Raw genomic sequence first — 144179 nt, 5'->3', positions numbered from 1 at the left:
GGACGCCCTAAGTTTTCAGGTGGACAGTTTAGGCCGTTCCTGAAAAAAAATGTGTTTTCACAACTCCATCTGCAAACTTATTCAGTCAATCTCTTTTCAGCATGGTTTTAAAACTGTCTTACACTGTAGAAACAAATGTGTTTAAAATTTAACTAAATACACTGATTTCTGTACATAATGCTACATTAATTCAATAAAATGGTAAGACACTGTTAAGTCTCGGCCACCCTTAGAAACAAACTGTGATTGAAATTTAACTATATACACTGATTTCTGTCCATATTGCTACAGTAATTGAATAAAATATTAAGACATTAAACACATTGTCTTGGCCTAATATATGTCACTGTCAATTTGTAACTAAATATTTGTATATCTCATTTTTTTTTCATGTAAATCTTATGTAATTACCATCGTGGAAATGCAAAAGAATAGTTATTTTGTGGTGCCTCTTTAAATTCATGTATTGCGAACAACAACAAATAGACGCATATAACAAAGGTCCTTCCCAAGATAAGGCCCTAGTGTGTCATAGAAGGTGACTGTGTAGTGTTCTTATTTTAAGTGTATGTTTACGTCTGGACCGTTTTCGACCTATGTTGAGCCTCTGTGACTGTAGAGTACAGCTATGGCCTTTATGAACGTGGTTTATCGTTTAAGACCAAAATCTGAAATTTGGAGTAGCTCAAAATGTGTGGACAGGTCATACAAGATTTAAGGCATCGCTACAGTCACAACTCGGTATCAGTTCATATTTTCAGGCCGTGTACTTTTCTCTTGAATATTGCACTAAAGCCTTAACACAGTTGGTCAAATTATCATCAACATAGAAGCATTTGATGATTTATAGTACATACGCCGATTCTAAAATGTTTGAGTCTCGTTTAGTCCGAAAGTTTACCCCAAAATATTGAATTCTTACGCGCAGTCAAATTCCATCATAACACATATTACAAATACAAAATTTAGTACATTTTGAAGTACAATATGTATTCTACAAACTCTTACGGAATTGTTGTCGAAATTGTTCCTGTGGTTATTGAATTTGACACAAAAAGGCAACCCTATGTAAATTTAATTCAAAATGTTGTTTGTACATGCATTACTGACCACACATATTTTTTTTTATTTCAGTCTCATCCATTTACATGCAATAAAACATATAAACAGTACAAAAAAAACACAGATGTAAATGGCCACTCTCTAACAGTTACAGGAGACTATAGATACTTAATCATATGAAATTAATATGAAATAAGTCAATGCCTCAATCGGAAATCGTTACAGTCCATCAGCGAAATTTGTATCCCAGGCAGCATGTTCACTTAAAACCAAACCAAGTCTCTTCTTATTATTCCTACAACTAAACAATACAGGCTTTTTACAAGACAATTTACTATTCATCTCTTCTTTAATGCTAGTAATTAAACAAAAAAATATATATGCATCATCAATATTTTCCTGTGTGCTCATACTTTGTTCAAGAGTGTGTACCGTATCTAAAATATTATTACAAGGTTCATCAGAAAATAAATCATTTCGAATATTATTTACTTGAAATCTAACATTATCTGCATCAATCGTGCAACATCGGGCATTTCCGTATACTCCGGTAAATACGCGTAGCATAAAGGCCGAGGTGATCAGATTATCTGCATTGGCCCTTACCTCAGAAACATTATGATTACTACTTTGAATATTTCTGTCGAAGTTAAACTCCCAGGTAAGCAAAGAGTGATCAGGAATTCCCACCAATTCCTATACACCAGCTTTTTGTACTAGTTCTCTAGACCTTATTACTGTGAAATTACTGTAAAGGTGCAAAGATTCATGGCTCACCAGGCAATAATCCACAACAGGACATCCCTGTGGGCGTATGAAGGTAAAGTCATCTTTCAAGCAATTCCTACCATTCAACATTACAAAATTTACATCAATTAAAACAGTTTAAAAGTAACTCTCCATAGCTATTGGATGTATAATCAAAAAGATCTCTTGAAGGCAAATCAAATCTGGTAACTCACATAAGCGACCATTAAAATCGCCAAAAATGCAGATTTCACCTTTATTTTGAAACTCATATATACTAGTAAGTAACTTATCAAAATACATCTTAGCATCAATTAATCGTGTAGAAGATTTTGGCGGTAAATAGCAAACACAGCAGTATAAACAACTATTTGTATATTTATGACTAAGGCATACCCATAAGATGCCTTCTAATGAACAATCTACAATTGAAACATAATATTCTTCCATTATTTCAGTTTTAATCAACAGTCCCACACCTCCTGAACCTGTCCAGGCATTTACATGTATATCATTTCCATTGTTTCCATACCATTTATAACCATTTTAATCAATGTTTTCACCAGCTTTTATGTAGGTTGCAGGAACCCCTATAATATCAAGTTCTAAAATACCAATACATGCTTCCCTGATTTTAAAATTGTCAGAATTAAAATTTTTATTAAAACCATTATCGTTCCAAAATCCTGATTTAAATCAGAAATTTCCATATCTGCCACGACCTTGTCCTCTAGTGCCACGACTATTGCCACGACTACAACTGTTGCCACGACTGTTTCCCTGGTTCGTTCCACCATGCGACCACAGCTAGCTAGGTAAACCAGTACACAATTCGATGGTTCAACGCAACACTACGCTAACAATATTGATTTATATAGAGAGGTAACATAGTTTTTCATTGAACAGAACAGAACAGAACAGATATTTTATTAAGACTTATGTATATACAGCACATCGACATAAACCAATATAAATATAATGATAGCATGATCATGACAATAATGGCGACAATAGTAGTATGACAATCATAGAATGACAATCAAATTGATCAGAATGTTTAAAAAATACAAATTTAAAACGATTACTTGCATAAAAATAATATGAACTTAGGTGCTACCTAGAAGGCAGAGCTCCCTTGAAAAATCACCAGTGCCCCTTGAAAATTAAAGGAGTGCTGCTGGAATGACCTGGAATTATGGATCCGTTTTAGGAAGTTTATGTTCTTTAAGATCTATTAAAATGTTCATGAATTAATGATAATTCCTGATTTCTGAATGAATGTCCTAGAATGCATTAAGATTAAATCTAAAGAAAGTTACAGTTCTTTTTAGAAGGAATAATGTGTCCAACTTTAAGGCAAAATACTGCTATGATAGACCTCTGGTATGGGAGAATGAAAATCATTTACATGTACAAAGCTTGTTTAAAAACCAAAAGTCTAGCTTTGTACATGTAAATGATGAGAATTTTACCCAGAGAAAATCACTTTTTTGCCGAAATTCTCGAAAACTTCTGTTTTATTTACTGAACTGCGAAGTTAACATTTTTATGGTTAATCTTTTAGCACAACTGATACAGATTAGGAATGGTAAATACTAGTAGGAGCCTTTTTGATGTTTATTGATAATTCATAGTCAATAGTTTTTTTCCTAGTAATAAACTCTGGTCAGTGATTTTTAAGCTTGTGGATGAAATATATGTTAACAGGGAGAAGAGCATTTTGTGCTTTTCACAGTTCAATGCCTGTAAATTTTGATCCAAAAACCTTTTTTTTAAAAAAAGTTTTATCTACTGACTACTGTAGGCTACAGACAGTACTACATTGGAACCTGACATCACTAACAAAACACTTGTTAAATATCACATGAATGACTTTATTATTTTTACATTACTTTCAAAACCCATAATAAATAAAATAAAAAAACCTGAAATTAAAAAGAAATTAAAAAAAAAAGACGCTTCTGGTGAGGATCGAACTCCCGACCTTTGGATTTCAACGCGACCTCGCTAACCACTGCACCAGTGTGGAAGTATGACGTCATCACCACAAATATAAGTATATATAATAAACTTCAGTTGCGGTAGCGTGACGAAAATCGTTTCACATTGAAAATATTGTATTTTACCTTTCTTTCTTCGTAGAAAATGTATTTAGCACTAAATTCTTCTTATCAGGCGCTCATTAACATTTTTATTCAACGTTCAAAGCAGTAAGCGAAACGCTTTTGTCAACTGTAAACAGCAAGCGTCTATTGACGTCTTACTGATTAATTACTATGAGCATTGCGTACTGGAAGAAACCCGAACAACACCGATTCCAAAAACTTACCACGAATTTTCAACTCGATAGTCATGTCTGTACACAGTTTTATTCATTTTCTTTTTCACACGTCTAACCGTAATGCGACGCTGTCGGCGCCGCTTCGCGGCGCCGGTACCTCTGCTAATACTACAGTTACATAATTTGATAAACATTTTACACAATCATGTCGCATTCAATATATTTTGTCTTAGCTTGAAAGCTTTGATAAAATATACAGAAACTCTATTATGCAGCAATGGTTTACTTAACAAATAATCAAGGCCTTCGAGTGGTTTATCGTCTGATTTACCACGGTTCAGAGTTCAGATGCGTAGGAATTGAACCACGAGGGCGTTAGCCCGAGTGGTTAAATACCGAAGCATCTGAACGATGAACCGTAGTAAATAAGACGATAAATCACAAGAAGGCCTTGATTGTTTTCATTCTGACATGCTCATTGATATATTTTAATAAATATCATGCTGGGCTTCATTTACGCGAGGAGTAATGTATCGGACGTCATGCGGCAATTTGACGTCATAATTAACGTCATAATGCTCTCGCGCGTCAACCGTTGTTTATCGCAGAATATACAGAGCTTGATTTTCTTCTTTGTTTAACTGGAAATCGATTCGAGCCATGTTAGATTATTAGTTTTCAACATGTATACCAATTTAGCCATACTTGGTCTAACTCGATAATATCTTGGTACATGAATAATACGTAACTCTTTAAATGCTTCACATTCCAACACAAAGTGATACTCGTCTTCGACTACTCTTTTATTACAAAGTTCACATATTCTATTGTTGTCTTTCTATGCCTCTATGCCGACCATATTTAATATTAAGTCAATGAAATTTGTTGAAATGTGCCGATGTTTCTTATTTTCAATTGTTAACATTGAGACATTCCATATGTTTCTTTCAGCTCTTTCAATAACATCAAGCTAGGACTATTGTTAACACGAATCCGCCTTTTAGAAATGTAAGTGTCTATCAGCCCACTTTTGAACACTTGTTTAACATCTACCAAGGATGGAAATAACCATACTTCACCAAATCCTGAAAGGAGAGGACAACCGTAAGCTGATATAGATTTCTGTCCAATTCCTTAATTAATGTTCTGTAAATATAAATGTTTCATGTATTACTGAAAGTATATCACCGTTAAAAAAGCTCTTAAAAAGTGCTTATTGTAATATCCTACTTGAAAAAAAAATCATTTGCATTTTCTGTTTAAACGAAACGTATTTTCTAAAAAAAATGCAAACAAACGGTTACTTGGCCATGCCAAAAACCGGGCGGTAATACATCGGGTATATAGAGAATATTAGGTTACTGTCTGATAAATTTAAATTTATTAGGAAAGTTGAAGAAAATATATTAGGCGAGGCTCTGCCGAGCCTTATATTTTTTCGCAGAAGAGCCTAATAAAATTTAAATTTGCAGACAGTAATCTAATATTCTATTTATCCTACCTGCTCAGAAAATTGGGGAAAAGTCGTTGGAATGAGCACCAGCGTGCAGACTTGATGTCATATTTGACGTTTGTAAGTGCAATTCAATTTGTGGATAAAATTGAAAAATTGCAACAACTTTTTTGTTTCTGGATAAAAACTTTTGATATTACCACTTATTTTCTTAGTTAGAACATTTTCAATACAATGGTAACAGTTTCAATGAAAAATTCGGGAAAAAAGTGTTTTCAAAATATCCGGCTGAAGTGCTGTAAAAATTAAAAATAGCAATAACTTTTTTGTTTCTGGATAAAAACCTATGATTTGACCACTCATTTTCTAAGTTCAAACATTTCCAATACCACGGTGACAGTTTCAATGCAATAATTTGATAAAATATGTGATTTCAAAAGTTCCCGCAAAAGTGATATCTTGACACTGACTAGATAAAGCAAAGTTTATTAGGCAGGCCAATTTTGTGCTATCTAATCATATATATCTTGTATGAGGGTAGGATAAAATAATTTATCCTGTCACTTGCAGTATTTTCGACCCGATATCATGGTGCCGTATATCTTTCTTGATATACCGTCAGTTGATCATGTGACCAGTGATATACGGTCGGTTGATCATGTGACCTTATGCTCGATATTGTTGTCATAAGAAATTTTGCAACGAAACCATCATGATTGGGTTGGAAATGTCCGAACTAAGAAAATGAGTGGTCAAATAATGAGTTTATATTCAAAAACGAAGAAGTTATTGCGATTTTGCCGGTAATCACGTCATTATATAAGTGACGTCCTTACGAATATGACGTCATTAAAGCGGTTGTCGCACACATATTTTTGTAAAATAAATTGCCAAATATCGGAAAATGAAGTAATGACAAGATAAATAGAATAATAGGTTAGTGCCTAAGATGGAGAAAGTTTATCTGGCTCGGCTCCGGACGTTATCAGGTTCGCCTTCGGCTCACCCGATAACCTCCTCCACCTCGCCATATAAACTTTCTCATCTACGGCACTAACCTATTATTCTCTATTTATTTTATGCTAACTAATGAAATACTGTATTCTATCAGTTAAATATATTCATATTTCATCACTCACACTGTGAAAATATGAAATCTATATTTTCACACTGTGAGAGATATAGCTCCGCCCCTTCATTACATTGTGTATGAATTTTAAATTATTTGCTTAAAAAACAAAGAAAAATATCAAACAGGGAATGTCACGCACCAAAAACGTAGCCTCCTCAAAACGAAACCCCCAGCACGCAGACGCGTGCACCACACACACATACACACACACACACACACACCCAAAGCCAACACATAAGGACAAAACGAACAACACACACGCAAAGCCAACACATAAGACGAAACGAACAAACAAAGGAACACAGTAGGGCACCGCCTTGGAACGGTCAGTGGCAAAAACACCACTGGGGAGCTTAAACCTGTTTATGGTGCACCTAACCTCACTCTTACCCCCACCATGTTCCAAAGACATGGGACAGTGTAAATAAAAGTAATCCCCTCCAGGTGAATCTCTTACACACGTAATGGAAACAAAAAGGCATGGCATGTAAAACACAAAAATGCTCGTGTATAAATATATAAAAAACAAACCTTAAGAACCAAAAACGTATGTACTCAATGCTTTTTCAGAAGACAGAGCAACAAGAGAAACACGCTTAAGGGCCCGACGAAACAGGCCAGAAGACAAATATCAAAACAGTTCAGTCCTGGTAGGATTTAAAAACTGCTTATCATAGAGTCCTCCCCCTCTTCCGTCAGACGCAATCAAAGAGGGAAGCGTAGTGTCCAACTGTAAACGGGTTGAACACTAAACATGCGGTATGTCTCAAAACAGTTGGATCGTAACCTCTTTTAATAAAACGTTTGATAATCTTTCCAAATACATTTGGAAAATTACCGTGACCCAAGATCTTACGAAGTTTGTAAACCACATCCCCATAAAAAACGGGTTTAGAAATACCTTCTCGCAGAAGTGTCTTTAAATTACTATTGAATTTTAAAACTAAATCAGAATAACGATAATAAAATTTAGCAAAATATTTACGCAATTTGTAATAACGGTAGCCTTGCTGAAGAAGTTTACCTGTAATATATTGATTACGTTCATTGAAATGCTTGACATGACTACACGCTCTGGCAAACCGAATTAATTGAGAAATATATACCCCATAAGATGTAGCCTGAGGTACATCCCCATCCAAATGGGGAAAATTTACAATACTAAAATTAAAATCATCCCTCTTGTCATAAATTTTGGTATGTATAAAATTGACATAAATAGAGAGATGTAAATCTAAAAATGAAGCATCAGTATCCGAATTGTTAGTTTTAATTAACTGAAGCTCCCTAGGATAAATAGTACCCACCAATTGACCAAAAAACGGATTATCCATATTAAGAATATCATCTAGATAGCGTGATGTATTATTAAATGTCGTTATAATGTCTGCCTGCGTATCTGGAGAGAGGCTCAACATAAAATCTCTTTCATAACAATATAAAACAGGATGAAAATTGTAGCCGCACTTTGTTCTTTATAGCATCTTTCTCGATTCAAATTATTTTACTTAAAGAGAATTTCATACCGTTATGCAGCAAAAAATAAAATAAAATGGAACTTTATGTTGCATGCGTCTTTATAACGTCACAGCACGTCTGACGTCATGTCTGTTTACGCGCGTCTGTTTCCCGCGCTGAGATTAAAATAGTTGCAAAATGCACATCTCAACGTAATTGAGCATAAAATAAAAAGAAAATTTGTTTGTTTTTCGTGAATATAGAATATATCTCACCCCCGAAGTGAGAAAATTTTCACATTTTCACTCGCGCTACGCGCTCGTGAAAATATTTAAAATTTTCTCACTTCTCAGTGAGATATATTCCATATCCACTCAAAACAAACAAATATCCTCTATTTATCATGCAACTACTATGCAAAGTGCCTGATATCACTTGCCTGATATTTTATTTTGTTATTAGGTCATTGGCCTGATATCAAAATAAAGCCCTTCCCATATTGACGGACTAGTTTTTACATCATTCCAGATTGAATTTTATTACAGAGACCAGTTTCGATGTTGCACAACTTTTTTCTAAATAGATTCTGTAATTTCAACAAAGTTCCTCGAACATGGTTGTCTCTAATTTTATCACACAGACAATAGCACGGAATGACGTCATTGTGAAACGTTCATCATGACATCACAATGTTTACATGGATCGATTCTTGGAAAGGTTTTGTGTGGTACACGCGTTTGCGTGCTGGTGGGGTTCGTTCTGAGGAGGCTGCGCTTTTCAGTGTGCCCATACCACGTGACTTTGACGTCATTTTATGGCTAAGACGGCAAGCCAGATTCCGTCGATTCGATTCTTCAAAGTGGCGTAAGTTCTTTATTTCTTGATCAAATATGACCAAATCAAGCGCAGGCTAAGGAAAAAAGTGAGTACTTCACTCACAAGTAAACGGTTTTATCAACAGATGAACAGTTTTGGCCTGAAAACGGGAAAACTGTTTTGTTTAGAGAAAATGAGCATGGTAAGACGGCAAGCAAGGGCCCTTTTTGACAGAAAAACGGATGATTGTACACATCAGAGGTGTCGCACGTATTACCGATTCACAGGAATCTAATGCCGGCTCTGTTGGAAGCCTTAATTGACAAAAATGTAGCCGAATTATTTAAAAACTTTTTAAAAATCCAAAATATGCTAAGACGGCAAGTCATTTTTTATAGTTATATCGTCTATGGAGTCGCACTTCTCTACAAGCGGTCATTGGATGTTTACCAATAGTAGATCATTCTACTTCTTGTCAAAACTATAGGAAAACGTCAAAGAACCGTTATATAAGTGAAGTCATATGATGTTTTGAACTACGTTATATGCTTTTTTTTTTCTTTTTTTTTTTTTTGTACAGCTAAATTGTGAGGCTTAATAGATAAATTAAACGAGAATTATGATTTGCTCTAGCAGGATTGGCATATAAGTGAGAACTGTTCTAGAAAGGTTAAGAATTCAAAAGCTACACATGTATACCATCTTGGATGTACCTCTGCGTGCCGGTCTTTAAGATTAAAGTATGTTAAAGCGTTTCGAAAACTAAAGAACAAATACAAATGTATACAGTTGGCAGCAAGCAACAACAAATAATACACATTTTTTTACCTAATCAATACTACTTTATATGTTCACAAGTCTGTTGTACATATGTTTGAGTGAATGTTTTCTTGACAAATCGTTATGTATTAAAATAAGGCTACTTATTAAGAAGAGCCATTTTGTCGACTTCCACAAATCAAAAACACAATTTTCAGATATATAGAATAATGTTTTGACAAATAAGAATCTTATGCTTAACTCAGTCTATAAGCTAGAAGACATGCTTTAAAAGGTATTTCTATGTAGCTGTGTTCAAAGTATTGAGTAGAATAGAAAAATCTTATTTTTTTCCACAAAATTTAACACGATATCACATATTAAAATAGAAATGGAAACTCCACAGGTCGCTCAACACAACAAAAACGAAAATGTTGCAGGCTCGGTTTGATTGAGCCTGTACATGGATGGTAGTGGAAATGCATGCTACCGTCCACGCCATCTAGCCCCGGGTTGAGCAGAACTCAACTTTTACACATGCTAAAATAACAAAAAGCAATTTAGAGACATCCGCAGATGTATTCAAACGATGATGAACATGGAACCTTCACGTGATACACGTGTTGAGGCGTGTAATTCCATGAAGAGCGGCGTTTGGTCCCCAGATAAAATAAAGGGTTTGCCCCAAACGAGAAAACAATGGGCAGAACTAAACAAACTAGAATTTAGGAAGGGGATCTGAGGTTATGGAGCCTGCGTATCACAGGAACAGTCAAAAGACAAAATTCTCATACTTTCACAATTCTTGGAGAAAGGGTTGTATAATTCTACACATTTCTGCAGAATCAACTTCTTGTTTAGCCGAGCCTAATAAATTAAAATGTACTGATGTCACGACTTAACGACCTGTTTTCTATTTTAAGTAATCCTGACACCAAAACATTAAAAATGTTGCAACCCTACTTCTTTAATTCATGGGTTGTTGTCTTTAAACTCCACTACCTTGTTAAAATGTTTGTACAAACGACCGACCCTGCTACAACAACAGTAGAAGTCAGTGGGGTCCGCCAAACTGGAAACTAGACCTGTATCTATCCCAAGATCCTGCTGTTTCGACTTCCGTGCAGTTTTGAGATAAGAAAAAGAACCATACACATGAAAATCATCGGGAGAAGACGCAAATGCCCCGTTGATATGCTTTGATTCAATTTTGCTTAAAAGAAATCAAACAGTTTCATTTATCGGGCACACATACTTAGAAACTTCACATCAGGCAAACATCAACATTTGATATACTAAGATAAGATTTATTAATTGAGTCGGAAAGTCAAATTACAAGTAACATTAGCTCTGATGAGATTTTTAACCGACTAGAAATTCTCGTTATGTACTGTTTTGATTCTATTTTGCTTCATAATCTATTTTAAAAACTCTGTAGCTTTTACTCTGTTTTATTAACGTTTATCAAAATGACAACTTTCATGTAAATTTTTCAATTCAATAACAATTATAATAATCCGGGACTGAGGTAATGTTGTTAAATGTCATAGTAAAGTACCCCTAACATATAAATGTATTCAGGACATGTTTGCAAGGAATGTCAATTATTTATCTTATAAGTATTAATATAGGTTATTACATTAAATATCGAGACAAATATGTAAGTTAACCAAACGTGTACTTGCATCACGACCATTTTCCTTAAAGCCCTGCTCCCGTCCTACCTTTTAACTTGAATTGTCACTGAAAAAGCATGAAAATCCTGACTATGAACAGTGACGTCTGTCAAAATAGAGTCTATTGTATATGAAATTCTATTTGAAATACCTGTGGTTTTGCGTGCTTAAGGTTGGCACGTGGCCGTTAACTGTTACCTATTGTAATCATGGGTTGCATACACACAAAAGAATTTGAAAAGCCGCGGAGCCGGGCTTTTACCTGTAACGTGTAGCTTTCCATGTAACAGTGGAGCACTGTAGCAATTAATATACTTCATATAAAATTATTTATAAAAAGGAAATCTTAAACAAATATTTTGACTCAGCCTTACAGAGATATTAAAACGATAAAGCAAAATGTTAAATAATAACTAATATGAATCAGTCGTTATAAAAGCTGTACAAAAATAAGGGTAAAATAAGAATAAAGGGAAGTATTTCAGAAAGAAAATCTATTTTTAAATTAAATAAAGCAGTTTATCATTTAACTTACTCCTACACAGTGATCTCCCTTGTCATTCGAATCAGGACAGGTAGAAAAAATCGCATACAGATCTATATCCTATACAACTAGAAAAAATGATTCAGATCATAATTATGCTGTTTTTTTACTGACGAGTGCATTACGTATTAAGGCTAGAGAAATCTTTCTTATGCGTTTTGAACTATTTTTTTCATGGCATATTTTTATGCGCTTCGGTCACGTCTGATGTTTTTCTGAATTGTTTTAAAGGAATACACCTCCGCTTTTCAACTTAGTCATGCTCGATGGATCAACAGACTTAAAAACATAATTTTAATACGAAATAACGCATTCTTTAACCTTATTGTATTTACATATGTATGAAAATATCAACCGACTGTAGAACAATATTCAGAAAACATCAATAAGAATATCTGTCGATTAGCCCGAAAAAACGGGCAAAAACCTTACTGCGGATTAATCTGTCTTTCAGTGAAAATGGTTAGGCTGATATTTTTGCAAGTTCTGGAATACGGTTTATTATAGGTCTCAACCACTTCGTGGGTTCAACCTAAAAATCAATTTAGCAACATCCGATGATGTATTCATGGTAATTCCAATGATAGTGTGTAATTCCACCAAAACGGTGTATGGTCCAAAGTTAAAATAATTGTTTTGCCTTAATGAGAAAACAATGAGGATAAACCGTTCATATCTCTTTTGCCCAGCACTAGTGATTTAAGGAGAAGATGAAAGATGATCAATGAATGTCACTGAACTTTTATGTAAGTGTTCATTGAAGGTTCCATGTTCACCGCCGTTTGAATACATCTGCGGATGTCTCTAAATTGCTTATTGTACTTTTAGCAAGTGTAAATGTTGAGTTCTGCTCAACCCGGGGCTAGAGGGCGTGGACGGTAGCATGCATTTCCACTGCCGTCCATGAACAGGCTCAATCAAACCGAGCCTGTAACATTTTCGTTTTTGTCGTGTTGGGTGATCTGTAAAGTTTCCACTTTTCTCTATTTTATTTCACAAGCATTGATAAAACATAGTAAAAATGTTACTGACGGACGGATTGATAGAAGGATGGACGGCCTGTTACCACGGAAGTGTTGAATTACGTAAGTTGGTGCAACCAGGTATATCTAATAAAAATGACTTGCCGTCTTAGCGGACTTGCCGTCTTAGCATATTTTGGATTTTTTAAAAGTTTTTAAATAATTCGACTACATTTTTGTCAATTAAGGCCTCCCACAGAGCCAGCATTAGATTCCTGTGAATCGGTAATACGTGCGATTTCTTTGATGTGTACAATCATCCGTTTTTCTGTCAAAAAGGGCTCTTGCTTGCCGTCTTACCATGCTCATTTTCCCTAAACAAAACAGTTTTCCCGTTTTCAGGCCAAAACTGTTCATCTGTTGATAAAACCGTTTACTTGTGAGTGAAGTACTCACTTTTTTCCTTAGCCTGCACTTTATTTGGTCATATTTTATCAAGAAATAAAGAACTTACGCCACTTCGAAGAATCGAATCGACGGAATTTGGCTTGCCGTCTTAGCCATAAAATGACGTCAAAGTCACGTGGTATGGGCACACTGGCTTTTGGTGCGTGGCATTCCCTGTTTGATATTTTTCTTTGTTTTTTTACAATGCACTTGACAATGTATGATGTACTTATTCTTGATTTACTGTTTCGTTCAGATGTTTCAAGGGCGGATGAATTTTTAAATCCGTAAAATATAGAAAAATCTAAATCTAATTTTTTGCTTCAGTAGACATTTTTTTCTAAATAAGAGATGAAGAGATATGTTGTTCTAAGCAGTTTGTGTGAGTTTCATGATAAATAGAATAACAGGCTACTGTCTTTTGATATCAATGTTATCAGGTCTCGGCTGACATGGGCGGAAGGGGTTCGGGATTCTCTATTTCACAGGGGCGCAGCTATAAATTATTTCGATTCTAATATTTCAAAGGCTTTTATTGTAAAATTTAGATACGATATGACAGAACTGTTTATTGGCGTATGTATGGCGCTTAATGGTAGATCGTCTCGCTCCTTCGTTTATACACGCTAGGACCGGAAATGGTCTTGTGGAATATTTCCATTAGGCGCAAATGATGGCGAACTATTCTGCACAGCTAATAATCAACTCCGTGTGTGTGTAAATTAGTAAAGACAGTTATGCTATCCAGCATTTCAGGTTAAACCTGTTGTTAAGTAAAATATTTATTTAAATTTAAAAGGGTGTGACTAAATACAGAATTGGTGCGCCTGTGATATATTACAGACTCCGGTATATATCGGATTAACTAAATTTGAACGAAAATATCTTAAATGTATATATTTTGTAACCATGGTGATACTAACCCTAACCTTTAGTCAGTATATTATGCATATTATACACTAAATGCGTGCGGACATGCAAAAAAATGAGTATTTTAGCTGTGCGCTCCAGTTGATAAAAATTCCGCGCATGCGCAGAACGGCTGCACCAACTCTGCAATGAGAAACATTCAATTTAAAAGAGCTATTTCTCGATGCGTACATGGCGCTAAATATCGCGTTTTTTTTTGTTTTTTTTTTTTTTTGATGAACCGGTGGTACTTGCTCTTTCCTAAGCCACTGTTTGTTATAAACCTATGTCTCACCTCCTATGAGAAGTTCATTAAACCTCCTAAAACTGCATTTTTTTTTAGATTTTTAGCAACATTGCATCCTTTGGGCGTTTTGCTCTTTGGTCAAAAGATGGGATACCCACCTTGCACATACCTTCGATAATTCCATGTGTTTAGTCAGAATTTCAGGAATACTTCCAAATAAAATGCCCATTGATGCAGCTATTTTGGGAACTTTATATCTCGATTCTTCTGTTACAATGGCTGCCACAGCAGCAATGTTATGGGAGGATGCTGACGTTTAAGGCGACCTGCATGAGTAGATGTTGGACTCTAGATTCTCCCTAATTAAATGTTCTTACCCTACTACAAGCTGTGACTTTGGATTGCGAAGAACCGTGGTAAACAGTTTTATATTCTTGCAGAATCTTCTTGACTGTTATATTCAGAGAACAATGCTTCTTTACGTAGGACCTAATTTCCTTTTTAACTGGAAATTTTCAATGTTCTCCTTAAAAGTCAATGAAAAGGTTAATAGTTTTTACGGAAGCGCATTTGTCTTAAAATTTTCTGAAGTCGCCTCATATTGGACATATCCCGACTGACATACTATAACATTTCTGCTTTATCTGTAATTTACGTGTACATGAGGCTGGATACCAGGGCTCAACTTTAATTCTTTTTAAAGGCATTTTACATTTTTACATATAAGCCACATTAATTTGCTGGATATTGCATCAACTATTACACATTGTAAACCCACAAAAATGCGAGACTGTCTGAAGTTAGAGCTTTATTGGCACAAAGGAAGTTCAAGTAGTTTCTCCCAGAAAAGTACAAAACCCGTTACACTTACATTTAATCTTTATTCAAATCAGAATACAATAACTTAGCTAGTTTTTCCCAGTGGAGTAATAAAAAAGTTACACTAACAATTAGTATTTTTGCAAATCAGAATACTATAATGTTATTAATCAAGCAATGTCATACAGGCCTTGTTATTTGTCCAAGGGTTGTCGTATAGCCCCAAGGCCGTAGGCCGTGCGCAGAAATCCAAAATAACGATTTTGTGCATGAGATTATTAAATCACTGGGGAATAAACTAATAGGAAATTTGCACTGGCCATTTACGTGAGGTATAATCAAGAAATTAGTACATTTGACAGTTTTAGGCAATAAAACAAATCTAAGAAAAGTGTTAAATATCCTAGATCATTTTTTTATATCACATCTACTACACGATAACAAAAAACAACATTTCGACAACATTTAAGAATAAAATTTTGCATTATAAAGGCAACTCTTAACAAAGAATTAAGACTGTCTGTAGGTTCTTTAACCTTTAGCCTGCAGGCGGCAAGTCATTCTGCCTTTGCGACCGTGCAGGCTGAACATGGTCTGCACTGTTCGTTATTGTCAATAAATTTTAATAAACACCCCTTCGAATAGTAAATGGTATTGTTCAAACTGAAGGATGGACCAGTCCATTGTAGAAATTTAGCAGGCAAAAGGTTAAGAGGCAAAGGGATACATTACTTCCGTTACAATATTTACATTCCGACATGATCTGTGAAAAAAAAGATGACAAATACTTACAAAAATAACGTGTTCCATGTTTTTCATAGATAATTAACATAAATATTTGATGAATGAACAGGAGTAAGAATAAATACTTCATCCCATGGACAATATCTACAAATCTGTACTGTTTCGCTAAAATATTGAAAAAGCCATTGAAAACAGGATTGGTACGCTCTCGTATTCGAGCTTGAACAAAATTGTAAGTCGACATATGACCTACAGTTGTGTCTAAGCGATGTTAAACCCAACTAAAAACTGTTATTCCAATTGTTGAGCTTTTTTATTTAAAATTAGAATTTGGTTAAGTTTACTTGTAACCTTACTACAAAGTGTAAAATCAGTGACAGCCTGTAATTTAATGAACAATCTTTTTCCCCTAGTAGATTAAGCGAGTTGCACTTAAGAAATCTTTTAGCCCCATAAACCCTTAACTACATGAAAATGTGTGTATCAGAAAACGTTTGCATTTTTATTGTATGCATGTATCTCACTTGCCCTAAACATTTTGTTTCACATTTTGGTCTCTTGAACTTACACATGGTTATCTCTGTAATTCGTGCACCCTATAAAACGAACCATTATACATTGATAACTCTAAATTCCTACATGAATAAAACAATGCAATATATTCCGATGCATTAAAGTGCGTCGAATCCTTGTGCATATACTAGTAAATGAAGAAACAAAACAGATTAACTAATTTCGCCGCGAGAATTCGATTTGCTCTCATTTTCATACGTTTTATTACATTTCTTTGCAGTACTTTAACCACGATTGCACTTAAAGCATGTGAAGATGTAACGCCTGAATTTTGGATTGAAGATGCTGTAAATTATCGGATTGAAGACACTATTGAAGAAAGGCAACATCAAAGCAAACTGGATTCCAGGGCCAAAATCATACTCTTTATCTGTGCTAAAAACAAGTCTTATAAGAATGCGTAAGACGAAGTATGGTGTGAAACAAAGAACAAATAGAACGGAGACTGCAAACATCATCATTGTAAGATTCCACTCGGAAGGTCTCTTGGCAGTTGAAAATTCAAAATTTTTCCTTGGTCCCTTCATGCTTGCCGTTCCGTTCTGGCGCTTTGACGTTCTAACTAGAGTTTCAGTTATTGTCGATATTTCAGTTTTGTTTGTTCTATTATCGACAGCACGACTTTGCACACTATCAGTATCATTACCTATGGTTTCTCTCAATGTTTCCTTGCTTCCTGTACTGGGAATGCTTTCATTGCAAGAGTTTTCTCTTGACGCCCTAGTTTTTACACTGGAGCCAGATACATTAACTGTTTCTGAACGGTCCATTGATTTCCTACGCTTATTCAGTTCATATATAATTCGCGAGTATGTTACAACTATGGTAACCAGGATCATCATATTGAGGAGGAAATCAACGAGGTAAAACACGAGACCAATCTGTTTGAAAATGCCTTCATCACTCGAAGAACAGTAATAAGTCGTAATCGTCTCGTTCACGTTAGAAAGAGTGACATTCACCTCAAAAATGTCATATGTGGCCAAAAGTCGTACTCCCAGAAAGAACGAAAATATGATGACCGCAACTGCTATGTACTTGATGGTGGAAATTGTGATCTGTCTGCCTAGCGGTGTGCATATCTTCCTGTATCTATCCAGGGAGATAACCCACAGGAAGAGACAGGAAGATGAACTTACCCACATTCCCATAAAATGTGTCAGCTTGCAAAGAATCAGTTCCGTGTATCCAATATTTATTATCATTTCTGGAATGAATGGAATTGCCACTGCACTGGTCGCCAGATCTGCTGAGGCCAGACATTTTATCAGGACAACAGGCACCGTTCGTTTTGTTTTCTTAGCATAGAAAGCTACCGTCAAGCTATTCCCAACTACACCGATTGCTATAAGGACCGAGGCAACAACAACAACCGGAAGGATGCGCATGAAAATCTCCTTCTGAGTCTGTTTGAAAAGCTCTTCTTCCCTGTTTTCAGCCATCTGTACAAAAGATAGAAATAAGTAATGAAGCATTTTATTAAAGATCTACCTTGACAAATGCAAAATATATGCAGGTACTAGCATGAAAAGATCGTATACAATTTGTCACTGCCTTTAGCAGTCAACTTTTACATATTTCTGTACATATACTTTTAGCCGTACCATTCGTAACAGCAGTTACCAGACTATCTCTAACCCTTACCATGCTAATGAAGTTGTCCATCTTCCAATTTGGACAGTACCATTAACTGTTGAAAGGGGTGCTTACCAAAAAGATACTGGCTGAATAACGACCAGTGCAGAACATGATCAAACTGCATGGATGTGCAGGCTGATCATGATCTACACTGGTCGCAAAGGCAAAACCAATTGTTTTCAGCATGGTAAGTGTTAAATATAGCAAGATCGCTGCACTGGTCAAAATAATGGAATGCTATGAATCTTGCATGCACATGTAAAACAATCTCTACATAGAAGAAACAATATAATTTTATTTCTTTATGATATATTCCAGCAATAACAACTGCACGTTTATGGGGGAAAAAGTTGTTAGTATTGTATATAAATATAAAGGTAAAATCGTGTTCACTGGTACGCGTATGACCTTCTACACAATTATGAAAGTGCCAGATATTATTTTTCAATAAAACCAAAGTATCGAGTTTTCGCTTTACTTGCTCCTTACATCGGGCTGAGCATAACCACTCTGTGATAAAATAGAAGGAACCTATCAATTATTTATGCGAGATTACCACGTTACTGGTGGCTGTCGGTTCAAGAAATAGTGTAATAAAAAGACGCTTTGGAAGCATTTATAGAACGCAAACAGCCAATAAGCAGACTCGGTTTAAAGGACAATGATCCTTTTGCACCTTAGCACCAGCTTTAGCTGGACCTCTTTGATAAAAGACCTTTGAATAGGCAACGAGATCCAAAAGGACCAGATAATAACAATAAAGTCCAAGTACAAGGCGACATTGTACGATCACCACATAGCACTAAAATGTGAATACTATTTTTTTTCTTAAATATGCTTTAAAAGCAAGTAATAGAATAATAGATTTGATTTAGTCTGTTCATGAGAGGTAACAAAAGGTGCAACGCCCCTCCCCCCTCCCGATCCCTACCACTGTCTTAACTCTTATGATATATGAACATTTTGTTAAATCCGTAAAATGTTACCACATATAAAAACGTTTTGTTGCTCTATAATGTATTTTACTCTAACATAGCTCGACATTTTGTCAGTTAACCTTTAGCCTGCTAAATTTCTATAATGGACTGATCCATCATTCAATTTGGGCAGTACCATTTATCATTTGAAGGGGTGTTTACTGAAAATTTTCTGACTGAATAGCGATCAGTGCAGACCATGATCAGACTGCACGGATATGCAGGCTGATATTGGTCTGCACTGGTCGCAAAGGCAGAATCACTTGCCGCCAGCAGGCTAAAGGTTAAACAAAGAAGGAAGCCAAACCCTGTCTATTCTACGATAGAACACGTGCGGACCGGTGAGAAAACAGAAATGAAAAGAATATATTTCTAAACTATTTATGTGCTATCACTTGAATGTAAATCAAATATAAATGCAACATAACAAACTTTCATTACGTAACAATGGTTTTATTCTAACAGATATTATACTATGAATTATGACGTCAAATAGCCACATTACAATGGTAGAATGAAGTTCAGTATAATTTTATCATCATAACTTAATGAGCAAGCTATGATGAAAAAAGACATTTTCTTCCTGTGGTATATTGTCTGTTAAACGACGGTTAATCAGTCTGCGCATCTAACTTTGAACCGTTGTTAATCAGATGATAAACAACACGAAGGTATTATAATTATCTAATTAATAATTGTGTACATTAACGATGTTTCTGATTTATTACAGACTTTTCTGCGCAGTCTCGGTACTCTAATATTATTTTTTCACCTCGTTGATATAACTGATTTTTTTCTTTTTGGAATAGTTTCACAAACGTGGAACAACCCGTTTATTTTTTCATTTCAACATATAACAATACTAATAATAATATACATTGACATTTGAGTATGAGACAATATATGAATATATGTGAGCAATACCATCTTGGTTACATAGTTAATTTGAATACATGATCACATATTCTTTAAAAAAAGCTTTCAAAGTATACGGACGAATATTCCTATTTTCATAATAGTTGATTAAAACTAAAATATCGTAAAATAAAATGTTCCAAAGGTTTAAAGCTTTTGTTCGTCTTTCGCTCATAAAATAAGTTTTGTATATGCAATATGAAATACAATTTACATGTAGTAATAAATTTATATAGTTATATTCACGGAGTTCTATCTTGTATCTAATAACTATACATTTCAGATTTAAAACCACATTTATTAAATGTAATTTCTGCTTTTGACCAGAAGGTATCTAATATAACTGATTTTAACTCCAGTAGATAAATACGCAAAGTCATATATCATTCATTTTAATTCAATTAGCTTAACATCTCGCTAATGAATTTTTCCGCTTTTAACTCCTAAAGTTCTACCCAAATGCATCATCGTATTTTTTTTTCTGTACATTTTAGTTTGATATGATTACCTGCCTCTATCGTTTACAAATTAAGAAGATTAAAAGTTAATTTTCCGAAGTGAAATTTCTCCACTGATCTCTGCAAGGCATGCGATCAAAAGGTAGATGTACGATCTGACCAACAATTATGATTACACGACATTCCCTGAGCGAGACATTTTAATCATTCGCTACCCGCAATTATCAATTACCCTCGCGACCTTAATGAAATGGATTTCAATCTCTTGAAATGAAACTATATGAAAATTAATTTTAGTCTGATATGCTCCTGACACGTAAAAGAACTCACACTGGTACACGGAGCCTAATTTGTTTCATTTACGTAATGAATCTTCGGCCTCCCGTTCCCGTTGAGAATACCTTAACCGCTGGATCACGATGTACGGTATCAGAAACACTAGGATCCGTGCCGATGTGAGCGGTTGATGTGCCGCATTGTGGCTGAATGCCTGGCGCAGGGCATTGAAAGAAAAAGTTCGGGAAATAAATGTGTACAAGACAAAGGCGGCCGGCTTTTCCAAAGGCGGTGACACCATTATAAATTCATGACACCTGTAACCTTTAATATTGATGATTGTGATATCTAAGTGTAGAAACTAACGATAACGCTTATTTGTTAATACATTAAAACAAAAAAACAAAGTTTTACATTTACATTATATATATTTTATGTACCGGCAAATCCCAAGATGTCTACCAAAATATCATCATATCTAAAATGCCTTTATCACTCGCCTTCTATTTTGGAAAATATATGTATGAGGTGTTAATTAAACAGAACATGACATAATAGAACTATATACGTTTTATGTTAATTTTATTCGAATATATGTCGCCATATTTGTCTATATTGTTGTTTATGCCACATAGGTCTAAGGCCTTCCGGAAAAAAATAAAATAAACTTGAACTTGACACTATTTTACACCAAGTTTCTAGAGTTGTTTCTGAATAGTTATTCCTCTACCCGAACCCCTTCCCCATCCCAAACACACACTCCAAAGAACTGTTTGAAAGGGGTTCTGCCTAATGGAACAGCTTTTAATGCAATATTATCAATTCTTTCAGTAAAGTCATAATTACTGTCTTGAAATTAAGTTCAAAAGGGAGATAATTCTAAAATTATTCAAGACAGTTACCGTTTCTGTGCTCCACACATTCTGTAATTGTCATCTATCATTGTATGTAATTCAATTAAATTCCATTAGTGGAGGTAAAGTAATTGCCTTTAATTATAAGTGCAAATTCTATAAGATTAGAGTAATGACATGTCAAGGTATAACGTAAACTGAGAATTTATAGTAATTGTCTTAAGTGTAAAAGTAATGAGGAAAATCAAATAAAAAAGCAAGATGATTCTAAACTTAAGGTTCTTGTGCCCATTTCTTCCTCGCATTACAATGTTTCATTGTATCAAGTTAACATATTAAATTCCATTCAAATGATCTAAAATTTTGTATTTTCTTAATGTAGTTCTGCACGTTTGCAATAAATGTTGTTCTACAATGTATTTTTTATTACATTTGGTTAGTTCGTAGAAACGGTAACATGGCGATATATACAGCATGGCCTGATGTACGTCTGTAATTGTAATATAATCTCGAGTGACATTACTATGTGCTATTCGTGCTGAGTTTTCCATTAGACCTAATAATTATGTTTGTTTCAATTTAGAAACAACACATTTAAACGCAACTGTTTTATTTTGCAATCATTGCAATCACGCAATTCAATATACAAATGTATCGTATATTTAACTCCTCACTACAGTTCTTTAATGAAGTAATACAATTCACAGAAAAATTGTGCAGGAACAGTGGAAACCTTTTACCGGTATCCGGTTCAGTTTAACTTAATGTTCTCTTGAAACAGGAATATAATTCTAATGTACTTAATAAATAGAAAGAAACGTTCCTTATTCCATTTTTTTATCTGGGGACCATACGCCGCCTTTCATGGAATTGCACTTTGTGAAGGTTCTATGTTATGTGCATCGCCGTATGAATACATATGCGGATGTCTCTAAATTGTATTTGTGTAAATGTTGAGTTCTGATCAACCCGGGGCTAGAGGGCGTGGACGGTAGCTCTCATTTCCACTACCGTCCATAAACAGGCTCAATCAAACCGAGCCTGCAACATTTTCGTTTATGTCGTGTTGGGCGACCTTGTGGTTTTTCCACTTTTTTTTTATTTTAGAGATGAATATCATCAAACATCAAGATACTGGCCATTCAAAGTTTTTATGCAAAGTTTCTACAAAAATGTAAAAAGAAAATCATTACCAGTCGGTATATGTGTTTCGACCCTTGTACGATCATCCTAAGATTATAGTCAAAATTGGACAGGGGCAGAACGTGATGTGGATGCACACTTACTTCAAGCGAGTGAATAGGTTGCAAACTTGCAAAATGGTGGATATTTGTTAAGTTTATCTCACGTTCGTTTGTTTTTCATCAGGTAAGTGGGTTTCTATGGTATTTTGAACTCTACGGATATGTGCATGCATCAGTTCTATGTCTACGTCACACTCGGTTTCGCGTTTCAGCGTCGTAGATGGTTCTGCATGTTTCATAGATGATTATATACTCAAATAAATCTTGTTCAAGCTCTTTTTTGTTGCAAACTTGTACTTCAAGCAATTTCGGACGCAAACTTTTACTTGAAAAATAGTGTCCAACTCTCGGAACATGTCGTGTTACATGTACTAAATTTGTTCTGATTGGGGTTATACATTTTGTGTAGCATCTCGGGGTCCTTAGATGTTTTGAAATAAAAATTCGTTTTGATAAAATCCATGTCATATTTTCATGAAAATTGGTAGAGTGTTATGTGCGACTTACAATTGAATGCACTGACTTTATTAAACTCTATAAGACGATCTCATTAAACAATAATTTGAAAATAATTTTAATGTCCGTCATATTTCAGGTTGAAGACGAGTTTCCACCATGCCAAGGTATAGTATAAAAAATGTCTTTAAATTTAGCAAACGAAATGCAAAAAAAAAGTGCAATAAACGGCACAATGAAGAGGTGACGGATATGCATATTTTTTTTTAAAAAAAAAGAGATGAACTATTTCCTCTCTAAGTTTCATAAAGTGCAGATTTTCGTCTAAGAGGCTCATGACTTTTTCACCATTACTAGTAAAAACTCCAAAACGAAAATATTTTGCAACTGGACTGCCCAAAACTTAATAAGGAGGAATCAGTGGAAACTACAAAAGAATGTTAAATTTTGGGTGCGAAAATCATTCAAATAAGATCGAAGATAGTGTAGCTTCAGCAAGCAATCATACATATACCGGCGATGATAAAAGTGAAGAATATTAACAAACTGTAAGTGAAATTAATGAGGCGACTTCACTTTTGATACGTTTGGTACGGGATGGGAAATATTCTACATAAAGTATTTCATTTAAATTGTTCAAAGATACCTTACAATGGTACTATTGCATAGCGATTTATGAAATGAGGTATTCCGAAGACAGTAAAAAAATCTTTAGCACAGGCCAGAGATTATTTGGGAGGACAATTTGTCAGATTCATGCGTGGCTTTGTCCATCAGGGGCTTGTTCAAGGAGGAAAAGCGACAGTAGGATACTACAATCCACCGCCATCTGACATCAATATTCCTGTTCCGTCAGACAGAGTATTAAACGATTTCAGACAAAAGTCAACTGCATATGGAGTGACAAATTGAAACTAGGGATTCTTAAAGAAAATATAGAAATGTCGGCTGAGTTTTGTGTTATTTTTTCCCATCAAACATAATTGTGAACGACCTATCTTTCATTGCTTTTCTATAGATTTCTATGTTTTCTATTAGAATCCCTGGTTCTAATTTATCACTACCAAATGCATTCATTGATGGGCAAAGCTACGTATGGATCTGATAAATTGTCATCTCAATAATCTCTGGCCTGTCCAAAATTATTCTTTAGTTTCTTAAGAATAAATCATTGCAGAAATCGTTTTGCAATCGTACCATTATATTAAGGTATATTTAAACAACTTACATGAAATATTTGATGTAGAATATTTCCCATCCAGTCGTTTAGTTTCCACTGTTTCCTCTTTATAAATACCACTTAATGTTTGGACAGTCCATCGTACATTATTTGTAAAACATTTTCGTTTAGATTTAGTTTAAACATATTTTATTGCATATAATACATGTATTTATAAAATTACAGCACATATAGACATTAACAATCAATTGAATTAAAGCAATAGGGTCGGGCCACAAGTTCTACCAACGTTAGTAAACGGCCCTTCCCTTGAAAGTTAACTACATTTTGTATTACATAAAATTAATTACTTTTACGAAATAAACAATTATAACATGTATTACAAACAAGATTGAAGAAAAGACCGAAGTGTGACTGAAACTGAAGAAAAAAGAATGATAAAAACAGCTAGTTTAATGTTAGATGTTATGTTGATATTGCTATTTTTCCTAATGGATCCGTTTCCCAGAGGCAAGGCAAGGACAGGACTAACTGTATTCGTTTAAGATAAATTGAGGTTTTATTTAAGAAATAATATATCTCATCCAGTGATTTGTCGTTGAATAAATCATAGTTTGGAGTTCAGATGCGACGGAATTATATCACGAGGGTGCAGCCCGAGTGATATAATAATACGCACCTGAACGACAAACAATGATTTATTCAAGAGTAAATCACTAAATGAGATATATTATTTCGATTCTAACACGTTAAGAAGGATTTTTGAGTACATCCTTGACGACATTAATTAAATATTTGCCCGTTTTCAATCGGTTTCTTTTCTAGCGCGCCGCTATGCCGTTTGACGCCATGACGTAATAACTGTGACGTCAGAACAGTGATTTATTGTATTATAATTCACTGTTTTCTGCCTTCTTTGTTTAATAAGAAAATGAATCGGATCGTGTTAGAATAATACTTAAAATCAGATGTTAGGTACTGTTAAAAATAACAAGTTGCCGCTACTCTCACTGAAAACGATTAGAATTTATGATAAATTAATGTACCGCAAAAGTAATTAGTGATGTGTATGTCAGATACGAATAATTGTAGTGTGTCATTTAAAGGAAGAAAAGTTCTGGTTTCATGAAATAGTTCGATTCTTTATTCTGTAAATTTAGATCTAATACACTGAAAGAAAGAATAATCAGCATTCTCGATGGGGTACCCACAATCACAACTTGGATTATCTCTTAAATGGTTTCTGTATAAATCGTTATTCAGATTACTACATCTGTTTCTTAACCTTGCATGTAATATTGAGGGCAGTCTTTATCCTATCAAAAAGTGTTTTGGGATTTTTGGTGCTTTGAACATATCTTTTAACCTTGATTTAAATATATTAAGAGATTCAGAATTTCTGATATTTATATCTAATGAGTTCCATAGATCGGTAGATGACGGTATGAATGAGTTACTATAAATCTGAGTTCTTCGAGATATTGTTACATAGTTATTTTTGTTTCTCAAAGGGTAATTAGATATCTCTGCTACAAGAGGAGGAAAAATATCTGCCAAGAATTCAGAAAGTAGACTATTTTTAGCTTTATAAACTGTAATAAGCTTTCGAATATTTCTTAAACTAGATTTTTTTGTTGTACAGTACATCCATCCCATACGATAGATGCATATTCTAATATAGGTCTCATATATGAAATATAAATTTGATTTAGAGTAGATCTTCTCATCTTGAATTTTAGTGCTCTCATGGAACTCAAAACTTTCGATGCAGACTTTTATAAGTGGCTGATATGCTCGTGTCATTTAAGATCGGACGATAAAGTTAAACCTAAATGTTTATGACAATCAACATAATCTAGTAAAATATCATTTAGGAGTTTGTAATGGTGAAAATGTCATGTGACTCTTAGACGAAAATCTGCAATTTACGAATCTTGGAGTAAAAATAGCGCATCTATTTTTTAAAATATACATGTCCGGCACTTATTCATACGTCGTTTATTGCACTTTCTTACATTTCGTTTGCTAAATTTAAGGACCTTTTATAGCTCGGCATGATGGAAACGCGTTTTCAACCTAAAATTTTGAAATACATTAAAATTGTTTTCAAATAATTATTTAATGAGATCGTTTTATACTTCAATAAAGTCAGTGCATTCAATTTTAAGTTGCGCAATACTTCCTACCCAGTTTCATGAAAATATGCCAAGGTTTTTATCAAACAAACTGTTATTCTAAAACATCAAAGGGCCGCGTGATGCTGCACAAAATGTACAATTCTGATCAGGACAAATTTTGTACATGTAACACAAATGACATATTCCGAGAGTTGGACATTATTTTACAAGTAAAAGTTTGCGTCCGATATTGCTTGAAGTACACGTTTGCAACAAAAAAGAGCTTGAACAAGATTTATTTTAGTATAAAATAATTGGTGAAACATGCAGAAACGACGACATTCAAATATCAAAATATGCACATGAACATTTTATACCTTCAATAACTTCGACCATTCGAAATCTACGACGCTAAAACGCAAAACCGAGTGTGACGTAGACATAGAACTGATGCATGCACATACCCGTAGAGTTCGAAATACAATAGAAACCTTACCTGATGAAAAAAACAAGCGAACGTGCGATGATTTTAGCAAATATCCGCCATATTGCAAGTTTGCAACCATTTCGATCGCTTGTAGTAAGTGTGCAACCACTTCACGTGACGATTTGGCTTTTTGACCACAGACACTTGGGGTCAGGACCCCCTACCACCCCACTCTCATCCAACCCTGGTTAAGTTTAGCGAATATTTTTTAGCATTTTGACATATACTGAGCATAGGTGACGATCATAAAACGCATTTTGTAACAATTTCAGCATGTTTGAAAAATGCATTTTTTTTACCATCAATGCCCTTGATATAGGAAGATGTGAAACAGTGGGGTGGGTGGAGGTTTCTGACCCCAAGTGTCTGTGTTTTTGACAAGCATTGTTAACCTTATCTCTGTCAGTCATATTACTATTCAGGTAAATACCGACATGTTGACATTCCGAGCTACCTCGATTTTATCGAAACCAAACCTGAAGGTCATTGGAGTTCTAATTCTTGAACGATCTCCAAAGGTAACCACATAACTTTTTGATGGATTAATTATGTATCTATACATACATGTACAAATGTATACTTGTATGCAATGTCAAGCATACCCTGCAAGTTTACAGGGGTTTATTGCTGACAGGGCAATATCGTCTGCTAATGTAGCATTTCCTGTTATGGTATCTAGAATAGATGTGTCGAGACCACTTTTCTCTAGTTCTTGCATTAATACGATGCCTGTCCGAGGTCTTCGATTTACGAGTTTCATAAAAATGGGATAAGAGAGACCAGGTTCAGACCTGCTCAAAACACAAATGACATATTGAAATATATTTCTATTCTGAATACAACATTCGTAATACCAAAGAGCTATAAAAATAATATTTTATAATTCTTTGGTAATACTTAACGAACTACGTTAACGAACCATCAGTAAATACTTTTGATCCTGTTGATTCTTTATTTACATTATGTTTCAAATGTGATAACAAAACAAAATAAGTACATCTTTATCTACGGACCAATTTGGTATAATTTTATTAAAAGAAAATGTGTCATTTTACAGTACCAGTTAGACAAATGGTCATCGTTTCTTGATACAAATGTTGCAAAATAATTCAATATGCCATTGCTTCTGTCGTTGCCGCTTTCAGTTAATTTAATTTCAAATATAAAAACTAGTAAATAATACACGATGTATAGAATATACCTACCTCTTGCCTATTGTCCATAGATCAGTCACGATGTACTCCGCTCCTTGAGACTGTGTTTTATAGCTTCCCTGCAGCATCTGATACGTAAATGGTATTAAAAACCAATACACCAATTAAGTTTCCGCTAGTAGGACAGATCACACATCATCAACAACTCCAGCTAGGCTTACCAACTTCCAATCTATACTGACTATAGACTGTCGATTGTGCGGTTTGTGTGTCAGCGATACTTAATAAAACTGAGTAAATGTTCCTAAAATTGTTTCATAAGATAATCTTTTGCCTGGTAAAGAAGGTGTTTGTCCTTATTCATGTGGCATATCATTCTATTGATGTTTTTTAACAAAAAGAAAACGCAATATTGATGTTTTTATCATATTCACCTTTTCCCATGGAACGCCAATATGAAAAAAATACGCTAATCTGTTAACATACATTTACTACCATGTAAAAACATCCTCTGAGAACGACAAAAACATTTTTTGGTAAAATGCACATGTTATAATTTTATTGTGCAAGATTATTAGTTTTGTACATTGCTTGAAAATAATAGTGTATAAAATCTTCCAGCTTAAAAGACCTGTACGTCTGTTCAAAAGTACAGTCATGATGGTTTCAAATTTTCAAATTTACACTTGTAGATTTTATACACTAATCGAAACATCTAATACCTCCTCCGTAATGTTTGCAATATATTTCATATGACTAAAGTACCTTCATGAAATTTATTTGACATTGAGACAAATATGCTGTTGTGAATACTATGAAAACTTCAACAAAATCAAATAGTGCAAAGATATCACTTCATTCACTTTAGGATCTCTACCCATTTATTAAAAATCACAAAAAATACAAATGTATTTTTGGTATTCTTCAACGGACAGATAACATTTATAAGCATACAGAGGTTTTCGTATTGCATTTTCTATAATTTATGATAAAAAAAAAACAAATCAAATTTAAATACGTTTCCAAGACAACAGGATAAAGAAGTTAATTTGCTTTTATCATCATTTTACAGCCTTATAATGAAATTCGCTCGTTTGTAAATTCTATATGTTTTTATATATTTTTGTAACTTTTCAGAATTAGGTTGAAGTCTTAAAATACATAAAATGATATCGTAGCATTTCTCAATTTGTTGACATTTGAATAACTCTAATAACAACCACTATATGCAGAGGCAAAAGCTAATCATAGGAATCATCATGTTATAAAGTATAGACTTTTTTACAGGGAGCTACTTCCTTGGCAACGGGAAACAATTTTCGCGCATGCGCACTCTACTTAGGGCAAAAAGACATGACATGGCTGCAATAATTGTTGTTATATTTTCTTATCCTTCGGTATGATAGAGTCTATATTTGATATATTTTATATGTGTATAATACAATTCCGCTTAAGCTTTTGCTAGAGGGCGTGTGGGGTGTTGCACATCTAATTACCTCTTATAACCAGACCAAGTCAGACCGAGTTTGCTTATAATGTGCTTGGTTGCGTTTTGTGCTTCCAAAGGGTTTCCTAGAAAGGGGGGGGTCCCAGTTAGGTGTCTGCGCAAAATGTTTTTTGATTTTATTTATACTTTGTGGTAATATACCTACATGTATTAAGTTTCATTAACAAGTGTTACTGTTACCAGTTTTGACTTACTTTTATATATATTCACATTTAAAGTGGGTGGGGTAATCTGACATGTGACCAGCCAGGAACACAATTTCTGTTATTTTTTTTAAAATGGTTCAAACCTTTTACCTGAAACTTTCATGATAAAATAACTATGCAATTGGCATTCACACAATATGTCGCATTTTAAATTGTACTGAATACTTTTTTCATCACAGAGCCACAAAGTGGTCTAATCAAATTTACTGATTTTCAATGGACGAACTTTACCAAAAAGCTAAAACATTTTTCATGAGTTGAGATATTAAGGTGTTATTTTCAGCAGATATTATAAACTAAATAAACATTAAAATGACAGTATATCAGTATAATCTGATTAATATTGGAAGAGTGGTACACTCTCAAACTGGGAAAGTTAAGCTAAGCGGTATGTCCTATAATAAATGGGTACCAGCAAATTGCTGGGGGTAAGGTCTATTTGGTTTTAACTGTTCTTAAAATAGGATCGCTCAAAAGCTCCAAACGGTCCATCTATCTGAAATTTAATTCGAACAATTGTATAATCAAATATAAGTTATGTTACAACATCTAGTAATTGTATAAAAGTAGCCGGACACCTGCCAAATACATGTTTAACTTATCACAAACCCTTTTTATATGCCACGGTATAGGACTTATATATCGAAATTGATTGTGTACATCAAAGGGAGTTTCAGGCCCCGTGTCCAAAATCCTGTCTGGCTGCACATTTTCTCACTTGACCCTTGACAATGTTTTAGCCATTTTTTAAAATCTAAATCAAGCTCATTCCAAAAGATATTCCTACCAAAACAATACATCAGTGGCTAGGGCCTATAACCACACCTTGGCAACAGGATTACAGTACAAATATACTAAACTGCAGCCAGTGCAGGCCCACTATCGTACACTAGGCCCTTAGCTTAGTAGACCCTAAATCTGCCAAACAATACTTTTTAATATTGAGAATGTACTGTATGAGAAGTAAAAAATAATTTCAAAGTCAAACTGACTGATGTCGACAATAATCCTATGTATGGGCAAGCTATAAATATTTTATTAAATAAATGCCCCACCCGCAGGTACTTCTTTGGGTGACGACGCTCAAAGTCAGTTTTGCAGTTCCGATACATCTATCAACAATAAGTTATGAACTCAATTATTCAGTTTTAATGTGTTCTTTTGTAAAAAAGCGTTAAACACTTACCTAATCAATGCGTATGGCCTTGTTTAGCTATTTTATTGTGGTATAATTTGTACGATCAATTGTCGATTGTAAATGGCGGAAGTAAACCGGAAGTCACTAATACCGCAAAGGATTATGGTCTACTGGAAAGTCGAGAATAGAACTTATGTTCATTGTTGCGGCGGGCCGCTTGCGGCCTCTGCCGCTTAGTTAACACTTACAGTTTCAAAGTGTGTCATCGCGCGGAAGATCGAAAATTGGAGACAATCCGAATAACACATCAAATTGAAGCGTAATAATTCTTGTAAAACTGATAGTTTAATGAGAAGAAGGGTTAGTGGTTACTGCGTGATGATTTATAAAGTATTTATATCTTGTATGGTAAACCTGTTTTATACAGTAATAAACCCGTCAAACTAGTTCAATAACAGAACTATTTGACTTCGCGGACAAAACCAAACAACACACTGTGACAAAATAGTCCACATTTTCATTGTTATTACACCGTAAAAATGCATTTGAAGAAGTTTGTATATTATCCTACTTTCGTGCATTTTAATAAGAATAAAGAAGAAAATCTAGGCGAATGATATTTTTTGTTTTAATAGGTATTACCGGACTTCTTTAATTATTGTTGTTTATGACGCCATCTTGTTTTTGTGAATGAAACAACAACAACTTCTAAAGGACATACTTATCTGTTTATGCGGTGATTTTTTTTTATAAAACGAGCTTTTAATAGGAACGTGAGACCGTGTCAAGGTGTCACTAATATATAGCGTATGCCTTCCGTATTTGCAATTACCACAAAATAGTTTTTATAACGGAAACGTTCGAAGAAGCGGAAAATCACAGGTGCCCGTCCAGTCTTTGGTGCCCATATGGGTGCCGCCCCCTCCAAAAAAAAAAAATTAAAAACACTGTTTTAAGCCTAAAACGAAAAAAAATAATTTTTTTCCCTATATATACTCATATGGAAAAGGTGCATGTGTTGCCGTAACGCTATGGAGGTTTACTAGGACACGCTGTGGAACAACCAAAATGTCCAGTTCAATACCAATGCAAGCTACCCTGCTGCAATTTACACATCATGCATTTATAAAATAGTAAACAATCCTATTCTACCTAGAAAACAGCCTTAAATAACTTACATTTAAATTCTAAGACGCAAACAACGGAATAGGTTTTCTACAAAATGGCCGATCGTCACTGTTATTTTGCAAGTGTCTAGACAATTTGGCTTGTTTGAATTTAAATGTAAGTTATTTAAGGCTGTTTACTAGGTAGAATAGGATTGTTTACTATTTTATAAATGCATGATGTGTAAATTGCAGCAGGGTTGCTTGCATTGGTACTGAACTGGACATTTTGGTTGTTCCACAGCGTGTCCTAGTAAACCTCCATAGCGTTACGGCAACACATGCACCTTTTCCATATGAATATATATAGGGAAAAAAAAATTTCAAAAAAAATATTTTTTTTCGTTTTAGGCTTAAAACAGTGTTTTTAATTTTTTTTTTTTTTTTTTTTGAGGGGGCGGCACCCATATGGGCACCAAGACTGGACGGGCACCTGTGCGGAAAATGACTCATCGATAGCATTATAGATTTCTGCACTTTTAACAGTTTAAAAAAGTCTCAAATCAAGGAATATTGTATTTGGAATGGAATGTTATTGAGGAAAAGGTTATCTATTTTTCTATCAAGCAGCGTTATGGCTTGTGTATAGATTTAAATCGGGCCTTACGTTTGCTTGGTAAGAATGGGTATTCCAAATTGCAACTAGATACTACTAACTAGCAGAACTTCGGATACTTCACAAGTTTGGCATCAAATTAAAAGAAGATTTCTACGTCATTCATGTTCAGCAGGACAGAAGGCGGGTACGAAACACAATGTTAGCCATTGATTTTTCTGCTTTTATTTCATGATGTTTGGGATTTTTTGTCAGAGCTATTTTATGAAGGTTAATAATTTGTAGGGTGTATTGATTTTTAGCAAAGAAGTATAACTATAAATATACAGAATCGCAACTGGAGATCATCTCCCGCAGGAATGTATCCCCGCGATAACTGGTGTTATCATCTTGAAGGGTTAATGCTGACTTGATCACTCCTGATCAAATTGATAGACGCTTATTAATTTAAAACTGGTGATACATGTACGGCCGTCGCGTAATAAACTGAATCGGGTCCAATTTTCAAACGAGCACTGTTGATTTCTCAGACTTCCAATCATAAACTAATGCACCTGTCAATATTTTGCCCGCCCGGGGGAGCGGCGGGCATACACGGGACTTTAGACAGAAGACCATGCCCGACAGGCGGGAATTTGACAAACATTTGATGTACCAACCAGGCTCTAGGGTGGGATTTAGACAAAAAAGGTTGTCCCTAGTGTGGGGATTTAGACAACAAAATTTTTGAAATGTCAAATTCCCCCGGGTCGGCCCGCCGCCCCCCTGGGCGGGCAAAATATTGACAGGTGCATAATTTCTTCCCTGTGATCTTGTAGAAAATACTAACAACATTAAAAAAAACACCATTAACATTATAAACAAACGATCTTAAAATAGAAAGTTTTTCACGATACAAATTTTTATCCTTCTGCTTTCTGTTTCATCGGGTCCAATTTTCAAAAGACCACTTCTGAATTTGCAGACTTCCAATCATAATTTATTCCTTCCTTCCCTGTGTAAAAAATACTAACAACAATATATATATATATATATATATATAGTCAACATTAAAAAACACCATTATCATTATAAACAAACAATCATGACAATCTAATAGAAAGTTTTTCATGACAAATTTTTATCCTTCTGTTGTATGGTAAAAAATTTCATACATTGGTAAAACGAGATCTCATTCAGTTACCACGTGATGTTTGCGAGATTTGCTCTATGTGCCTTTCAAGTTGCGGTCTGTTTATTCTTATAGGCTTAGCGCTTTGTTTTTAGGCAATGATTAGGGGTCAAGACTCCAGTGCCAGACATCTAGACAAGTTCCATTTATCTCTGGACAGATGAATTAAAAATAAAATAATAAACAATGTTTTCTTTAGTATTTAAGACATGGATTGTGCTCATGAATTGTTGAATTGGTTTAAATAATGGTGACAGTCGTTAATTGCTGTTAAAATTTTCTATTCAATATGCCTCAGACCTTCGAGTGAGAGCAACATACATGTAATTATGATTATAAGATAAAGAAAAATTAAATGAAGGCAACTTTAGGCTAGGCTTAATATACTCATTTGGTTTATTGGGATGACTTATTTTATGATATGATATTTTTTTATCCCTCTAAGCCTTACCCGTATCAGCATTTTAATGTTAGGAAAACGAAGACATTAAAAAATAAAAAAATGTCATATATACTGGTCAGACTTACTGCTACAATACATTAAACATTAATATATTCATGTTGAATTTAACTAATAATTTTAAATAACAGACATAAATCTATATAGACATAAATCTATATAATATAATGTAAACAGGTGTGAGGAGATATTTACCCCGACACCTGTTTCAATACGCAGCGGACGCGAACGACACTAACTTGCAGAAAGAAAACACATATACATTAAAAAAATGTCAGTGATGCAATTTTATGCTTTAATGTCGACATAAATTCATTATCAGAGATGTAATCATTACAAATACATTGTACATGTACCAGAAAACATTCACAACGGATTTCACTGGGGATTTCTTAAGTTTGGACGTGACGGGACAGCGACAGTCAGATTTATGTTATCACGCTGTCCCAAAACGTTCTGCTTTATGACAAGAAATCAGAACTTTTACCAGCAATTACCTTATACACAGTAATACAGTACGTAATAAATTAATAGTACATGACTGTACATGTTGTATATTGATGCCCGGACTAGGGATGTAGCGATATGCTTAGTCTCACAATACAATACATATCATGTGACAAAATTAAAAAAAAATTAATGTTCCTTCTCTTGGAAAGTACTTGAAATTTTGCTTTAAAGTTAAAGAAACTGTAATAAATGATACATTTGTTTAGTTGCTATCTTCAACAGTGATTGTATGGAAGTTTTCATTCAATGTCGATCTCTACTTTTCACTGTATCGTAAAACAGACCTATGATACGATGCTCTTATCTCCAGAATATATATATATATATATATATATATATATATATATATATATATATATATATATATATATATATATATATATATATATATAATGTATCGTGATACAGTGAATTTCGATATGTCGTTAATTACACCCTTAGCCCGGACCTTTAGACCTTAATGTATTTATTGTGTGAAGTTGTGCATTTCCGTTTTGCTAAATGAACATGTACTATGATCCATAAGACATAACGTGATGAAAAACAAAAAACTTAAAAGATCGTAAAAAATGAAGTTTAAAGGTAATATTAAGCTTACTTATAGAAGTAACACATACCTGGATAACAGCTGCTAGTTACTCTAGTTGTTGGGAAATTTTATTTAAAAAAATGATATCAAATCAGACGATAAATAGAACAGTAGGTTTTTATAGTCCCCTACAGGTGGAACACCGGAGTGGATTATAGGAATGACGCCTATTAGAGCGCAATAAGTAGATATGCATGTACTTGACTTATGCTTATATGTCAAAGGTCAGTGTCACTATTGAAGGTCAAGAAAAATTTGTTTCTGCTGATGGATTATCTAGTGCTACACAAAAATGTTCCCCATGATGAGACAGTGTGTCAATGCTTGATCTATGCTTGTCGGTTAAAGGTCAAGGTCACTGTTCAAGATCAAGTAAAAATTTGTTTCTGCTACATTAATTGCATCAAAGGATATTTTTAGTACGTAACACAGAAATGTTCCCCATGATTATGCTATATGTCGCGCACATGACCCATTGTTGTCAGCCATAGGTCAAAGTCGTTATTAAAGTCAAGTAAAAAAATATTTCACCGGTATGGGACTTATGTATTGCCACGGCTATACTCAGTCACTTGTTCATACAGACCTGGTGTCTCAAGTGTTTTATTTCAGGCATTTTTCATCAACTAAAAAGTTTTGTTTCTTTAAATCTCTTGTTTGATATTATTGCTATATCAGATGCACATATTATCTTCATATTCTGGTCGGATGATTTTTCAAAGTTATTGTCCTTTGATTACATAACATAGTATACAAAAGTTCCATTTCCTGGAATTCATCAATCTTTTATCGAAGATTTACTCCGAAGAGGAAATGTGCATATTTCTTGATGTTCCAACTTCCAGCCAGATGATTTTTCACTGACTTATTGCCCTTTGGTAATTCAACTTAGTTTACTATAGTACCATTTCTTGTCCAGAGTATTCCTCAGCAACCACTGGCTGGAATTTATATTAGCTTCATAGGAAGCTTCACTGCCAAGAGGAAATGCGCGTTCCAGTCAGATGATTCACTGAGTTACTGCCCTTTGATAATTCAACTTTAGTACACTATAGTACCATTTTTTTGTCCTGGACTGGAATCCATAGAAACTTCATCGGAAGTTGCATATTATCTTCATGTTTTGGTCGAATGATTATCACTGAGTTACTGCCCTTTGATTGTTCAACTTTAATGAACTATAGCGCCATTCTAGTCAGGATATTTCTTGGCAACAAAAGGTGGTGTGCATTTTTAGCTCATCTGAGCACGAAGTGCTCAAAGGTGAGCTTTTGTGATCGCTCTGTGTCCGTCGTCGTCCGTCTGTCTGTCAGTCGTCCGTTGTCAACAATTTGACTGTTAACACTCTAGAGGTCACAATTTTGGCCCAATCTTAATGAAATTTGGTCAGAATGTTACCCTCAATAAAATCTTGGATGAATTTGATATTGGGTCATATGGGGTCAAAAACTAGGTCATCAGGTCAAATCTAAGCTAAAGCTTGTTAACACTCTAGAGGTCACAATTTTGGCCCAATCTTAGTGAAACTTAGTCAGAATGTTACTCTCAATAAAATCTTGGAAGAGTTTAATATTGGGTCATCTTGGGTCAAAAACTAGGTCACTAGGTCAGATCAAAGGAAAAGCTTTTTAACACTCTAGAGGTCACAATTTTGGCCCAATCTTAATGAAACTTAGTCAGAATCTTACCCTCAAAATAATCTTGGACGAATTCGATATTGGGTCATCTGGGGTCAAAAACTAGATCACCAGATCAAATCAAAGGAAAAGCATGTTAACACTCTAGAGGTCACAATCTTGGCCCAATCTTAATGAAACTTAGTCAGAATGTTACCCTCAAAATAATCTTGGACGAATTCGATATTGGGTCATCTGGGGTCAAAAACTAGATCACCAGATCAAATCAAAGGAAAAGCATGTTAACACTCTAGAGGTCACAATCTTGGCCCAATCTTAATGAAACTTAGTCAGAATGCTACCCTCAATAAATTTTGGACGAGTTTGATATTGGGTCATCTGGGGTCAAAAAGCAGGTCACCAGGTCAAATCAAAGGAAAAGCTTGTTAACACTGTAGAGGCCACATGTATGACCATATCTTAATGAAACTTGGTCAGAATGTTGATCTTGATGATCTATTGGTCAAGTTTAAATCTGGGTCAGGTGGGGTCAAAAACTAGGTCAAATCAAAGGAAAAGCTTGTTAACACTCTAGATGCCACATTTATGACTGTATCTTCATGAAACTTAGTCAGAATATTAAACTTGATGATCTTTAGGTCTAGTTCGAATCTGGGTCATGTCACTTCAAAAACCAGGTCACCGGGTCAAATCAAAGGAAAAGCTAGTTAACACTTTAGAGACCACATTTATGACCATATCTTAATGAAAACTTGGTCAGAATGTTAATCTTGATGATCTTTAGGTCAATAGGCCAGGTGAGCGATACAGGCCCTCATGTATCTTCATCTTATGGTGGGATAATATTCCAGTGAGGTTCTAATATTTTATTAATTCAACATGAGTATTTTTTAAAACTATATGTGCCCAGTCAGCGAATTCCACTTTTTAGCTCACCAGAGCACGAAGTGCTCAAGGTAAGCTATTGTGACCAGTCATTGTCCGGCTGCGTTTGTCATGCGACATGCGTCATCCGTCAACATTTACCTTGTTAACACTCTAGAGGCCACATCTGTGACCCAATCTTATGAAACTTTGTCAGAAAGTTTGTCTTTGAGATCTCTTGGTCAGGTTCGAAACTGGGTCATGTATGGTCAAAAACTAAGTCAGTAGGCCAGATCAAAGGAAAATCTTGTAAACACTCAAGAGTCCACAGTTTAAGTTGGAAATTCATGAGAATTGTTTAAAATGTTTGTCTTGATGTCCTCTAGGTCAAGTTCGAATCTGGGTCATGTGGGATCAAAAACTAGGTCACCCGGTCAAATCAAAGGAAAAGCTTGTTAACACTCTAGAGACCACAGTTGTAACCCAACCTTTATGAATCTTGGTAAGAATGTTTGTATAGATGAACTCTAGGTAAAGTTTGAAACTGTGTCAGTTAGGATCAAAAAACAGGTCACCAGGCCAGATCAAAGGAAAATCTTGTTAACCTCCATAGTTTAAGTTTGAAACTCATAAGAATTGGTCAGCATGTTTGTCTTGGTCAAGTTCGAATCTGGGTCATGTGGGTTTAAAAACTAGGCCACCCGGTCAAATCAAAGGAAAAGCTTGTTAAAACTCTAGAGGCCACAGTTGTAACCCGATCTTTATGAAACTTGGTCAGAATGATATTCATGCGGATGCTTTCATCGGTATATGGCTTTTGTCGTTTTGCTAACATGCAGATTAGAATAAAAAAATTTGTCTAGTCAAATACGGAATATATAATGGATCCAATACAGTAATATATTTGACAGTCACGTGGTACAAATGTGATTCGCTGAGAAAAATATGTATTCAATGATATGTGTATATTCTAGATGCAAATTTATAATTAAAATTCAAAATCTCACTGTTTTGAGAAAGAGAAATTTCAAAATATAATCTTCCATTATATTTCATGTCTTCTATTTAAGCCCGCCGCATTCAGCACTTTTAGTGCTTTGATTTCACAAAGCGACGGTAAATAAAATTTACCATTACCCTTTTTGCTAAGTACATGGCAGAATTGCTCAGTGAACTATCTTGTTCTCCTTGTCATGCATCTGTGATGTGAGGTACGTGTTTTATTCTATGAATTCCTATGTTCAACATATTTTTAATTCATCAAGAAAGGTTCTTTGTCAGTGTTTGAACAGTCTCAATCGCTAGAAGGTACTCTAGGGAAGCTTTCGTTTTTTATCAGCTTTGTCTAAAATGTTCTCTCAGAATAGTTTGCTTTTATAATAATTAATAACTTTTATGTCAACGGTAAATTATTGTTAGGCAAAAGAGATAGTGTTCTTAATAGGTTCATAATCTTCGTGGATAAAATGATTTAATTATCTGAAATTTGAGATATATGCACTTTTAGAGTTTTTAAAGGCATCGACCTCCAGGTTGTACGACAACAAAAAAATACTTTTTAGATATTAGGAAATTATATACTACTATCTTTGAAGCATAGTAACCGAGAGATAATATAATTATGAAAACACATGAGTATTTCTACATTTGCTAACTTTTATAAGAGATGTCAAGTACGACCAAACAACGCTGTTGATGACCAAATATATACATCCGAACCTTATTACCAGACTATTTCTAAAGAAGTTATTCTGCTTTTATGATGACTTGACTGATTTACTTTCAAATATAAATCAGGCGTTAATTTACTTACTTGAATGTGATGTAGTAACTTATTCACTGCCGAAAACATGGCGCATATTTACATATTTATTTTATTTTACATTGTTGATAAATTTTAATATTAAATCATGAATGTTGTTATTGTTATTGTGTTGTCAATTTCGAAATAAACAAACAAACAAGCAGTAAGTAGTCATTCGTTTGTTGTTGTTGTTTTGGCTGGTTTTTTTTTTTTGGGGGGGGGGGGGGGGGGGGGGGGGGGGGGGGGGGGGATTTTTGGGGGCGGAGTGCACGTGGTGGTATATGTAAATAATACAACTGTAGATTTCTTTGTTGTTGTTGTGTATTTTTATTTTTTGGTTTTGAAAGTTCCGATCTCTAAAAAGTAACAAAATCTCCAGCAGTTTTAGTGTGTTGCTGTTTGCGGTTCCTTCTCGTTTTCTTGTCTGTTTTCTTGCCTTTAATTCCTATAGTAAACATTGCAAAATTTTTACTTTTACAGAAAAATAACGTATAGACTCAGCAGAATACGACAGCATTTTTTTTTTATTTTCTTAAATGGAATAACGTTATACATCAAATTGAAAAAAAAAATGTTTAAAAATAAAAACGTAAAGGAAGAAATGAAAACTGTCAAATTTGTAGCTACATTTAACAAGAAATATCTTTTTAAAATGATGGTAGGTGCAGAGTGGTTGGAAAAAAAGGTTATGTATAATTTTGGTAAGTGTTTGTTCCTAAAAAACTTGCATTAAAACAAATGGCGGTTCGTAATGCAAGAAAGCCATGGTCATGTCACTGAAACAGCTGATGTAAACAAAACAAATTCTTTTACAAATCAACCAAATACGGGATACCTACTTTCGTTCCAGAAACTGAATTTGTCTTTTTATCAAACCCGCTTTTATACTAAAAGAAACACGTCTTAATTTATAGAAATAATATATAGAACCCCACCGCGGAACAACATGTTTCTTATTTTTTATCCATTGTGCCATCTCTAAAATCATGATACATTGTACAGGCAAAACATTGACTATCCAAATGTCCAGGCAGTTAGAAAGTTAGGCAAAACTTCGACCGGTAAATAACGGTAGTTTGCTAGCGTAATTCTTATTGTAAATTTAGCCATTTTGGGAAACAAAATTTCGAAAAAATGTACTATTGACTCGATTTTCCGCTATGCCCAAATATCTTAGCTACCATAAATACAACATGTTTTAGAACAATTGCATTATAACATTTTTGCCTATGGACATTACTCGTTGTTTCACAGCGCATGAGCGGTACCCGCAGCACGAGAGTAGTTATCCAAGAACAATTCTCAATGGTCAGTGGGTAGTACTCGTACTCGTAATCTGTAAGCAGTGCCTGGCTAAATAAGTATTTTAAGTTTCAAGTCAGTAGCTTTGATAGTAACAGAGATAAATTCTCTTATTTTCCAAATGTGTTGAGTTTAAGATGTTAAGCATGATAGTATCTTTCGTTGCCGCTGGAAAAAAGAAATGATATTACAAAAATCGTCAAAATTAACAATCATTTCAAATGGATATAACCCGCATTTGTTTTATGTTGCCAATGAAATATTTTTTATCAAATATTAATAAGTTCATAATGTTCTCATTTTAATACTATTAAAAGCAGAAATATAGTGTGTATTTTAGATAACTTGATAACTCCAAGGTACTATCATGTTTACTTAACAAACAGGAGAGTAAGTTTTGTTGGAATGGAAGTAGGTATCTTCGGTTTCGTTGATTTGCGGAAGATAGGTGTTGTTTACATCAGCTATTTCAGGTGACCGTGGCTTTCTTGCATGTCATAGTTTTGGCCATTTTTTTATTGTATATAACAGGTCTTCAAAACAAGGACGCTTCGGACCAGTGCAGTTCGAAAACTTAATTGCTGTGTTGGTCATACAGGCAATGATAAAATTAAAAAAATAAATCTACTTGCCTTGAAATTGTTTATTCAAATGAGTTGTAAGATTTTCAGGGAGTGTTTTCTTTTTATCTGTAGTTCAAGTTATGCCCCAAGGATCGACATATTGTTTTTGCTCTGCCTGCCTGACACAAATTAAAGTTTAACCTTTTTTTTTATAACTCATTAATTTTATAGTTGATCCGTCTTTTAAACTCACACACTGATAGTCACAAGCCATTCACACTGATGTATAGAAATTTCAACCACATTTTCCAATTTTGGACATAACTTTTTCATTGTTTAATGGATCCCTTTCATAATAACTGACCTTCAAAGTAAGTAACGTTCCTCAAGAGCAATCAAATTTTTTTTCAAAATGGCTTTTGTCATTTTTTTCCCTAAGAAAACATTATAATTGTAATAAATTTAAGTGCATGATATGGCTCATGGACCCATACTGTATCCTAGGTACGTTACTGCCACCTGTGGGGGTAAGGTATATTGTATTATAGTCTGTTTCACTGATCTGTCTTATCGAATACAGATATGTAGTATCTAACGCGTGGAAGAGTCTAATTGTATTATTGGTTCTTAAACTTTATTTCACAAAGCGACGGTAATTAAAATTTACCTTTACCTAAAAATTGGGGGTGGGGTAGGGGGTTATTTTTATTTTATTTATTTATTTATTTATTTCTATTTTCTTTTTTTTTTCTTTTTTGAACCTTTAAACTTTTTTGCTTGTGAACAAAATCTCATACCTACATAATTATGGTATTTATGTGATGACATCGTTTTCATTGATAAATGACTTACACAATACCGGAAATCAATTAATCGGTAAACCTTCGTTTTCTACGTAGAACAGTATCGGTAATTTTGCATATTTTCATTTTTTCAGAATTAACGCAATGTTATTTCCTGAAATATTGTTCAGAATGGTGCTAGTAATTAAGAAAATTGTTCTGCGTTAAATCAGTATCCAAATATTATGATAAAGATTCATTGTTTTGCTTCAAACAAGTTTGACAGATGTAACAGTGGGAGGGGTAATTTTTTGTTAAAAATTTATCATCATCTGATCATCATCTAGTCAGAATAGTACGACGGTCAGATTGTTTTATATTGGAAGTGTCTAGCCGTCCTGTAACTGGATGCCTAGCCTGCGTTCTAGCCGTCCAGTTACCATGATACAGCTAGCAAATCCTCTGGGGATTTTTTAGCCATCGGGTGTAGTTGATTTCTTAATGAAAAAGTAATGATATTTATATAGTTTTAACTGTTATTAAGATAATATGAAAAAGGCAAAGCCTCTGAGCGAGCGTAGCTTAAATGACAAAGAAACTATTCACTGCTTAAAACAATTCCGAGAACCTATTCACTTGAAAAGAAACAAAAAATAGTGTCATTATACCTGTAACAGCGAATATCATACGTTGCAAAATTTATGGAAAGCTGGTGTCACGGTGACGTCATTACCTGTTTGCGGCGTTCTTATGGCTTTTGCTTATTTATGACATTTTATCCCATTTTCTGGCGAATGCTTGATCTTTTAAAAGAAAGTCATATTTTTTTCTACCAACTGAAAATCTTTCTTGCATTATTTTTGAATGATGGATAATATTCAGCAGTCAAATGCAGTTCTGTATTCACTGCCGACAAAGCATTTGCTATGAGCACCTGTCCTCTAGGGACACCCACTTTGTAAAATAAAAGCAAAATTGAAATTATTTCCATAACATAACTTTTTTTAAAATAAAGACACCTAATGAACATGGAGATTGTAATTCAAATATAAAATTAAAAAAAACAAAAACAATTTTCCCGACTTTGACGGAAGTAGAACAAATTGGCGGCGCCCAGACAAGAGGAAAATTTTTCAGCTACATCACTTTGCCCCATTCGGCACACCTTTGTTATATTCGCCTACACATTGCCGTAAGGCGAGCTACGCGCTCGCAATTGCGCTTTGCCCAATTGCTCGCGAGCTACGCTTGCTATCAATACGTATCCATAAAATATTGTTTGAATACATACCAATGTATATTTTTCATAGTCTCGAATAGATTAACGATTTTTCAGTCGATAAAACGATCTATTTAAGTATTTTTAGAAATGATAAAACATAGATCGCCGAACGTCCATTTTATTTTGTGAAGAGTGATGTTTTTCTAACAACCTAAACTTTAATTCTTAAAACACAAATTTATTAAAAAATGTGATGAGTGGAAAGCAATAAAATGGATTTATTATGCAGGGGTGTGGAATTTCTATGCCCGACTTGCCCAAATCAAGAGTTTTTGCCGGCGGACAAGCCGAATTTTACCAGTGCGTTTGTCCGCAGGCAAGTGAATTTTGGAGCCTTAAAATAATAAAAAGCCAAATTTCAATCATTAATAATTCGCAAACGTTTATTTCTTTCTTATTTTGCATAAAACCATGCTTAAAATACGTAAACATCAGCTCGGCACAGAATACATTTCCCCGTATTGGGCCCCTCGCTAAAAAGCACCTGCTATCGGAAAATTCAGCTTCCATTGGATGTATCGAGGCAATGAAACAATGAAACGGTGCTAGGGTAAATATTATGCGCAGTAAATCATAGCATTGCAAGTAGTTTTTGGTACGAACATGGACAAATTTGTCATTAAATCGGGTTGTTCAAAACCGCCTGAACAGTCTTAAGGAACGGTAAAAGCGCAAAGAGACAAAGAATATGATTGCAGATGTGCACATGGGTTTAAAGATAGCTGGTTTTCAGACTTTGGTTGGCTGCGAAAGGTTGATAGCTCGGACACGCTGTATTGTCACATTTGCAGACTGTTCCCGCAGACTGCGGATACAACTTCTGCTTTGTATATTGGTAAATATGCTGACACCTTACTAAGAAAAGACACCCATAGTTCCCATCAAGTTTCGTCAAAACGTGTCATTTGTGTCAAAGTATGAATTCAAGCAAAAGCCTAGTAAACAAGGACCCATAGAAAAGTCTCTAGCCAAAGTGGAAATGCACAAACTCGAGAGAGATATATAAAGCTCTTCAATACTGCTTATGCTGTAATAAAACATAATCGGCCTTACACTGACTATCCATTTATGTGTGAAGTGCAAAGAAAAATGGTGCTGATTTGGGCAATTATCATTTATCTTGAGATGCCTGTGTGGTGTTCCATAATTCTATTGCCAATGTTATATTGGATGAAACAAAAATAAACTCGAAAAATGTTAGATATTTTTCGGTCATGAGTGACTCAAGCACTGACCTGTTCTGTTATTGACCAGGAAGGTATTTTGATACATTATGTACACCCTGAAACATATGAACCTGAAACAACAGTTGCCAGTATAGAGAATTTAGAAAATGCAAAAGCGGATGGTGTTGTTGATGCCATTAAGAATGTGTTGATAACTTGTCAAATCAAAATGCAAAACTGGTGTGTGTGAATCTTGATGGTGCTGCTGTTAATTTAAGTGCAAAGAATGGTGTTGCTAAAAAACTCAGTGATGCAGTTGATAATAATGTTATTGTAACCCATTGTGTGGCTCATATACTTGAACTTGGCGCCTTAGATGCTGTTAAGCAGGTTGGGTATCTAAAGAAATTTGAAGACACTCTAACAGGGTTTTCCCTGACGCACAAAACCTGCGTCATAGTCACACTTTTCTGACAAATGACCCATAAAAATAAATTCTGTGCGTCACAGTGGACGCAATTTCTTGAAAATCTAAATCAGTAGTAGTACCAGTCTGCTGTTTACTAAAAAAATGGCTCAAAAGCAAAGCAAGCTGACGATGTTTATGACGTTGTCGGCAGCAAGTACAGTAGGGCCAAGTGGTTCAGATTGCCTGTTCCTACTATAACACTGCCTGGTAAAAAGTACTAAAATTTATTTTAGCACGTATATAAATAAAAGTCAAACATCAGCTGTTTTTATCATTTTATTCAGTGACAAATATGAGGAAAGACTTCAATCTGTATAATCACTAGTATAAGTAAAACAAAGTTTTATTCAAAATACTAGTTTTAGTATATCTGTATTACCCCCAAAATTCGGAAATGACCCCCAGATGTAAAACACTGAGGGTCACAATGACCCTCATTTTCAAAAGTCAAGGGAAAACACTGCTCTAAAGAGAATCTGTAAATTCTATTCATTTTCCCCCAAGAGAAGAGAGGAATTGAAGAAGCTTCTTCTTTTCTCAATGAAAATCTAAAAAAACACACAGAAATCAATGCAATTAGGCGGGTTTCTTCCAAGTTACGTGCATTAGAGGCAGTTTGTCAGGACCTTAATGTAACATTAACACACATGGAGCCAATTCTTGACCTTTCTTATAAGGCTGATGAGCTAGGTCAAGCAAAAGCAATACTTACTGACCTTAAAAGTCTAAAATTTGTAAAATACATTTATCTCATGCAAGATGTCCTTACAGCCATAACCCAGACTTCTGTTTTGTTTCAAAATAAAGGTCTGTTGATCTTTGTCCAAATTCTACAGGTTGTATGATTCTGAAACTGGCCTGTTTGATGTTAAATTTAAACTGAATAGGTCTCTGTTGGATTTCAAAGATGATAACGACATTCATTCCTTACTTGACAAAATCAGTCAGTATGTTCTAGAGAGATTTAAGGATTTTGAGAACCCACCCTTAAGTCTGTTCAAGGTTTTTGACTTTAGAAACTGGCCTCATACACTAGCAGAACTTAGCACATATGGTTGTAAAGAGATAAAACAGCTGTGTGAACAGTGTAATTTTAATCTTTTAACCAGAAGAGGAGGCCTCCTCTATTCCCAGTGAATGGCAGACACTTAACGTTCAGGTTTCCGTGCAAAAAACCTTTCACCCTTTTGTTGTTTATATATCTTTACTGCAGAGGCAGAAAGATTCTGTTAAACACATCAGTGCCACGCTGCTACAGCTATTGCTCACAATCTCCCCCTCCACTGCTGCCTGTGAAAGGCTTTTTTCTCAAATGAATCTAGTCAAGACTCCTCTTAGAACTCGCCTTACCAAAGAAAATCTGCATAGTCAAATGTGAATTATTGTCTAGATGGTCTAGAATTTTCAAAGTTTGATCCTGTACCTTCTGTTGAACAGTGGCTTAAGTCTGGTCAGACACATACACCATAAACCACCAGCAAAGTCAGCCACTGTGACCTAAATATATATGAAAGTGTTGCCTCCACATCAGCTCAGGCAAGTTCTGAGATGGAGTGCATACAGCCTATGTTAAGTGAAATTGTGAAGAATCTAGGTGGTGAGGACATTGCAAGGGAGAAGCTTAAAAATTTAGCTGATAACCCAAGTAATCCCTGTGCCTTAATTTTACTTAGATGGGCTTATCAGAATCTCCCATCCTTTTGTACTGCAGTGACCAAAAACAACAAACAGAATACTGTGTTATTGACTTTTATTGTTCTGTAAGTGTACATTTCCTGTAACACATTCAGATGTAGTAGTAAATATATTGATTCACAAAATGTTGGGTTAAATAAAGCAGTTCTAATGAACCCGGTGCCTGGTTTTCACTTTTTATTTGGACAAGTGAATTTAGCTTCAGACAAGTAGAAAATTCAGTCAAACTTGTCCGTGGGCAAGTGGATAAAATCCGAAATTCCACACCCCTGTATTGTGAACGCTTAACTATTGTTTTTCTAAAAGTTATGAACATGATACTGCCGCTATTGATTTTATAAATATGTCATTTTAAACAGTTATTCATCAAAAAAATATTTGAATTCTAAAATACGAAAATTGTAACTATTTCAAAACTGTTTTAATGTTGAAAATCATTAAATCCAGTGAAAAAGTTGTTAAAATTTAAAAATACATATCCGACAAAAACATTGTTTTGCCCGCCGCCAGATTAACAGATTTTAATGAGTGACGTCATGGTGAACATGTCATTATTAATCCCCTGCCACAGGTGGTGGGGGGTTATAGGAATGGTCTCCGTCTGTCCTTCTGTCCTTCCGTAACATTTTGTGTTTGCTCTGTATCTCCTAAACCCCTTGAAGGATTTTCATGAAACTTGGGTCAAATGATCACCTCATCAAGACGATGTGCAGAACCCATGAGTCAGCCATGTCGGTTCAAGGTCAAGGTCACAACTCAAGGTCAAAGGTTTGAGCCTTCCATTTCGTGTCCGCTCTGTATCTCCTAAACCCCTTGAAGGATAATCATGAAACTTAAATCAAATGATCACCTTATCAAGACGATGTGCAGAACCCATGAGTCAGCCATGTCGGCTCAAGGTCAAGGTCACAACTCAAGGTCAAACGTTTGAGCCTACCATTTAGTGTCCGCTCTGTATCTCTTAAACCTCTCGAAGGATAATTATGAAACTTGGATTAAATGATCACCTTATCAAGACGATGTGCAGAACTCAGGAGTCAGCCATGTCGGCTTAAGGTCAAGGTCACAACTCAAGGTCAAAGGTTTGAGCCTTCCATTTTGTGTCCGCTCTGTATCTCCTAAACCTCTTGAAGGATTTTCTTCAAACTTGAGTCAAATGATCACCTCATCAAGTTGATGTGCAGAATTGATGAGTCAGCCATGCCGGCTCAAGGTTAAGGTCACAACTTAGAGTCAAAGGTTTGAGCCTTCCATTTTGTGTCCATTCTGTATCTCCTAAACCCCTTGAAGGATTTACTTTAAAGTTTAAACTTTGGTCAAATGATCAACTCATCAAGAACTCATTAGTCAACCATGTCAACTCAAGGTCAAGGTCACAACTCAAGGTCAAAGGTTTGAGCTCTGTATCTCCTAAATCCCTTTTAGGGTTTTCATGAAACTTAGGTCAAATGTCAGATCACCTCATCTAGACAATGTGCAGAATTCATGGGTTAGCCATGTGAGTTCAAGGTCAAGGTCACAGCTGAAGGTCAAAGGTTTACCCTTTCACTATCCATACCAGTGGCGGGGGATTTAGCTGTCTTTCAGACTGCCTTGTTGCTTTCGGCATAGCACGAATAATGCAGTGAGACGATTTATTCGAGACGATTAAAAGTAAATCTCTATATAGTATGTATTCACACTAAATTTTGTTTGCAGATAAATATTGATATCTTTATAGTAAATGGCGTCTGGTTACCTGTCGGCTAGACACTTCCTTTTATATTTGTGATGGGCAGTCTTAATGTCAAAACTTCAAAGGACCAAAATAATGAGTCTACGACACTTCGCTGAAAGACACCTCGTCGAATACGACACTTTGCCGAATACGACACATAGTCGAAGTTACATACTCGTCGAATTTGGTCGAAAGTTGGTCTAAAAAAACTGGAAAAGAAGTACTTACAATATTGAACGAGAAAAGAAAGCGGAAACACTTTTATTAAACTGTGCTTGATTTATAACAAAATCGATCAGGTAGATTTATCGAGTTACAGTCTCTTTATGCAGTATCTTAGGTTATATGCTATTCCTCTTAGAAATTCTTCAGACGATCGTTTCCCAAAGTCCTGTACCACTCTCTGTACTTTCTCGTTCATCTTTTTGATCTGAAATAAAAGTATGAAAGATTCAGATTCAGTTTCCAGACATTTAGTTATTCAGGCTTTTCCTCCATTACTTGTTTGCTTTTACACTTTACACTTTACAATAACATACCATAACAAATATACTGAAACTAAAATTATAATTATACTTACCCGTAGGCTTCTCCGGTCGAATTCAAAAGAACTTTGTTCACCAGATAACACGTTTCTAATCAATTATGGCTATTTACGCATTGAGTAAAAGGTAAACGTAAGCCGATAATACAGTCAATTTTCATCATAAAGGCCTTTGTCAAAGGTAACAATTTCGGCCAAGTGTCGTACTTTATATGAAAATTAGACCAAGTGTCGTATTCGGCTAAGTGTCGGATTCGACCATGTTTCATGTTCGGCGAAGTGTCATATTCGACCAAGTGTCTTTCGACAAAGTGTCGTGCACCGCAAAATAATGAAGGATAATTCACAGTACCCTGTCGTGTAAAGTTATTGGTTTTAAAATTTGGCTTATTGGGATGACTTATTTTAAATTATCTGTTATTTTTAGCTTACCTGGGCCAAAGGCTCATGGTGGGCTTTTGTGACCGCTCAATGCCCGTGTGTCGTGTGTCCGTCAACATTTTCTAAAAAAATCTTCTTCTTGAAAACCACTGGGCAAAATCACACCAAACTTCACAGGAATGATCATTGATTGGTCCCCTTTCAAAACTGTTCAAAGAATTTAATTCCATGCAGAACTCTGGTTGTGGTCCTCGACCAAAATTGTTCAAATTATGCCCCTTGGGTGAAAAGAGGTCCTGCCCCGGGGGGGCGTTTCAGGTTTTAAATAGACTTGTATAGGAAAAATACTTCTTGCCTTAAACTGCAAGGCCTAGGCTTCTGATATTAAGTATATTGCCTTTCCTAGTATTTCTCTGCAAAAATTATTTAAATTACGATCCTAGAGTGAAAATAGGCCTTGCCCTGGGGGCACCAAGTTTAAGATATACTTATGAAGGAAAAAAAATAAAGATCTTCTTGTCTGAAAGTTCAAGGCCTAGGCCTTTTATATTTGGTATGTAGCATTGCCTGGTGGATCTCAAACAAGTTTGTTCAAATTATGCCCCTTGGGTGAAAAGAGGCCCCACCCTGGGGGTCACTTAAATTATTATAATTATGAGTTATATAGCAAAAATACTTCAAAAATTATCAGATCATATTTCCTAGACTGTTTAATTATAATTACCTGATGATCCCAAGTGATTAGGGATCACTTGACTGTGACCTTGACCTACTGACCTACTTTTTTTAAGATACAGCCTTGAAATTTGGATGACATGTACAGTTTTGCACAACGATCTTAAAACTGACTTTCAGTTACATGAATGTGACCTACTGACCTACATTCTTAATATTTCAGCATCAGTTTGCCATTTGAAACATGTGGCTCATGTTACTCAGGTGAGCGATACAGGGTCATCATGACCCTCTTGTTTAGTTTTATATCCCTCAAAACCTTAGCCGTATTTGCATTTTACTGTTAGGAAAACGAAGACGTTAAAAAAAATTTAAAAAATGTCATGATAAAATACTGGTCAGACTAGCTTGCTCTAATAAATTAAACATTAATATTCGTGTAGAAACTTCAAATGGGTTAAATATAGCTCAAAATTTTGAAAAAGAGACTTAAATCTTCGAAAATATGTGAAAACAGGTGTGATGACAGACTGCAGATGATACTAAATTGCAGAAACAAAACACAAAATGTACATTCAAAATATGTCAGCAAGGCAATCTTATGCTTTAATATCAACAATATTGAGCAGTTAAAACCACCCCCGGTTTTAACTAGCAGTTTTAACCGGTTAAAACTGCCCGGTCAATACTCCCTGAAGTGGTCAATACTGGTTGATTGGTCAATTCTGGTCAGTTAGTCAATACCGACTGTAAAGTTATTTTGCAGAGTTTATAAACAATTTTAAAAAATGACTGTTAAGAGCATTTGGGGCTTGATGAAGGTGTTTGAATGCATTATATTTAGTTAAAGCAACCAAATCAATACTCCCAAATTAGTCAAAAGTGGTCGATTTGTCAGTACTGGGTGCTAATTTAACTGAACTTCATTTGTAGAAAGTATTTCATAAACTGTAGCAGTTAAGTGTTTGATTCACAAGCATTGATTCTAATTGTTTTTACTGAAATATAATTCAATGAAAAATTGCTGTGAACAACTGGACCCTTTCATGGAAGTGGTTAAATTGTGTTTTGATAGCAAGTGTCACATTGCCTTATTGACACCATGTCTTACAAGTTACAATATACTACAGATATATTGCAGACCTGTCTATCTAGTCACTAATTAGCTGTCATGATCAATAATCCCACTGTATTAATGAGGTGCTTGCACATGGTAAATTTATCTAAAAAAATTAGTTATGCAAGCAAAGTATTCAAATGACCAGTATTGACCACTATATGTCAACATGAATTTGAGATATTGCCCATAAGAAAAAACTCCTATTATCTAGGATCACATTGAATTTGTTGAACTACATCATCATCATCAACTAAGTATAGAGTTGAAATCTCGAAAAAACGTAATATCCTCAGCGAGTCAGGCACATGCAGGAAAAAAACTGTCTAAAACTATATTGTGTACAGCTGGTGTCATGTCTGTGAAGGAGTGTATCAGGTTGCCCTACAAGGAGTGACCTGAAGCCTTCCGGGGTCTCTGCAGATACTGTGTCAGGTTACCCCACAAGGAGTGACCTGAAGCCTTCCGGGGTCTCTGCAGATACTGTGTCAGGTTACCCCACAAGGAGTGACCTGAAGCCTTCCGGGGTCTCTGCAGATACTGTGTCAGGTTACCCCACAAGGAGTGACCTGAAGCCTTCCGGGGTCTCTGCAGATACTGTGTCGGGTTACCCCACAAGGAGTGACCTGAAGCCTTCCGGGGTCTCTGCAGATACTGTGTCGGGTTACCCCACAAGGAGTGACCTGAAGCCTTCCGGGGTCTCTGCAGGTACTGTGTCAGGTTACCCCACAAGGAGTGACCTGAAGCCTTCCGGGGTCTCTGCAGGTACTGCGTCAGGTTACCCCACAAGGAGTGACCTGAAGCCTTCCGGGGTTTCTGCAGATACTGTGTCAGGTTACCCCACAAGGAGTGACCTGAAGCCTTCCAGGGTCTCTGCAGTGGTGATTGGGAGGAGATCCCAATCTCTCACTGTCCTCGGAAAGAACGTGTTAGACAGTATCTGGTCAGTAATGCGCTCCTGGCCTGAAATAGCTTGTGCTGATCTGGTCCTAGCATTGCCGCTTCAGAGGAATATGTCTGCGCTGATTGGGGTTGGCTGGAATTTCCCAGGGACAGGAATTGTCACCAGTATTTACCGGGAATTTTCGTACTGGAAAATACTCCTAAGATTGCAAAAGATGGGAAATACTGCAAAACTGACTCCAAATTCAAAGAAAATTCAGCTTTTTGTCTTACAGAATTAATGATATTTAATATTTAAATGAACACTTGCATCAGAAAAATACATAAAAGTACGTAGCTCATGTTTACATATAATATAGCTCACTCAGAGTCGCTGTTGAGAAATGTACTTTCTCTTTTTACATGGTTCAACCATCATAAGACCCAATGATATCTAAAAACATTCATGCAGATTCTATAGGTTGCATTTTCACTATCAAATGATAAAATTATGTCTGAACAAAAACTGTGTATTTGAAGGGATGAATATCATGTTTTCTTGGATTTCATCTTTCAGTTAAAATGACATAATACTGTAATATATATATTTATTTTGAGTCAGCAAGTGTTTACAACTGACTATGATAACAGTAGTGAAAATTAAACAGCATCAAAGATTTGAAAAGACAGTGTCCATATCTTATACTTTCATCCATGTATTGTCTTTATACATTGTAGATTGTGATGTCTGATAATGTCACAAAGTATGAAGATATCTCGCTGCCCTCATGTGGCCAGTCTAGGTCCTGTGTCTTGGAATATGATCAAAAAAGCACAAAAAGTAAGTGTAGCAATATTTCATTCTATTTTAATTTTTGTGCCCTCCATGAGTGTTGGGGGGCATATAAATTTGGTCTTATCCGTCCGTCCGAAGTTCGTGACGCCCCTAGCTCAAAAAGTATTTGATATAAATTGATGAAACCTTGCATGAGTCTTTATCATGATATAAACTTACACACCTCCTATTTTTCGTCTGGCTCCAACCTCTATTTTCAGAGTTACGGCCCCTGAAATAGTCTAAAATGCACAGTTATGGCCTCTGAAATAGTCAAAAATGCACATTTTCACATTGTGACACGGCTAGCTCAAGAAGTATTTGACATAGATTCATGAAACCTTGCATGAGGCTTTGTCATGATATGAACTTCAGCACCTCGTATCTTGTGTCTGGCTCCGCCCCCTATTTTTAGAGTTATGGCCTCTGAAATAGAGAAAAATGCACATTGTCACCTTATGACGTGCCTAGCTCAAAAAGTATTTGATATAAATTGATGAAACCTTGCATGAGTCTTAATCATGATATGAACTTGTGCACCTCATATTTTTCATCTGACTCCACCCCCTATTTTCAGAGTTACGGCCCCTGAAATAGTCTAAAATGCACATTTTCACCTTGTGACGTGCCTAGCTCAAAAAGTAATTGATATAAATTGATGAATCCTTGCCTGAGGCTTTATCATGATATGAACTTGCGCACCTCGTATTTTTTGTCTGGTTCTGCCCGCTATTTTCAGAGTAATTGCCCCTGAAATAGTCAAAAATGCACATTTTCAACTTGTGACAGGCCTAGCTCAAAACGTATTTGATATAGATTCATGATACCTTGCATGCGTCTTAATCATGATATGAACTTGCACACCTTCTATTTTTCATGTTGGACCGCCCCTATTTTCAGAGTTATGGCCCCTGAAATAGTCAAAAATGCCCATTTTCACCTTGTGACGCGCCCAGCTCAAAAAGTATTTGATATAAATTGATGAAACCTTGCATGAGGCTTAATCATGATATGAACTTGCGCACCTCCTATTTTTTGTCTGGCTCCCCCCCTATTTTCGGAGTAATGGCCCCTGAAATAGTCACAAATGCACATTTTCACCTTGTGACACGCCTAGCTCAAAAAGTATTTGATATAGATTCATGAAACCTTGCATGAGTCTTAATCATGATATGAACTTGCACATCATCTATTTTTCATTTTGGTCCCCCCCCCCCCTATTTTCAGAGTTATGGCCCCTGAAATGGTCAGAAATGCTTATTTTCACCTTGTGATGCACCTAGCTCAAAAAGTATTTAATATAAATGGTTGAAAACTTGCATAAGTCCTTATCATGATATAAACTTGCAGACCTCTTATTTTTTGGCTGGCTCACGCCCTATTTTTATGCCCCCCTTCGAAGAAGGAGGGGTATATTGTTTTGCAGATGTCGTCGGTCTGTCGGTCGGTTGGTCGGAATGTAGACCAATCCGTTTCCTGATGATAACTCAAGAACTCTTGGGCCTAAGATCATGAAAGTTGATAGGGAGGTTGGTCATCACCAGCAGATGACCCCTATTGATTTTGAGGTCTTTATGTCAAAGGTCAAGGTAACAGTGACCCTGAATAGTAAAACGGTTTCCGGATGATAACTTAAGAACCCTTGGGCCTAGGATCATGAAAGTCGATAGGGAGGTTGGTCATGGCCAGCAGATGACCCCTATTGATTTTGAGGTCAGTATGTTAAAGGTCAAGGTCACAGTGACCCTGAACAGTTAAACGGTTTCCGGATGATAAGTCAAGAACGCTTAGGCCTAGGGTCACAAAAGTTGATCGGGAGATTGGTCATGACCAGCAGATGACCCCTATTGATTTTGAGATCAGTATGTCAAAGGTCAAGGTCACAGTGACAAGGAACAGTAAAATGGTTTCTGGGCAATAACTCAAGAAAACTTGGGCCTAGTGTCAGGAAAATTGATAGTTAGGTTGGCCATGACCAGCAGATGACCCCTATTGATTTTGAGGTCATTAGGTCAAAGGTCAAGGTCACATTGGCCAGGAACAGTTAAACGGTTTCTGATCTTCTTGTCCAAAACCATAGGGCCTATGTCTTTGATATTTGGTATGAAGCACAATCTAGTGGTCCTCTAGCAAGATTGTTCAGATTATTTCCCTGGGGTCAAATATGGCCCCACCCCGGGGGTCACATGGTTTATATAGACTTATATAGGAAATAACTTTGAAAAACCTCTTGTCCAAAACCACAGGGCCTAGGACTTTGATATTTTGTATATGAAATCATCTAGTAGTCCTCTACTAAGATTGTTCAAATTATTCCCGTAGGGCCAAATATGGCTCCGCCCTGGGGGTCACATGGTTTACATAGACTTATACAGGGAGAAACTTTGAAAATCTTCTTGTCGAAACCACAAAGACTATGGCTTTGATATTTTGTAATGTAGCATCATCTAGTGGTTCTCTACCAAGTTTGTTCAAATTATCCCTCTAGGGTCAAATATGGCCCTGCTCCAGGGGTCACATGGTTCATATAGACTTATATAGGGAAAAACTTAGAATCTTCATGTCCATAACTTACATCATTCAAATTTGGACCACATGTATAGTTTTGAGTGGCAAGATGAACCTTGACATGAGTTGACCTTGATCTTGACCTAGTGACCTCCTTTCACATTTCTGTAGCTACAGCCTTCAAATTTGGACCACATGCATAGGTTTGTGTACTGAAAAAAACTGACCTTGTTATTGACCTAGTGACCTACTTTCACATTTTTGAAGGTATATGCTTTAAATTTGGACCACATGCATAGTTTTTTGTTCCAAAATAAAATTTGACCTTGATTTTGACCTAGTGACCTACTTTCACATTTCTCAAGCTATAGTCTTCAAATTTGAACCACATGCATAGTTTTGTGTACTGAAATGAACTTTGATCTTGAGATTTCTGAAGCTACAGGCTCAAAATTTGAACTGCATGCATATTTATTTTTGTGTTCTGAATTGAAATTTTACATTGATTTTTACCTATAACCTACTTTCACATTTCTCAAGCTACAGCCTCCAAATTTGAAGCACATGCATAGTTCTGTCTACCCAAATGAACTTTCACCTTGAAATTGATCTAGTGACCTACTTTCACATTTCTCAAGCCACAGCTTTCAAATTTGGACCACGTACACTTTGTTTTGTGCCCAAATGAAATTTTACTTTGATTTTGACCTTGAGCTAGTCTTGAAATTTGGAACATTTAAAAATGGTTCAGTGGATGGCGCCAAGATCTCTCTTTAATCTCTTGTTAGGCCAAAAGGTTAAAGGTCAAGGTCAGATTAAACCAGAATGGTAGAACTTTTGTTTACAGTGAGCATATAATTTCTGTTCCTTGTGCAATTACTGAATGCATCAAGGGGGGCATTTCGTGTTTGACGAGCTCTTGTTAAAGTTATGGCTGAAATAGTAAAAAAATACAAATTTTCTCCTAATTATGTGCCTAGCTCATAAAGATTTTGATGTAAATTCATGAAACCTTGCTTGAGTTGTCCTTGCACACTTGGCTACCTGAGAATCTTTGCATTTATTACAGGGTTATGGCCCTTGAAATAGCCAAAATAGTGGATTTTTTGTTTGTGATGCTCATAGCTCAACAAGTATATGGCCTAGAATATTGAATCCTTTTCATAAAATGTTTGTTGAGGCTATACCCAATTAAGACTGCAAACATTTGAATTATTTCCCCTTATTTGTGACAAATGTACCAGTCGGGGGGGGCATACTCTGTGACCTACAGACACATTCTAGTTTAATGTTAGCTAGTCTGACTTGTCTCGAACGGTTTAACCTTTACTGCAGACATGCCATATGTTCAAATTTGAAACATTTTTACAGTCCTTGGAATATTATTTTTGTAATGTCTATCTGAACTTGGCGAGATTTGTAGTAATAATGATAATGATGCTATGTTTTCATATCGAGGGCTTAGAGTGAAACTGGTCTATCTGCTTCTCTTTCTATATACAGACAGACCAGTTTTGCTCTAAGCCCTTGATATATGAATACATTAGTTCAAAGTTGATGATTTATGCATACCGGTAATTATTATACTTACACATTGCTAGCATGAGATATGTGACACGTGTGAGATGCGGGCTACAAATTTGTGGCTGTGTTTGGTTGGCAGATGTACATATGTTGGATGTGGCGAGTCACTGAAGGATCACAGTTCACATCATGCTCAGGTATACAATGATACTTCACATTTTACGTTTTGCTTAGGTATTAAGTTCATGTCATGTTCAGGTATATGGATATAGTTCATAACTTGAAATCTTATTTTAAAGGCGTACACCAGAGTCCTATCAATGAGATGGGCAAATTTTTTCCCAATAATAGAATTTCTTCAAACTATGGATATTGAAGGATAATCATCTAAGAAACAAAGATATGCAATAAAGGTCATAGGTCACCAGCATTGAAAAAGAGTTTTCTGGCCTTGAAAACGGCGTTTTAGGGACCTATGACTTATATTGCATATCTGTATTTCTTAGATGATTGTCCTTTAATGCACCTTTAAATACTTCCGTCTGTTCGTAATTCTGGGAGAGATTTTGTTTTTGTGGTGTAAGCTTTATGAGTGTTAATAAAAAGAATCATGGCAGGATTTGCTTGAAGCTCCATTTTCTTTAGTTTGATTTTGTAGGAAGTAAGCATTATAATATTGTACATATATCAATATTCCTTTCATTGAAGCGTAACTGGTGTAAACATATATGGGTTTTTTTAGGGTTTTTTTTTCAAGTGAATTGATTCTTGAATTGCTTATTTGATAGACTTGTACTTTCAGTTGGATTTCCATTACTTGGCAATTAACCTGGCCACTCTACGAATTTGGTGTTACATATGTGAATCAGAGGTGTACCATGATAGGAATAATCCACCATTTCTGTAAGTTTATTGTTATCAGCGTTTTTAGCTCGACTATTCAAAGAATAGTCTAGCTAATCTACTCACCCTGGCATCGGCGTCGGCGTCACACCTTGGTTAAGTTTTTGCATGCAAGTACATACAGCTATCATTTCAAGGCATATAGCTTTGAAACTTATTTTTTCTTTTTCTAGGTCAATTACCAACCTCACTGGGTCAAGTTCCATAACTCTGACATGTATTTTGAGCAAATTATGCCCCCTTTTGGACTTACAAAATTCTGGTTAAAGTTTTACATGCAAGTTACTATCTCCAAAACTAATGCAGATATTGAATTGAAACTTCACATGTGTCTTCGAGGTTATAAAACTAGTTGATAGCAGCAAGTCCCATAACCCTGATATGCATTTTGGTCAAATTATGACTCCTTTTTAACTTAAAACTCTTTTGATATTTAACATTTTGGGTAATATTTTCCTGCTTCTGGGACATAACCCTGACCTTCATTTTAGCCAAATTATGCCCCCTTTTGGACTTAGAAAATTCTGGTTAAAGTTTTGCGTGCAAGTACATACAGCTATTACTAAAAGGCATATAGCTTTGAAACTTATTTTTTCTTTTTCTAGGTCAATTACCAACCTCACTGGGTCAAGTTCCATAACTCTGACATGTATTTTGAGCAAATTATGCCCCCTTTTGGACTTAGAAAATTCTGGTTAAGGTTTTACATGCAAGTTACTATCTCCAAAACTAATGCAGATATTGAATTGAAACTTCACATGTGTCTTCGGGGTTATAAAACTAGTTGATAGCAGCAAGTCCCATAACTCTGATATGCATTTTGGTCAAATTATGACTCCTTTTTAACTTAAAACTCTTTTGATATTTAACATTTTGGGTAATTATGTCTCCCACCACACAGTGGTGTGGGAGACATATTGATTTACTCCAGTCTGTGTGTGTGTCTGTCACAAAGCTTGTCCGCACTCTTAAGTCGAATATTTCTCATCCGATTTTCACCAAACTTGAACAAAATGTGTTTGACCATAAGACCTCGGCCAAGTTCGATAACTAGCCATATCGGTTCAGGCGTCTTGGAGTTATGGCCCTTGAATTACCAAAAATCGGTCTTTTTACTCTTGTCCGCACTCTAATTCGAATATTTCTCATCCAATCTTCACCAAACTTAAACAAAATGTGTTTGACCATGAGACATCGGCCAAGTTCGATAACTAGCCAAGTCGGTCCAGGCATTTTAGAGTTACGGCCCTTGAATTATCGAAAAAAATCCGTCTGTTTACTCTTGTCCGCTCTCTAAGTCGAACATTTCTCATCCGATCTTCACCAAACTTGAACAAAATGTGTTTGGCCATAAGGCCTTACCCAAGTTTGATAACTAGCCAAATCGCTCAGGCACTTTTGATTTATGGCCCTTGAATTACTGATTGGATCCACTCATCCAGACCATCTAATTGGATCCACTCGTCTAAAACATCTAGAGAAACTAACATTTTTCATAGGGGCAGTTGTGGGAGACATGCACTTTTCTCAAAAGCATCTCTAGTATTTTCCTGCTTCTGGGACAATATTTTGAATAGACAAGCTTGGCTGTCTTACAGACAGCTCTTGTTTGTTTTTGTTTTTTCACCAAAATATTCGACAAAAACTGGCCCCATTCCCCTCATTGCATTTGGAGACTTTTTCCCATAGTATATGTAGACTGTTTCTCATTGTATATCTAGACTTTTTCTCATTATATATGTAGACTGTTTCTCATTGTATGTGTAGACAGTTTCTTGTTGTATATGTAGACTGTTTCTCATAGTATACGTAGACTGTTTCTCATAGTATATGTAGACTGTTTCTCATTGTATATGTAGACTGTTTCTCATAGTATATGTAGACCATTTCTCATAGTATATGTAGACTGTTTCTCATTGTATATGTAGACCGTTTATGTAGACCGTTTCTGATAGTATTAGCGCGGCGTCTTAAATCAGTAAGCAATTTCATCCGCGTGAGATACCTATTTATCTTGCCCCTTACAAGTTTCTTGCATTTCTATTGGTCAATAGACGTCACGTGGAGACAGGATATATTCCATATCCTGCTAGTACATTTTAGATATGAATTTTGATTTTAAAAAAAAAATGGCTGCCGCTTTGTTAATTAAAATATTACATAATAGCGTGTAAGTGAAGGGTAGTCGGCAAGATAAAATCGTTACACAGCTTGTTGGTGACAGGATACGGGATATACGCTGTCGAGGAAATCCATATCAGGCTCAAGCTTGCACGAGCCTGATATGGATTTCCTCGACAGCGTATATCCCGTATCCTGTCACCAACAAGCAGTGTAACTAATAGTGTAGTGTATATGACTAGTGTTACTTCTAGAGCGACGCAGCGGGGCGCCCCACCCTGCCCTTTTTTACTGCCGCCACGCTGCCCTTATAATGTGCCCTCTTGCCTTTGATCTTCTGCTAAATCCCGCCAATTTCCCTGTTGACATGCCTCAACGATTTTTTTTGATCAGCAAATTACGTCACGGCGAGTGCACACAGGTAATGAGAATCAATGAAGTGTTAAAACTAATTGATAAATAGTATGGATCCTGTGAAATGTCAAAAAAGGGTGCGTAAAGTGGCCAACTGATTACCAAGCACGTGAAAAGTGCCCTAGATTTCTTTGTGCAAAATTTAAATTAGTATAATAACAAGTATATATCAATGCAGTTTGATTCTACTGTAATTTAAACTAGAAAATGCACAAATTTTAATGAATATCGAAAGTAAAAGTAAGTTTAGAATGTCTGTTCACGAGTCTTATTACTCCCGATGTCTTTTGCAATTTTTCCATATTTCCTTCAAAAAAAGCTGACAGTGGGTGTATTTTTTATGATGAGAAACTTCAAAATTTGAGGAACTATCTCTGGTTTACCCTAGTAGGTCATGTAACTGAGTAAAAACTACTCTCAGCCAACATTCCGAAAGTGTACCAGTATCCGGATAGTATATTTTGGATATGCATTTTAGTAAACTTTAACCTGACTGTAATAGCACTTTTCTGTTAATGAAATATTGATGAAAGACCTGATCAATACAACATGACTTCTGATAATTATTAGTTTACAATGTGACCTGAAACAGGCCTTTAACTATGTTGTTTACAACATGATCTTGGTTTCAAGATTAAGCTAATTAATTAAGAGAAAGGCTTGAATGGTTAAACCTAAATTATAAAGTAAGTAAAAAGCCTTTGTAAACTTTGTTACTGGTTTTGTGAAGATTAATTACCACTTAAATTTATTCTGTGACATTTCCTTTAAGTGTGCAATAAAGATAAATGGAATACATATTAACTATAGACATCTAGAAATGCAACTACTGCTATGGTAACTTTCAGGTCGAAAAGAGCCCCATGCAAAAACAGGGCCTTTGTAGAATGTACTTTTTATCTTTGCCAAATATTTGCCATAACCTTTGCAGAACAGTTGCAGCACATGATTGTTGAATATATTCCGCAGACGAGTAGAAATGGAACGAAACGTGCAACTATTCCGCAAAGCTTTTGCAAATATACACAACGCACACAGAATGCAAATACTTTGCAAACAATTTACAATTCGCAGCTGAAACTTTGGCAAATAAATTGCAAACTGATAGCAAAGTAATCGCAAAGTGATAGCAAAGTAATCGCAAAGTGATAGCAAAGTAATCGCAACTTGCATGCAAATAATATGCAAAGTATTCGCAAAAACGTAACAAACAGCATAAAACGAATTTCTGAGGTCCAAAGAAAAGGATTTTGTTTAATATCTGAAAAACAGATGTAAATTCACAAAACCATTAAAATTTTGCAGTTTAAATAAATATTAAAAGTCAATCATTTCAGTGATCATTCAGTAACAATAACTAAAATCATGTAATAATGTTAAGTTTCAACAATTGCTTGAGTAAAAAGTGTTTTATATAACTATCATTGATTAACATTACCTTTCTACATGCTGCAATATTCTCTGGTTCTTGGAAGTCTTATTGCTTAACAACATAGTATTGCATTATCCTTATTCAACAAAGTTTATATCCAGAAAAAATAATTAGAATATTATATAAATAATCTGTTTAACACAAGTTTGCATCACCAAAATATTTCTACTAACTGATGTGTAAACATTTCCTCACAATATTTTCAAAAATCCTGCCATTTGAATATAGACCAATCAGAAAACAGAATGGTTAATTACTTCCTGTACCTAGAGTCTACCAGGAAAGCAAGTTCATCTATGTTAACTATTTGCAAATGCTTTGCTCTTTCATTTCTGTACAAAGTGTTTATTTGCAATACCTTTGCTAAGTAAATGTGTTTGTTTGCAGATGCTTTGCTGTCTGCTAATTTAATAAAGTATTTATTTGCAAAACCTTTGCAGTCTGTAATTTATCTAAGTGTTTATTTGCAAACCCTTTGCTTCAGTGTGATACGTTTTGCAGACTGTTTGCGAAAATCTGATGCAAATACTTTGCAATCACTTGGAATATAGTTTCTGAGAAAACAAATATTTAAAATATATTCTGCAAATACATGACAAAGGGTTAAATGTGTATGGGGCACCCTGCCCCTTTCAGACAGCACCCTGTCCGGTTTTGGCAGCACCCGGGCCCTTCCTGAGGTCTAGAAATAACACTATATGATATATTGATGGTTATATGATTATGTGAAAATGTAGAAGTAATGAAATACATGTTGTTGTGTTTTTTTTGCATATGGTATACTTAAAAAAGCACCCGCCACACAAACTTTACCCCAGCGCCTTAAACAATTTCTGGAGAAGGGCCTGGTATATGTAGACTGTTTCTCATTGTATATGTAGACCATTTCTCATAGTATATGTAGACTGTTTCTCATTGTATATGTAGACCTTTTCTTATAGTATAAGTAGACTGTTTCTCATAGTATAGGTAGACCATTTCTCATAGTATATGTAGACTGTTTCTCATTGTACTATATGTAGACCTTTTCTTATAGTATAAGTAGACTGTTTCTCATTGTTTATGTAGACTGTTTCTCATAGTATATGTAGACTGTTTCTCATTGTATATGTAGACTGTTTCTCATAGTATATGTAGACCGTTTCTCATTGTATATGTAGACTGTTTCTCATTTTATATGTAGACCGTTTCTCATTGTATATGTAGACTGTTTCTCATTGTATATGAAGACTGACCGTTTCTCATTGTATATGCAGACTGTTTCACATTGTATATGCAGCCTGTTTCACATAGTATATGTAAACGGTTTCTTATTGTACACATAGATTGTTTCTCATTTTATATGTAGACCGTTTCTCATTGTATATGTAGACTGTTTCTCATTGTATATGTAGACTGTTTCTCATTGTATATGCAGACTGTTTCACATTGTATATGCTGCCTGTTTCACATTGTATATGTAAATGGTTTCTCATTGTACACATAGACTGTTTCTCATTGTACATTGAGATTGTCTCATTGTGTATGTGAACAGTTTCTCACTGTACACATAGACTGTTTCTCATTTTATATGTAGACCGTTTCTCATTTTATATGCAGACTGTTTCACATTGTCTTTGTAGACTGTTTCACATTGTATATGAAGACTATTTCTCATTGTATTTGTAGACAGTTTCTGATTGTACATGTAGATGGTTTCTCATTGTATGTGTAGACTGTTTCTCATTTTATATGTAGACTGTTTATCATTGCAGATGTAGACTGTTTCTCATTGCATTTGATTCTCATTGTATATGTAGACTGTTTCTCATTGCATTTGGAGACTGATTCTCATTGTATCTGCAGTATACAGGCCGTGTTATCATTGTATATGTAGACTGTTTCTCATTGTATACGTACTATACCTGATCAGTGATGATTTCCCATAGTATGTGTAGACCGTTTCTCATTGTATATATACTGTAAAAGCAGAAATTTTCGCGAGGGTTTAATTTTCGCTATATTCACAAGGCTCTACATCTCGCGAAAATTAATCCTCGCATATATATTCACCATTAGTATAATTCCAATTCCAGTAGGATACCTTTTTAGCTCACCTGTCACAAAGTGACAAGGTGAGCTTTTGTGATCGCGCGGTGTCCGTCGTCCGTGCGTGCGTCCGTAAACTTTTGCTTTTGACCACTCTGGAGGTCACATTTTTCATGGGATCTTTATGAAAGTTGGTCAGAATGTTCATCTTGATGATATCTAGGTCAAGTTCGAAACTGGGTCACGTGCCATCAAAAACTAGGTCAGTAGGTCTAAAAATAGAAAAACCTTGTGACCTCTCTAGAGGCCATATATTTCACAAGATCTTCATGAAAATTGGTCAGAATGTTCACCTTGATGATATCTAGGTCAAGTTCGAGACTGGGTCACGTGGGGTCAAAACCTAGGTCAGTAGGTCTAAAAATAGAAAAACCTTGTGACCTCTCTAGAGGCCATATTTTTCATGAGATCTTCATGAATATTGGTCAGAATGTTTATCTTGATGATATCTAGGTCAAGTTCGAAACTGGGTCACAGAGGGTCAAAAACTAGGTCATTAGGTCTAAAAATAGAAAAACCTTGTGACCTCTCTAGAGGCCATATTTCTCAATGCATCTTCATGAAAATTATTCAGAATGTTCATCTTGATGATATCTAGGTCAAGTTCGAAACTGGGTCACGTGGGGTTAAAAACTAGGTCAGTAGATCTAAAAATAGAAAAACCTTGTGACCTCTCTAGAGGCCATATTTTTCATGAGATCTTCATGAATATTGGTCAGAATGTTCACCTTGATGATATCTAGGTCAAGTTCGAAACTGGGTCATGTGGGGTCAAAAACTAGGTCAGTAGATCTAAAAATAGAAAAACCTTGTGACCTCTCTAGTGGCCATATTTCTCAATGGATCTTCATGAAAATTGGTCAGAATGTTCACCTTGATGATATCTAGGTCAAGTTCGAAACTGGGTCATATGCGGTCAAAAACTAGGTCAGTAGGTCTAAAAATAGGAAAACCTTGTGACCTCTCTAGAGGCGATATTTTTCAATGGATCTTCATGAAAATTGGTCAGAATGTTTACCTTGAAGATATCTAGGTCAGGTTCGAAACTGGGTCACGTGGGGTTAAAAACTAGGTCAGTAGATCTAAAAATAGAAAAACCTTGTGACCTCTCTAGAGGCCATATTTTTCATGAGATCTTCATGAATATTGGTCAGAATGTTCATCTTGATGATATCTAAGTCAGATTCAAAACTGGGTCACGTGGGGTCAAAAACTAGGTCAGTAGGTCTAAAAATAGAAAAAACCTTGTGACCTCTCTAGAGGCCATATTTCTCAATGGATCTTCATGAAAATTGATGAGAATGTTCAGCTTGATGATATCTAGGTCAGGTTCGTAACTGGGTCATGTGGGTCAAAAACTAGGTCAGTAGGTCGAAAAATAGAAAAACCTTGTGACCTCTCTAGAGGCCATATTTTTCACGAGATCTTCATGAAAATTGGTGAGAATGTTCACCTTGATGATATCTAGGTCAAGTTTAAAAATGGGTCACGTGCCTTCAAAAACTAGGTCATTAGGTCAAATAATAGAAAAACCTTGTGACCTCTCTAGAGGCCATATTTTTCAATGGATCTTCATGAAAATTGGTCAGAATTTTTTATCTTGATGATATCTAGGTCACATGTGCTCAAAAACTAGGTCACTATGTCAAATAATAGAAATAACGATGTCATACTCAGTTGAACACTGGGTCATGTGGAGATAGGTGAGAGATTCAGGACCATCATGGTCCTCTTGTTTACAATTTCACGAATATTAAACCTCACAAACATGCGCAAATTTTCAAATTCGCGAAATTTTGACCCAGCGAAAATAAGTGCTTTTACAGTAGATTGTTTTTCATTTGTATGTACTATACCTGATGGTTTCCTATAGTATATGTTTTCCTATAGTATATGTAGACTATTTCTCATTGTGTATGTACTATACCTGATGGTTTTCTATAGTATATGTAGATTGTTTCTCATTGTGTATGTACTATACCTGATGGTTCCCTATAGTATATGTAGATTGTTTCTCATTGTGTATGTACTATACCTGATAGTTTCCTATAGTATATGTAGATTGTTTCTCATTGTGTTTTGTTTGTTTGTTTTGGGTTTAACGCCGTTTTTCAACAGTATTTCAGTCATGTAACGGCGGGCAGTTAACCTAACCAGTGTTCCTGGGTTCTGTACCAGTACAAACCTGTTCTCTGCAAGTAACTGCCAACTTCCCCACATGAATGATCAGAGGTGGAGGACTAATGATTTCAGACACAATGTCTTTTATCAAATAGTCACGGAGAACATACGCCCCGCCCGAGGATCGAACTCACGACCCCGCGATCCGTAGACCAACGCTCTTACTTCTCATTGTGTATGTACTATACCTGATGGTTTCCTATAGTATATGTAGATTGTTTCTCATTGTGTATGTACTATACCTGATGGTTTTCTATAGTATATGTAGACTGTTTCTCATTGTGCATGTACTATACCTGATGGTTTCCTATAGTATATGTAGACTGTTTCTCATTGTGCATGTACTATACCTGATGGTTTCCTATAGTATATGTAGACTCTTTCTCATTGTGCATGTACTATACCTGATGGTTTCTATAGTATATTAACTCTTTCTCATTGTGCATGTACTATACCTGTGGTTCCTATAGTATATTTAGACTCTTTCTCATTGTGCATGTACTATACCTGATGGTTTCCTATAGTATATTTAGACTCTTTCTCATTGTGCATGTACTATACCTGATGGTTTCCTATAGTATATGTAGACTGTTTCTCATTGTGCATGTACTATACCTGATGGTTTCCTATAGTATATGTAGACTGTTTCTCATTGTGCATGTACTATACCTGATGGTTCCCTATAGTATATGTAGACTGTTTCTCATTGTGCATGTACTATACTATGGTTCCCTATAGTATATGTAGACTGTTTCTCATTGTGCATGTACTATACCTGATGGTTCCCTATAGTATATGTAGACTGTTTCTCATTGTGCATGTACTATACCTGATGGTTCCCTATAGTATATGTAGACTGTTTCTCATTGTGCATGTACTATACCTGATGGTTTCCTATAGTATATGTAGATTGTTCTCATTGTGTATGTACTATACCTGATGGTTTCCTATAGTATATGTAGTTTTTTTCTCATTGTGTATGTACTATACCTGATGGTTTCCTATAGTATATATGTAGATTGTTTCTCATTGTATATATAGTATACCAGACAAGTTGAGCAAGGAGAATGAGGAGGAGGATGGACTTAGTGAGTTTACGCCAGACAACTCGCCTCAGCACTCGGCATTTGGTGGAGACGATACAGAGTCGGAGGGGGAAGACGAGGGACACCATGGTAAACCTAAAGGTTTGACTGGTCTGCAGAATCTGGGTAACACCTGCTACCTGAATGCAGCACTACAGGCTTTATCTAACTGGTATGTAAACCAGCATATATACATTAAGGACTGATTTGTTTTAAAATTTGTTATTGTACTATCATAGTAGATGGATGGTCCATTGTTCATCGTCATCGTTTTATGTTAAACATTTTCTCATATATTTTCATTTCATTATACTTTTTGTGCCTCTCAGAATTGGAGGACGGAGGCGTGCACTTACAGTTGCCTTTGTTCATCCGACTTTCTGTCCATCTTTCTGTCCAAATTTGTGTTGTGAATAAAGCATGTGACCAAGAGTCATCAAACCTTACAGGATTTTCCTATGTGAAATTGTGCACCCCATGTTTTAATTGGGATTTCACACAGCCACACAAGAGTTATAGCCCTTGATTTAGTCAAAAATATGCATAAAAAGGCTTAAAAGTTTGTGTTGCATGCATCTCAGAAAGTATTTGACTTTTAGAGTTATAAAACATTATAGAGGTTTCTTTTATATTATGTGAAGTTGTGCACCTGGTGTTCTGTTTCGGATTTCATTCAGCCAGACAAGAGTTATGGCTGTTGACTGAGTCAAAGATATGTACAAAATTCGCATAAAAGTTTGTGTTGCATGCATCTCAAAAAGTAGTTGACTTTTAGAGTTATAAAACATTATAGAGGTTTGTTTTAAATTATGTGAAGTTGTGCACCTGGTGTTCTGTTTGGAATTTCAGTCAGCTAGACCAGAGTTATGGTCCTTGACTGTGTTTAAAAAAAGACATGAAGTGCTTTAAAGTTTATGTTGCATTATTAGCTCACCTGAGCAATGCTCAGGTGAGTTTTTCTGATCGCTCGATGTCCTGCGTCCATCTGTCATCTAGCGTCCATCAGCATTTAGCTTGTGTATGCGATAGAGGCTGTATTTTCAAACTGATCTTCATGAAATTTGGTCAGAATGATTACCTTGATGAAATCTAGGCCGAGTTCGAAAATGGGTCATCTGGGATCAGAAACTTGGTCACTAGGTCAAATCAAGGAAACACCTTGTGTATGCGATAGAGGCTGTATTTTTCAATTGATCTTCATGAATTTTGGTCAGAATGATTACCTTGATGAAATCTAGGCCGAGATCGAAAATGGGTTATCTGGGATCAGAAACTAGGTCACTAGGTCAAATCAAAGAAAAACCTTGTGTATGCGATAGAGGCTGTATTTTTCAATTGATCTTAATGAATTTTCTTCAGAATGATTACCTTGATGAAATCTAGGACAGGTTTGAAAATGGGTCATCTTGGATCAAAAACTAGGTCACTAGGTCAAATCAAAGTAAAACCTTGTGTATGCGATAGAGGCTGTATTTTTCAACTGATCTTCTTGAAATTTTGGCAGAATAATTACTTTGAAGAAATCTAGGCCGAATGCGAAAATGGGTCATCTTGGGTCAAAAACTAGGTCACTAGGTCAAATCAAAGAAAAACCTTGTGTATGCAATAGAGGCTGTATTTTTCAGTTGATCTTCATGAAATTTTGTCAGAATGATTGCCTTGATGAAATCTAGGCCGAATTCGAAATTGGGTCATCTGGGTTCAAAAACTAGGTCACTAGGTCAAATAAAAAAAAAACTTGTGTATGTGATAGAGGCTGTATTTTTCAGTTGATGTTTATGAATTTTGGTCAGATTGATTGCCTTGATGAAAGCTAGGCCAGTTACGAATATGGGTCATCTGGGGTCAAAAACTAGGTCACTTGGTCAAATCAAAGAAAAACCTTGTGTATGCAATAGGGGCTGCATTTTACACCAGATCTTCATGAAATTTGATCAGAGTATTTGTCTGGATGAAATCTAGGTCGAATTTGAATATGGGTCATCTAGGGTCAAAAACTAGGTCACCCGTTCAAATTAAAGAAAAACCTTGTGTACGCAATAGGGGCTGGATATGTATAAATTTAGTCAGAATGATTGCCTTAATAAAATCTAGATCAACTTAGAATATGGGTCATCTGGGGTTAAAAAGTAGGTCACTAGGTCAAATCAAAGAAAAACCTTGTGTATGCGATAGAGACTGTATTGTTTAATTGATCTTGATGAAATTTGGTCAGAATGGTAGCCTTGATGAAGGCGAAGTTCGAAAATGGGTCATCTGGGATCAAAAACTAAGTCGCTAGGACAAATCAAAGAAAAATGTTTTGCATGCGATAAAGGCTGTATTTTTCAATTGGGTTTCATGAAATTTTAGTCAGAATGATTGCCTTGATCAAATCTAGGTCAAGTTTGAATGTAGGTTACCTTGGCTTAAAAACTAGGTCACTAGGTCAAATTGGAGAAAATACTTGTTTACACTTCAAGAGACCACATCTTAGGTCCAATCTTAATGAAAATTGGTCAGAATATTTGTCTCCATGAAATCACTATTGTCAAACATGTTTACACTGTTATGGTGTGTTTCTCAGGTGAGCGACCTAGGGCCATCTTGGCCCTCTTGTCTTTAAAAGAGTCATGAAACCATGTACACACATGTAGTTTATATTCCACATATACTTTATGTTCCTGTGTACACAATACAAACACACTTGTATTTTGACTTGATGATTTTCACATTTTTTCTTATTTCAGCCCTCCACTCACACGTTTTTTTCTGGATTGTAGCGGCTATGTCCATTCAGACAGAAATTTGTCTCTCAGTAGGAACTACATGAAACTCATGAATGAAATATGGCATCGTAAAAGGTTAGTTGGATATAGTGTATGAATGAAATATTGCATTGTAAAAGGTTAGTGAGGTACAGTGTATGAATGAAGTATGGCAGCGTAAAAGGTTAATGAGATACAGTGTATGAATGAAGTTTTGGCAGCATAAAAGGTTAATGAGATACAATGTATGAAATGAAGTTTGACAGTGAAAAGGTTAGTGAGATACAGTGTATGAATGAAGTATGGCAGTGTGAAAGGTTAGTTGGATAAAGTGTATGAATAAAGTATGGCAGCATAAAAAGTTGGTGAGATACAGTGTATGAATGAAGTATGGCAGTGTAAAAGGTTAGTGAGATACAGTGTATGAATAAAGTATGGCAGCATAAAAGGTTGGTGAGATACAGTGTATGAATAAAGTATGGCATCATAAAAGGTTGGTGAGATACAGTGTATGAATGAAGTATGGCAGTGTAAAAGATTAGTGAGATACAGTGTATGAATGAAGTATGGCAGTGTAAAAGGTTAGTGAGATACAGTGTATGAATAAAGTATGGCAGCATAAAAGCTTAATGAGATACAGTGTATGTAATGAAGTTTGGCAGCGTAAAAGGTTAGTGAGATACAGTGTATGAAAGAAGTATGGCAGTGTAAAAGGTTAGTGAGATACAGTGTATGAATAAAGTATGGCAGCATAAAAGCTTAATGAGATACAGTGTATGTAATGAAGTTTGGCAGCGTAAAAGGTTAGTGAGATACAGTGTATGAAAGAAGTATGGCAGTGTAAAACGTTAGTTGGATAAAGTGTATGAATGAAATATGCCTATGTATGAAATGAAGTTTGGCAGCGTAAAAGGTTGGTGAGATACAGTGTATGAATGAAGTATGGCAGCGTAAAAGGTTGGTGAGATACAGTGTATGAATGAAGTATGGCTGTGTAAAAGGTTAGTTAGATATAGTGTATGAATGAAATATGGCATTGTAAAAGGTTAGTGGGTATAGTGTATGAAAGAAATATGGTATGGTAAAAGATTAGTGGGAAATAGTGCATGAATGAAATATGGCATGGTAAAAGGTTACATATAGTGCATGAATGAAATATGGCATTGTAAAATGTTAGTGAGATGTAGTGTCTGAATGAAATATTGCTTCATGAAAAGTTATTAAGATGTAGTAACGTTATTAGTCCTTGGTACTTGTTGTTCCATGAGAAAACCTGTATTAGTGACATGATGTAATTATTGCATAATAAATAGTTTAAAATACTGGAAAATAATTATTTTTCTTATGTTCATGCAAAAACTAGGAACTAGTATATTCAGTTATTCAGTTATTTAAGTCAAATCAGATTTTACCATATTTTTAAAATAAATGCTATTTGTGTTGTCGTGGCAGCCAAAATTCAAAAGCACCCACGCATCATGGGAATACAGAGGTGTCTAGATAAAAGGTCTGTGATGAAGGGAAAATTACATGGTTAGATTGTTTGCATGACGTTCTAAATGTTACGTCTGTAAAATACCTTTGGCGACTTACTTAAAAGCATTGTGAGTCTTGAAATAGTGAAGATAATGTGATCAAATTTTCAGATTTGAAAGATAAAAGTACTGGTATGTTCTTCATGAATCTCAATTTTGATTTTCTGATAAAGGTTTTGTCATGGAATGGCCCAAATGTAATAAGTATCTCTGTAGTAAACATGTATTCCGTATGTGAAGAGAAGAACTAAACTGGTATATTGTCACTCCTGAAATTGATGATTACCCTAGTTAAGTATTTGATATTTTTTATTTACAGACCAAGTTATTTGGTACCCAGTGGTATTGTCAGTGGGATCAAGCTTGTTCACCCGATGTTTCGAGGCTACTCTCAGCAGGTAACACTTCAGCTAATACTCACACATTAAGTCATTATACCCCCATGGGCCTAGGATCATAAACTTTGGTACACATGTGTATCATCAAAAAATTCAGGTCAGGTTTGACTTTGAGGTCAGTAGGTCAAGGTCACAATGACCTGGGACAGTTAAACTGTTTCTGGACGATAACTTGAGAATGCTTGGGACTAGGATCATGAAAGTCGATAGGGAGCTTGGTTATAACCAGCAGATGACACTTATTGATTTTGAGTTCAGTAGGTCAAAGGTCAAGGTCACAGTGACCCGGAACAGTTAAACTGTTTCTGGACGATAACTTGAGAACGCTTGAGCCTAGGATCGCGAAAATTAATAGGGAGGTTGATCATGAGCAGCAGATGACCCCTATTGATTTTGAGGTTCGACTTTGACATTGACTTACTTCTGTGACAAGGCCGTATTGTGGGGTGTATAATTCATCACTCATTTGACAGCTCTAGTTTCTGTTTGTTTGGAGAGCACTATAATTATGTTGTTGTTGTTATCCCCTGTGAAATGAGGAGGAATACAGTTTTTAAATTGTCCATTAGTCTGTTCACCTGTATAGTTTTGTGTCAGTCCATACCTTATAAACCACTTGTTGATCTTCATGAAACTTTGGTCAGATGTTTACTTCATTATTACAAGATACAGAAACTGTGTTCAGTCATGTTGGCCTAGGTTAGGGAGACAGGTTAAGGAAAATATCTCCTACATCTTTTGAATGATTTTCATGAAACTTTGATATGTTGTTCACATCAAGAAAAAATATAAAACTCACTTCCCAGTTATATTATGTCAAGGTTTGAGCCTAGGAGACTGTATCAGATTTATATCTCTGCAATCCATAGAATACTTTTCCTGAAATATTTGTATCATTATCAAATTGGGCCAAGGTTACAGTTCTAGATCTAACAGCAAGCCCCTATATTTCTTGTAATCGCTTGCAAGACTCATTCCAGCTGGATTAACCTTTACAGAGAAAGAGAGGAGGCATTTTTCACTAAACAGTTGTGCCAAAGGATACTACAATCATTTTCTTGTTGGGTTTGATCCCACTACCCTACCATCAAGAGGTTAGCTCACTACCATCAAGCCACTGGGCTTAACAGCAGCTCTTAACTTAAGAAAGAATCAATCATACATGTATTTCCTACAACCTAAAATGCTGCACTGATAAAAAACACAATTGAACTAATGATATCATTTCATTGAAGTTGCTTGCATGTTTCAGCTCTCAGTTAAATTCAGGTAAAAAGCTATGTTAAGCCTACAGGCTTTGAAGTTAATAATACTATTCACAAACAAATTGTTTATATGATTTTGAAACACTTTTACAGTTATATCTAACTGTATTGCAGGATACTCAAGAATTTCTGAGATGTTTCATGGACCAGCTTCATGAAGAGTGTAAGCAACCAATCATAGAGGAGGCTGATGACAGGGAGGAGGAGACTGATATTCATGAGGAACACCACAGCTCTAGTGTGATTGGCCGGCATGATCGACAGTTGTCAATGGATACGAGCAGTACCAGCAGCCAGTCAGATGGAGATTATGAAACATGTGATTCTGCAATAGGAAGTGAGCGTGAAACCAATAATTCAAGTGATGAAAACAGTGATATAAGCAACTTTTCAAAAATGACGTTATCTACAAGGCAAATGAGATCAAAGAATTCCTTCAGTAAGTCAGAGGATACAGCTGATGTCTTGAATAGACCAAGCTATCTTAAAGATAAAAAAGACAGTTTAAATATGTCCAAAAAAGTTGGGGACAATACAAGCACATGTTCTGATGATCAGAGAAGTGATTCTGGAGATTACGTGGATGCTGAAGTTGAACCATTACGATCACGTCGCCGTGGCAACAGGACAACATCGGGTTCCACAGACCGGGAACAGACAAGCACCTACAACAAACATCAGCAAGGGAAATTTAATCAATCTGTTGGAACAAGTAAGTGAGAACAGAGTTATTAGAATACCAATCCTATTGTCTTAGTTCTGTACAAGAAATAATAGGTACCAGTGCCTCAATGTATCTAATAGCTGCTTTAATTTTTATGTACATATAGCAGACTCTGTTTGATTGAGTCTGTTTATGGGGAGGTAATGAAATATGAACAAACTGCATTCTATTTTATAATTTATTATGAGGTAGAATAACTGTAGGGTCATTTGAATGCGAAATAACGACTTGTTCTAGTTAAGTTGTTATTGTATTAACTTTGTTCTACTACTGAGGAACCAGTTGTTTCTTTGCTGTGATAGACTTGTGACTGCTGTCTTCCGGATTATGTTTATTAGTAGAATACAGAAGTGCTTGAACCTCTAGAGTCAGAGAGCATCCTATTATACCCAGGGCCTGTGACAGTGTGTTCATCTGTGTTAAAGTCTGAAATATAGATATAGATTTTTAAAGGCTAAATATTCTTTTTGATCTGCCAATAATAGATACGTTTTAATGAAACTTTGCATGAATGTGCATCCTAGAGTTACACACAGCTCAGCAAAATTTCATCTCAGTGTGTAGATTTGCTTGAAACAGAGTTATAACAAATTGACTATTTGCTGAGTTTAAGTGTCAGACTTTAAAATTGATGAATAATGACCATGGACTCTGACTAGATACCATTAAGTTAAACAGCGGTATTTCCCAATGAGAAATTTTTGTAACCTAACATTAATGATTATGTGTTATAAATTAACAGGCTCGAAGAAAACAGTTCAGTACCAGAGTGTGATATCAGATATATTTGATGGCAAGCTGAGTAGTTCTGTACAATGTCTCACTTGTGAAAGGGTATGTACCTTCTCCAGTTGGTTTATTCAAAGGAAAATCATGTTCTTTACCCCAAACAGTTGACTCCAGGTAAAATCCAAAGCAGATGGTTACTGCTTTCTCTTCAGCAGAAACTGTTTACTTTTTAGCTCATCTCAGATCACAGTTATTGTGATCGCTCAATGTCCGGCATCTGTCGTCTGTAAACATTTAGCTTGTGTATGCGATAGAGGCTGTATTTTTCAACTGATCTTCATGAAATTTTGTCAGAATGATTGCCTTGATAAAGTCTAGGCCAAGTTCGAAAATGGGTCATCTGGGGTCACACATAGGTCACTAGGTCGAACCAAAGAAAAACCTTGTGTATGCGATAGAGGCTGTATTTTTCGATTGATCTTCATGAATTTTGGTCAGAATGATTGCCTTGATGAAATCTAGGTCAAGTTCGAATATGGGTCATCTGGGTTTAGAAACTAGGTCACTAGGTCAAATCAAAGAAAAACCTTGTGTATGCGATAGAGTCTGTATTTTTCAATTGATCTTCATGAAATTTGGTCAGAATGAAAGCCTTGATGAAAATAAGGTCAAGTTTGAATATGGGTCATCTGGGGTCAAAAACTAGGTCACTAGGACAAATCAAAGAAAAATGTTTCGTATGCGATAGAGGCTGTATTTTTCAATTGAGGTTCATGAAATTTGGTCAGAATGATTGCCTTGATCAAATCTAGGTCAAGTTCAAATGAAGGTCATCTTGGCTCAAAAACTAGGTCACTAGGTCAAATTGAAGAAAATACTTGTTTACACTTAAGAGACCACATTTTTGGTCCAATCTTAATGAAAATTGGTCAGAATATTTGTTTCCATGAAATCACTAGGTCAATCATGTTTACACTGTTATGGTGTGTTTCTCAGGTGAGCGATATAGGGCCATCTTGGCCCTCTTGTTTTCTAGTGGTTTATTGGTAAATTTGAAAAAAAAACATTGTAAAAGTAACTTAAAAGTAAAAATCTTAAACCTGACAGTTCAGCACTTGGTCATTAACATAAACAGCTATGTAATTTGATATTTTTTGTCCACAACATAATATCAACTTGTATACTTCAAGAAGTTGGGAACAACAACAACTTTGGCTCTTATGATTTTACCACAGATTAAACAAGAGCTGTCGGAGGACAGCAACGCTCGACTATTCAACAGCCTTGTCGATTGAATGAATACGAAAGTCGAAAAAGGGACATAATTTAGTAAAAAAGTAAAATAGGGTTATGGAACCTACATAGTGCTTATCAGCTCATGACAGTGAACAAGTGTGTGAAGTTTCAATCCATTCCCATTAGTGGGTACTAAGATACCAGCTTACATAATAGGAATTTAACCAAAAACTCCTAAGTCGAAAAAGGAGCATAATTTTGAAAAATGCGAAGTTGAGTTATTGACCCTTTGCATTGCATGTCACTGTCATATCATGACAGTGAACAAGTGTGTGCAATTTCAATCCTTTCCTATTAGTGGATACTGAGATACCAGCTTACATACAAAAACTTAACCAAAAATTTCTATTTTGAAAAAGGGGCATAATTTTGAAAAAAAGCAAAATAAAGTTATGGGACCTGCTTTGTGCATGTCAGATCATGACAGTGAACAAGTGTGTGAAGTTTCAATCCATTCCAATTAGTGAGTACTGAGGTACCAGCTTACATACAAAACCTTAACCAAAAAATTCTAAGTAGAAAAAGGGGCATAATTTTGTAAAAAAGCAAAATAGAGTTATGGAACCTGTGCAGTGTAAGTCAGTTTATCACAGTAAATAAGTGGGTGAAGTTTCAGTCCATTCCCACATGTGGTTACTGAGATACCAGCTTACATACAAAACCTTAACCAAAAATTTCTAAGTCGAAAAAGGGGCATAATTTTGTAAAAAAGCATAATAGAGTTATGGAACCTGTGCAGTGTAGGTCAGTTTATCACAGTGAATAAGTGTGTGAAGTTTCAATCCATTCCCACAAGTGGTTGCTGAGATACCAGCTTACATACAAAAACTTAACCAAATCGGGACACGGACGCGGACGCATGGGCGAGTCCAATAGCTCTACTATTCTATGAATAGTCGAGCTAAAAATTAGATATACAATTTATATAAAGCTCTAGTTAAAGGACATAGAATGATAGAAGTAAGCTAGTAAGAGATAATTCTTCATTCATTATCTGGTCTGATTCTTACTACTGTAAAAGCAGAAATTTTCGCGAGGGTTTAATTTTTGCTATATTCGCAAGGCCCTACATTCCGCGAAAATTAATCCTCACGTAAATATTCACCATTAGTATAATTCAAATTAAAGTAGGATACCATTTTTACAATTTCGCGAATATTAAACTTGCGAACGTACTCAAAATTTCAAATTCATGAAATGTTGACCCAGCGAAATTATGTGCTTTTACATTATTTAATGAATTGACAGGTATCTACAACAAAGGAGACTTTTCAAGACCTGTCATTACCTATACCATCGAAGGACCATGTACATATGTTGCACTCCTCAAGTCATAACACTGGACAGAAAGGTGGAGCTTGTAGCGAGGTCCATCAAGGTTGGTTACAGTGGATGATGGGCTGGATGAGGAGGTAAATTTGACAAAATTTAACTTGGGGTGTTGAGTTCTTCGTGTGAGGAAGCCATCCTTCTGGCTTACGGAGGGTCGATCATTCTACCCAGGTGCCCATTGGTGATGAAATAATGCCCCGGGCACCTGGGGTCTTCCTCAGTAATCAAAGCTAGAAAGTCTCCCAATGACCTATAATTGTGTAGTTGCGATGTTAAACACAACAGATCAAATAGACAAAATTTAGTTTTTAGCGAGGTGGGTATGGCTTGGCTCATACTTTTTAGAGCAGATGAAAAGATAAGCAAGATAGAAATTGGGAGAGCTTGTAATAATGTTCATCTAGTCTAAGTTTGGGTAAAGTTCGAATCTGGGTCACGTGGGGTCAAAAACTAGGTCACCCGGTCAAATCAAAGGAAAAGCTTGTTAGCACTCTAGAGGCCACAGTTATAACCCAATCTTTTTGAAAAAATGGTCAGAATGTTTGTATAGATGATCTCTAGGTCAAGTTTGAAACTGGGTCATGTGGGGTCCAAAACTAGGTCAGTAGGCCAGATCAAAGGAAAATCTTGTTAACATTCTAGAGTCAACAGTTTAAGTTTGAAACTCATGAGAATCGGTCAGAATATATGTCTTGATGACCTCTAGATCAAGTTCGAATCTGGATCGTATAGGGTCAAAAACTAGGTCACCCGGTCAGATCAAAGGAAAATCTTGTTAACACTGTAGAGTCCACGGTTTAAGTTTGAAACCCATGAGAATTGGTCAGAATGTTTGTCTTGATTATCTCTAGGTCAAGTTTATATATGGGCCATGTGGTGTCAAAAACTAGGTCAACCGGTCAAATGAAAGGAAAAACTTGTTAACACTGTAGAGGCCACAGTTGTGACCCAGTCTTTTTGAAACTTGGTCAGAATGTTTATATAGATGATCTCTAGGTCAGGTTTGAAACTGGGTCATGTGGGGTCAAAAACTAGGTCAGAAGGCCAGATCAACTCTGGTGATCTTGTATAAGAATTATGGTCCTTTTTGTACATGTACTTAGAAAAAAAATGGAATTTTTGTTAAGATCCAATTTACTTAAATACTATAAGACAATAAGTGCTATAGCTTTGAAATTTTGTACATTTGTTATTTTCGTTAGATTAATTTGTAGATCAAGAAATATTACTCTTCTGCATTATGTCAGAATTTTGGCCCTTTTTATCGTAGAAAATTGGTATTTGTTGTTGTTTACTCTTTTGCTTATTTCTACTTTACTTGAGTACTGAGCTTTGAAACTTTATACTGTACGTGTTTTATCATCAGAAGATGAATAAGAAGGCCAAGTACCGTAACTCCTTTTACTGATTGTCTTACATCAAGTTCTTACAGATGAGCGTTGGCACCCACAGACAGTGTTCTTGTTTCTTCCATTATCTGCCTCTATTACATTGTCACTTCATTTCTCTAGAGATAGAACTTTTGCTTAGGGTTCTTTTGCGGTTGCCTTAAATTTTGTATTTTTGCTATTTATTTATATTAAGTGGTTGAGGGTTTAGTTTAATTGAGAGGAAAATCTTCTTGAAAATACATTGTGATTGTTAATGCAAGGGTACAGAAGTTTTGTTTTTTTTATATCTAACAGCAGTAATGATAAATGAGACATATGACGTTCTTGTTGTTTATTGTATCAGTATTTCCGTGGAGGTTTGGTAATACAGTTGAATTTATAGTTTGGTTCTTATCACCTTGTGTTTATTGTTATGGTTATTCTATTTTAAGCCTGTTTGCAGTAAACTTCACTTATTACAAACATAGTTATACTGAATTTCCAGTTTTAAGGAACAATTTCAAATACTGTACAGTATCCTTATTTTTGCCTTTCTTTATTTCTATGTAAAGTAAAATGGTTACAGTAAACACAGTTATAGCAAATTATTGGATATAAAGTCATGTCCAAATCTTAAAAAAACACTCATCAGGTGTAGCGAACCAAAAAAAAAAATCATAATAAGAAATTCTATATAAGTATTTTTTGTTGAGCATCATGTTTCTGATGTGATGTGCAATAGATCTATTTAACAGAATTGTTTGCTTAAACCTACAACCAAAACAGTGCTATAAGTGCAATTTATTGTTCTATATGCACATACAGAAATTTTTATTTACACATGGTTATATCATTATATGAATCTGTTACTGTTTATAACGAATTTTTTGGCTCTACATTTATGATAAACTGCAGATATAAGTAACATATTTTGCTGGTCCAGAGGAGTTCACTATAGCCGGTGTTTACTGTACATGTATTATACCTTTCCTCCTTGTAAAACATATCCAGTATTTAGCCAACCACCAGATTAGCCGCTTATCTCCTCCCATGAATATAACATACATACACGTCAAAAATTTCATTTTAGACCCAATAAAGAAGGGATGGGGTCTGGCATTTTCCATCCATACATAATGCAATTCTTGTGCTTTGAACTCCCCAGTTTCTCAGGTTATCATACATGATGTGTAGATGTTTCAAGGAATCATGTTCTGATTTATGGCTCTCAGTTCATTTGTAATAAAGCCTTTATGAGGCTATCTTTTTGTGTTTGATTAGTTTCTTGTATTAACTTTCTACTAAATTCATTGTAGCAGGATTGTGATGAAAGCCTATTTAAATCACTCTTGAGTCTGCTTCCTTGAAAAACCAATTCTGATGTCAGTTGAGAAGGTGTGTTTGTGTTCCCATTGGGGTTCGAACCCATGACCATAGGGTATAGCGGGCCACACCTATTGTTTCTCATTTTCATTATTTTGTTAAAATGTTTTGACATAGGTTATATATACATGTATAACAGACTTTATTTTATTAGGCTTTAGTACTATATATATATATATATATATATATATATATATATATTATTTTACTGTATCACTTACTCACTATGCTCTTTTTAAATAAAACTGTAAAGGCCAGGGACTTAGTATTGTGTAAAAAAAGTGGTGCAATATACAAATTAGAAAGCAATCCAGATATAGCAGTTACAAATGAATTTTTTATTTGTGCTCTATTGACAAGTCTTAATAAATTATGATGCCCTGTATCGTACATACTGAAATTTGTTATTTATAATTTTGCAGCTGGTTTCTGGGACCTGTTATAACACTACAAGATTGTTTGGCTGCATTTTTCTCTGCAGACGAGCTAAAGGGAGATAACATGTACAGCTGTGAAAAATGTAAAAAGTATGTACACAGCTTCAGTTCTGATTTGTTTATTTTTCATTTTAGCGTGCCTCTTACATTTTCTGTATTTTTCTTTCAATAAAAGCTAACTTAGTTTACTGATTTGGTGCTATGAGATGGGAGTAACAACTTTGTTGCATTTTTTCATCTTGTTTGTTTTACAGGTTGAGGAACGGATTGAAATATTCCAAAGTTTTGCAGTTACCAGAGGTAAGATTTTTGTACTTGATTCAGTGTAAGAAAGTCACTACAAGCATATATAAACTGTATTTTTTATCTGATGTTTAGTCTTCATAGCTAAATATATGTCTTTGGCAGATTAGATTCTTGTGTGGCAGTTGCACTTGCCTGTCTGCTGTTTGCAATGTTTTCCTCAGTCTGTTAGACATGCCAAATGCAACATGCATTCCTTTGCAACATTATTAAGAAAAAAAAAAAATCTCTCAAAGTACAACATGTTCTATTATTATTTCTCAAAATATTGCATTGTAAGCTACTACCATTTAGTGGCAGATAACTGAATCTTCAGTACAGCAGTGATGTGACATGAACTGCTATGAATTCACCTGAAACATACTGACATAGCAACAGAAATAGAAATAGAAAATGGAAGTTGAAACAGGGAGCATTGGTCTAGTGGTTAAGGTGTCAGCCGCTCAACCAGGGGGTTGTGGGTTCAAGCCCCACTGGGGTCATGACCATGCTCTCATATGACACCAGTTCTGGTTTTTCCAGGAAGCAGACTCGAGAGTGATTCAAATCAGCTTGAAGCTTTCATCACAGTCGAGCTAAAATAAATTTGTATAAACTAAGGGAATTTTTTACTTTTGTCTTTGTTACAGATATTATGTATACACCTGAAGAGATTTCGACATGAATTTTACTCATCAAAGATCAGCACCTACGTGTCATTTCCTCTTACAAATCTTGACATGAAACCATATCTACACAAAGGTAAAATACCATCAAACCTCCATAGTCTTTTCTACATGTAACAGGACATGACAAACAGTTGTTTGAAATATTGATTGGCTAATTATTGGCTATTATTTTCCTATGTCATATCAGTATATGATTTTATGGGATTCTTATAGATATGAAATCCACAACTTCATGCCCCATGAAATCTTGTGCAAACGAAAAACAGTTGTAACTAGGTACAATGGAACCTGTCTAATCCGAACATGCTCGGACCAGAAAAAAAGTTTGGATTAGAGGGGTTTTCGGATTAGAAAGGTTTCTATTTCAGAATGATAAGTTAGGCTATTTGTTATACACAATGTATAGATTTATCTTTTTGTGAAAAGACAAATAAAAAATAATAAGCATAATTTAGATAACTTTAGTGTTATGTAAATTTCGTGTTAATTTAACTTCGCAAGATCACTTGTAAACATTTTTTCACCACTCCTACATTCCTAGAAGGTAGCTAAAAGGAGTATATATTTACTTGTCTGGTTATTGTAACGATCCGATTTAGTACCCCATTTAGTGAATCAATTTGCTGCTTTAATGAACAAATTCTACAAAAATTTGTGAGGAAGATACAGATTAATAAGGTTCTATTACATTGACAGTACTTATTGCACATATGTCTATTCTTATTTATTTCTGTACAAACAAACTACTTAGACTTGTTTCTTTCAAACCTGTGCTAACTGCACGCTTCTGCAAAGCAAAAATCTGACATGACTTTTGATTACCAGTGTTAGGGCCTATTGTCAACACCTTTATAAAGAGTAATAGTTAAGATTGTTTGTTAACAGACTCAAAAATGACAGAAGTGAGCAATATTTATATCAGAGACACTGACTAATGTTTGGATTAGAAGGGTAGATTTTAATGTAATTAGATATACAATTCTCAAAAGTTTGTTCGGTTTTCGAGGTAGAGAGGTTTCGGATTACAAGGGTATTTTTACCCCAAAAAAATGAATACCGGTAAGAAAAAATATGACCAAATAATTCTTTCAGTTTAGAGAGGTTTTCGGATTAGAGGGGTTCGGATTAGGAAGGTTCCACTGTATCTTGAACCTGCTTATCTCAGAAGTCCAACTGTCCCCAAGAAATTCCCAAGTTCCATTTCCAAAATCATGCATATCATTTTTAACTCAAATTTCAGATATCTCAAAGTAAACTGCTTGGTCCCTTGGAATTGGAGTTACCAAGTGTACATGAATTCACAGTACATGATCAAACATGTACTTATAGTTTGTTTGATATCTATATATATTGCTCTTCATAAATTTTCAGATTAATTGATTTCAGTTACAACATACGAGTGTACAACCTAAAATGATTATCTTATTTCAGACCACAGCAGTAATGTAACAGCGTATGATCTTGTAGCAGTTATATGTCATCATGGTACTGCAGGGGGTAAGCTGTTTCATATAACCCACTTCTGATTCTGATTTTATTGCTGCTACATGTCTTGCCATCATTAATGTAAAGCTATGTCTCTAAAACTAATGACAAGTAAATAGTTACATTGGTCCAGTATTTACACTGATAAACATGCGTAACCTATGTGTTCACAATGTTTGATGAACTCACTTTTTTTTTACTTCATGTGAAGGTGGAGCATTTCTTATGTCAGTGCTTGATCAAGTAAGATTGCTTACATCGCAACATACGAGATACATTCATTTTATGAGATGTTACTTTATATGAAAACGTGTGCTGTGATAGGATATGTAACGTAGGATTGTATCATAGCTAGGTGTTTTTTCTTAACAAGTTTGGTGCAGGTAATTTGTATACACTGAGTACAGGGTGCAGTAACTAAAAGTGTGCAGGTATTTAATACCCGGACGCCAGTTACCACACTGTTGGATAAGAAAGTATGCCAGCGTGTCTGAAACAATAGACAGCAAAGTGTATTTTATTGATTTTCTGCTCTAGCATTGGTTTATTTTACCTGGGCTTTACATATTTGTAAAGCAAGGATTTTAAGTACTCACTGAACTGCTGTATATGGCAATGTGGAACACCTACAACTACCATATATGGATGGCTATGATACAAAACAGAAAGAACATTAAAAATCTCGGGTAAACGATTTATACTCCGGGGCTACGCACCCTCGTACAAATCGTTTACCCTCGAGTTTCAGTGCTCTTTCTATTACTAAAACAGCTGCTGTTGATGTTTTCATGTTTCAGAGATGAAACTTCAAACTATGCAACGGAGGATCAGTTAAACAATATAGAAATAAAGTAGAAAAAAAACAACTTTGAACATAAGAAATAAACCACCCAAAATTTTCGATGATTTTTATTAGTTTTCCAAGAACTCTCTGTTTTAACTATCAAATAAAAAAGTAATATTTAATGATTTGTGGAAACCACTGCTACAGTTCTTCTAAGTTCTATGGGTACAGATTATATTTCCATATACTTAAAATCATGAAGGAAAAAGCTGTTATTATGCGACATTTTTCAGGTGGTCATTACACGGCATATTGTCAGAACGTATTCACAGAGCAATGGTACGAGTTTGATGACCAGTATGTAACAGAGGTAGATGTCAGTCAGGTGATCAACTGCGAGGCATATGTCCTGTTTTACAGGTAACTGTCTCATACTATTACTTAAGATTAGTGTTAAGTGCTTTAGCATATATATGGTGGTTTCAGCCTAAAATTAGGGCATGAATTAGTGTATTTTTATGCCCCCGAAGGGAGGCATATTAGTTTTCAACTGTCCGTCCGTTAGTTAGTTCGTTCGTTCGCCACAACGTTAACTTTTTGCATGAAGGCACTTTACTCGTGAACCACTGCACCCAGGACCTTCAAACTTCACATGCTGATAGTACTTGTTGAGTACACCCCCCTACTGACTTTGGGGTCACCAGGTCAAAGGTCAAGGTCACAGGGGCCAACGTTAACTTTTTGCATGAGGGCCTTTTACTTATGAACCACTGCACCCAGGACCTTCAACTTCATATGCTGATAGTACTTATTGAATACACCACCCCTACTGACTTTGGGGTCACCAGGTCAAAAGTCAAGGTCACAGGGGCCAACGTTTACTTTTTGCATGAAGGCACTTTACTCACAAACCTCTGCACCCAGGACCTTCAAACTTCACATGCTGATAGTACTTATTGAGTACACCACCCCTACTGACTTTGGGGTCACCAGGTCAAAGGTCAAGGTCACAGGGGCCAACGTTAACCTTTTGCATGAAGGCACTTTACTCGCGAACCACTGCACCCAGGACCTTCAAACTTCACATACTGATAGTACTTATTGAGTACACCACTCCTACTGACTTTGGGGTCACCAGGTCAAAGGTCAAGGTCACAGGGGCCTACGTTAACTTTTTGCATGAAGGCACTTTACTCGCGAACCACTTCACCCAGGACCTTCAAACTTTACGTGCTGATAGTACTTATTGAGTACACCAACCCTACTGACTTTGGGATCACCAGGTCAAAGGTCAAGGTCAAAGGGGCCAACATTAACTTTTTGCATGAAGGCACTTTACATGCAAACCACTTAACCCAGGACCTTCAAACTTCACATGCTGATAGTACTTATTGAGTACACCACCCCTACTGACTTTGGGGTCACCAGGTCAAAGGTCAAGGTGCTGCGGGGGCATTTGTCACCATTAGTGACAGCTCTTGTTTAAGATTTAAAAATAACATCAATGGGAATGTGTTTCTTCGTTGTTATTCAAATGTCATAGATTGATGAAACTTCGAAATTTACAGAAAAATAGTTTTTCATGAATAATAATGATTTCAGTATATTGGTTTAAGGCTCACATTGAAAACTTTTTGAGACAGCTAATATTTTTATTAGCTCACCTGGGCAATGCTCAGGGTGAGCTATTGTGATCACGCTGTGTCCGTCGTGCATCCGTCCATTGTCAACAATTGTTTGAAAGACATCTCCAAAACTACTGAATGGATTTTGTTGAAACTTTGCATGGGTGTTCCTTGTTCCAACGACATCTCCTTCTAAACCGATGGTCCGATTTTAAAATAATTTCATACAAATGGTCCTTATGTCACCCTCTACCAAGATTGTTCAAATTATACGAATTCGTCAAAAAAGATGGCCACCAGGGGGCGTGGTCACTTTTCCCTATACGTATATAGTGGAAATTTAAAAAATCTTCTTTTGTGAAACTGCTGGGCCGATTTTAAAATAATTTTACATAAATGGTCCTTGTGTGACCCTCTACCAAGATTGTTCAAATTATTTTGATTCGTCAAAAAACATGGCCACCTCTGGGCATGGTCACTTTCCCTATATGTATATAGTGGAAACTTTAAAAATCTTCTCGTGTGAAACTGCTAGCTCGATTTTAAAATATTTTTACACAGATGGTTCTTGTATGACCTTCTACAAATGTTGCTCAAATTTTTCTGTTTCGTCAAAAAACATGGCCGCCAGGGGTGCGTGGTCACTTTTCACTGTATGTATATAGTGGAAATTAAAAAAAATCTTGTGTGAAACTGCTAGCCAGATATTGAAATAATTTTACACAAATAGTCCTTGTGTGACCCTCTACCAAGATTGTTCAAATTATTTTGATTTGTCAAAAAACATGGCCACCTCTGGGCGTGGTCACTTTCCCTATATGTATATAGTGGAAACTTTAAAAATCTTCTCGTGTGAAACTGCTAGCTCGATTTTAAAATATTTTTACACAGATGGTTCTTGTATGACCTTCTACAAATGTTGCTCAAATTTTTCTGTTTCGTCAAAAAACATGGCCGCCAGGGGGGGGGGGGGGGGGCATGGTCACGTTTCACTGTATGTATATAGTGGAAATTAAAAAAAAATCTTCTTGTGTGAAACTGCTAGCCAGATTTTAAAATAATTTCACACAAATGGTACTTTTGTGAACCTCTACCAAAATTGTTCAAATTATTTTGATTTGTCAAAAAACATGGCCGCCAGAGGGCGTGGTCACTTTTCCCTATATGTATATAGTGGAAACTTTAAAAACCTTCTTTTGTGAAACTGCTAGCCCGATTTTGAAATAATTTTACACAAATGGTTCTTGTGTGACCTTCTACAAATATTGTTCAAATTTTTCTGATTCGTCAAAAAACATGGCCGCCAGAGGGCGTTGGTCACTTTTCATCAAAAATTTCTTTAAACAATATCTCCTCCAAAACCACGGAATGGATTTTGATGAAACTTTACACAAATGATCTCTTGGTAGCCCTCTTTCAAAGTTGTTCAAATAGTTCCGGTTCATTGAACATATGGGTCTTTTTGGTTAAAAATAGGTTTTTAGCTATCAGACTTTAAAAATCCTTTTCTCTAGAGCTTTGATATTTGGCATTTGATATAAGGGTTTGACTATCTATCATACTTGTCCAAATTATTACTTTAAGGTAAAAAAATGGCCACGCCCTTGTGTCTGACATGTACTTACTATAGGTCTTTTTTTATATAAGAAACTTTGAAAATCTTCTTCTCTGAATCAATAATGGCTAGGGCCTTTATATTTGGCATGTGATATCAGATTTGTAATTTCTGCCGTAATTATTCAAATTATTGCCCTAGGTTCAAAAATGTGTGTGAAATGTATATAATATAAGCTAACATAGAAGAAACCTAACTCTGTACTACTACAAACACACTTGAAACCTTGTACACAGGTGAGCGCTTTAGGGTCAATGACCCTCTTGTATAAGTACAGTAAAGTTCTGCAGTTAAAACCACTTAGGAGACTGGCAAAATGTGGACATATTAAAGAGTCACTCTTATTATCCGGACCCTAATTAGTTTTTTTATTCATACATGGAAAAATGTAGGTGGTTTCTTCTCACAGAAATAATTAGTTAAATGTATGCACATGATTCAGTTGAATCACAAAATTATGACCATTACAAAATTGTCAACAGAGAATGCAGTAAAACATTGCATAAATATGTTTCTCTGCGTTTATCTTTCAGAAAGAATTTTATCAAAATTTGATGTTAACCCTGAAAGATTCAGAGAAGCATTTAATCTATAAGTTTCATATCTGCTTTATATCCCAAATAATTTAGAACCTGACATCAGATAATTTGGGTCCACATTTCCTCATTATGTAAAATCAATAATTGCACATGAACTTATTAGTCAAATTGAGCTAATATCACTGCAAAAAAGTGGTGGTAATACGTCATAGTGGACTGGTCTTATTTTCGGACCTTGCAGCATTGAAATACTAGGTTCTTTCAAGAACTGGCACTCATATCTTATGATGGGCTGTGAAGCAGAACTTTACTGTAAACTTGTGAACCATTACATCTTTCAACTTTAGCTTCATAGAATTATAACCCAAGTTTAATATACATCTGTAAATGTATGAATACTTGAGATGTTATATTGTAGGAAACAGAATGACCATATGAACAGTTTGAGACAGGAGGCCATGGAGCTGATGAGTAAAGGAGAGGTAACTTATACTTCTTACTTGATTCCAGATAGGTGGATGTTGTCTTATATCGGAATATTTTGTAGCGACTTGTTCTTGTCATATGTATTTTCTACAAGGGAAGTTGTTAAAGAATGATTTTGATTTTAATCGGAGTAGGTGTAGAAAGTCCATGTTTACATCATTTTAAAGGTGACTGCTCCAGATATATGCCATTTTCTTCTGAATTTAGACAGCACTGTCAAGGATAATTGTAAATAAAGAAGTTAAGGTGCTTCAGTAAGTTTAAGGCAGCATGTATTTACAAAGCAGCTTGTGTAATCCATAAAACAGTGACCCCATTATTGATATACATAAAATATGATGAAAATCATGCAAGTACAATGTATTTCAACCTCAATTAGTTGCTTTTTCACCAAATACTGTTCTAATATTATTTGTTATCTTCAAATCTTCAGTTATTCTAGATAAAGTCTGAAACCATGTTTTATATTAAAGATATCTGTATATTTACTTTCAGCCAAGTTTAATGCATTTCTTCGTATCGAAGCAGTGGATCAACAGGTTCAACACTTTTGCAGAGCCGGGACCAATTACTAACCAAGATTTCTTATGTCCTCATGGAGGTTAGTACATAGAGAGTATTAGGTTACTGTCTTTCTTAAGTTTATCCTTCAGGTTGGAGCAAAGTTTATCCACCCCAAGCCTCTGTTTATCCTGCAGTCAGTAAAATCTGTGTATAACATATATTTGTTTAAAAAATGTTTTTCAATACAAAAATAATCCACACAGATATTTACTCAAATGTAAATTCCTACGCCCTTGCTTGATTCAGTTGTAACTGCCATAATAAACAAACAGACAAAAATACACTTGCTCTGGTTTTGATTGATCAAATATGATGAGGGTGCATTACATGATTGAGAAATTACAAAATAAAAATGTCTGTGAACTAATCAATTTGGCAAAAGATTTAATACAGTGCATCATATGGAAAACACAAGTTATTAATAAATTCTATTATATATACTATATGAAGTCGACCGTTCTTTTTGGACTAATTTTTGGACCCACAGTGTCAGATTCTAATGAACAAATGTAATTCTCATTTATGTTATGTTATTTTTATCACTTGAAATCCAGTTAACATCTATGAATTCATATCCACAGGAAATACCCGCATCACTCTGTTTTACATTTTTTTTTCAATCTCTTTAATATAATTGATGAAAACTTCACAAGGTGGTAACTTAGTGGTAGTATAATGTATTTATGATTGGTATGGGAGTTGTACAAGTGGTATGTAATTAACATGTTTGATATTACAGGAGTGCCACCCAGCAAGGTAGAATACATCGGGGACCTGGTAGAACCACTTACACAGTCAATGTGGGAATTCCTTCACCAGAGGTAAAACTAGTTGTCACCACTTGTGTCAGTTTTTTATGCCCCCGAAGGGAGGCATATAGTTTTTGAACCGTCTGTCGGTCTGTCAGTCTGTCCGCAATTTTTCGTGTCCGGTCCATATCTTTGTCATCGATGGATGGATTTTCAAATAACTTGGCATAAATGTGTACCACAGTAAGACAACGTGTCGCGCGCAAGACCCAGGTCCGTAGCTCAAAGGTCAAGGTCACACTTAGACATTAAAGGATAGTGCATTGATGGGTGTGTCCGGTCCATATCTTTGTCATCGATGGATGAATTTTCAAATAACTTGGCATGAATGTGTACCACAGTAAGACGACATGTCGCGCGCAAGACCCAGGTCCGAAGCTCAAAGGTCAAGGTCACACTTAGACATTAAAGTCGGTCTGTCAGTCTGTCCGCAATTTCCGTGTCCGGTCCATATCTTTGTCATCGATGGATGGATTTTCAAATAACTTGGCATGAATGTGTACCATAGTAAGACGACGTGTCGCGCGCAAGACCCAGGTCCGTAGCTCAAAGGTCAAGGTCACACTTAGACATTAAAGGATAGTGCATTGATGGGCGTGTCCAGTCCATATCTTTGTCATCGATGGATGAATTTTCAAATAACTTGGCATGAATGTGTACCACAGTAAGACGACATGTCGCGCGCAAGACCCAGGTCTGTAGCTCAAAGGTCAAGGTCACACTTAGACATTAAAGGATAGTGCATTGATGGGTGTGTCCGGTCCATATCTTTGTCATCGATGGATAGATTTTCAAATAACTTGGCATGAATGTGTACCACAGTAAGACGATGTGTCGCCCGCAAGACCCAGGTCCGTAGCTCAAAGGTCAAGGTCACACTTAGACTTTAAAGGATAGTGCATTGATGGGCGTGTCCGGTCCATATCTTTGTCATCCATGGAGGATTTTCAAATAACTTGGCATGAATGTGTACCACAGTAAGCAACGTGTCGTGTGCAAGACCCAGGTCTGTAGCTCAAAGGTCAAGGTCACACTTAGACGTTAAAGGTCATTTTTCATGATAGTGCATTGATGGGCGTGTCCGGTCCATATCTTTGTCATTCATGCATGGATTTTAAAATAACTACGCTTGAATGTGTGACACAGTAAGACGACGTGTCGTGCGCAAGACCCAGCTCCGTAGGTCAAAGGTCCTAAACTCTAACATCGGCCATAACTATTCATTCAAAGTGCCATCCGGGGCATGTGTCATCCTATGGAGACAGCTCTTGTTTACATGGCAATCTATAAAATCAGAAGTTTTTGCAAGGAATATATTTTTGCTCCATTCGCAGACTGACATATTTGTGGAAGTAACTACTCACAGTGAAAAATATGCATAATAATTTGAATAAGTCATCTAACTTCAGAAGTTGCAGGTTTATATTTGATTTCTATTGGAAACACAGCCATAGCAAAAGATTTAAGAAATGTCCATATCTCAGAAACTGATGAGCTATTTTAAAGCAAGATTAAACACTAAGTAAATGTATGTCACATGAAGAAATTCGATTATTCATTAAGGTGTCCTAATTAGTTGTTAATGTTGACAATAATAATGTGCTGTATATAATATACAAAATGCATGACTGTTGACAGGTTTGGAGGGGGACCATCGTGCAATCACCTGTTTCCATGCACACAGTGTCACAAGGAACTGGAGAGGCTTAGAAACAGGCAGAAAACTGAACTAGAAGAATTTATCAAGGTACCAGTCAAGATACAGTCTTAGTTCATTATTTGAAATTGTATAGCTCACTTGAACTTAGCTAAGGGTGAGCTGTCAGTATCAGTGGATGGACCGGTGTCATTTGGCTTTAATCCTACGTCAGCGTCTTTCTTTAAACTTCTTTTTTCTCTGAAACCATTTGGTTGAAGTTGATGAAACTTAGCCTGGTTGTTCCTTGGATAGTCCCTAACAAAAAGTTCTCAAAGAATTCCATTCCATGCTGAATTTTGGATGGTATATCAACCAAAAAGAAACACATTAGAAATCTTCATCTCCAAAACCACAAGACCCAGGTAAATGGTTTGGAGAATTGTCTAGTCGTTTTCTACCAAAATCATGACCCATGGTACAAAATTAGCCCTGCCCGTGGCTTCACTTGGTTTTAATTACTAAAAATTATTTTTAATTTAAAATAATTTGATTTATTTATTTCGAGAAATGTTTTGTTTGTTGTCATAGAAACGTAGCCAATCAGCTGTCAATCTGGTTCCCGATTTTGTAGTCCTTTATTTATAGCAATAAACCATTCAACCGAGAGCCAGTCGTCTAAAATAACAGTATAAAACCGAAAATCACGTGCAGTCTGTCTCACTTACGCTGTTTCTTTTGACAAGTCACACCGATAAATTCTTTAGTTCTGAGTAATAAGATTAGTAATTTAACTGCTAGTAAGATGCCACGTGGAAGAGTGCGGCAACGAGGAGGCAGGGCACGAGGTAGAGCGCATGGCAGGGGTATGCCAAGACCCCAAGACAACGACGCCAACCCGGTACCAGTGGCAAATCAGCCGGAGAACCGCCCGAATACACGCGGACAGAAGAGGAGGGCCGATGACCTTGGTCAGGAGGATAGAAGCCCACAACGTGGTCCGGCAGCACAGGCGTTAGGAGACGAAGAGTTTGATGAAGGGGACAACCAGCTCCTGCAAGGAGAAAAAGGTGGGTCAGTTATTGATTTTGAACGTATTTTACTGGATTCAGGTGTTCTCCCTTCAGATAACAGCAGAAACCCATGTAGTCCGTTAGGTTTGAGTAAAAATGCGAGTACGGGGTGTGGCATCGCTCGTAATAATTTTGTTTCCCTGCCTCCTAGTCAACTTAATGAGTCAACTTTGCATGTGTCAGATTCGGGGCGAAGTTTTCCGTCCGTCCGTTTGGCAAACGACGACCTGTCGGCTCACGTACCCTCTACACTTAAACAACAGATCTGTCGAGGGGAATATACTAATCTCGCTTTACTCTTAAAAGGGGCTGTTGAATTGTCTGACTATTGCACAGGTAACATTTTCAAACTGTCGTCAGACGGTCAATTGAGGCGTCACAGCAAGTGTGCAAAGACAAAATAATGACCATAGAAAAATGGACGAACGCTTTTATCATTTACGCATCCATTTATTTACAAACACACAGTGACAAAGTCCATGAATTACTTCATTACATGTTCAATATTCGGGATTGTGCTATGCGCCAGGGGGGAAATGGGTGGAGAGATTACGATGAGCAGTTTCGAATCCGCCAAGCCTTAACACCCGGCTCCTGGTCACAAATGAATAATGAACTCTGGTGGCGCTGCATACAAGTTAAGGATGAGCAGACGTCAAATAATACTAGGTTAAATCCTGGAAAGTACACTTGTAATGATTTCAATATGGGTAACTGCAACTGGCCTAACTGCAAATACGCACATGTATGCTCAAAATGCCGTGCACGACACCCAGAGGTTGCTTGTTTTCAGTCAAGATCCTTTGTTCAAGCTCAAAACTCAAAAGCTCAGCCTAATTTTCGTGGCAGAGGCTTCCGCCGACCCTTTAGAAGACCAAGAGGAGTAACCCGAGAAATTAATAGGCCTAAGGTCATTACGCCCTTGATCAATGCATCAGATCAGCCGCATAACTTGGATGTTGTAAATTTAGCAAAATCCCCTGTCAAAATTGAGGCTATTAGGCGCTATTCTCGTTTGTACGACCCCAACGAATCAAAGTTTTTAATAAATGGTTTTACTCAAGGATTTCCAATCCAATATACAGGTCCCAGGTTAGCACGAGATGCAAACAATCTACGTTCTACGACATTAAACCCAAATATCAAAAAAAATCAAATTAATAAAGAAATAGAGGCAGGCAGGGTTGCAGTCCATTCATTCACCGCCCGCTTAAAAATCTAATCGTGTCACCGATTGGCCTTGTTCCAAAAAAAGCTCCTGGGAATTCCGCATGATTCACCATTTGTCATACCCCTCTGGCGGTTCAATCAATGATCATATTGACCCGGCTTTATGCACGGTCCAATACACTAGTTTTGACGAAGCGGTTAAACTGGTTCAAAATTTAGGACGAAACTGCAAGCTTTTCAAGTCCGATATAAAAAGTGCATATCGCTTAATTCCAATCCGGCCGTCAGATTTCGAACTGCTAGGATTTTGCTATAATGGCTATTTTTATTTTGATAAGGCCCTTCCTTTCGGAGCGTCGATTAGTTGTATTACATTCGAAAGGTTTTCTAGATTTCTGAGTTCTGTGTCAAGCTTAAGTTAAAAAACGGAAATTTAATTCACTATCTTGATGATTTTTTGGGGGAGACAAGTCGTTAGAATCATGCACTCGAGCATTAGAAATTTTCAAAAACACAATGTCAGAACTTGGTGTACCTCTAGCTCTCGAAAAAACGGAAGGCCCGACAGAAGTTTTAATATTCTTAGGATTAGAACTTGATTCAATCAATATGACGGTGAGAATCCCAATGCCAAAAATTCAAACGGTTGTTCAAACAATTAAAGAAATACTTTCACGAAAAAAAACAACACTTAAGAAAATGCAGTCTCTCATAGGGTCTCTGAATTTTTGTTGCAGGGCAATAGTTGTGGGCAGGCCATTTATTCGCCGCCTAATAAACTCTATTTGCGGCCTTACAAAGCCTTATCATCATATCCGGGTAAATGAAGAGATAAGACTGGACTTAAAAATGTGGTTAACTCTGCTTCAGAATTTCAACGGCATTTCCATTTTTCATGATCAATATTGGGTCACAAATGAAGACGCACAATTGTACACTGATAGCGCGGCGGGCACGGAGTTAGGATTCGGGATTTACTTTCAAGGTCATTGGTGTCACGCGAAATGGCCAATCACGTGGCGTGCACGTGGTCTTACGTCCGATATAACAGTTTTTAGAGTTGTTCCCCATTTTGGCTGCTATATTTATTTGGGGAAAAGATCTAAAAAATAAGAAGATCAAATTTAACTGCGATAATATGGCAGTAGTTCAGATCTTGAACAAATTATCTTCTAAGTCGGAAAAAGTCATGTGCATTGTAAGAATCTTAACGTTAATATGTTTTAACCTTAACATCGTAATTAAGGCAGTTCACGTCCCAGGTCATTCTAACAACGTTTGTGATGCTTTGTCTCGCTTTCAGCTGGACAGGTTTCGGAAGCTAGCTCCAGACGCAGACCAGTGTCCCTCACCCGGTACCAGATTTCCTTTGGGACATCTTCAGTTTAGAGCTAAACAGCTCCTTTTTTCAGGAATCGCAGTAAACTCTAGACTGACGTATAATACAGCTTTAAGAACCTTTGAGAAATTCAGGCAGTCTTATAATCTTCCAAAGTGTTGGCCTCTACCCGAAGAACACATTATGTTATTTACTGCATTCTGTTTCGAAATGAAGTTGTCACCAAAAACTATTACGACGTATATAGCAGGTTTAAATTATTTTCATAAACTGTTCGGATATTATAATATATCCGGGGTCTTTGCTATTAACAAACTGCTGGAGGGTTGCCATAGGAACCGCATAACGCAAGATAATCGAACTCCTCTGACTTTACCAATCTTGATTGATATAATGCAGAAAACTCCCTCACATTTGTTTTAGTGATTATGAATCAAAATTGTTTAATTCATTATTTACCCTGGCCTACTTTGGACTTTTTAGGGTTAGCGAATTAGTTTTTCTTCCGTGTAAAGGATTATCAGAGGTTTCGCTTCAGTTATCTGACTTGTCCCGGATAGGAAGTCAGTACGCTATAATTAAGCTTCGTCATTCTAAAACAAATCAAAGAGGTAAAGTGGTTACATTAAAAATACCCAGAGAATCAGGTTCTGTCTGCGCAGTGCAATCACTACTTGAATTCTTAGCGGTGAGACCAAAACAGGTTGGAATATTGTACTGTCATCAAGACGGCACCCCCGTTACGAGGTCACAATTCTCCGCTGTATTGTCAAAATGCGTTGGAAAGTGTCAAATTCCTGGTACTTTTCGATCACATAGTTTTAGAATCGGTCGGGCTACTGATTTAGCGTCTCAAGGTTTTCCACCAGAAGTTATTATGAAATTGGGTAGATGGACATCAAACTGTTATAAATTATATATCCGCTATCAGAAATAGGTCAGGGCACACAACTCTATCACTCTTGATTCAATAAATATACTTGTTTCCCAAGTACGGCATTTGCGTGGCCTTTGTGTACTTACGAAATGTACAGTACAATCTCTTTAAGGCTATCCTGCTATTAAGCAAAAACCTCTTTAGAACAACATTCAAACTTCCTCATGCTGTAACATACCGTCAAAATTACTTTCCTCAGGGCAACAACCTTTACATAATAGTCAATATTTGTATTCCCAAACGGTGTTACTTTATAGGGGTTGCACTGTACTTATTTCATTTCGCTTTAGCGGCAAATTCTGACTACCAATTCTGTTTCTCGATACTTGTAGATGTATGGGTTTTAGGGGATTCAATCCCTTACTGGGCCGGCATCCGAGCGACGGACACAGGAAAGGTCAACCTTCGCTTGCCTGACTTAACAATTGCTTGGTGGGGAGTGAGGGGACTCGGCTGGACCTCTTTCCGCAACTCCATAGAGACCCAGGTGCTGCTATCGCCTCCACCCAAGATTATCATTCATACATTTAGTGGTAACGATCTTGCCTCATTATCTTTAATCAAAATGAGAAGAAGTATAAAAGGGAAATCGAATACCTCCGTGAGGCTTTTCCCGACACCGTTCTGATATGGGTTGACATTTTACCCAGGCGTGTTTGGAGGGGGTCACGAACGTAAAGTCGCTGGAGACAAAGCGCAAGCGTATCAATAGGTTGGGCCGTATAGCAACATGCCGTTCTGGCAGGGGAGATTTCATAAGCCCTGACATAGATACGGAAACTAACTTTTTTAGGGATGACGGTGTACACTTAAATGATGTGGGGTTGGAGTTTTATCTAGATTATTTGAAGACTGCAATACAGGAAAACTCTGCTCAATAATAATTTTTTGGGGGATAAATTAAAATTTATTGTGGCGGAAAAAATTGTTTTATTGACCGAAGGTGACCGGGCGCTGTGGTTTAAGCTAAGAAAATTGAACCATATACTTCATAATTTTACCTTCGAAACTTCCGGTTACGGTGTATCAACTCTCGTCGATGGCATTATTTGCGCTACAGATGAGACTTGTGCGTCTGTGACTTAATTGAGTTTGACAGTTTCGGTCCGTAGACTGTTTAATTACTTTTGTTTTGGGTTATCTCAGGTCACAAGCTTAGTAACGTGGTAAAATAATTGTTATGGCTCGAATGTTTGCTTCGGGTCATTATACGTGTTGACTCGAATGTCGCTTCGGGTCCTTATGCTAGCTTTGACTGTAGACTCAAATGTCGCTTTGGGTCACTTGGTTATTTTGTTGCCGACTCGAATGTCGCTTCGGGTCCTTATGCTAGCTTTGACTGTAGACTCAAATGTCGCTTTGGGTCTTTTGTTATTGTTGTTGTTGACTCGAATGTCGCTTTCGGGTCTATAGGTCTGGCCCTTTGTGTATTGGTAAGACCTAGTTAATGTGGTTACCGTTTTAGATGTATTTAGCCAATGGCATTCCCTAACGCCGAATGTGTGGTTGTGCATTTTTAGTTTCCTAAGCTGGTACCTGTTGAGGGTACATTACATTGGGGAACTGGGGTTTACGATTACACAGTCGGTAGGACTCTTATGGCTAAAGGTTTTGTGTATGGATACAGTTAATATCTCAGTGACCTGAGTGTAAATATGCAAGTGCGTTTTATTCATTAAAATTGGTTGCCTTTTATATGACACGCCCGGTCTCCTTTCGGTTAACTTCCTTATTGCGTTTGATATTAGTTTTCAATAGTTTGGTAGCGAGCTTTAACGCCTAACATACCGAACTCAGAGCGGCCATTTTACCCAACTCATATTAATAAATGTTTGAGCATTCATTTTAATGTAAACTGTATTAGATGATTGATTAAATGTTTGATTATTCGCCGCTCAGGCGCTTAATAAATAGAGTGAAGACTGCACGTGCTTTTGTCTTTTATTTTGAGTAATTACAAATAATAAAAATTATTTTTAATTTAAAATAATTTGATTTATTTATTTCGAGAAATGTTTTGTTTGTTGTCATAGAAACGTAGCCAATCAGCTGTCAATCTGGTTCCCGATTTTGTAGTCCTTTATTTATAGCAATAAACCATTCAACCGAGAGCCAGTCGTCTAAAATAACAGTATAAAACCGAAAATCACGTGCAGTCTGTCTCACTTACGCTGTTTCTTTTGACAAGTCACACCGATAAATTCTCCCACCCCGCCACAACCCCGTAAATTCGATAAGTCAACAAATTTTTAGATGTTGCAGTTTGATCTTTTATATACGATGTATTGTATCATTTTTCTGTCTAACATTTGCATATGTCTGTTAGAATGTTATTGGAAACAGAATTGCTGTCTAGTACTTTTATTTCAGACTGTGTCGTCTGCTTAATATCGATATCTGTTGTATGGGAATCAGAAGATCGTCTGCGTTTGCCAACGTCTTCATTGGTACCAGGAACGAATGGACAGCATACGTATTAACGTTTCAGTCAGACTGTTGTATTTTATGAGATTTATTAAAGTTCCTAGGTTCACCAACAGAGAAATGATAGACTGTGATTACTTTAAAAGTGTTATTTAGTGAAACACAGACTCTGTTCATGTAAATTTTGTGTCATTCTCAAAGGACAGTTTCTTTGTTTTATTTGATATATTTTGGCAAACGGTACTGTTTCTGATATATGTTAATAATGTTTTTCATTATGAGATATCAATTATAACGTGTATATTTATGGAAATGACGGTCTCATGCTCCTTCTTTTTTAAATTACAATTTAATAGTCGCTCTTAATGGATAATTTGCAAAAAACAAAACAAAAAAGCGGAAAAAATTGTTTATTGACCGGAAGGTGACCGGGCGCTGTGGTTTAAGCTAAGAAAATTGAACCATATACTTCATAATTTTACCTTCGAAACTTCCGGTTACGGGTGTATCAACTCTCGTCGATGGCATTATTTGCGCTACAGATGAGACTTGTGCGTCTGTGACTTAATTGAGTTGACAGTTTCGGGTCCGTAGACTGTTTAATTACTTTTGTTTTGGGTTATCTCAGGTCACAAGCTTAGTAACGTGGTAAAATAATTGTTATGGCTCGAATGTTGCTTCGGGTCATTATACTGTGTTGACTCGAATGTCGCTTCGGGTCCTTATGCTAGCTTTGACTGTAGACTCAAATGTCGCTTTGGGTCACTTGGTTATTTTGTTGCCGACTCGAATGTCGCTTCGGGTCCTTATGCTAGCTTTGACTGTAGACCAAATGTCGCTTTGGGTCTTTTTGTTATTGTTGTTTGTTGACTCAATGTCGCTTCGGGTCTATAGGTCTGGCCCTTTGTGTATTGGTAAGACCTAGTTAATGTGGTTACCGTTTTAGATGTATTTAGCCAATGGCATTCCCTAACGCCGAATGTGTGGTTGTGCATTTTTAGTTTCCTAGCTGGTACCTGTTGAGGGTACATTACATTGGGGAACTGGGGTTTACGATTACACAGTCGGTAGACTCTTATGGCTAAAGGTTTTGTGTATGGATACAGTTAATATCTCAGTGACCTGAGTGTAAATATGCAAGTGCGTTTTATTCATTAAAATTGGTTGCCTTTTATATGACACGCCCGGTCTCCTTTCGGTTAACTTCCTTATGCGTTTGATATTAGTTTTCAATAGTTTGGTAGCGAGCTTTAACGCCTAACATACCGAACTCAGAGCGGCCATTTTACCCAACTCATATTAATAAATGTTTGAGCATTCATTTTAATGTAAACTGTATTAGATGATTGATTAAATGTTTGATTATTCGCCGCTCAGGCGCTTAATAAATAGAGTGAAGACTGCACGTGCTTTTGTCTTTTATTTTGAGTAATTACAAATAAATAGCCTTGATATTAGGTTCTCTTTTAATGTTCTTGTCTAAAACCTGAAGGCCTAAAGCTTAGATATTGGCATGTAGTATTGTGTAGTTGTCCTCTACCAATGTTGTTTTTATCCCCCGACGAAAGTCGGAGGGATATAGTTTTGGCATTGTCAGTCAGTCCGTCCGGCTTTCCGTCCGTCCGGAGCCATATCTAGGAAATGGTTGGGAATATTTATATAAAACTTCATATAAATGTTCACCACTATGAGTTCTTGCGGCCCGTCAAGTTTCAGTCAGATTGCCCTATTAACACCAGAGTTGTGGCCCTTAGAAGTTTCTAGTGTTAACTATATAGGGTACTATAAATATGGCAAATTCTGCATCATAACTTTTGATATATTTGACCTAGAACTGTGAAACTTAAACAGAATTTAGATCACCATAATGTGGTTGTGTACACACAATTTCTTTCGGATTTGTTTGTAAATTAAGAGTTATTGCCCTTTAATTGTATAAAAATCCACATATTTGTACATAACAAACTTACCATTTGGTAGAATTTAATTAAATTTCTTTCATTCTTTTCCATGAACATTTATTGTAAACATGTGAAGTTGTGTACCCACACCTGGTCACACCCTTACCTTGATCACACCCCTCCCACACCCCTTCACGCCCCCCCCCCCCCCCCCAAAAAAAAAAAAAAAAAAAAAAATCATTTCTTATTTTAGATTTTTTTCAAACAAACTTCATATACATGTTCACCACTATGAGGTTATGGGGCCCATCAAGTTTCAGACAGATTGCCCAAGTAACACCAGAGTTATGGCCCTTAGAAGTTTCTAGTGTTAACTATATACGGTACTATAGATCTATAGATATGGCAATTTCTGTATCATAACTTGATATATTTGATCTTGAACTTTGAAACTTGAACAGAATTTAGAGCACTATAATGTGGTTGTGCACACACAGTTTCATACGGATTTCTTTTGTAACTTTAGAGTTATTGCCCTTTAATAGTCTAAATATCCACATATTTGTACATAACAAACTTACCATTTGGCAGAATTTCATTAAATTTCTTTCATTCTTTTCTATGAACATTTATTATAAACATGTGAAGTTGCACACCCACACCTGGTCACCCACTTGCCTTGGTCACAGCCCCTTCCCCCCCCCCCCCCCCCCCCAAAAAAAAAATTAAAAATGTTTCATTCCTTATTTGAGATTTTTTTCAAACGTTCCATGAATATTTATGTATATATATAGATATATGTATATATTTATTTTTAGCTCACCTGTTACTTAGTGACAAGGTGAGGTTTTGTGATCACCCTTCGTCCATCGTCCGTGCATCTCGTGCGTCCGTGCGTCAACAATTTCGTGTCTGCACGATAGTGGTTTCGTTTATGATTTTATTTTAACCAAACTTGCACACAACTTGTATCACCATAAGATCACGGTTCCTTTCTTGAACCGGCCAGATCCCATTATGGGTTACAGAGTTATGGCCCCTGAAAGGGCCAAAATTAGCTATTTTGACCTTGTCTGCACAATAGCAGCTTTATTTATGATTTGATTTTTACCAAACTGGCACACAACTTGTATCACCATAAGATCTTGGTTCCTTTCTTGAACTGGCCAGATTCCATTATGGGTTCCAGAGTTATGGCCCCTGAAAGGGCCAAAATTAGCTATTTTGACCTTGTCTGCACAATAGCAGCTTCATTTATGATTTTATTTTAACCAAACTTGCACACAACTTGTATCACCATAAGATCTTGGTTCCTTTCTTAAACTGGCCAGATCCCATTATGGGTTCCAGAGTGATGGCCCCTGAAAGGGCCAGAATTAGCTATTCTGACCTTGTCTGCACAATAGCAGCTTTATTAGCTCATCTGATTTTTTGAAAAAAAATGATGAGTTATTGTCATCACTTGAGCGGTTGTCGGCGTCGGCGTCGGCGTCTGCGTCTGCGTCGGCGTTGCCTGGTTAAGTTTTATGTTTAGGTCAGCTTTTCTCCTAAACTATCAAAGCTATTGCTTTGAAACTTGGAATACTTGTTCACCATCATAAGCTGACCCTGTATAGCAAGAAACATAACTCCATCTTGCTTTTTGCAAGATTTATGGCCCCTTTTGTACTTAGAAAGTATCAGATTTCTTGGTTAAGTTTTATGTTTAGGTCAACTTTTCTCCTAAACTATCAAAGCTATTGCTTTGAAACTTGGAATACTTGTTCACCATCATAAGCAGACCCTGTACATCAAGAAACATAACTCCATCTTGCTTTTTGCAAGATTTATTGCCCCTTTTGGACTTAGAAAATCAGTTTTCTTGGTTAAGTTTTATGTTTAGGTCAGCTTTTATCCTAAACTATCAAAGCTATTGCTTTAAAACTTGCAACACTTGTTCACCATCATAAGTTGACCCTGTATAGCAAGAAACATAACTCCGTCCTGCTTTTTGCAAGATTTATGGCCCCTTTTGGACTTAGAAAATATCAGATTTCTTGGTTAAGTTTTATGTTTAGGTCAACTTTTTCTCTTAAACTATCAAAGCTATTGCTTTGAAACTTGCAACACTTGTTCACCATCATAAGCTGACCCTGTACAGCAAGCAACATAACTCCATCCTGCTTTTTGCAATAATTATTGCCCCTTTTGGACTTAGAAAATCATTTTCTTGGTTGAGTATTATGTTTAAGGCAACTTTTCTCATAAACTATCAAAGCTATTGCTTTAAAACTTGCAACAGTTTTTCACCATCATAAGTGGACACTGTACATCAAGAAACATAACTCTATCCTGCTTTTTGCAAGAATGATGGCCCTTTTTGGACTTAGAAAATCATGGGTAGGACAATATTTCTATTACACAAAAAAAATCAGATGAGCGTCAGCACCCGCAAGGCGGTGCTCTTGTTTTTTATTTGATTTTAACCAAATTTGCACACAACTTGTATCACCACAAGATCTTGCTTCCTGTCTTCAACTGGCCAAATTCCTTCATGGGTTCCAGAGTTATGGCCCCTTAAAGGTCCAAAATTGGCTATTTTGGCTTTTGCAGCCATATAGAGACTTCATTTATGGTTTTATTTGATCCAAACTTCCAAAATATCTTCAACAACAATAAATCTTGGATTCCATGGCAAATCAGATCCAATCGTAGGTTCCAGAGTTATTTTATATCTGATTACCTCCCCTGAATGTAATCAAAATGGATTTATATCAGTAAGTACTTATAGGACTTTTTTGAAATTTCATTATTGCTATTAGTTGGACTGAGACAATCAGGGTAGATAACTATGGACTGATTTTATGTCAAATTACCTCCCTTTTTTTCAAATTAAAATGGGTATATCTCCGTAACTAATGAAGATACTGATCTGAAATTTCATTTATGTCAACAGATTTATTTGGCAGATCCTTCCTTTGTTCACTTACAATATTTTTTTTCTTTTTAATTACTTCCCTTTTACGTTACTATAAATAGCTTATTTTTAATAACTTTTTTATTATTGGCCGTAGGGAAAAACCGAGACCACTTTTCTGTGATACGACATGGATGGTACCTCCAATTTTTAGGTGTATTTTGACATATCTATACCTTGTAAGAATGTTTTTTTTCTTTTTGGTTAAATTTCTTCCCTTTGTTGTTCCTGTCCTTTGGACTTAGATATTTTTTCTGAGGACCTTCTTGTCCTCAAGTGCAATGATAACAGGTGAGCGATATAGGGCCATCATGGCCCTCTTGTTTAGGGGGTGGGGTGGGGCGGCTGCGGGGGAACGGGTGAGGAAACAAAATTTCACATGTTGATTATAAATATTGATGGAAAATTAAAAATTAAAAAAAAAAAAAATGGGTGAAGTGGGGTGGGGGCAGAGGATGCATGATCAGTGGTGGGCATGACTGGGTGGAGGAGTGAGGTAGGGGAATGGTACAACTTGCATGTTATATTTCCATTCCTTTTCTTTTTAGCTCATCTGATTTTTTGAAAAAAAATGATGAGTTATTGTCATCACTTGAGCGGTTGTCGGCGTCGGCGTCTGCGTCGGCGTCCCCTGGTTAAGTTTTATGTTTAGGTCAGCTTTTCTCCTAAACTATTAAAGCTATTGCTTTGAAACTTGGAAGACTTGTTCACCATCATAAGCTGACCCTGTACAGCAAGAAACATAACTCCATCCTGCTTTTTGCAAGATTTATGGCCCCTTTTGGACTTAGAAAATATCAGATTTCTTGGTTAAGTTTTATGTTTAGGTCAACTTTTTCTCTTAAACTATCAAAGCTATTGCTTTGAAACTTGCAACACTTGTTCACCATCATAAGCTGACCCTGTACAGCAAGCAACATAACTCCATCCTGCTTTTTGCAATAATTATTGCCCCTTTTGGACTTAGAAAATCATTTTCTTGGTTGAGTATTATGTTTAAGGCAACTTTTCTCATAAACTATCAAAGCTATTGCTTTAAAACTTGCAACAGTTTTTCACAATCATAAGTGGACACTGTACATCAAGAAACATAACTCTATCCTGCTTTTTGCAAGAATGATGGCCCTTTTTAGACTTAGAAAATCATGGGTAGGACAATATTTCTATTATACAAAAAAAATCAGATGAGCGTCAGCACCCGCAAGGCGGTGCTCTTGTTTTAAAAAAATGTTCAAACCTTCAACATGTTAAGTTGTGACTGCACAAACCTTGCCTTCAGCCATGTTCAAGATATCTTACTTGATTGTGTTCTCTTAAGGACATCTGTTCTTTAATGTACAAGTTCAAATGTACATGTTAAACAGCAACACCTGGTGCCAAACCTCTCAAAGACAATACTTCATTCCAGTTAAACTTCAAGCTCACATTTCAATTAACTGCATTTAATTTTAAAAGCTAAGCTTATTACAGTAAGCATATCCCATTCAAAATAAATTCTTTAGTCAGGATCAAAGTATCATACATTTATTATGTATTCTTGCATAAAAACTACTTTTTTCACTGGATCCGCCCATGTATTAACGGGAGAAAAATCGTGTGCAAACATGGCAATTCACGTGCTGTTAATACCCGATTTTTATTTTTGAAATGCTTTACCAGGGATATATGTATGTATTTTTACGCACACTGATATTTGGCATCTGCGTCTTGTTTCTTCCTTAACAACCTCATCTTGTAGCATTATAAATACAATGTAATCCATAGTATGTTTAGCTGTATCTGTTTCCAACCCCAAACGTACTGCCCCCATCAATGTACGCCCTAGCTTCTCTTAGAGTTCACTCCCTTTACAAAGCGTCTGTTCAGTTATTGTAAATAACTGTGAATAAATAAGTATCGCGTGTAACTTGTGCTATTGTTCGTTTTTAGGTATTATATTTATGATTTTGGTAAGTATCGGTCGGTATGTTTTTATCTAATTTCTCGAAGAATTTATATAAACAGCTTGGAAACTTGACACTACGTTCGTACTTATCCGTACTCCAACTGCGTGTCCGTACTCAATATAACTCGAATGTAAAGTTATTATTCTTGAAATTGTGATCGAGTCCACCAAATTTTGAACTGATATGAACAATTACTGGTAATTTTATGTTTGTAATAATGAGAGATAAAAAATCGCTTAAAAATCTTCAGGAGGTGCTTTTGATAGCGTTGTTTATTTCCGGGCCCTGGATACGGATATTTAAAACATGTTTACCGTTTCCAAGAACAACTGGAATGGTAAATAAAAAATGTACCGGAATCGTCAAGTCATCACGTATGAAAACAATACATAAATCGCCGTGAAATATATTTTTATGCAAGAATAGCGACAATACACGTTTGTTTAGTGTATTAACATCTGCAGAAGCCCTTGGGATATGTTGGTGACCTCGACCTTCGGTCTCGGTCACAAACAATCCCGCTGGCTTCTGCAGACGTTAATACACAAAAAAACTTGTATTATCCCTACACTCTTTAATTAAACATTTGTTTTCTTTTAAATTGATTTTGACTAAAGAAATTATTTGCTTCTTATTAACATCCTTAACTTTCTGCCGGATATATTTTTTTGCTATTCCTCACCACAAACCCTTTCGGCGGGGGATACCAATTCATCGAATTTGCTTGTTTTTTTTTTCAAATCATGCCCCTGGTGTCACAATTAGCCCTACCCTTAGGTTCACTTGTTTTACATAGACTGGTGTAGAAAAAAACTTGAAAAACTTAAACCATAATGCCCTGAGATTAGATATATGGCATGTAGTGTGGTCTTTGTAGACAGGTTTGACTGTTATTATAAAGTAGTCGTATATGCATGAAGAGTTGTTGTTTGTGGCAGACCAATGAAAATTTGCTGTTTGTGACAAACCATCAGCTTGTTATTGTATTCCTCGACAATAAGTGCAAAACATAAAACCCAGAAATTTTTGCATGGCTGATCCAGTCTGTTGGAAGTGACACAGTTGGAAATGGATCTGTCTAGGTTGAAAGTGACAAAAAAAGTATCTGAAGTTTTAATGTCCAATGAAATGGATTTATTGTCTCTTGATTAGAATTTGCAGGCTGCTACATCAGATTTCCTTCCTTGAATTATCATCCTACGCTGTTTCACGAAGTTTCCTATATACATGTTAACTAAGTTAGTGTTGACCTTATGTAATATCACTGTACATGTATATTTGCAGTTAAATGAGAAGTTTAAGGAGGAAGACAACCCTAGTGTTATATATGCCATCAGTATGTCCTGGTTTAAGGAATGGGAAAACTTTGTACGGGAGAAGGAGGACAGTAAGTATAACAGTTCAACTCAGTTCTATTGAGATGACTATTTAGTACTACAGTTTTATGGTTAAGCTGTCAAATACAGATATATTGAGACAATAATTTAGTGCTACACTGAGATGACTGTATAATACTACAGCCGTATTGTTAACCTGTCAGATACAGATATATTGAGACAATAATTTAGTGCTACACTGAGATGACTGTATAATACTACAGCCGTATGGTTAACCTGTCAGATACAGATATATTGAGACAATAATTTAGTGCTACACTGAGATGACTATTTAATACTACAGCCGTATGGTTAACCTGTCAGATACAGATATATTGAGACAATAATTTAGTGCTACACTGAGATGACTATTTAATACTACAGCCGTATGGTTAACCTGTCACATACAGATATATTGAGACAATAATTTAGTGCTACACTGAGATGACTATTTAATACTTCAGCCGTATGGCTAACCTGTCAGATACAGATATATTGAGACAATAATTTAGTGCTACACTGAGATGACTATTTAATACTACAGCCGTATGGTTAACCTGTCAAATACAGATATATTGAGACAATAATTTAGTGCTACACTGAGATGACTATATAATACTACAGCCGTATGGTTAACCTGTCAAATACAGATATATTGAGACAATAATTTAAGGCTACACAGAGATGACTAATTAGTACTACAGCCATATGGTTAACCTGTCAAATACAGATATATTGAGACAATAATTTAGTGCTACACAGATGACTATATAATACTACAGCCGTATGGTTAACCTGTCAGATACAGATATATTGAGACAATAATTTAGTGCTACACTGAGATGACTATTTAGTACTACAGCCATATGGTTAACCTGTCAGGTACAGTTATATTGAGACAATAATTTAGTACTACACTGAGATGACTATTTAGTACTACAGCCATACGGTTAACCTGTCACATACAGATATATTGAGACAATAATTTAGTGCTTCACTGAGATGACTATTTATTACTACAGCCATACGGTTAACCTATCAGATACAGACATATTGAGACAATAATTTAGTACTACACTGAGATGACTATTTAGTACCTACTACAGCCATATGGTTAACCTGTCAGGTACAGATATATTGAGACAATAATTTAGTACTACACTGAGATGACTATATAATACTACAGCCATACGGTTAACCTGTCACATACAGATATATTGAGACTACACTGAGATGACTATATAATACTACAGCCGTATGGTTAACCTGTCAGATACAGATATATTGAGACAATAATTTAGTGCTACACTGAGATGACTATATAATACTACAGCCGTATGGTTAACCTGTCAAATACAGATATATTGAGACAATAATTTAAGGCTACACAGAGATGACTAATTAGTACTACAGCCGTATGGTTAACCTGTCAAATACAGATATATTGAGACAATAATTTAGTGCTACACTGAGATGACTATATAATACTACAGCCGTATGGTTAACCTGTCAGATACAGATATATTGAGACAATAATTTAGTGCTACACTGAGATGACTATTTAGTACTACAGCCATATGGTTAACCTGTCAGGTACAGTTATATTGAGACAATAATTTAGTACTACACTGAGATGACTATTTAGTACTACAGCCATACGGTTAACCTGTCACATACAGATATATTGAGACAATAATTTAGTGCTTCACTGAGATGACTATTTAGTACCTACTACAGCCATATGGTTAACCTGTCACATACAGATATATTGAGACAATAATTTAGTGCTACACTGAGATGACTATTTAATACTACAGCCGTATGGTTAACCTGTCACATACAGATATATTGAGACAATAATTTAGTGCTACACTGAGATGACTATTTAGTACTACAGCCGTATGGTTAACCTGTCAGATACAGATATATTGAGACAATAATTTAGTGCTACACTGAGATGACTATTTAGTACTACAGCCGTATGGTTAACCTGTCACATACAGATATATTGAGACAATAATTTAGTGCTACACTGAGATGACTATTTAGTACTACAGCCGTATGGTTAACCTGTCACATACAGATATATTGAGACAATAATTTAGTGCTACACTGAGATGACTGTATAATACTACAGCCATATGGTTAACCTGTCACATACAGATATATTGAGACAATAATTTAGTGCTACACTGAGATGACTATTTAGTACTACAGCCGTATGGTTAACCTGTCAAATACAGATATATTGAGACAATAATTTAGTGCTACACTGAGATGACTATTTAGTACTACAGCCGTATGGTTAACCTGTCAAATACAGATATATTGAGACAATAATTTAGTGCTACACTGAGATGACTATTTAGTACTACAGCCGTATGGTTAACCTGTCACATACAGATATATTGAGACAATAATTTAGTGCTACACTGAGATGACTATTTAGTACTACAGCCATATGGTTAACCTGTCAGATACAGATATATTGAGACAATAATTTAGTGCTACACTGAGATGACTATATAATACTACAGCCGTATGGTTAACCTGTCAGATACAGATATATTGAGACAATAATTTAGTGCTACACTGAGATGACTATTTAGTACTACAGCCATATGGTTAACCTGTCAGGTACAGTTACATTGAGACAATAATTTAGTACTACACTGAGATGACTATTTAGTACTACAGCCATACGGTTAACCTGTCACATACAGATATATTGAGACAATAATTTAGTGCTTCACTGAGATGACTATTTAGTACCTACTACAGCCATATGGTTAACCTGTCACATACAGATATATTGAGACAATAATTTAGTGCTACACTGAGATGACTATTTAATACTACAGCTGTATGGTTAACCTGTCACATACAGATATATTGAGACAATAATTTAGTGCTACACTGAGATGACTATTTAGTACTACAGCCGTATGGTTAACCTGTCACATACAGATATATTGAGACAATAATTTAGTGCTACACTGAGATGACTATTTAGTACTACAGCCATATGGTTAACCTGTCAGGTACAGATATATTGAGACAATAATTTAGTACTACACTAAGTATAACAAGTGCAATATACTGAGAAAATGATCCCCTATAGATTTGTAGAACATGATTCCCTATAGATATTGTAGAACATGATTCCTTATAGATATTGTAGTATTGAATTGACACAAGCTCGAAATATAGAAATAATTGTCCCTCATAAATATTACTAAAATCTACAATTTCATCAACATAGTATAAAAAATATAAGATGGTCTGAACTTTGACATTTTAGTATACAAATTTACCATTTTAGATCCACCAGGCCCAATAGACAACAAGAGAATTGCTGTAATGAAAAATGGTCAGCTTTTGGTGCGATCAAATTCAGACCATGGTCAGTTATCTGGAGAAATGTGGCAATATCTGTACCAGATATACGGTGGCGGTCCAGAACTAGTCATCAAGCAGGTAAATCCACAGCCCATCCCGGCAAGGACACTGGCCGAGCAGGCTGCAGGAGCAGCTGTTAATAAAGGACGTGAAAGAGTAAATTCAGAATCATCTGCTGCAGGAAATCCAAGAGGCAATCCAGACTCTGCAACGGTCGGAACCGGAAGGGGAAATCCAGAATTGGCAACTACAGGAACTGGGAGGGGAAATCCAGACTCTGCAACTGCAGGAACTGGAAGGGGCAATCCAGACTCTGAAACGATTGGAACTGGAAGGGGAAATTCAGAATCTGCAACTGCAGGAACTACAAGGGAAAATCCAGATTCAGCTAGCACAGGAAATAGCAAGACTAGTCAAGATACTGAGGCGGCAAGAAATATGGCAGAGTCAGCTCAAAAAGGAGGTCAGAGAGAAGAAACTGACTCAGAGAGATCAGACCAGTTAGAGGAATAAGATAAACTGTGATTGTATGACTGAGAGGACTTGTTCTTCTTACAAAATTTTGATTATGACCTATGACCTCTGTCTATTCTGTTATTCCAGCTTTTTGGCTGGATACCAGCTTTTTAGTTATTTACATCAGTATTTGGATTACATTTTTAACATTTTTCTCATTTTTTTTTTGTTCAAACCTGTGAATGCCTATCATTTTATCAAGCTCTTTATTTGTAAGAAAGACCTCAAATCAAATCATTACTTATTTAATGTGTTTTGAAAGTCTGATACATACACTGAATTCCTTGCAGGAAAAGAAAAAACTTTTCAGCTCTTATTGTATGTAATGGTAAGATTTAGTTGATTTGAGTATCACTTACCTTGTAATGTTTTTTTTTTTTTTTTTTTTCCAAAAATTATTCTGCCATTCACATCACAAAAGAAATTAACTCCCCTGACAAACCATTACTAACATGTTTTATGCTGCATAATTTTCTTGGTTTGGGTTTTGACAATGAGGATGCCACACAATATTAACTCAGTCCTTGTAATTTTGAGTTGACCCCTGATTTACTGCGCTACATTTTTTCAAACTTTATTGAAAAAAAAAATGGAAAAAAGCCTAAAGATTTTTATGTACAGAATATAAAAATGTTTTATGTACAGAATATAAAAATGGACATTAAATTGTATTTTATAATTACCGACAGTGATACTTCGGATACAGGTTAAATGTGGTAGGTGGAAACAACTTGATACTTACTGTTTAAAGCTAGAATAAGATGCTTGGTTTACAAACTGGTTGTATTGAAAAATGTGAGCAGATCTTTAAAGAATGTGACTTCCAGTTGAATCAAGGAAGAAGTTTGCTTGTATACCTTAACTAAATTTACTGCGAAAGGCTTCTAAAAAATATTTTGCAATTTTCTCAACCTTCATTTCAGCCATTTCTGTTTTGTGTGTTGTATGTAAGGGTTATGTTAACATAAATAAATTTATGGTTTTTTTTAATTTAATATTTAGAGATATATAATATCAGGTCATTTCAGCTGAACAGAATTGTTGAAAAAATTGCAGATTTCAAAAAATTTTCATATCTCATAATCCAAATAGATTATTTATAAAAACATCCATACATGAATTGTTGACAATTGAACCATAATTGACTGGTCATGAATTAGGACCTTAGAAAAATGTTTATAGTTTTAAAGGAATCAATGTGATATCTGATTGGATAAAGTATAATAATGAATGATTTTAATTTATTTGCAATATATCAAGTCTGCCAGCGTGTAATGTTTACAACTTATTTGCTCATTACAGGTATTGTGTATGATCCTTGTTGAGGTGTGTTAAGCTGTATATATTGTTATATTTTCTTGTTATTTATTTTTTTGTTAGCCCCTTTTGCCCCTTTTATCACTTAGACCCCACCCTCCTCCCTCTACATGTTACATTTAGAGCCATGTTTTAATGGTTTTTTATAAGTTGTACAAGTAACAGGGTGTTAACCCTTATCATGCTTAATATGATTGATTCTGCCTTTGCGACTAGTGAAGATCATGATAAGCCTTCAAATCCATGCAGTCTGATCATGATCTGTACTGTTTGCCATTCAGTCAGTATCTTTTTGGTATGCACCCCTTTTAACAGTCAGTGATACTGTCCAAAGTAAAAGACGGACAAGTTCATTATGGAAATTTAGCAGGGTAAGGGTTAAGTTTGGGTGTATCTTTTGAGCATTTGCAAGTCGTAAATAAACGGAGATGTTGCTTACAAATTCTGTTATCTTTAATATAGACCTAAATCCGTTGAGAGTGAAGGAAAACTGGAATGTATTTAAAATTATTCAATAAATTCGAAAACGTCATATGCATATTTACAGAAGTCACTACCATTTGTACACCAGTTATATTCTGTGCCATTTTATTGTGTTGACAGTGTTAATCTATAGCAAAACTTAATTTACCAGTATTCTAAAATAACTTAACTTTATTACAGACAACTACACAATTACAAACATGCAATCTGACTAAAGTACATATCCTATTACGCTACGCATAGGATCTGAAAATGACCTATTCATTGCCTCGTTCTGACGGCTCTTTCTCTAGCCAATCAGAGCCTAGCTTACAACATCTTGCAAATCTACATGTAGCATTGACTTTTGATATTTACAATTCTTATGTCGTAATGTATCAGATAGCTGGTTAGCTCAGTAGGCCACTTGCTTTGTAAGCGTGGGGTCCCGGGTTCGAGTCCTGGAATAACCGCATATTTTTCTTATCCTTTGACAATCGAACAAGTCGTCTGATTGGATAACATAAAAAAAGCAATAATGGAAATCCAAAATATACAGAAGACGAATGTGAATAGGCCGTTCTCAGATCTTCGTTTAGAAGATCAAGTACTTTAGTCAGATTGACAAACATGTAAATTATTTTCTTTTCAATTTTAAATTGATTTCTTTGTATTTAAGTGTTTTCAATTAAAGAAAATTTGAATTAAGATCTATAAAGAATATGAAAAAGCTGCGAGATTCAGTGTTTCATAAAATATTTTCCTTAGTTCAGTTTATAAATTATGAATATTTAAAGGGAAACTCGAGAAATTTCCCAAGAATTATTTTATTGTTTCAACACTATTTATGCACAATGGGCAATTACGGTATACGTCGGGCATAAATTATTTGTACCACATATTACCGCCCGAGTGTATAAATAGTGTTAAAACACGATTTTGCTGTAAATTATTTTGATTCTAAAATGCCCTTAATCTAAAACAGGAGATAAAATATAGAAGCGCTCATTCTTAGTCGTAACAAAAACTTTGACGTCGTCACACATTAACGTGAGTCATTCTAGCCTAATAGTGTTTTAACAGAGACAAGTATATTAGAATTATTTATCAGGCCTGGTTGTTTTCAGGACTGGTCCTGATTTCAGGCTTTTGGTTGCCAGAATTTTCCTATATAACTCTATTGAAATTTGAGAATGTAGATTTTCAGGCTTTTGATTTCTGAATGCAAGGCCTGATTTATTTCATTTAACTTAATTAGTGGAATGTAACAGAAAGGCCGATTTGTAAAAACTAATCTTACTGTGATTATCACTGTACGACAGTAAGTGAAGTCATGAAAACATATGACAAAACGTCCTCAAGAATTTGACCGTCAAACTCTAATTATCTATTGTATGGTAAAATTACACAGCATTGAAAAAGAAATGCGGAATGTAACATTTTATAGCAATTTTTAGGTGTAATCCCAAACTAGCATATGAAGGTCCGGTTAGCAGAATTACACACCCACATCGTCATAGTAAGAAACCATATATCTACTGGTTATTTCAACTGTGTCAGCAGTTACATATGAGAAATTTTGTTTATACAATGATTTAAAAGATTGTATTTTTTCATCCAAAATTTTACTTGTATATCTCTTTAAAGGAAACAAAATTACACCTTTCAAGATTTTAACAGTAGTTTATACTTACTGGTGTATACATGACTAATAGTAAACGGTCATTCCATGGAGAAACAGTTAAAACTATTTCCATGAGGTCACTAGGATGACTTAAGAAGTTTTGCCAGAAGCCTTGGGCAACAATTATAAATATTGCCCCTTAAACAAATAGAAATAGTTTAAAATGTTCACAAAATTCCCATGAAATAAATCGGCTTAACAAGTGCAACAACTAAGATTTAGTAATGAAAAGGAAAACTGTTAAAACAGCTGTACTTCAAAATGCTTTATTGGTCAAATTAGAGGTGCTTTAAGTTTTGTGTATGAAACAGTTCATGGTAGAGGGAAACAGTTGAAATTGTTCTCTTCTAGAAGTGATAAATGTTTGCGATGTTCACTGTGTAGGATTGATAAATGTTTATGGGAAACAGTAAGAAATTAGAAATTATGCTTAGATCATACTTCCTTTTATAGCTGTAGTTTTCATGGTTCTCACAATGAACCATTCTGTATTCTAACATGTTTGTTTTACATTGGGACAAGTGTTTATAGTTTGCTCAACCTAATACATTGTATATTGAGGACAACAAGCTGACTTCTATGTCATTGTTCATCTTCTTTCCCAAAATATAATTTGGTAAAAGTTGTTGATGTGTGTTGGTTTTTTCCAGTTAACAGTTAAAGCTTTTTTACAGTCGGTGATATATATTTGTTTGTGTATATGTAAATATAGTATTTTTGAAACAGTTTAGTGTTAGAAATGAAAAAGTTAACACCAAAACATGGATGTTGTTTCATTTATAAATGGTTCCACATGCTATTGGCATTGGATAAGGAAAAAGTCATCGTCTACGAAATAAAGACATGTTTGTTATAAGGCTCAACAAAACACTGACCATCCTACTACAGTGCAACCTCTGTAGAGCAACACCCTTGGGAAATACAAATATTGACTGTTAAGTTGAGGCATTATTATGTTACATAGATTAATGGCAACTGATGAGTTTTACAGATCATATAGTTAATGTCTAGTGTAGTCAGACTTTACATTTCAGCTCCACTGTCTGAGAAACAAACCTTACTGTTTGCAGTCTTGAATTCTTGCTTTCAATAATTAATATTTGTGTTACAACATCTGTTGAGTCCCAGGGGGAATTGATTTGTACCCAGACCTACCTGGATGAGAGCACTAACATAACCCTCAGAACTCCACAGATGGAAACAATATATTTTATTATAAAACATGTAATCCTGTTGATCTGCTTCATTAAATGTTCAGTAAATGCACAGAACAGTAAGCAGTGTTAGATGGGGTGTTGGTGTCTTCTCTCTGAGTAACATGTTCTATGGTCTCTCAGTAACATGTTCTATGGTCTCTGAGTAACATGTTCTATGGTCTCTGAGCAACATGTTCTATGGTCTCTGAGTAACATGTTCTATGGTCTCCGTGTAACATGTTCTATGGTCTCCGAGTAACATGTACTATGGTCTCCGAGTAACATGTACTATGGTCTCCGTGTAACATGTTCTATGGTCTCCGAGTAACATGTACTATGGTCTCCGTGTAACATGTTCTATGGTCTCTCAGTAACATGTTCTATGGTCTCCGAGTAACATGTTCTATGGTCTCGGAGTAACATGTTCTATGGTCTCCGAGTAACATGTTCTATGGTCTCGGAGTAACATGTTCTATGGTCTCCGTGTAACATGTTCTATGGTCTCTGAGTAACATGTTCTATGGTCTCCGTGTAACATGTTCTATGGTCTCTGAGTAACATGTTCTATGGTCTCCGTGTAACATGTTCTATGGTCTCTGAGTAACATGTTCTATGGTCTCTGAGTAACATGTTCTATGGTCTCTGAGTAACATGTTCTATGGTCTCTGAGTAACATGTTCTATGGTCTCTGAGTAACATGTTCTATGGTCTCCGTGTAACATGTTCTATGGTCTCTGAGTAACATGTTCTATGGTCTCCGTGTAACATGTTCTATGGTCTCTGAGTAACATGTTCTATGGTCTCCGAGTAACATGTTCTATGGTCTCCGAGTAACATGTACTATGGTCTCCGAGTAACATGTTCTATGGTCTCCGAGTAACATGTTCTATGGTCTCCGAGTAACATGTACTATGGTCTCCGAGTAACATGTTCTATGGTCTCCGAGTAACATGTTCTATGGTCTCCGAGTAACATGTACTATGGTCTCCGAGTAACATGTTCTATGGTCTCCGTGTAACATGTACTATGGTCTCCGAGTAACATGTTCTATGGTCTCCGTGTAACATGTTCTATGGTCTCCGAGTAACATGTTCTGTGGTCTCTCAGTAACATGTTCTATGGTCTCCGAGTAACATGTTCTATGGTCTCCGAGTATCATGTTCTATGGTCTCCCAGTAACATGTTGGTCTCCGAGTAACATGTTCTATGGTCTCCGAGTAACATGTTCTATGGTCTCTGAGTAACATGTTCTATGGTCAGGACCTTTTTTGTGATGGCCATATTTAACCACCCTAGTGAAATTGTTTTACCTACTACCACAGAACACACATATATGCACCAGAACCTTTCTGTTTACTACCCAAGTGAAAAAATTCTACAATGTATAACTAACACTATATACTGGATTGTTGCAAGGGAACTTATGCTGTAGTTAATGATTAACAGATGATAGCTTACTTTAAATTAATTTGAGTTCTAAGTTTATTATTGAACCAGAAATGTTTAAGTTTTTATCTTTCATAAAAAGTCCTATTATATAATTTTATCAACACATTACATTACATGTGAACAACCAATGTCAACTTAAATAATTCATGTTCATCAATTCATGAATATCAGTTCTAGTATGTATTTAATTGCATGAATCTTGTGCAAAAATAAAACCTGTTACTCTGTAGAAAATAGTACTTCTTTTTCATCTCCTGTTATTTAATAAAATACAAAGAGACTTTCAGTCAATGGTCCGTCAAGGACTTGAATAAGTCCTTGTCTGTATATATTTACCTTTTGGTTGAAACTTAAAACTAAAATATAATTCCCTCTTCCCCCTCCCTATTTCATACAATATATCTTTACACAATTGATATAGCATAGTTTCTAATTTCTCAATACATTAGGGTGACCTACCAATTTTATACAGATTACATTTTGTTGCATTCCTGATACCTGTAGCATTTTCCAACCCCAAAACACAGTATTTAACAAAGGATATGAAATATGGTGGTTTACATTTTAAGCTCACCAGAGCCAAAGGCTCAGGGTGAGCTATTCTGATCAGTCACCGTCCGGCGTCTGTAAACTTTTACTTTAAATGACTTCTCCTCATAAACCGCTAGGCCAATTTCATCCAAACTTCACAGAAATGTTCCTTGGTTGAAGCTCTACAAAAGTTGTTCAAAGAATTGAATTCCATTTAGAACTCTGGTTGCCATGGCAACAGAAAGGAAAAACTTTAAAAATCTTCTTCTTAAAAACCAGAAGCCCTAGAGCTTAGATATTTGGTGTGAAGCATTGCCTAGTGGACCTCTACCAATTTTGTTCAAATCATGACCCTGGGATCAAAATTGACCCCGCCCCAGGGGTCACTTGATTTTACATAGGAAAATCTTAAAAAATCTTCTTCTCAAAAACCAGAAGCCCTAGAGCTTAGATATTTGACATGTAGCATTGCCTAGTGGACCTCTACTAAAGTTGTTCAAGTCTTGACTCCGGGGTTAAAACTGACCCCACCCCTGGGGTCACTTCATTTTACATAGTAAAATCTTCAAAAAATTTCTAAAAATAAACCAGAAGGCCTAGAGCTTAGATATTTCACATGTAGCATTGCCTAATGGACCTCTACAAAATTTGTTCAAATCATGACCCCCGGGGTCAAAATCGACCCCGCCCCATGGGGTCACTTGATTTTACATAGGAAAATCTTCAAAATTTTTCTAAAAATAAACCAGAAGGCCTAGAGCTTAGATATTTCACATGTAGCATTGCCTAGTGGACCTCTACAAAATGTGTTCAAATCATGACCCCCATGGTCAAAATTGACCCCCGCCCCAGGGGTCACTTGATTTTACATAGGAAAATCTTCAAAAATTTACTAAAAATAAACCAGAAGGCCTAGATCTTAGATATTTGACATGTAGCATTGCCTAGTAGACTTCTACAGAATTTGTTCAAATCATGACCCTGCCCCATGGGGTTACTTGATTGTACATAGAAAAATCTTCAAATTTTTCTAAAAAAATAAACCAGAAGGCCTAGATCTTAGATATTTGACATGTAGCATTTCCTAGTGGACCTCTACAAAATTTGTTCAAATCATGACCCCCGGGGTCAACCCCAGGGGCCACTTGATTTTACATAGGAAAATCTTCAAAAAATTTCTAAAAATGAACCAGAAGGCCTACAACTTAGATATTGGATATGTAACATATCCTAGTAGACTTCTACAAACTTTGTTCAAAGCATGACCCCCGGGGTCAAATTGGCCCCGCCCCAGGGGTTACTTGATTGTACATAGGAAAATCTTCCAAAAAAATTTCTAAAAATCATCAGTTTGACATTTGAAGCATGTAGCTCATATTAATCTGGTGAGCGATCCAGGGTCATCATGACCCTCTTGTTTTGAATTCCATTTGCTATTGGTGACAAAGGCAAGGTCACAGTGACCAAAATAACATACGCCAGACTCAATTATTCAGAATCCAATATGAATTTAATAACCTGACCAAGGCAAGGTTTCAGTATAGTTATATTTTCTGGTCCTTTGAGATCATGGACTCAGTTCGATAGATGTTTAATAGAGTTCCGCTTAAGCCGGTGCTAGGGGGTGTGAGGGGTGTTGTACCTTCCATTACCTCTCATGAACAGACTCAATCAAAACGAGTCTACTATTATTTTGCTTGGTTGCAGTCTGTGCTTCTAAAGGATCTTCTTATAGATTTTATTCATTTGAATTCATATTCAATCTAAACATGAATACAACTGGTAAGAAAATGAAGGTGACATCATGACAGTGTTTAAAAGTTGGAACACAGGAAGTGCCCATAGAGAGTTTTTAGAATTGTTGTAACACAATTTCTTTCAGAGCATCTCCTGAACAACACTTTCAACCAGTCATCACAGGAATGTTTCTCTTTCAGATTTCTTCAAATCTAGGTCATCCATAGCAACCAAAAGGAAAAACTTCAGAAATGTTCTCAGAAACCGCTGGTCTGATTTCAGAATAATTTCACAGGAATGTTAGTCATTCTGTTTTGTTTAGGCCTAAACTCAACTGAGTATCACTTCTTGCTTGAACAGTTTTGGTAGATGGTTTTTAGCTCACCTGTCACAAAGTGACAAGGTGAGCTTTTGTGATTGCTTGGTGTCCGTCGTCCGTTCGGCGTCCGTAAACTTTTGCTTGTGACCACTCTAGAGGGCACATTTTTCATGGGATGTTTATGAAAGTTGGTCAGAATGTTTATCTTGATGATATCTAGGTCAAGTTCGAAACCGGGTCAACTGCGGTCAAAAACTAGGTAAGTAGGTCTAAAAATAGAAAAACCTTGTGACCTCTCTAGAGGCCATACTTTTTAGTGGATCTTCATGAAAATTAGTCAGAATGTTGATCTTGATGATATCTAGGTCAAGTTTGAAACTGCGGTCAAAAACTAGGTAAGTAGGTCTAAAAATAGAAAAACCTTTTGACCTCCCTAGAGGCCATACTTTTCAATGGATCTTCATGAAAATTGGTCAGAATGTTCTCCTTGATGATATCTAGGTCAAGTTTGAAACTGAGGTCAAAAACTAGGTAAGTAGGTCTAAAAATAGAAAAACCTTGTGACCTCTCCAGAGGCCATACTTTTTAGTGGATCTTCATGAAAATTAGTCAGAATGTTGATCTTGATGATATCTAGGTCAAGTTTGAAACTGGGTCACGTGCTTTCAAAAACTAGGTCAGTATGTCAAATAATAAAAAAACCTTGTGACCTCTCTAGAGGTGATATTTTTCATGGGATCTGTATGAAAGTTGGTCTGAATGTTCATCTTGATGATATCTAGGTCAAGGTTGAAACTGGGTCAACTGCGGTCAAAAACTAGGTCAGTAGGTCTAAAAATAGAAAAACCTTTTGACCTCCCTAGAGGCCATATTTTTCAATGGATCTTCATGAAAATTGGTCAGAATGTTCATCTTGATGATATCTAGTTCAAGTTTGAAACTGGGTCAAGTGCGGTCAAAAACTAGGTCAGTAGGTCTAAAAATAGAAAAAACTTGTGACCTCTCTAGAGGCCATATTTTTTCATGAGATCTTCATGAAAATTGTTGAGAATGTTCACCTTGATGATATCTAGGTCAAGTTCAAAACTGGGTAACATACCTTTAAAAACTAGGTCATTAGGTCAAATAATAGAAAAACCTGGTGACCTCTCTAGAGGTGATATTTTTCAATGGATCTTCATGAAAATTGGTCAGAATTTTTATCTTGATGATATCTAGGTCAAGTTCAAAACTGGGTCACATGAGCTCAAAAACTAGGTCACTATGTCAGATAATAGAAAAAAACGATGTCATACTCAGTTCAAAACTGTGTCATGTGGGGACAGGTGAGCGATTCAGGACCATCATGGTCCTCTTGTTTTAACAACAGTGACTGAATAATTTGAACAATCTTGGTAGAGGGTCACACAAGGTCCATTTGTATGAAATTATTTCGAAGTTGGGCCAGCTGTTTCAAAAAAGATTTTTAAAGTTTCCACTATATAAATATAGGGAAAAGTGACCACTCCCCCTGGCAGCCATGTTTTTTATGATTGGGAATAATTTGAAAATCTTGGTAGAGGGTTGCATAAGGACCATTTATTAACAAGTGAAATTATTCAAAATCAGATTAGCGGTTTAGGTGATGTTTAAAGATTTTTTCTGTTTTTAGCTCGACTATTGCACTATTGCTATTCTACTCACCCTGGCATTGGCGTCGGCGTCACACGTTGGTTAAGTTTTTGCATGCAAGTACATACAGCTATCATTTAAAGGCATATAGCTTTGAAACTTATTTTGTCTTTTTTCTAGGTCAATTACCAACCTCACTGGGTCAAGTTCCATAACTCTGACATGTATTTTGAGCAAATTATGCCCCCTTTTGGACTTAGAAAATTCTGGTTAAAGATTTACATGCAAGTTACTATCTCCAAAACTAATGCAGGTATTGAATTGAAACTTCACATTGTGTCTTTAGGGTTATAAAACTAGTTGATAGTAGCAAGTCCCATAACTCTGACCTTCATTTTGGCCAAATTATGCCCCCTTTTGGACTAAGAAAATTCTGGTTAAAGTTTTGCATGCAAGTACATACAGCTATTACTAAAAGGCATATAGATTTAAAACTCATTTTTTTCTTTTTCTAGATCAATTACCAACCTCACTGGGTCAAGTCCCATAACTCTGACATGTATTTTGAGCAAATTATGCCCCCTTTTGGACTTAGAAAATTCTGGTTAAAGTTTTACATGCAAGTTACTATCTCCAAAACTAATGCAGATATTGAATTGAAACTTCACGTGTCTTTAGGGTTATAAAACTAGTTGATAGCAGCAAGTCCCATAACTCTGATATGCATTTTGGTCAAATTATGTCACCTTTTGAACTTAAAACTCTTTTGATATTTAACCTTTTTTGGGTAATATTTTCCTGCTTCTGGGACAATATTTCGAATAGTCGAGCTTGGCTGTCTTATGGAGAGCTCTTGTTGTATCAGGTGGCCCCTTGGTTTCCTGGTGGCCCCTAGGTGAAACCAAGCTGAAAGATATGAAATTTGGAAGGAGGAACATCCAGGCTAAGTTTCATCAACTTCCACCATATGGTTTCAGAGATGTCATTTGAAGAAAAGTATGGAAGGACAGACACAGAGCAACTATTCAGTTTTAATGGCAGAGGAAGACCATTATTTTATCACAGGTTGGCACCTGGGTAGAACCACCGATCTTTTGTAAGCCAGAGCTGGATGGCTTCTTCACATGAAGATTTCAATGCATCTAGTGAGGGGATGGGGGGGGGGGTGTGATTTGAAATCTTGAAATGAATTTTGAACTAGAAATTGCTTTTGTAAACAAGAGGGCCATGAAGGCCCTGTATCGCTCACCTGACCTATTGACCTAAAGATCATCAAGATCAACATTCTGACCAAGTTTCATTAAGATATGGTCATAAATGTAGCCTCTAAAGTGTTAACTAGCTTTTCCTTTGATTTGACCCGGTGACCTAGTTTTTGACCCCACATGACCCAGATTCGAACTTGACCTAAAGATCATCAAGATTAACATTCTGATTAAGTTTCATGAGATACAGTCATAAATCTGGCCTCTAGAGTCTTAACAAGTTTTCCTTTGATTTGACCTAGTGACCTAGTTTTTTAACACACTGACCCAGATTAAACTTGACCTTAGATCATCAAGATTACATTCTGACCAAGTTTCATTAAGATATGGTCATAAATGTGGCCTCTAAAGTGTTAACTAACTATTCCTTTATTTGACCCCCGTGACCTACTTTTTGACCCGACATGACCCAGATTCGAACTTGACCTAAAGACCATCAAGTTTAACATTCGGGACAAGTTTCATGAAGATATAGTCAAAAATGTGGCCTCTAGAGTGTTACAAGCTTTTCTTTGATATGACCTAGTGACCTAGTTTTTGACTCATCTGACCCAGATTTAAACTTGACCTAAAGATTATCAAGATTAACATTCTGACCAAGTTTCATTAAGATATGGTCATAAACGTGGCCTCTACAGTGTTAATTAGCTTTTCCTTTGATTTGACCCGGTGACCTAGTTTTTTGACCCGACATGACCCAGATTCAAAATTGCCCTAAAGATCATCAAGTTTAACATTCTGACTAAGTTTCATGAAGATATAGTCATAAATGTGGCCTCTAGAGTGTTACACAAGCTTTTCCTTTGATATGACCTAGTGACCTAGTTTTTGACCCCACCTAACCCAGATTTGAACTTGAGCTATAGATCATCAAGATTTGACCAAGTTTCATTAAGGTATGGTCATAAATGTGGCCTCTAGTGTAAACTAGCTTTTCATTTAATTTGGCTTGGTGACCTAGTTTTTAGCCTACATGACCCAGATTCAAACTGGACCTTAAGATCATCAATATTAACAATCTGACCAGTTTCATGAATACAGTCATAAATGGCGGCTTCAACAGTGTTAACAAGCTTTTCATTTGATTTGACCTGTGACCTAGTTTATGATCCCGAGATAACCAAATATCGAAATCGTCCAAGATTTTATTAAGGGTAACATTCTGACCAAGTTTCATTAAGATTGGGCCAAAAATGTGACCTCTAGAGTGTTAACAAGCTTTTTCTTTGATTTGACCTGGTGACCTAGTTTTTGACCCAGATGACCCAATATCGAACTCGTCCAAGATTTTATTGAGGGTACATCCTGACCAAGTTTCATTAAGATTGGGCCAAAATTGTGACCTCTAGAGTGTTAACAAGCTTTTTCTTTGATTTGACCTGGTGACCTAGTTTTTGACCCAGATGACTTAATATCGAACTCATCCAAGATTTTATTGAGGGTAACATTCTGACCAGTTTTATTAAGATTGGGCCAAAAATATGACCTCTAGAGTGTTAACAAGCTGTTCCTTTGATTTGACCTGATGACCTAGTTTTTGATCCCAGATGACCCAATATCGAACTCGTCCAAGATTTTATTGAGGGTAACATTCTGACCAAGTTTCATTAAGATTGGGTCAAAAATGTGACCTCTAGAGTGTTAACAGTCAAATTGTTGACGACGGACGGACGGACGACGGACGACGACGGACGCCGGACACAGGGTGATCACTAAAGCTCACCTTTGAGCACTTCGTGCTCAGGTGAGCTAAAAAGCACATGTCTCTCTCCCAATGCAAAGTCCTATAAGCAAGAAGTCAATAGGGGTCAGGAGCGAAAGTCAAAGAAACGATGATGGTTGGCTGCAAAAGGGATCATCTACTTGGCATGTCCAGTCATCCCTCTTAATTTCAACACTATTGGCCTAGTGGTTCTCAAGTCACTGTTCAGGCTCCTGTGACCTTGACCTTTGATCAAGTGACCTCAAAATAAATAGGGGTCATCTACTCTGCATGTCCAATCATCCTATTAAGTTTCAACATTCTAGGTCAAGTGGTTCTCAAGTTATTCTCCAGAAATGATTTTACATGACCAGGCACCTGTTACCTTGACCTTTAATAGACTGACCCCAAAATCAATAGGGATCATCTACTCTGCATGTTCAATCATCCTATGAAGTTTCAACATTCTGGGTCAAGTGGTTCTCAAGTTATTGATCGGAAATTGTTTTCCATGTTCAGGCTCCTGTGACCTTGACCTTTAACAGAGTGACCCCAAAATTGATAGGGGTCATCTACTCTGCATGTTCAATCATCCTATGAAGTTGCAACATTCTGGATCAAGAGGTTCTGAATTTATTGATCGGAAATGGTTATCAATGTTCAGGCCCCTGTGACCTTGACCTTTAACGGAGTGACCCCAAAAACAATAGGGGTCATTTATTCTGCATGAACATCCTATGAAGTTTCAAACTTCTGGGTCGAGTGGTTCTCAAGTTACTAACTGGAATTGGTTTTCAATGTTCAGGCCCCTGTGACCTTGACCTTTAACGGAGTGACTCCAAAATCAATAGGGGTCATCTACTTTGCATGTACAATCATTCTATGAAGTTTCAACATTCTGGGTAAAGTGGTACTCGAGTTATTGATCGGAAATGGTTTTCAATGTTCAGGCCCCTGTGACTTTTGACGGAGTGACCCCAAAAACAAGAAGGGTCATCTACTCTACATGACCAATCATCCTATGAAGTTTCAACATTCTGGGTCAAGTGGTTCTCTAGTTATTGATCGGAAATGGTTTTCAATGTTCAGGCCCTTGTGACCTTGACCTTTGATGGAGTGACCCCAAAAACAATAGGGGTCATCTACTCTTCATGACCAATCATCTTATGAAGTTTCAACATTCTGGGTCAAGTGGTTCTCTAGTAATTGATCGGAAATGGTTTTCAATGTTCAGCCCCTGTGACCTTGACCTTTGATGGAGTGACCCCAAAATCAATAGGGGTCATCTACTCTTCATGACCAATCATCCTATTAAGTTTCAACATTCTGGGTCAAGTGGTTCTCTAGTTATTGATCGGAAATGGTTTTCAATGTTCAGGCCCCTGTGACCTTGACCTTTGACGGAGTGACCCCAAAAACAATAGGGGTCGTCTACTCCAGCAGCCCTACAACCCTATGAAGTTTGAAGATTCTAGGTCAAATGGTTCTCCAGTTATTGCTCGGAAATGAAGTGTGACATACGGACAGACAGGGCAAAAACAATATGTCTCCCCCAGAGGGGGGGGGAGACATAATTCTTGCTATATTAAACTGAACAGCAATTATGAAGGGCTCTTCAAACGGAACACAACAAATTGTAGCTTTAGTTTTTTATTTTACTCATTATTATCAAAGTAATTTCTGCAATGAAAAATGAAGTTGTTCACAAAAAATAAACAGTACGGAGTTGTTATAACTTATAACAACAGTATGCAGTTAAGACAAGTAAGACTGTCGCTGCCAGAAAATTTTAAACTGAGTGACAAATATTGTATATACATCATTCTAACATAGCTCGATTTGATTTCCAGTTAAATAAAGAAGAAAATCAAGCTCTGAATATCCTGCAATAAACAACGGTTGACGCCCGGACTGGTAAGAGAGCATAACGTCATATTGCCGCCTGAAGTCCGATACATTATTCCTCGTGTAATGAAGTCCAGCATAATATTTATTAAAATATACCAATGGTCAAAATGACAACAATCAAGGCCTTCTTGTGATTTATCATCTAATTTACCATGGTTCAGAGTTCAGATGCTTCAGTATTTAACCACTCAGGGCTAACACCCTCGTGATTCAATTTCTACGCATCTGAACTCTGAACCGTGGTAAATCAGACGATAAACCACACGAAGGCCTTGATTATTTGTTAAATATATCGACTGACTATAAAATAATGTACTTAGCGGTAGTGATGGGCTGACAATCAGCGACAATCGAATATTCGTCGGCGTTGCATTCATGATCACGATTGCCGACTTCATTTTTCCCTGACCGATTAATTACCTGGCACCCTTAACGGATAATTTAGTTGTTTCTGACACTTTTCTTTTTGGTATTTACGGTTCTTTGGGGCAATTATGCCAAGGGAAACTACTCTACGTAAAAATGGCTGCCTCCAAAGTGTCGAAAGAATTGATGTCATCTGTGATCACCCAGATTTTGGAAGATATATAGCTTTTACAAAATTGAGCCAGAAAAACCATCAATCTAAACTCTTGACATTAGTATGGCAGTATGCATAGCATGCGGTAAGACTTACGCAAGCATATTAGCAAAAGTATTTTCAATTTTTGTTTTTGTGGGATTGAAATCATTCCAGTCGTTCAATAAGAATTAATAGATCGTTAATACTTTTTTGCTCCAAATTTTAATTTAATAACACAATATCATTGGATAAGTCCCTGGTAAAATTAAGACGAGTACCTGATTTGAAGTTTACTATCTTAACAAATATTCTACTTTTATGCTGTTAACTTACTCGCATTTATGATACAATAATAGGAATAGGATATTTGATGTCTGTGAGGTTCCTTTCTTAAGTAATGACATAAAACATACATTGTGAGGTGAACTTACAGATATGCAACTAGAGTAACCGATTACTCGATTATATCCAATTAATCGAATCGGCTGGCTTGTCCGATTATGCCGATCAATCGATTGGCAAATCTAGCCGATTTGCCCAACACTACTTAGCGGTAATAAAATCAAAATTTTAAGCTTATTCTTATGTTTTATTGCTACTAAAAAGTCGCTAGAAAAATGGCGCCGTGTTTTGACAACTGACTGCTCGTGTTTAAGGTGTAAATCCATATACAAAAATAATTAAACTATACTACAAAAACTGACAACATAAAAATTATAATCAGTGAAAACTCTCTTTTCAAACAGGAAGTTAAAGATGCCATCATGACCCAACAGCAGTGGCCATCCCACCAGAGACTACATTTACCTCCCTGATACAATCTTCTCGTCCAGTCATTTGACATGACCCGCTAAATAACTATTACTTAAGCAAAATACTCCCTCCGAGTCGAAGAAATAAAATATAATGAATAATCAAGAGCATAGAAACAACCTACCGTAGATACCCGTGTATAATGCGCACCCGTGTATAATGCGCACCCCCGATCTTAGTCCAAAATCCTGGGGAAAAAAAAAAAAAAAAAAAAAATTTGGTCAATTTTGAGGTGGATGGAAAACGAAAGTAGAGTTTACATCGACACCGGTAATAAATTTTATCTCCACGGCGGAGAGCAGCATCGGTCTCACGGTACTATCGATTTTTGTTTTCTCGAAAATAAAACCAGTAAATTATTGTTATATTTGTTGTTTTACCTTTTTTAATTCACTATTTTGAATAAATAAATAGCAGCTGATTCAATATTTCGGAATGGTATCTTTCAAAATGACATGAGCTTCTCAATTTAAATTGATAACAAAAGGTGTGATAGTCTTTTTGTCACGATCATAAAGCCAGTAATTACCGGCAATCAACGTGTCACCTCGTGTCAATTATGTTGTTCACAGTTTGATCTCGGTTAAAGATAATTCTCGATCTTTAATTAGTAACATAATTTTTGTGATTTATAAACATTTCTTTCGTCAAAATACTTTTAAATTTATATGAAATTAATTTTGTTTGAAAGAAAATAAACAATTCGATCTCTTACGGAACGTAACGGCAATCTTAGATTTTAGCGGAGACAGTAAGCGCGGGGAGTAGTTTCCCTTTACCAAAATGGCGAACATCGGTAACAAACTTGTTTTGAAGTTGGAAAATTGTCTATACCTGTGTATTATGCGCACCCACGATTCGGGGGTGGTCCCGGGGGTCAGAAAACTGCGCATAATACATGGGTATCTACGGTATCTAGTTGTATCTATTCAGAGGTTCACGAGAAAAGTCATTTAAAGGTTTTTCTATATTCAGATAATTATAGCAATCCTTTAGGGCAGTCAAACCATTTGAACAAACTTGTGAATATTCCATCAAAAGACTCTAAAGACCAAGCTTGGTGAAGATCCATCATGCAGTTCTTATTTTAAGCTGAGCTGGCCCCTGAAAAGGGTCATGCTTGAGAGATCCATACAATGATGTAACAAAATTTGGTGAAGATACATGAAATGCTTCACAAGTTGTTTTGCTATTTTTAGCTTTTTAGACCCCTAAAATGGGTCAAGTAAGACTATCTGAACAGGGCTAAAGAAGGCCAATAGATTTTAGACAAAATTGTATGAAGATACATCAATAGATCATGAGAAGGAGTCATTTCAACACAATTTTTTTTTTTATTTATAGCTCTTGTGGTCTACAAAAGTGGATCAAACTAGACTACAGTCGAGACTGCTTTAACGACCCCCTGAATTTAGCGACTCCCTGTCATATGCGACCCTATTTTATGCTCCGGACGCAATTTACTATTAAAAGAGTCTGAATTAAGCAACCCCCTGCCTTACGCGACAAGCGACTGTGAAATCAGGCTTCCGAATCGATATTTAGACCGTTTTCAGCGACTTTGAGACGCTCCCTCGCAAGATTTTACACGGTAGAGTTACCGTTCTTTATCTCGCGTGGAGTTGTTTGAGACGAGAACTTATTTGTTTACAAAATTGGCTGATGAAAAACATAAAAAGAACGTTTTGAATTAGAACAGCGTGTTAAGGCACTTGAATTGCTCAGTTAGGGAAACCAGCGCATAAAGTCGCTGAAGAATTCGGAGTCGGTGCATAAATTAACTTTATTCCTGATGAAACAAAAATATGGCGGTATTTAACAGGGAACGACGAAGTAAACACAGATTAAAGATGCAGTCAAAAATCGAATAAATGTCAATGAACAATTAGTACACAAAAATATAAATATCATAAACCTCAGTGTGTAAATAGTTCAAATGGAACATTTATATTTTACTGCTCCCCTTTATTTTCTTGCCAGATCATGAGCTTAAATTTGTTTTATCAACATCATACGAATGATGCAAATTATTTGAAATTAATATTTTATCAATATGCAATTAAAGAAATAGTATTTAATCATTTTCCACTCCTACCTTAAAAGAGGCCAATATATAAGTATCCGATATTCATGTACTTTAATTGAAAAAATACATGAAACCAGCGTCATCCTGTTAAGTGAGACTCTTTTAAGAGACTCTCTGTCATATGTGACCTTTTTTGCTGCTTCCCAAAGTCGGTCTCTTAAAACAGTCTCGACTGTATTTGATTAAACTTGAGAAAAGTTCATACAACGTTCTAGTGGCATACTTTGGTGAAGATCCATTAAGTGGTTCATCAGCTGTGTTAGAAAATGCCCTATAAAATTAAAAGAAGTTTGGTAACCCGTGCTTTTTCTTCTTTTGTTTGTCTTAGAAACTAATGTTCTTCAAGCTCACAGAGTATGAAATAAAATCTTAACAGCAGAAAAACAACGAACCTACATTCTTAAAGTGTGCATTGACTAATGCAGCCGTGTATCTTTGTTAAAGATACTTCTTGTTTTTCTTCTATTTTTGGCTCTGATGGCCCCTACCATGGGTCAAGATGGACTACTTGAAAAGGTCTGAGGTCCAATCAAAGATGCTACAGAAAAAGTTTGGTGAGGATACATCAAGCAGTTCATAGGAAGGTGTTAAGGCCCAAAGGTCCAAAGTACTGAAGGACAATAATTTTGACTATTGGTCAGCAAGGTGTTTTATCTTACGTGACATCATAAATACATTTTCACAGATTTTAGTTCTTCAAGTAATGATTTTAGCTAAGCAGACATGTGTTGAATATAAACTAGTTGTGTAACACAAAATATAGACCTGTAATTTTATAAGGAGTCATGTAATAATGAAATGTAACAACAGAAATGAAATCTATGCCATCAAGTTCTAGTTAATGAACAGAGTTATTACATACACAACACCAGAGAAAACTGTAGTACTGCTAAACCAGACTTAAAAAGCAAAATAAAGACGCAAATTGCAACAAAATCGTGTCCACATGCACGGAATATTTGAACCATGATGGACATGAGGATAAAATAATGTAAACAGAGCATCCATGACATTTCAAGGAAAACCATTTCATCGTTGAGACACCTTGTGTACAGTAACACTTCATCAAAATGACATTAAATTTTGACAGCTGCGACATACATTCACAAAAAAATGCAAGTGCAACATTCTGTCAAACTCATTATGGAGGAAAATGACACTGTTACTTACATTATGGTAATCTGACCTATATTCTGATAAGAAATCACCATTGTATTAATTGACTAAGGTAACACGTCATAATCCTAGTTGTTAATTGTCATACCAGTATGTGAAACGTGAAATTCAAAATGGAAAGCAGCAGTTTTTCAAAAGTAATGAGTTGGCAGAAAATTCACTTCAAAAGGATGAGATTCACTCAGCATAAAGAAACAGCTATCGATGCTGAACTAAAAATATACAGCACTTTGTGAATCAGCCAATCCTAGAATGCCTCAGCGGTATTGTTTATAACATTAACCATTGATAAATATAGTACTGACATACCAGTACTCAAACGGTATGGTGTCACCCTAGTATTGAAGTACTTCTGGGTCATTGCATCCTAGAATGTAGTTCTTTGAAATCTATCTACTGTATCTATCTATGTATTTACTGGTATTGCGTAAATCATGCGTCATTTCTGATGTCTTTAACAGTTGTTTTGTCTGTTTTCTGCTGGACCACATTTCTGTGTAGAAGGATTAAAAAAGTACTCCAGACCAGATGACCGTGACAGATGCGAATAAAAAATTTAACAGTGATTGTAAACATTGAAATGTAGCAAAAAAGTTCATTGTTGATGCCAGTTCTTTTTTAGTAAGAAATTACTGGGAAAGTGTTAAACTTTAGAAATACAGAGCTGCCATTGCTGTAATTTTGTTGTGGAATTCACAGTTCAATTCCAAAAATGCTTGTTTTACTATACCGCAAAGAAAAAGAAATGATACTGGGCTGACACCATATTACAAAAACATTACAGAACACGCAATTATATGTTAATTAATCATCAATGAAATAAATTTGTTTAGTAATAATTCATTTTTTTCCCCCATTTTTATTTTAACAATCGAATGTGCTACACGATACAGCTTTTCCACAGCACATTTACGGCAAAGACTGAAAACAACTGCCAACTGAATTTTGATAAAATTTTCAATAAAATTCAAAGTAATTCATTATAATTTAGTACTCGCCAAAACGCTGTATTTGACAGAAAGTCATGCTGACAATTTGTCATATCTGGCAAAATGTCATATCTATGAAATGGTTTTAGATGAAATGTCAGGCACCCGTAAACATACATACGTTAATAAAAACACAAATATAGTAATATGATGATGTTTTCAACATTCCTGGATTTCTCACCAGTACTTAACTAGCTAACCTAAAATAATGGCAGAAGAGTTGTAGGAACAACAAATCAACAATCAAAAACATTTCACAGTATCTAACAAACAAACTGGAAACTGAAAACATAATAATAATCACTAAATCAAATGTTTAAGCATAGTAAAAATTTTAATCACAGTTTGATCAATCTAAATGTGTGAAAAATGTTTGTACATTGGTATCTATATTGAAAATAGACTTTCAACATTATGTTAGTAATGTATCTGCACCAATTAGTCTTCTATTATAATGTACAAAGTATATGCTACTGTAAAAATGTAATGTCCTTGTTTTGTCCTGTACTAGAGCAGATAGTTTTAAGGAAGTTACTGTTACCATTGAAGTGTTTTTATATGCTTTTACTTATTACGAAGTGTCACAACCACTGCCTTGCAAATAAAATAGAAAAGTACGTTCCAGAGAAATGTTCTTGAATACTTACTCTATCAATGGATTCATTCATTCATTGACAAGTAATCATAAATACTTTTTTTTTAAAACCTAAAACTTTTTTCAATGGCCTAATGGCATAAAATGACATTCTCTAAACATTCAATAAGGCAGACACATAGAAAAAAAAATGAGTTTACTGTTTACAATGACCATGAGAAATATCTTCACGTCTCATCAAATCAAGGGTCGGGTCCCCAGGTGGTATCAACTCATATTTACTTGTAGAACCACCACTTTCCCTAACATGCTCCAGCAACTGTTGAGCACTTCGCTTACGGCTAACTATCAAGTACCTGTTATCATTTTTACCCTTACTGTGCGTTTTAAGACCAAGTTTCTGACCTATAGTATGAATAATAGCACGTTCCTCCTTCTGCAACTCGGAGGAAAAATGTAAATCCTTCTGTTCATCTGACTTAATGTAATCCTGCAACATTTTTGTGACTCTCTGATGGAAGTTTTTCCCAATTCCTCTCTCAGCTTTTAAGCCAAGTCCCTCTCGCCCAATGATCATCTCGGCTTTCACTGGCTCTGCGATACCAGTTCCGTCTTTTCCACAGCCTCCACCAACCCAACCCATTTTCCGTAGCAGCATGTTACCAATGTTACTATCAGGTATAACATCATTACTACCACCCTCTCCAGCTTTCTGTATATCACTTAGCAACTGCTCCTTTGTTAAACCACCAGCATCCGAATCTACGGCTTGCTTTATTTTTATAGTGTAACAAAACTCGCGGAGATAATTCAATGAATCAACGGCCGCTTGGTGTTTTGCATCTTCTTTGGTTGGTCCATGTGATATGGCAACTATTATATCTGACAATACTAAACTACACCTCACACCATTTGGATCATTTTCATACTCGAGCTTTAGAACGACTTTGTTAAAATTAGCACTGTTATGTAACATAGACAATTCATTGACAGTCTGATTCATTGGTGTGCTGTCAATCAATATAAACTGAGATAAATCCTCAATGGAATGATTCACATTGCCACCCTTCTTTTGAACTTTTAATCTTCCTGCATCCAAATTTCCTGATGGTCTTTTTCTTGTATTCTGTGGTGCAAAGTTTCTTTGATTTATACTGCCTCTCTGACAACTTGTAGGCTGACTCATACCTGGAAAGCTTTTTTCAGTCTGTTTTTCCACGTTTGCACCTTCTTTCACAAAATTAAGCAATTTCATTGCTAAGGCTTCGGGTGTGCTCTTTCCAGTCTGTTCACTCTGTGAACCAGTCTGTGGCGACTCACTCTGCTTGAATTCTAGTGGTTTACTATTCAAAGGGTGTGACGGTTGGTGGAATACAATCTTTGGCTTACTGTATGTAGACAGCCCAGCCTGACTGAGTGTACTTGCTGACTGGACCACTGATTTCTCTGACTGTGCAACTTGATTTGGACCAGTCTGACTTTTCTGACCTGGTACATAATGTGGTTTTTGTCCTGTACCTTTTGTACCTGTATTTTGTAACTGTCCTGGAACATCTGGAACTTTGAATTCTGCATCTTTCTGCTTTAGTGCAAACACACCTTGTGAAATTTCTTTCACAGTTAAAGCCTGATGGGAAACAACTTTCAAAGCATTTTGGTATGCCTCGTGTTTCGCTGCTTTTTTAGCAGTTGCCTGACCTGAGGCAATAAAAATCCCATCTATCTCTAGTCTACACATAAATGTTGGTTGACCAGTTGGTGTCCTATTACCTAAACTAACTTCATCACTGATCACCATTTTCACTTTATCAACTGCCATGTGCAATATCTCTATGGCATTTTTGTTTGGAAGGCTCCTTGCTTTCACTGCATCCTGCAACTTTTTAAATTTGGCATCAATCCGCAGGTTACAACCATCTTTAACACCAGATTTAAAGGAAGCTGATATATCAACACTTTGGGCAGACGGTCTGCTTGCACTTACTCCAAAGCCAAGACCAACTCTTTTATTGCCGAAATTGACACTCAGAGAGTTTGGCTTTGGTTTTTCCTCTTCCAAAGTTTCATGAAAAGCAACATCAATACTGTGGAATTCAGATTTTGCTTTCACAAAATTGCAGGCTGGACTAACCATGGCAGTCTTTACATTTGTTTTTGGAGCCATTTTCTCATCAGCCTCTGGCATGACTTCATCCTTAGTGGCATTTAAAGACACCTGACCATCCGGCTGAACATCTGTTTCGGTCCCAATTAACCATTCTGGCTGTTCGCCTTCAATCAGATCAGTCCGTGGACCGTATCCATAGCCGAACCCCAAATGACAAGTGTAGGCCTTCAGTGCCTGCTCTACCTCCTTCTCACTCTCTGACGGCTCATTCTGAAAACTTCTATAATCAAACCTAATCTGATCACTTTCATTACCTCTTGCCTTTTCATTCTTTTCCTGCTCTGAAGTCTTTTCAACTGATGTCATTGCAGAGTTACTTGACCCTTCTTTAACAAAGTTCAAAGCTTTCATTCCACTTTTAGTATTACCCCGAAATATATTTCCCCTGCCTCTTCCTCTTCCTCTATCACGCAAATTTCTTTCATTTCCTCGTCCTCTGCTAGACCCATCACTGTCTCTGGAAGAAGTTCCACGAACCCTGCCTCGACCACCATCCATCCCACGTCCCCTGCTAGATCCACCTTGGTCCCTCAGCGGTCCATGACCCCTGCCATGAGCTACATCTACCCCACGGCCCCAGCTGCTACCCCTGCTAGATGGTACCCGTCTGTCCTGGTGGTACTGTCCATGACCCCGCTCCCTGTAATACCTCTCATCTTCATGATCACCATGTTCTCTGTAGAAACGAGGATCTTCACGCTGAAAGGGGTCATCATGGATATAGGGGTCATTGCCATAGTAGGGGTCATTGTGGTAGTAAGGGTCCCTGTAGTAATAAGGGTCCTCATCAGGGTCACAGAATTCAAGGTCATCATAAAATTGTTCGTAATAATTCATTTTAGCAATCTGAAAAAAAAAACAGAAATAATACAAGTTATTCATTTTGCACATACCAACATAATGAAGTCAATTATAAATGTTCACAAAAATGGAAAATAACTGACAAGCACAAAAGATGTCTGAAAAACATGATAGCTTTTGAGGAAATAGTTTGGTACCAAAACATAACCACCTTGACTTTCTTTGCTATTTTTCAACCGAAAATGTACTGTTTCCCCTAGCCAAAAATAGTTACATTTTCCCGAAACATTTGTTACATTTTCATATTAAGAATATCAAATTTCCCCTTGCAATTTAAAGAACCGTTATGTAATATGCTTAATGATTAGTTTTATAGAAGTCGGCATTAATGTATTTTTCAACCCCAATTACTCCCATGTCGCTTCAAATTCACAACTCACCCAACTGTCATGGAAAATACTGTCACACTAACAATATTTATTTCCCACCAGGTGCCAAATTCATAAGTACATTGGCATAAGTTTTTGCAAACAGGTTATGAGAAAAAGTGATTTGGATTTCCCCTTTTTGAAGTTTATCATGCTATATTCCTCCCTTCAGAAAGCTACAGGTTGTTTTGAAAAATCAAAAAACAATCACTGGCAACCCTATGAACTTTGAGGACAATGCTTCAACTTCTCTCTTCTCTCCATATACTGATCTCGACAATGATCTAGATTTTTACCAAGAAAATTTTTTGGGGGGGGTTTTTGTTTGGTTTAACTCGCACCAACACAATTATGGCAACTTTCCAGCTTTGATGGTAAAGGAAGACCCTTCATGTACGTGCCCCTCTATGCATTATTTCATCACGGGAGTGTACCTGGGTTGAACCACCGGCCTTCCGTAAGCCAGCTGGATGGTTTCCTCACATGAAGAATTCAATGCCCCTAGTGAGGCTTTATCCCACTTCAGTGAGGGGCTAGTGATATGTAGTATAGCGCATTTTGTTAGTGCAATGCTTGAATCTAAGTCTATAAAATATATTTGGAAACATTTTTCCATAATAGGTAAATACTCAGTGGCAAATACTGAAAGAGGTAAAATCTGATATATTAACTTTACATGCAATCACTGTACTAGTGGCATTTCTTGGGTCATAACCCAGGTATAAAGCCAAGGACAATTCCTGCTTCAAATCAAACTATACCCAAAGGGTGTGCATTACAGATCCATCACTATTAGAAGAACTGTAAGTGATACAACTGATACTATATTTCTATTCACTGTCTATGAATAATTTTAAGTATATTATATATTTACTTTTAGAGACTGTAAACATGCAACCCATTAACCCTTATCATGCTGGACACAAGAGATTCTGCCTTTGCGACCAGTGAAGATCAAGATCAGCCTGCACATCTGCGCAGTCAGATCAAGATCTGCACTGTTTGCTATTCTGTCAGTATCTTTTTGGTAAGCACCCCTTTTAACAGTCAATGGTACTGTTCAAATTGAACATGCTGAAGGATGGACGACTTCATTATAGAAATTTAGCAGGGTAAGGGTTAACTCACCTATTTACATTATTTACAAGATGAAAAGACAGAGTTACAGCTGCTGAATAAGTTCCTTCAATTCAACCATTGTCTGGTGAGGATACCTGTAACACAAATATAACATCTGTCAAAGTTAAGAAAGCCTAAAATACTAAATGCTCATAACTTACAGCATTTGGTCCTTCTTTTTTTCACAAACTGAGGGGGAGGGAAGACGGGAATATTCATATCATATGAAGGAATAAATATGGTGTACATGCACAACTTATAACGTGCAGTTGACAAGAAAGTACATGTACTTTTAAAAGGTCAATGTCCTAATCTCCCCTTACAGCAGAGAAACCTCTGCAACCACAAACATTTTTATCATTTTTTTTTTTCCATCATTAGATACAGATTTTTGTTACTGCAATTGCTATGAGTACCGGGTATATGTGATAAACTATAAAAACAACAAAAAAGAAAACAGGAAAATAATATTTGAATAGTCATACGATTTTCATGGTCGTGTGATATTTCTGCTGGCAGCAGAGTTCAAAATGTCTGCCTTGTATGACAAAACAGTATGTAGTAGGGAAGAGTATAAAGGTGCACTTATACTTCCTTGCTATTGAGCTAGCTTTTAAAGCAACATGGAAGAGTGTTCGCTTTAGGTGTGAGAGGTCCTGGGTTCGATTCCAAGTAAGGCCTAAGTATTTTCAGCCGGTTACATCTGACGCCCAACGTAAATAACTCACCTATAGATATGAATGGACACCTTGGAATGTCCCACATAAGTTTAAACTCCTGGAATTCGAGGACAAATTCTAAAATTGAGAGGTTGTATGTAGTAGGGTAGAGTATACTTCCTTGCTATTGAGCTACCTTCTATAGCGATGTGGTAGAGTGTTCGCCTTAGGTGTGAGAGGTCCCTGAAGTATTTTCAGTATGTTACAAGTACATTAAAGTGAATACAGGTAAGCTGAATTATTGCGAAAAAAAAGTATAAAAAGTATTCTTACTCGCAGCCGTAAACTACCACATTAACGTAACAGTTGGCAAGGCAAACAAGTCTGTCATTATCAAGTTTGTCATGGTGAGCAGAAAGAAAGCGTTTTCTCATTTTCCATTCTGTGTTACTTTCATTTGGATTTCTGAAACTTTCCACATCAAATTTTTCCTGACTTGACATCTTGGTTTCTTGAAAATTATCTGGAAGATAGAAGACAAGTCTTACCTTAAAAAAAATCTTCAAATCAACATATATTATTTCCTTCTAATCAATTTCACAGAATTATATGAACAAGAGCAACACCTACGGATGCCATCACTCGTCTGCAAGTGCTGGATAGTATGTAAGAAAAGAGTTATAGTTCAGAATTTCTAAGTACAAAAAAGGGCCCTAATTCTGACAAAATGCATATCAGAGTTATGGTTCTTGGCCTACATAGTCATCAAACAATGAAAAACAAGTGTGCAAAGTTCAAAGCTGTAGCTTTTTAGTGTCTGAGAAAAGATGGACCTAAACAAAAGATTTTAACCAAGAAACTCAAATTTTCTAAGTATAAAAAGTGCCATAATTCTGACAAAATGCATATCAGAATTATTGTTCTTGGCCTTCATAGTCAACTAATGATGATAAACAAATGTGCTAAGTTTCAAAGTTGTAGCTCCTATAGTTTATGAGAAAAAGTGGACCTAAACAAAACAAAAATTTACCAACAACGCTGACATCAAGTGACGGCAATACCTCGCAGATTTTTTTCATATTAAAATCAGACTAGCTTAAAATAAAGAATTTTGCTACATTTTTTAAGTTGTTACAGTCGCCTATGAATAACCTGTTTAAAGCCAATCTCTGACAACTGCATCAGGAAGTTGACTGTTTCGCTCAGTGGTTAGAGCATTGGACTAGTACCCGAACAACGCAGGTTCGAATCCTACCACAGACAGTTGGAATTCTTCATCATAAAACAATGTTGGGCGGTTAAAACCACCCCGGTCAATACTCCCTGAAGTGGTCAATACTGGTCAATATTGGTCAATTAGTCAATACTGACTGTTAAAATATTTTGCAATGTTTATGAACAATTAAGATTTATTTATTGTGCTATTTTTTTAACCTGTCAAATGTGCATACATTATACGCTCTGTGCGTTCGATGTTATAATATTCGGCCCAACTTCGGTGCTATCCGTATGTTTTACGGAAATTTTTGGTTTTAAAAATGTCTTAACATCATTATTCGTATTGGAAAAGAAACCCGTACTCGTTGTTTGTATCGGTGGCTCAGTGGTTACAACACATGGCTAGTGTGCGGGAAATCGCTGGTTCGAGTCCATAAGCGAGAAGACTTTTAATTGTCATTTTTAGTTGTTTATTGATTTATATGTTTTAAATTACAAAGGGACACGATAAAATATGTTTCGTACTGAAATTTTAGCGATCGAAACTGAATCATGAATATACTTGTTGTAATTCATATTTATGAAATTGTAATATACTGATATGACTTGTGAATCAAAAATAATATAAAGAATGAAAAAAAAAAGAAGATAAAAATGATAAAAAAAATACAATGGACGAAATTTTGGTCGAAAAATGTACATATACCAAGTATTTGTTGAAATTTATGGGAAAAAAATACAGACACTACACAGATTCGATCTTAAGACCTCCAGGTTTCAAGCTACCGACAGGGACCACTGAGCTATCGTGACTTTCGTACCTCCGTATACACGCTTTAAATATAAACCATTTTAATTGCAGGTTACTTTCCATACACTGTACGGAATGTACCGAAAATCAACCGAAGATTAAAATATTCTGTGCACTGACCATGTAATCAATATGTATTTTGACAGGTCAATAAAATAGGACAATAATAATGACTGTCTAAGAGCATTTGGGACTTGATTATGGTGAATGCAGGCATTATTTATTTAGTTAAAGCAACCTAATCAGTACTCCTAAATTAGTCAGAAGTGGTTGGTTAGTCAATACTGGTTGAATTTTTTAGTCATTCAACATTTTCTGTAAGATTAAATTACAAAGACATATTATTTTTCTACAAAATTGTCACAATAAGTGGAAAAAACTGCTAATTTAACTGAAAGTATTTCACAAACTGTAGCAGTAAGTGTTTGATTCACAAGTGATAAATTTAATAATTTTTACTGGTACAAATGGGAGACAATCAAAATCCCCTTGATCAAAATCCCCTCCACTGAAAAATGACAGGGTGTTACAAAATCCCCTTCATACTTTTGCAGGGGGTATCATAATCCCCTCTGTGATTTTTACTTATTTCATCAAGTTCAAATACAACTATATGAAACTTAAAAGTCTATTGCATAAAGCACGTAAATACAATGCCTTTAGCAAACATAATTTAATTTGGAGCACTGATATCTATATATATTTTTATTGAAAATCACAGAGGGGATTATGATATCCCCTGCAAAAGTATGAAGGGGATTTTGTAACACCCAATCATTTTTCAGTGGAGGGGATTTTGATCAAGGGGATTTTGATATACACTCGGTACAAATAATTTAATGAAAAATTGCTGTGAACACCTGGAACCTTTCATGGAGGTGGTTTGTGTTTTGAGAGCAGTTGTCACTTGCCTAATTGACACCATGTCTTACAATATACAATAGGTATGTTGCTGGCCTGTTTATCTAGTCACTAATTAGCTGTCATGATCAATAATCCAACTGTATTATTCTCAATGTTTGAACATGGTAACTATATTTTAAAAATAAGTAATGCCATCATAATATTCAATTGACCAGTATTGACCACTACATGTACTGATCACGAATACTGCACAGGACCAAAATTTGAATTGACCAGTACTGTCCATTTCACTGAGTGTAATTTTTAGTAATAAAATCTTTAATTTAAAATCAAGGCTAACTGTAAGAAGATAAAAGCATTGAATAAACTAGAGCTATCACTAAAGGTGATGAATGTACCCCCCGCATGCACTGACACAGTACATTGCAATTTGACGCACACAAGATTGCATAATTATGTGGACTGTATGTATATAGACTGTATGTATACAGTATAGTAACAAAAAACAAAGTCCCATAACTATGCAGAATATTTATCTAAAAGAATGTAACATGCACAACTAGGGTTGGTACTGATCACTTGTGTGAAGTTTCATTAAATTGTGTGTAAGGGTTTGGTAGATCAGGCACGCACAAGATTGCATATGCAGACTGTATGTACATAGTATGTTAACAAAAAAACAAAGTCCCATAACTCTGCAATTTTTGTCGCTGAAAGAACCTAACATGCCCCATGCACAACTACTGTTGTTACTGATCACTTGTGTGAAGTTTTATTAAATTGTGTCAAGCGGATGCGGAGAGATGGTGCGTACAAGATTCTGTCTATGTATACAGTATAGTAACAAAAAAACAAAGTCCCATAACTCTGCAAATTTTTTTTCTGAAAGAACCTAACATGCCCCATGCACAACTACTGTTGTTACTGATCACTTGTGTAAAGTTTCATTAAATTGTGTCAAATGGATGAGGAGAGATGGTGCGCACAAGATTGTGTCTATGTATATAGTATAGTAAAAAAACAAACAAAGTCCCATAACTCTGCTATTTCTTTTTCTAAAAGAACCTAACATGCCCCATGCACAACTACTGTTGGTATTGATCATTTGTGTGAAGTTTCATTAAATTCTGTCAAGGGGATAAGGAGAGATGGTGCGCACAAGATTGCGTCTACGGACAGACGACCAGACGGACAGACAGACAGACAGACAACCTGAAACCAGTATACCCCCCCTTACAACTTTGTTGTCGGGGGGTACAACTAGTACTGACCAGTCTAAGTATATTGTCCAAAATGGAGCCTGACCAGGACATATTGCCAAGGACCAAAATTGAATCAACCAGTATGGACCACTATACTTTTTTAATGAACAAAACTTTATATTATTCAAATTGCTTTATTATTTTTATATTACTATTACAGCCTGTGCTTATCTGTGAATGTACAATGTATAAAAGTGTTGAATAAACCAATATTGACCAATCAAGAATAACCCTAGTATTTAATCGACCGGTATTGACCAGTATTGACCGGTTCTAACCAGTATTGACCGCCGACCCGGTCATACTGACCGGCTTTTTGCCAACATTGTCATAAAATGCTATTTTATGGCTAAATACCCATAAGGTGGGAGCTCTTCCGCGAAACAGACTTTATCTTGTGCCGAAAATGGCGCTTTCTATGTCAAAATGACTTACACAATCATCATAAATGATAACTTCTTTGAAGAAGGGAAGTGTTACGCTTAGCCTGTAGTGTATGTTTAATTAAAATTAAAGCCAATATCTGACAATTGTGTCCGGGAGTCGACTCTTTGGATAAGTGGTTAGAGCATTGGACTAACACCCGAGCAACCTGGGTTCAAATTCCGCCACAGGCAATTGGGATTGTTACGGCTAAAAGTCATAAGAAAGTAAAAAGGGGAAATTATTTCGTCAAAGTTAAAAACATATTTATGTAAGTAGTAGAGAGAGAGAGAGAGAGAGAGAGAGAGAGAGAGAGTTCGTCAAAGTTAAAAACATATTTATGTAAGTAGTAGAGAGAGACAGAGAGAGAGAGAGAGAGAGTATTAAAAGTTACTCCTGGACAAGTACATAATAAATAAACAAGAGGGCCAAGATGGCCCTAGGTCGCTCACCTAAGAAACACACCATAACAGTGTAAAACATGTTTGACCTTGTGATTTCATGGAAACAAATATTCTGACCAATTTTCATTAAGACTGAACCAAAAAATTGGTCTCTTGTGATAAAACAAGCATTTTCTTAGATATGACCTAGTTTTTGACCCTAGATAACCCATGTTCAAACTCAACCTAGATTTTATCAAGCGATCATTCTGACCAAAATTCATGAAGATCAATTGAAAAACACAGCCTCTATCACATAAACAAGTTTTTTCTTTGATTTGACCAAGTGACCTGTTTTTGACCTCAGATGACCCATATTCAAATTCGACCTAGATTTCATTAAGGCAATCATCCTGACCAAATTTCATAAAAATCAATTGAAAAAAAACAGTCTCTATCGCAAACACAAGATTTTTCTTTAATTTGACCTAGTGACCTAGTTTTTGACCTCAGATAACCCATATTCAAACTCGACCTAGATTTCATCAAGGCAATCACTCTGACCAAATTTCATGAAGATCAATTGAAAAATACATCCTCTATTGCATACACAATGTTTTTCTTCGATTTGACCTAGTGACCTAGTTTTTGACCCCAGATGACCCATTTTCAAACTCGGCCTAGATTTTATCAAGGTAATCATTCTGGCTAAATTTCATGAAAATCAGTTGAAAAATACAGCCTCTATCGCATATACAAGGTTTTTCCTTGATTTGACCTAGTGACCTAGTTTTTGACACCAGATGACCCATTTTCGAACTCAGCCTAGATTTCATCAAGGTAATCATTCTGACCAATATTCATGAAGATCAACTGAAAAGTACAGCCTCTATCGCATACACAAGGTTTTTCTTTGATTTGACCTAGTGACCTAGATTTTGACCCGAGATGACCCATTTTCGAACTCGGCCTAGATTTCATCAAGGTTATCATTCTGACCAATACTCATGAAGAATAATAGAAAAATACAGCCTCTATCGCATACACAAGGTTTTTCTTTGATTTGACCTAGTGACCTAGTTTTTGACCCGAGATGACCCATTTTCGAACACGGATTAGATTTTATCAAGGTTATCATTCTGACCAATACTCATGAAGATTAATTGAAAAATACATCCTCTATCGCATACACAAGGTTTTTCTTTGATTTGATCTAGTGACCTAGTTTTTGACCCGAGATGACCCATTTTCGAATTAGGCCTAGATTTCATCAAGGCAATCATTCTGACCAATATTCATGAAGATCAATTGAAAAATACAGCCTCTATCGCATACACAAGGTTTTTCCTTGATTTGACCTAGTGACCTAGTTTTTGACCCGAGATGACCCATTTTCGAACTCGGCCTAGATTTCATCAAGGTTATCATTCTGACCAATATTCATGAAGATTAATTGAAAAATACAGCCTCTATTGCATACACAAGGTTTTTCTTTGATTTGACCTAGTGACCTAGTTTTTGACCCGAGATGACCCATTTTCGAACTCGGCCTAGATTTCATCAAGGTTATCATTCTGACCAATATTCATGAAGATTAATTGAAAAATATAGCCTCTATCGCATACACAAGCTAAATGTTGACAGACAGACGACAGACGACGGACGTCGGACGCCGGACATCGAGCGATCAGAAAAACTCACCTGAGCATTGCTCAGGTGAGCTAAAAAGAAAAACATCCAATGGGTTTCCTCTATCTGTATTTCTGGAGTGTAGGACAAAATCCCCTGCGGACAAAACCCCCTTCGCTCATTTTTGCTTAGGCGGACAAAACACCCTTCATCGTTTTTACAAAGAGGACAAAATCCCCTTCGCTGAATTTTACAAGGAGGACAAAAACCCCTTCATGTTTTTTACAAGGAGGACAAAACCCCCTTCGCTGTTTTTCACAAGGTGGACTTATAAAAGTTGAAGGGGGTTTTGTCCTCCTTGCAAAAAACGTGAAGGGGGTTTTGTCCACCTTGTAAAATTCAGCGAAGGGGGTTTTGTCCTCCTTGTGAAAAAGATGAAGGGGGTTTTGTCCATCTGTGCAAAAATTAGTGAAGGGGGTTTTGTCCGCAGGGGATTTTGTCCGGATCCCGTATTTCTGTCTACCTACCAGTTTCATATCATAATCATCAAGCCAGACATATAAAAAATGTGTAGTTGCTACGCAACG

General features: G+C 36.0%; 3 protein-coding genes across 3 annotated transcripts; 1 reads left to right on the top strand and 2 right to left on the bottom strand.

Moving 5' to 3' along the window:
- Positions 1 to 15382: 15382 nt before the first annotated feature.
- LOC123559599 (cholecystokinin receptor type A-like) lies at positions 15383 to 28497 on the bottom strand. Its single transcript, XM_045351564.2, has 2 exons — positions 28437 to 28497; positions 15383 to 18071 (listed from the first exon to the last, which is right to left on the bottom strand). Exons 1-2 carry the CDS (start codon positions 28452 to 28454, stop codon positions 16854 to 16856), a joined length of 1236 nt encoding a protein of 411 aa, XP_045207499.2. The 5' UTR covers positions 28455 to 28497; the 3' UTR covers positions 15383 to 16853.
- Positions 28498 to 42378: 13881 nt separating this feature from the next.
- LOC123559189 (ubiquitin carboxyl-terminal hydrolase 20-like) lies at positions 42379 to 114653 on the top strand. Its single transcript, XM_053524416.1, has 21 exons — positions 42379 to 42767; positions 53307 to 53409; positions 57513 to 57632; positions 58238 to 58338; positions 67616 to 67831; positions 70389 to 70502; positions 72261 to 72339; positions 73719 to 74316; positions 75071 to 75162; positions 77602 to 77765; positions 80861 to 80965; positions 81130 to 81175; positions 81808 to 81919; positions 83278 to 83343; positions 84409 to 84535; positions 88313 to 88376; positions 88876 to 88981; positions 89684 to 89765; positions 91392 to 91500; positions 106420 to 106522; positions 109834 to 114653. Exons 2-21 carry the CDS (start codon positions 53323 to 53325, stop codon positions 110421 to 110423), a joined length of 3081 nt encoding a protein of 1026 aa, XP_053380391.1. The 5' UTR covers positions 42379 to 42767; positions 53307 to 53322; the 3' UTR covers positions 110424 to 114653.
- A 14880-nt stretch (positions 114654 to 129533) lies between these two features.
- On the bottom strand, positions 129534 to 137389 carry LOC123559200 (uncharacterized). Its single transcript, XM_053524415.1, has 3 exons — positions 137336 to 137389; positions 136353 to 136438; positions 129534 to 134841 (listed from the first exon to the last, which is right to left on the bottom strand). The coding sequence occupies exon 3, from the start codon at positions 134830 to 134832 to the stop codon at positions 132025 to 132027; it is 2808 nt and encodes a 935-aa protein (XP_053380390.1). The 5' UTR covers positions 134833 to 134841; positions 136353 to 136438; positions 137336 to 137389; the 3' UTR covers positions 129534 to 132024.
- Positions 137390 to 144179: the final 6790 nt, after the last annotated feature.

The sequence above is a fragment of the Mercenaria mercenaria genome, chromosome 15 (genome assembly GCF_021730395.1).
Source record: "Mercenaria mercenaria strain notata chromosome 15, MADL_Memer_1, whole genome shotgun sequence".
In the NCBI taxonomy this organism is placed as follows: domain Eukaryota; kingdom Metazoa; phylum Mollusca; class Bivalvia; order Venerida; family Veneridae; genus Mercenaria; species Mercenaria mercenaria.
This window is presented reverse-complemented; position numbering and strand designations above follow the sequence as displayed.

Bases quoted from the DNA above. Each gene is read 5' to 3' on its own strand.
- LOC123559189 (XM_053524416.1), top strand. From the start codon at position 53,323: ATGTCACAAAGTATGAAGATATCTCGCTGCCCTCATGTGGCCAGTCTA. The intron at 58,339-67,615 runs GTAAGTTTATTG...TTGTATATATAG, and splicing joins AGGAATAATCCACCATTTCT to TATACCAGACAAGTTGAGCA. The intron at 74,317-75,070 runs GTAAGTGAGAAC...ATAAATTAACAG, and splicing joins TAATCAATCTGTTGGAACAA to GCTCGAAGAAAACAGTTCAG.
- LOC123559200 (XM_053524415.1), bottom strand. From the start codon at position 134,832: ATGAATTATTACGAACAATTTTATGATGACCTTGAATTCTGTGACCCT.